General features: G+C 58.9%; 2 protein-coding genes across 2 annotated transcripts in view; one reads left to right on the plus strand and one right to left on the minus strand.

The window, feature by feature from the left end:
* Positions 1–4,887: 4,887 nt before the first annotated feature.
* NTN1 (netrin 1) lies at positions 4,888–88,989 on the minus strand. Its single transcript, XM_058038903.1, has 6 exons — positions 87,966–88,989; positions 39,528–39,716; positions 25,862–26,011; positions 23,676–23,729; positions 11,437–11,511; positions 4,888–5,282 (listed from the first exon to the last, which is right to left on the minus strand). The coding sequence occupies exons 1-6, from the start codon at positions 88,987–88,989 to the stop codon at positions 4,954–4,956; spliced, it is 1,821 nt and encodes a 606-aa protein (XP_057894886.1). The 3' UTR covers positions 4,888–4,953.
* A 15,477-nt stretch (positions 88,990–104,466) lies between these two features.
* The window catches only part of PIK3R5 (phosphoinositide-3-kinase regulatory subunit 5), a 46,641-nt gene continuing 12,505 nt past the window's right edge, over positions 104,467–138,602 (plus strand). Inside the window, exons 1-7 of the mRNA XM_058038791.1 lie at positions 104,467–104,526; positions 127,945–128,054; positions 133,507–133,607; positions 134,161–134,229; positions 134,889–135,027; positions 137,015–137,084; positions 137,922–138,096. Of these exons, the coding sequence (XP_057894774.1) occupies positions 127,958–128,054; positions 133,507–133,607; positions 134,161–134,229; positions 134,889–135,027; positions 137,015–137,084; positions 137,922–138,096 (651 nt within the window). The 5' untranslated portion in view covers positions 104,467–104,526; positions 127,945–127,957. The remainder of the gene's footprint in view (positions 104,527–127,944; positions 128,055–133,506; positions 133,608–134,160; positions 134,230–134,888; positions 135,028–137,014; positions 137,085–137,921; positions 138,097–138,602) is intronic.

Genomic DNA, 138,602 nt, shown 5'->3' on the forward strand with positions numbered 1-138,602 from the left:
TGCTGCTGGGCATTTTTCCCTTCCCTGGATCCTGGGCTGAGCTGGGTGTGTGGATGGCTCCTGTCCCACTCTGCCTGCTGGGACCAGGCTGGGAAAACCACTCCAGGTCCAGCCCTCCGTGGGAAAGGCCTCATCCCCCCCTTTCCAGAGGCACCGTGTCACCTCTGCACCAGTGGCCACCTGCAGTCTGGGAGCCCATTTGCCCCTGGGAGCAGAGCAGAGGGCTGGCACTTGTGACCCGTTTGTCTCTGCAATAAAGATCTGACATTTCCGCCTCTGTCGCGGTTCTGGGTTCATAAATTCCCAGCCCTGCTGAAGGCTCAGGTCAGCTGGGCTGACCCCAGCACTTGGCAGCACCTTTTGCCTGGAGTTTGGTCCCTGGAAGGGTTTTGGTGCCTCAGTTCCCCCCACCTCCAGCTCTCTGTGCTGTCAGTGCCACCAGCCCTTGCCTTGCACCAGTGCTGGCCCCGCTGATCCTGGATGGGGCTGGGGGAGCTGAGGGAGCCCTGGGCCCTGCAGGGTGGGCAGGAGGGGCCAGCAGTGCTCAGCAGCCCCTGGATGGAGCTGGGGGAGCTGCCAGAACCCTGCAGGGTGGGCAGGAAGGGCCAGCACTGCTCTGCAGCCCCTGGATGGGACAGAAATGGGGCCAGAGCGGGGCTGGCAGCTGTCCTGACTCCAGGCTTTGGCTGTCCTGACTCCAGGCTTTGGCTGTCCCCACCTGTCCCCAGCTCCAGGCAGGGTCCCAGAGGTTTTGGCTCTGTCCCTCTGCAGGGCACAGCTGAGCCCACAGGGGCTGCTGGGGACCCCCTGCCACGCAGCCACGGTGACCCCGCTGTCCCCAAGGCCAGTGGCCCCAGCCTGGGGGTGCTGGGCAGGGACAGGGCAGGGACTGCCAGTCCAAAAGAGCTGTGCCACCTCAGGCCTGCCCGGGGACACTGACAGAGCCAGGGGTGGAGGGGACACGGTCATTACCCTGCCCGCGTCCTTGTCCCACAGACTCACTGAACCATGGGGTGGGAAAAAGCAGAAATTCCTGAAGATTTTTACAGTTTACAAGAGTTTATTCAACTGGTTTCTGACTTTAGTTCTACCGAGGGGGTGCTGAACAGTTACAAGCTCCTTCAGGTCAATTACAGCCAATCTAACGAACAAACAAACAAAAGGGGAAAAAAAAAAAAAGGAAAAAAAAGAAACAACTTGGAAAACAATAAGAAAATCCACAACTTCTTCACGTGTCATTAAATATATTCATATATAATAACCATAATATATTAGTATGCATTGTAAAGAAACATCACCCAAAGCAGTCTGCCATGGTCATAACTAAACAACATTTACAGTTCAAGATATTAACAGAAATAATAAAAAAAAAAAAAAAAAACAAACAAAAACAAAACCAAAATAAAACAACCCCAAAAGGAACACAGGTTTGTGAGGGGGTGAGGCGGGGCGGGAGGGGCACAGACACACGGACAAACAGAAACGAGACCAAGCCACGTCTGTGGGGTGCTACGGTCGGTGATGATTGTTTTGGCATTTCAGCTGCTCTCCAAAGCCTCCCTGAAGGCACCACAGCCCCTTCCCCACTGCCCCGAGGGTGCCACTCCTGTCCCCAGGGCGCTGGGTGGCCCTGGCTGGGTCCGTGCTGGTCAGAAGGGGTTTGGTGCCCCAGAGCTGCCCCTGGCCAGGCAGGTGCTGAGGGGGCATCCTGTCCCTCTGGGGGAGCAGCAGAGGGGTCCTCTTGGAGATGTCCTCCTGGAGATGTCCTACTGAGGGTATCCTCATGGAGATGCCCTCCTGGAGGTGTCCTCCTAGAGATGTCCTACTGAGGGTATCCTCATGGAGATGCCCTCCTGGAGGTGTCCTCCTGGGGGTGTCATCCTAGGGGTGTCCTCTTGGGCGTGTCCTCATGGAGATGTCCTGAAGCAGGGGTGCTGCAGGAGGAGCTGCTCCTCTGGACCCCAAAATGGGGCTGCTGTGCCCTCCCAGCCGAGGCTGCTCCAGCTGCACCAGTTCCAGCAGGTCAGGATTACTGGGAGCACATGAAGGGCACTGGGACCGTGGATGGAGTGAGGTGTTGGTTTGCCTGGGCTGATGGAAAGCACAAAACTCCAGCAGGGATGGAGATACGGGTGTGGGGACAAGCCTGGGGGCTTCCCTCCTGTGCCAGCCTCCGGGCTGCTGTGCCAGCTCATTTCCCTCTGAGCCCCCAGGCTGTGGCAGGGCTGTGGGTCAGGCACTGGGGGCCTTCCAGGAGCAGTGGGAGCAGGGAAGGGGCTGGAGGGTGTCCCTGGGGGTTTGGGGTGTCCAGGCTGTGCTGGGAGGGTGCTGTGCTTGACAAGGGTGGAAACTGGGAGTGAGCCCTGGCTGTCCGGGTGTGCTATGGGCAGTTCCTGAGTCCCCAGCTCCCCTGGCCTTTCCTTCCTGCTCTCCACATGGAGAACTGGCTTGGGGTTGGATTCTGTTACCTTTAGGCACCGTTTGAGGTTTGGGGACATCCCGGCTGCCTGAGGATGTGCTGTCCCACCCTGGCAGCAGCTGATGGTGACTGCAGGAGAGCATCCAAGCCCTGTTTTGGGGCTTTAAGCCTCCATTTGGACACTTGAGGTCAGATTTTACCCCTCATAACCTGGTGGCTTCACTTTCCTTGGCTGCAAAACCCTCAGCTCTCCTTGAGGTCTCCTTGAGATAAGGAAAACCAGGTCCAGCGTGGGAAAGAGGAGAAAACACAGACTTGGTGGGGGGAGCTGCTTGATGTCCAGGGTGGGATTTTTCTCCTAATACCCAGATTAATTTTGGGGCCTTGTGGTGTCAGGGGAGGCTCAGCAGAGCTGGGTCCCTCCGGGTGGTGTCTCCAGCAGTCCCAGGAGCCTCCTCTTTGCACCTATTTACATGGCTGCCCTGCTTTATGGTGGTTTATGTCATTATATAAATATTGTCAATTGCTATAAAACAAGGCAAAACCACTGGAAAATGTCATAAAAGAGATGTTTCCAAGTTTCCTAAAAGGAAAAATAGCAGGGAGGTTTTGCTTTTCATAGCGACTAATGTTTGCTTCTCCTCCAGGTACCGTCCTGCCCTCCCTGCCTTCCTGCCCAGCCATTCCTGCTCTGCCCGGAGGAGATGGAATTGAAAATCCCCATTGCCCAGGGGCTGCTGTGCCAGGGGAGCAGCCTGGCATGGGGCAGCAGCCTGGCATGGGGACAGCAGCCTGGCATGGGGCTCACAGCTCCCAATCCAGTCCTGCCCACAGGGTGCCCCCGGGGAGGATGCTCCAGGCTGAGATGAGGCAGTCTCCACTGGGCTCAGTGCATTAATGACTGGAAATTGGGAATTTTAAATTGGCTTGTTGCCCCCCCCAGCAGAGGGAGGAGAGCTCCAGGTGGGTCACACCTAGCTCCTGGCTGAGAGCCCTTCCCTGGGTGGGCTCTGCACTGGCCCCATGCCCATGGGGACAGTCCCTGGCACCCTCTGCTCCCCTCTTTGTCTCCAAGACCTTCACAGGGATGTCAGGGGCTGCAGCTCCAGAGGGAGCGAGGGCAGAGCTGCTCTGGGTTTGGGAGTGAAACCAGTGAGCAGCCAGGACCCTGGTGTCCCCTGCAGGGATTTTCTGCCAGCTGAGGGTTCCTGGTGTGCTGGCAGCAGCAGAGGGGACCGAGCCCATGGAGGAGGTTCAGGGGTGGCCACAGTGGAGATTCAGGGACTGAGACTGGCAGGATCTTCAGGGCATTTTGTGGGAACTGGATGCCAACTCATTTTTTGTCAGGTCTGGGTTTTTCCTTGGGGATCCTGGTTTTTGACTCCTTGTAAGTGGGTGGCTGGAGAAGGACAGGGCACCGTGTGGGCTCTCACTCCTTCAGTGTGTTGGGGCAGCATCCTCAGGGCTGGGGGCTGAGCATGGAATCATTCCCAGTTATGCACAGCAGGAACTCACCCACCAGCAGTGTCCCCTCTTGGCTGTGCCTACAGTGGACCCAGAGCACCATCACAGCCCCAGGCACCCCAGGTGGTGGCCATGCCTGTGGGATTCCACAGCCCCCCAGGACCCCGTGGGCTGATCCTGGGGTCTGTCCTCAGCAAAAGTCTCAGTTTAGTTTCCTCTACAATAGCTCTCTCAGTCAGCCTAAGTTGCAAGTACGTGTTTGGGGGATGGGTAGTTAATTTCCAGCAGTGCTGTTGATTAGTTTCTTACGGGGTGGATGTGCCCATGCCGTGCTTTGGAGGCAGCAGATGTTGGCAGCTGGAAGGCAGTTTGGTGTCTCTGAGTTCTTCAGCAATGGGGCAGGAGGGAGCTGGGGGGCCCCAGGTGCTGCACGCCTGCACCCCACTTGTGGGCTCTGTCTGTGTGTGCAGTCGAGTTTTCTTGGGTTCTGTTGGACCCTGTTGGGTTCTGTTGGGTGTTGATGGGTTTTGTTGAGCTCTGTTGAGTTCTGTTGGGTCCTGTTGGGCCTGTTGGGTCCTGTTGAGTCCTGTTGGGTCCTTTGGGGTTCTGTTGGGTTTTGTTGGGTCTTGTTGGGTCCTGTTGGGTCTTGTTGGGTACTGTTGGGTTCTCTTGGGTGTTGATGGGTTTTGTTGAGCTCTGTTGAGTTCTGTTGGGTCCTGTTGGGCCCTGTTGGGTTCTGTTGAGTCCTGTTGGATTCTGTTTGGTCCTGTTGGGTTCTGTTGGGCCCTGTTGGGTTCTGTTGAGTCCTGTTGGATTCTGTTTGTTCCTGTTGGATTCTGTTTGGTCCTGTTGGGTTCTGTTGGGCCCTGTTGGGTTCTGTTGAGTCCTGTTGGATTCTGTTTGGTCCTGTTGGGTTCTGTTCCCCCTGGAATATGAGGTGCAAGCCCAGCACCCCCAGCCGTGGTCGCTGCCCCCCGTCCCCCCAGCCCGCCCTGGCAGCCGGTCCCTGCCTGTCCCAGCTCTACACAAAGCAGCATGCACAGTCAGTCTCTCCCTCTCCTCCTCCTCCTTTAGGCTTTCTTACACTTCCCCTTCTTCTCCCGCTGCTGGAACTTCCGGAGCCGCCGGGCCCACGTGTCCCGCCACTGGATCACCAGGCTGGTTTTGTCTGCAATGATGCCGCTCTGGTCGGGAGAGTCCTCGTTGTTGCCCAGCAGCAAATACTTCTTCATGGGCTTGATTTTGGGGCACTTGCAGGCGATGTCCTTGGAGTGGATCCACAGGATCTGGTCGCCGCGCCGGATGCGGTTGCTGCCCTGCTTGTAGACGGAGATGATGTTCACCGTGAACTTCCACCAGTCCGCATTCTTCTCTGCCTTCAGCACGTGGATCTGGACAGCTGGAGAAAAACAACACACAGGCAAGAGAGGAAAAGGAGTTAGTGCTTGGGCTGGTGAGCAGACAATGAGCTTCAAGCCTTACCTAATGGGCTGTATGAGGAGGAGGGATTTTGCAGCAGCCAGGGGATGTGGAGACCCCAAAATACTGTCCCCAGGCCACACCCCAAGAACAGGAGCAGCCATTGCTGCATCTGAGGGTCCAGCAGAGCTTCCAAGGGCACCACAGTCTTGGGAGATGCTCTCCAGCTCTGTGCCTGGCAGAGTCACTGAAACATCTCTGCAAGCATGGATGGCAGCTCTGGACTCCACCTCTGGTGTCCTGGCAGAGCACTGAGAGACCTCCAGCTCCCACAGCCAGAGGGAGGTGGGAGAACAGCCCTGATCCCTGCACAAGGTGCTGGTGATGATCATGATGGTGATGATGATGATGATGTTTTCCAAGCCCATGGCCGATGCTGTGTACCCTCCTCTGCAGCCATGGACTGAGGAAACCTCAGCCCTTGCTCTTTCCTGGGGTAGGGCTAAAAATCAGCTCCCAGGAAATGCCTTCCCCAGGCAGGGCCTGCCCAGCCCTCCTGGGCTGGTTTGCCAGCTGTGGGTGAGGATTCCCCAGCAGGAGGGACCCAGGGAAGCCCCAGGTGAGGGTGGTCTGGCTGGAGAGCAGGCAGGGGCCAGGCCCTGCACAGGCTGGTGCAGCACCACCACAAAGAGCTTTTTTAGCCAAATCACTGTGCTTTTCCCTTTTCCCCACTGCTCCCTCCATGCCCTGGGAGCTGTAAACCCCTGCCCACTCACCTGCCTGTCTCAGCTGCCCCAGTGGGACCAATCCTGTTTGTATAAATTAACAGAGGGAGAAGGAACTCCCAGAAACCTCAGGGAAACTGTGCCCCTTGCCTTGTAACAGTCCAGTTTTCCCCCTGGATGGAGGAGCATCCCCCTGTCTCTGAAACCAAGTGATTCCAGGCTCTGGGAGGAAGCAGAGCTCTGCAGCCCAGCACAGCTTTTTAACACGTTGCAAAATATATGGGGTATTTTTTTCAGAGCGTGTCATGGAGGCCAGATGCTTTCATTAAAAAAAAAAAAAAAAAGGGAAAAGGGAAAAAAAGGAAAAAAAACAACCCTAAGCTCTGACCATGTATTTCCCTGTCTGGTGTGAAGGTAACAAAATGTGAAGAGTAGCCAATTTTTATTTTTTGGAAACAAATCTTTCCAAAAAAGCTTAAACCTTTGACCCGCCTGGGTCCACACTGACAAAATGGAGAAAATGAATGAAAAGGAACTGGAGAGAGGTGGTTACAGGAAACTCTGCTCTAAAACACACAGTCTGTATTTTTTTTTTTTTATGTCAAGGCCCCTGTCTCTTATTTTTCCCTTTTTATTAATGAAGTGGAAGGAGTGAAAGCTTTGAGGAAGGCTTGGCTGGGGCAGGCACAGCTGCCTGCCCTGACAGCCGGATTTCTGCCCACAGCCTCACGTCCAGGACGCTCAGTTGCTCCTGAGCTCAGTTCCTCCTGAGCTCCAGGGGTGTTTGCCTGGCTGTTTCAGTGCTGAGCTGGGACCAGCATCTCCCAGGGGACACTGGACATGCAGAGAGGCAGAAATGGGCCAGGATGAATTTTTGAAGCACCTAAGCTGGGTTTAAAGGCTCCCTTCCCATGAAGGAGGTTTCAGTCCCATCTTGATTTGGAGCTCTGGCTCAGCTGTGCCTCCCAGTTCAAAGCTGGCTTTGGGGCTTGGGGCTGCCCTTCAGCTGCCCTCTCCTGGGACAGAGCTGGGCTTTGTGCTGAACTAACTGCTCTCCCCTGGCTGATGTTCCACTGAACCCCTGCTCAGGCCTGTCCCTGTCTCTGCATCCCTGGAAAAGCATCCCTGGAGAAACATCCCTGGCAAAACCCCTGGGGCAGCAGATGGAAGGTGATAGGGGGTGATTGTTCCTCCTGGGGATGGTGCTCCCCTTGCTGTGGTCCCCTGGGAGCAGGAGAACAAAATCAGAGGAGCTGCAGCTTCCGCAGCTCCAGCTGGGGCTGGTGACACTGGTTTCAGTGATGGGCTCTGGCTCAGACTGGTCACAGTGGTTTCAGTGAGGATGGGCTCTGGTTCACACTGGTTTCAGTGAGGATGGGCTCTGCTTCAGACTGGTCACACTGGTTTCAGTGAGGATGGGCTCTAGTTCACACTGGTTTCAGTGAGGATGGGCTCTGCTCCAGACTGGTTTCAGCAAAGAGGGAATCCAATCCAGCTCCTGATCCCACCTGTGCCTTGTGCCTGCTCCTCTCTGACCTTTGCAAACTCTGGGCAGCTGAGCCCGGAGGGGAATCTGAGGCTCCTGCATCCCAGGCACTCCCAGAGATGCAGAGATTTTTCTCCAGGTTCATTTCCCTGCAGCCTGCTCTGCTCTCCAGGGAGCTCCCAGGCAGCAGAGGGGCCTGGGGAGCAGGGGGACAGCAGGGACACAGCAGGGGGACAGCAGGGACACAGCAGGGGGACAGCAGGGGGACAGCAGGGACACATCAGGGGGACAGCAGGGGGACAGCAGGGGCACAGCTGGGTCCTGGTGAGGGCAGGGGCTGCCCCAGGAGCCCCATCTCGCTTGACACTGACACTCCTGAAGCACAAATCCCACCTGGATGGTGCCTTCCAGCCCTCACCACATTTTGTGCTTTGCCAGAAGGGGACAGAGTGGTCCCCAGGCTGGGGAAGGGGAGGGAGGGTCCCTCGTCCCCTCCTCCTGCATCCCCAGAGGTCAGGGATGCTCCCAGCTCCCCAAGGCCTGGCTGGGAGCCTCCAGCCACAAGAAAGCCCCAAAGGCTGGAAGCAGGAGATGAAAGCCCAGGGGTGGATGGTTTGATGTTAATAAAAACAAAACGCAGCCCAAAGCCTCAAAACAGCGTTTAAGGGCAGCTGCTGGAGGCTGAAAGCAAAGCAGTGCCTTGCAGCATTCAGAGATCATCATGAGTCAGGGCCTCAAACTCCTGAGGCTGCCATGAAAACAGCAAGGCTGGGGAAAACCTAATTATTTAATTACTTTTTAAATTTATATTTGGGGTTTGTTTGTGATAAATCTGCTGAGTTCAAGGCTTCCCCTGCTGAGGCTGACTCAGGGCTGGGCTGCAGGGCCAAACCTGTGCATCCTGTGGTGGAATCCTGGAATATCCCACCCATCCCCTGCACAGACCTGTCTGTGGGAGCTTGGGCACCGTGGCTGGGCTGGCCCTGGAAGGTGCCAAGGAGGGGCAGTGGGACACAGTGGGACACAGCACCTGGGGGGTATTATTGAACATGGCCAGGTGGGAGGGCGTGCTGGGGACAGCCCTGGCAGGCCCAGATGTCCCAGTCCAGGGCAGGGTCTCCAAAGGCTTGGCTCCCCTCTCACTGCACAAGTGCAGCGCAGTCCATGTGGATTCTATTCCAACCAGCAGCCAAAGGTGACCCCGACACCATCTGGGTTTGGGAATGTAAAGGGCTGGCTCCTCACTGGAGCAAAGTGTTAAAATGGGATTTTTTTCCCCCCTTTTTCCAGTTTTTAATTTATCTGGCGGCGGCTTTGCCTCGCTCAGGTTGCCAATTTCCTACTGGTTTAATATTGGAGATTTATGATCCCTAATCCCTGGGTGTGCCCTGCTGCTGGGGGACCCTCACTCCCTCAGCACATGGCTCCAGCAGGGACTGCTCAGCCCCAGGAATGGGATTTCTCCACCTTCCCAGCAGTGCAAGGGGCTCTGAGTGCGGGGCTGGTGCTTCCCCCTGCCCTGGGCTTTTTTGGGGATTCGGGTTTTTCTCCCCCTCCCTCCTTCTTTTCAAGCTGCCTTTTGAAAACACATTTTGCTTTTTTCCAGCAGCCCCTGCCAAGCTCCTCTCGACAAAGGGGGTGACTAAGAGAAGGCTCCGCTGAAGGAAGGATTTTTTTACTTTTTTTTTTTTCCAAGAAAGGGCAAAGTGAGCAAATGATCTCACCTTTCGGATGAGGATTCTGTTCCGCAGCCCCATTCCCTGCCCAGCACTGGGATGGATGGGGATGCAGGGCCAGCATGGGACCACAGTGCTGGTACAGAACCAGTCCAGCATCACCCGTGCAGGACCAGCCCTGCTGCAGCACAGGCAGCTCAGCACCGGGGGCTAAATGGAGATTTAAAACTCCAGGTTTCCTTTACCACAGTCACACCCACAGAGAGAGGGAACATCCCCAAAATCGGGCAGAAAATGAGAAAACGTGGCACTGAGGGACTACAGGATGTCCATATCTCATCTGGATCAGCATCACCTGCTCTCATCAGATAACCCCCCCTTCCTTCTGGGAATCTCCATCCTCGGTGGGTTCAGCTAGAATCCCTTCTGCTTCCCCGGGATTTAGGTGCCCCCACCCCAGCAAACCCCTCCTCTCTCCCCGCTTTTCTGGGAGCTGAGCGGCCCTGCGCTTCCCCACGCAGCCCAAAAATCCCAGAAAAAGCTTTTCTGCCTCTGCTCCTGCCTCCCCCTCCCCGAATCTCCCGCCCGCCCTCCCCCCGTCCTGTTGAACTCCAAATATTTGCACCCAAACCCATCGCGCGGGGAAAAAGCCCAAATTAAAATAAAAAGGAGAAAAACCACAAACCCGACAAAAACAAACAGATAGGAAAAATAAATAAGGGAAAATATCCCCTTTGAAAGGCTGAATGAAGCGGGGAGCTAAAAAGCCCCATTGAGGAGCGGGCGGATGATAGCTCCGATTGAGCCCGCGGGAGAAGGAACTCTGTTCAAGCTAATTAGGGCCTTTTAGGACATTCAGCCCGGCGATGCCAGCAGAACGGTGAGGAAAAGAGCCTCCTAATTGGCTTCCTGCTGGGGTGTCAGTCCCAAAGTCTTTATTATCCCTCCCTGCACCTTTTCATCCCTTTCTTCCCTCCCTGGCCCTGCTGAAAGCCTGGGCTGCCCCGGCATCGCTCACCCCGCTGCCTCTCCAGCACGGTTTGTTCTCAAAAAACAAATCGCCGTGGCTATGGGGCTGGTGGGGCTGTGGGGGACCCTTCCATGGCCAGGAGGGTCAGGTGAGAGCACCCCAGTGCCAGCACTGGGACAGTGTCCCCACACCTGAACCAGCCCCAGCACACGGCTCTGACTCACTGTGAAGCTGAAGGAACGATGCTGAGTGAGAAAAGAGAAGTGAGAAGCTCATTCCAGCTCCCCTAATCCCTGCTCCAGGGGCACCTCGTCCCTATTCACTGGGATCTCCTGCCTGAGACACCTCTTGGGCCACCCACACCTTCCCAGGGTCTGCTGCAGCCCACAGGGTCGCCCTACACAGAACCGGGTGTGTCACCCAAAATTCCAATAGAACTGAGTGAGAGTGTCACCCAAAATTTCAACAGATCCAGGTGTGAGTGTCACCCAAACCCCCAACAGATCCGTGTGTGAGTGTCACCCAAAATTCCAACAGGACCAGGTGTGAGTGTCACCCAAAATTCCAACAGAATCGGGTGTGTCACCCAAAATTCAAATAGAATTGAGTGAAAGTGTCACCCAAAATTCCAATAGAACTGAGTGAGTGTCACCCAAATTTTTAACAGATCTGGGTGTGAGTGTCAGCCAAAATTCCAACAGAATCGGGTGTGAGTGTCAGCCAAAATTCCAACCGAACTAAGTGTGAGTGGCTCCCAAACCTCTAATAGATCCGGGTGTGAGTGCCACCCAAAATTCCAACAGAACTGGGCGTGAATGTCACCCAAACTTCCATCACCCAAACCTCCAACAGAACCGAGTGTGAGCCGTCCCAGGGCTGCACCACCCTCTGAAGTCTCCTGGGAATTATGGGGGACTGGATGCAGGTGACAGGGAACTGCTTGCTGCTCATCCCCACAGCAAAAAATATTTTAAATATTTTAAAATATTCAAAAGCTGTGGCAGATAACGGCACAATGAGAGGGGACCTGGTGTCATCATAACCAGAAGACACTGGCAAACACTTGGAAAATGTGAGTCTCCTGCAGATGCTGGGATAGCCCCCAAATGAGGGTCCAGACTTGGGTGTGCTCATCCCAAGTGACACAGGGTATCGCTGTCCCTCCACACCTGGCAGGTCTGGCACTCCCAAAGTTGCACACAGCCAGCAGGGACACCCCCGTGGGGACACTCCTGCCCCGCATCCCCGTGGCTCGTCCCTGCACAGGGGACACTCACCATAGTCCTTCTTACAGTACTTCTTCATGTTGATCTTCAGCTTCCCCTTGGAGGCTTTGCAGTACGAGTCACAATCTGCGCGGGGAGAGGGGGAGGGCAAGAAAACATTAACAAAACAAATCAGCCTGCAAATGCAGAAAGCGCTGGGGGAAGGGGAGCGGCTCCGAGGCGCGGGCTGCCGTGAATAAGCAGCGTGCCTGTGATATCCATCTGCCGGGATGGGGCCATTGAGAAACCCTTCCTTTCTAAAGAAAGCTGCTCACAAAGGAGCCCGGCCTCCTCCGCCTCCCCCGGCCCGGCTTCCCCGGCCGCCTCTGTCTTCCTGGGAGACCCGGGGGCCTCCCTTATTGTGCCACCCAGGGCTTTTGAGAGCCACACAAATTCCCGCTGTTCTGCAGCTCCCACTGGAGCCTGCCCGGAGCCCACAGAGGCCCCATTGTCACCCCTAACCCGGGCCGGTGTCAGCCTTTGGCATTCATTGCCGGCAGATTCGGGCCGGGGTCAGCCCGCCACAATGCGGGTCACGGAGGAAATTAGCAGCCCATGAAGCATTAGCAAAGCCTTTTGGTGTCCACTCTACTGAAGTGTGCAAATAAAATACCCCAGGGGGAACATTTCATTTCTAATGGGCCCCCACTGCTGGGACATGCTGGCCTGGCCCGGCGGCCGGCGGGAGCCTGGCACGGCCCCATGGCACTGCCACCGCTGCTGGCCATGGGCCACGGGCCATGGGCACGGCCCTGGAGCCTGCAGGGACACCGAGCCTGCCCTGGGGCCTGCAGGGACACTGAGCCTGCCCTGGAGCCTGCAGGGACACTGAGCCTGCCCTGGGGCCTGCAGGGACACTGAGCCTGCCCTGGAGCCTGCAGGGACACTGAGCCTGCAGGGACACTGAGCCTGCCCTGGAGCCTGCAGGGACACTGAGCCTGCCCTGGGGCCTGCAGGGACACTGAGCCTGCCCTGGGGCCTGCAGGGACACCGAGCCTGCCCTGGGGCCTGCAGGGACACTGAGCCTGCCCTGGGGCCTGAAGGGACACCGAGCCCTGCCCTGGAGCCTGCAGGGACACTGAGCCTGCCCTGGAGCCTGCAGGGACACTGAGCCTGCCCTAGAGCCTGGGGGACACTGAGCCTGCCCTGGGAGCCTCCAGGGACACTGAGCCTGCCCTGGAGCCTGCAGGGACACTGAGCCTGCAGGGACACTGAGCCTGCCCTAGAGCCTGGGGGACACTGAGCCCTGCCCTGGGAGCCTCCAGGGACACTGAGCCTGCCCTGGGGCCTGCAGGGACACTGAGCCTGCCCTGGAGTCTGGAGGGACACTGAGCCCTGCCCTGGAGTCTGGAGGGACACTGAGCCTGCCCTGGGAGCCTCCAGGGACACTGAGCCCTGCCCTGGGGCCTGCAGGGACACTGAGCCTGCCCTGGAGCCTGCAGGGACATTGAGCCTGCCCTGGAGCCTGCAGGGACACCGAGCCCTGCCCTGGAGCCTGCAGGGACACCGAGCCTGCCCTGGGGCCTGTAGGGACACTGAGCCTGCCCTGGAGCCTGGGGGACACTGAGCCCTGCCCTGGAGTCTGGAGGGACACTGAGCCCTGCCCTGGGAGCTGATGGCCCTGCAGTGGGTGGGCAATGCCCTCCATACACTGCTGGGCACAGCCCCAGGGCACCAGGCCTGTGCCAGTGTGGCTACAGAGGGGCTGGGCCATGCCAGCTGCCAGGCCCGGGGTGGGCTCGTGGACCTGCTACCCGTGCCCATCCACGGCTCCTCAGCACCCATAGAATGGCCTGATCCAGGGAGAAGGGACAGGGCTGCCTGCTGCAGGAGGCCTTGGCACACTCACAGCCCTTGGAGGCCTCAGCACTGTCACAGCCCTGGAGGCCTCCATCTCTCCCAGCATCGTCCTTCCCCAGCCATTGGTGGGGCACAGGTGCCAGCAGCACGGCTGAAGTGCCCCAGGAAGCTGTGGGGAAGGTGGCAATGCTGCTGGCATGCCATGGCCAGCTCACACTGGGTGCTAAGACCATGAGGAACCCCCTCAGCACCAAGGCCTGTGACCCCTGTGTGCCCCAGCCCCTCACATGTGGCCATGCAGAGTCCCCCAGGCTCCCTGCTGCTCCTGCTCCTCAGGAGACACCCTCAGGCAAACCAGGCTTCCTGCTCTTCCAGCATGACCCAGCCAGGCCCAAACCCAAATCCAAACCAAACCCAAACCCAAACCCTGTGATCTTCCTCCTGCCAGAGCCCCAGCTGAGATCTGTGCCCAGCTACAGCCTGGCCAAGGCCCCTCCAAACCCTGATGGCTGAGGTTTTCCAGCCACTCGTGCCTCCCATTTGTTTTTCTCATCTGACAGGAGACACACGATGTGAGACTCCTGCACCATTTGTCCCCAAATGTTTATGTGACAAACCTCAGGAGTCCCAAGGCCTGTGCTGCCTGGCTGTGCCAGAGGCTCCTTGTCCTGCAGGTCCCTCTCCATGAGGCTGCAGAGGCTCAGCCTGGGACATCCTGCCCATGGGAGGTGATGCCAGAGCCCAGCCACAAGGAGGCTGAGAATTCCCAGAGCTGCCTGAGGGACACCCTTCTGCTATGGGGGGTCAGTGTCCAGCTCCTGTCCTGCAGGAGTGATGAGGGGGCAGCAGGATGGGCCCAGCTCCCTGTCCCACTGTGCTGCACAAGTGTCTCCTGCTCAGGGGGCAGAGCAGGGCTTGGTGCTCACCCTGCTGCTGTCCTGCCTGTCCTGCTGACCCAGGACTTCCCTGAGCCCCTCTCAGCCCGTGTCCAGCCCAGCCACCCTTGTGAAGCACCCTGCCTGTGGTGCAGGACAAACCCGTGGTGACATCCCAGCCTTTCCTCCAGGTTTGCTCAGCTGCACAAATATTCCAGTGCAAATCCCAGTTCCAGAGCCACGAGCCCAAACACAGCCAGCCCCTGGTGGTTTTTGGGTCAGCCCTGCATGCCCCGGGCTGGGGGATCAGCAGCTCCCAGCCATGAGCAGAGCAGGAGGGATGGGAGCAGCAGCTCCCCACGATGAGCAGAGCAGGAGGGATGGGAGCAGCAGCTCCCCACGATGAGCAGAGCAGGAGGGATGGGAGCAGCAGCTCCCAGCCATGAACAGAGCAGGAGGGATGGGAGCAGCAGCTCCCAGCCATGAGCAGAGCAGGAGGGATGGGAGCAGCAGCTCCCAGCCATGAGCAGGGCAGGAGGGATGGGAGCAGCAGCTCCCAGCCATGAGCAGAGCAGGAGGGATGGGAGCAGCAGCTCCCCACGATGAGCAGAGCAAGAGGGATGAGGAGCAGCCATGAGCAGGGCAGGAGGGATGGGAGCAGCAGCTCCCCACGATGAGCAGAGCAGGAGGGATGGGAGCAGCAGCTCCCCACAATGAGCAGAGCAGGAGGGATGGGAGCAGCAGCTCCCCACGATGAGCAGAGCAGGAGGGATGGGAGCAGCAGCTCCCCACGATGAGCAGAGCAGGAGGGATGGGAGCAGCAGCTCCCAGCCATGAGCAGAGCAGGAGGGATGAGGAGCAGCAGCTCCCCACGATGAGCAGAGCAGGAGGGATGGGAGCAGCAGCTCCCCACGATGAGCAGAGCAGGAGGGATGAGGAGCAGCAGCTCCCAGCCATGAGCAGAGCAGGAGGGATGAGGAGCAGCAGCTCCCCACGATGAGCAGAGCAGGAGGGATGGGAGCAGCAGCTCCTAGCCATGAGCAGAGCAGAGGGACCGGGATGGGAGAGGCGCTGGAGCCGCTGGCTCGCAGAGGGAGCAGGTGGCGGGCGGCTGCTTCGTGTCGCTCGCAGCTCAGTAAAACGTGTCAGCACAGCCTTCAGCAACTTTGCAGCTCAGCCCATCCCCTTGATAGAGCTAATTCTCTGGCTGGGCAGAGACTTTTCACAGCTAAACACCTTCTTTGTTTTCCTTAATTTCTTTCTTTCTTTTTTTCTTTTGCAGAAAGTTGAATTTTTTTTCTTTTTAAACATCTTTGGTTTGGGGGTTGTCTGGGGTTGCTGTGATGAGGCTGAGAGCTGCAGGGTGCTGAGTGCCCATCCCGTGATTTGTTGGTGGATCTTGCTCTGCCCGGAGCGCTGATGCTGCCGGGGCTGCGCAGGAGGGAGGTGCTGGCAGCGGAGCTGCGGGTGCTGAGTGTTGCTGCAGGGAAGGGAAACCCTGCATGCACCAGGCGCCTCTTGCTGCACTCTCAGCCCCAAGCTCAGCTCTGAGCCGCTGCAAAAGCCACATGTCGGGAACGGAAATTAAAGGCCCCTTGATTCTGACATGATAGAGCGATTAAAGCCACATTTCTTGGCCTGGGTACCTAACTGGAAATGCAGATATAAGGCTTAGATCCCCAAGGGGATTCAGATTCCTAATCCGAATTTATGCAGCTAAATTCCTATTGATTTCCCCCAGGTAGGGCCCTAAATGCCTTTGTGGGCTGTGATCCAAGGTGGAGGTGTTGTGGCTTAGGAGGGAGCCCCGACCCTGACAGCCTGAGCCCAGCACAGGGGTGAGGGGCATTGTCCTGCCCTCCCTGCCAGGGCTGTGCTCTCTGAGGCTCTGCAGGTGGGCTCTGGGTGCCCCCATCTCCTGCTGTCACTGGCGGGGATGTGCAGCCAGACTGAGCCACTGAAGGAAGGTGCAGCCCCAAACAGCAAATCCTAAATCCATTATTCCCTTACCAGAGAGAGCAGGACTGAGAACTCGCAGTGGGGTCTGCCTCGGGTCCCAGACACTCCCAGAGTGGGGCAGGGCAGACCAGCAGGGCTGGCTTGGTTTGCTGCTCTGCAAGGGGAGGCTGTGCTGAACAGCTTTTTGGTTCCTGCCCTTTTCTCTCCCTCCCCAGAATTCCTGGTCAGAAATCCTCTGTGCATGAGCTGCCCCTCACCATGGGTGTGAGCAGCAGTGACCACGGGGACACAGCAGCTTCCAGCTCCCCTCTGGCTCTGGCCAAATCTGAGCTAAACCTCTCCAGAGGAGGCCCTGAACCTGCACAGGGCTGCATCCTCAGCTGTGGCTGGGGCCTGGAGGAAAAGCTCATGGGGCAAAAAAGGGGTGCCTGGGGGGCTGGAGAAAAAGCTCCTGGAGCAAAAGGGGAGTGCCTGAGGGGCTGACCAGGGGCAGCAATGTTGTGTGTCTGCTCTGGGGCTGAGTGTGGGCTCAGAGCTGGATGCTCAGAGTGTTCCCCTGGGCATGAAAACCTTTCTGTGAGCTACCCAGAGCAGCCCAAAGGCAGCTGGGAGCCACATTCCCAAGGGACACGGGATAAAATGCAATCCAGCCCTGGGACAGGAGAGGATGGCCCTGTAGCAGTGGTGGCAGGGATGCCTTTGGCTCTCAGAGCTCTGGAGATTTCTGCAGATGACCACGAGCTCCTGCTTCACTTCCCACAGCACTGAGGCTGCCCATTGCTTCCATCCCAAAGAATTTCTTTACCATGTCCCCCATCAGTCCCAGGGATGACTGCTGGAGTCATTTGGAGAGCTCCAGCCCTGCTTTCTCCAGGCTGCTGGCTCTGGGCCTGTGCTGAGCTCTAGGGAAGGAGGGGGTGCTCTGCAGGAGCCCCCTGCTCTCCCAGGGAGCAGGGATGGGCTCATCCCCATGGGACAAGCTCAGGGACTGCAGCCTCTGCCTCACAGTGACCCTGAGGGATCACTGCTGTCATTTAATTTGTGCAGGACTCCACTGGGAGTCTTTGTGTGGGAGCTGGCTGCTTTAATGTAAAGAAGCTTTAATAAAATAGCAAAGCTAAGGGAGAGAATCCTCCCCAGGTTATTCATTTCAGCAGTGGCATCGTTTGTCCTGTGCTTTGCTGCACCCTTGTCTGGCCACTGAGTGGACAGGGGCCTGTTATCTCTAAACTGGGTCTGTTATCTCTAAACTGGGTCTGTTATCAGTAAACTGGGTCTGTTATCACTGAACTGCGTCTGTTATCACTACTTGGCTCTTCTCCTCTCACCTGGCCATGCCCCAGCTGTCCTGACAATGCCCTTTGCAATTCTCATGCACAAATCAGTGCCCTTCATGCCTGGGCAGCTGCAGGACAGCTGGTATCCCCAGCAGGGTGGCCTTGGCCGTTGCTGCAGCATGGCCAGGGGCTGGAGCAGGGAGCCACATCCCTTCCAGGCCATGCACCTGGGATCACCCGGGACTGGGTGCCCCAGCCGTGCCTGCTGTGCTCTCTGGGGATGGTCCCCACGTGTGAAGCAGTCTCAGCCTGTGGGCAGGGATTCCAGGGCCCCGGATCTGCCCCCAGAGGATCTGTGCCAAGCCTCGGTGCCCAGCAGGCCTCTGGCACTGGTGGTGTTTAACCAAGTGGCCGTGGACTGTCCTTGGTCCCCTCCCAGCTGGGAGCAGCAGTCCCAGGAGCTGGCAGGGGTCTGTCCCACAGGCTGAGGGGGGCTGTGACCAGTGTGCCAAGGCAGAGGCACCTGCTGGGCACCAGAGCATCCTCTGCTCTGCAGAGCGGGCTGAGGAGCCCTTGGCACAGCCCAGGAGTGTGGGGGCACCGAGGGCAGCCCTGCGCTGTGCCGGGCACAGCCCCGCGGCACTGAGCCGTGCCACTCCCCGGCAGGGCAGGGCAGGGCAAGCGGGAGGAGTAATTTCCACTCGAATTCATTCGTTTGTTTCGGTGCTTTGCAGACCCAAACCTTCCCGTGGGACCCCGCTGCCATCCCTGGCGATGGACGCACAAAACCTTTCCTGCGGGATGGCACCTCGGGAGCACCTCGGGAGCATCCCGAGCCCTGCCTGCAGCGGCTCCTCACAGCCAGCGTGTCCCCAGGATGCTGCCCAGTGCCCCGTGCCAGGCTGGAGCTCGCTGCCCGTGCTGCGGGAGGATCCCGGGCAGGCAGAGCCGGGAGCGCCGATCCCAGCGGATAACGGCCATTAACCTCTCCCTTGGAACAAGAAGGTGCAAATGAGCCCGCAGCAGCCTCCTTTCTTCTGGCTGAGCAAGATTGATTGAAAAACAAATTGGCGCAAATAAAGCATGTAATTAGATTAAAGCCTCTCGCCTGGAGCGGCTGGAAAGCGGCAGCGAGGGATTCCCGGAGCCCGCAGCCCCTTCCACCTCCGCAGCCGCTTCTTCCCACCTCCACAGCCCCTTCCCACCTCCACATCCCCTTCCCACCTCCTCGGCCCCTTCCCACCTCCTCAGCCCCTTCCCACCTCCGCATCCCCTTCTTCCCACCTCCACAGCCCCTTCCCACCTCCGCATCCCCTTCTTCCCACCTTCACAGCCCCTTCTTCCCACCTCCACAGCCCCTTCCCACCTCCTCAGCCCCTTCTTACCTCCTCAGCCCCTTCCACCTTCTCGGCCCTGTCCCACCTTCGCATCCCCTTCTTCCCACCTCCGCATCCCCTTCCACCTTTCACCTCCTCTGCCCCTTCCCACTTTCCACCTCCTTAGCCCTTTCCCAGCTCCGCAGCCCCAGGACCAGCAGCTCCAGGATGTGACCGGGCTGTCCCCCCACATCCCGGCAATGCCCTCGCAGGCCCCTCGGCCGCTCCTGTCCCGGCTGGGGTGCCTTTGGTCCCTCCCTGGCAGCTCTGGGCACCCCCCAGCACCAATGCAGCTCGAGGGGAGTTCCCTCCCTGCCCCCCCGGTTCCCTCCCTGCCTGGGCCGGTTTGGGGATGGGGATGAACAGCCCGAGGGGTTTTTGGTGGTCCAGGACAGTCGTGGCCTCAGCAGCACATGCCAATATTCCCGGGTCCAACGGGAGCAGGAGATGGCTGCTGGGGACAGTCCAGCTGTGCCAGGCACCTACTGGAAACGCTGCGCTGGAAAAGCCTGCGGTGGGAACACTGCGCTGGAAAACCAGCACTGAACTGGGAAACACCTCACTGGAAAACTCCCCACCATTACAGCTCTTCCACACCACTCTGCCCCCTCCCAGGGCTGGCTGCACATTTCTTATCCCCTCCCGAAGGATTTATCCAGTGTTGAGCTGCACATTTCCTATCCGTTCCCGCGGGATTTATCCAGTGTTGAGCTGCACATTTCCTATCCGTTCCCGCGGGATTTATCCAGTGTTGAGCTGCACATTTCCTATCCGTTCCCGTGGGATTTATCCAGTGCTGAGCCCCAGGACAAGCTGGGGATGTGGGGTACAGATCCAGGGGTGCCCTGCCAAGAGCCACTGCCAGCACTGAAATACATTCCTAGGAAAACGCCTCTCCTCGGGACCTGAGCACCCCATCAATCCCTGCCTGACAGCAGCTCCCAGCCCTGGGGGAAAATCAGAGTTTTCTGTTCAGGAGAGATGCAGAAACAAGGAGCTGGTGCTGGGACAAGAGCTCTCATTCCAGGGGGAATGAGCCTCTGGAAATGGCCCAGGATGGGGAGAGGGAACTCGTCAGTCCCGACTCGGAAGCTCGAGGCTTGCCTTTGGTGGGATGTGGGGATAAAGGGTTTGCAGGGGTAAAGGGATGTGGGGATGAAAGAATAAGGGGATGCAGGAAGGGAGGGGTTTGGGGTGAAGGGAGTGGGGTGCAGGGATGTGGGGCTGGAGGGATGCAGGGATGTGGGGCTGGAGGGATGCAGGGAGGGATGCAGGGATGTGAGGCTGGAGCGATGCAGGGATGTGGGGCTGGAGGGATGCAGGGATGCAGGAATGTGGGCCTGGAGGGATGCAGGGATTTGGGGCGGGAGGGACGCAGGGATGTGGGGCTGGAGGGATGCAGGGATGTGGGGCGGGAGGGACGCAGGGATGTGGGGCTGGAGGGATGCAGGGATGTGGGGCTGGAGGGATGCAGGGATGTGGGGCTGGAGGGATGCAGGGATTTGGGGCTGGAGGGATGCAGGGATGTGGGGCTGCAGGGATCCAGGGATGTGGGGCTGGAGGGAAGCAGGGATGTGGGGCTGGAGGGATGCAGGGATCCAGGGATGTGAGGTTGGAGGGATGCAGGGATTTGGGGCTGGAGGGATGCAGGGATGCAGGCATTTGGGGCTGGAGGGATGCAGGGATGTGGGGCTGGAGGGATGCAGGGATGTGGGGCTGGAGGGACGCAGGGATTTGGGGGTGGAGGGATGCAGGGATGTGGGGGTGGAGGGATCCAGGGATGTGGGGCTGGAGGGATGCAGGGATTTGGGGGTGGAGGGATGCAGGGATGTGGGGCTGGAGGGATGCAGGGATTTGGGGCTGCAGGGATCCAGGGATGCAGGGATGTGAGGTTGGAGGGATGCAGGGATGTGGGGCTGGAGGGACGCAGGGATGTGGGGCTGGAGGTACGCAGGGATGTGGGGCTGGAGGGATGCAGGGATCCAGGGATGTGGGGCTGGAGGTACGCAGGGATGTGGGGCTGGAGGGATGCAGGGATCCAGGGATGTGGGGCTGGAGGGATGCAGGGATGCAGGGATGTGGGGCTGGAGGGATGCAGGGATGCAGGGATGTGAGGTTGGAGGGATGCAGGGATGTGGGGCTGGAGGGATGCAGGGATCCAGGGATATGGGGCTGGAGGGACGCAGGGATGTGGGGCTGGAGGGATGCAGGGATCCAGGGATGTGAGGTTGGAGGGATGCAGGGATGTGGGGCTGGAGGGATGCAGGGATGTGGGGCTGGAGGGATGCAGAATGTGGGGCTGAAGCGATGCAGGGATGCAGGAAGCTCGGCACTGGGATGATGAGAGCACAGTGCCGTTGTGCATGAAGTTTATCTGTATTTCAGCAGTTTTGGGGGTCGTTTTAGTTTTTTTCCTTCAGACTTTCTGAGCTGTTTTGAAGTGACCAGGAGCTCCCTCACGGGAAGCCCCTCTCCCATTGTGCTCCCAGGCATTCACCGGGATCACCATGAGAAACCTTTCAGAGGGAGCTGGATGCTGCTGATCAATCAATCACTCAATCAATCACGCAGCCAATCCATCACCTCGCTTACAGCTGGGACAAGGCAGAGAAAGCCCGAGCAGGGCTGAATGAATTCCTCCTTTGGATGGGCACAAAGCTGGAGCCTTCCAGGCCGAGCCCGGATTTACGCCGGGGTGAATGCAATGAGGATTTCCTCTACCGCCTGAGCCGCAGGGAGCGGGGCAGGGCTTTGTTCCCAGGCTGGGGATGCTCCCGGCTCTCCGAGGGCTGACACTTCCCCACAGCCAAGGGCTCGGGCTTTTCTCCCTGCCGGTGCTGAAACTGGAGCCCCAGCTCCGCAGGGAGGGCAGTTTCCCCGTTCCTGGTTCTTGGGGAAGGATTCAGGCTAAAATTTGGGTACCACAGCCTGCAGCCAGCTCTGCCCCGGGTCTCCTCTGCCCTCTGGGAAAGCTGCAACTGCAGCCAGAGCTGCTCTGGATCTGGGAGGGCCAGGCATGCCTCAGAGCTGGCTTTTCCCTTTCCTGCACTTACATCCAGCCTCTTCCCCACCAGCCAGGAACAAAAGGACCCAAAATGACATTTGGAAGGGCCAGATCTGGTTTTGTAACTGCAGAGGTTGATTTCCAGGGGAAAACCATGGGGAGCTGCATCAATCCAATCACCTGGTTTTATTTAAGGCCCCTGGCTGAAATCATCCATTTCAGATAATCATTCCCCAGAAAATCTGGATTTGATTCAGATAAGACAAGGACTGACTGGCAGGTTTGTAAACCTTTGTAAACCCCCCCACTGCTATTTTTGTTTGCCCTTTCACTGTGGTCTCTTCTGTCTGGGAGGGACCACAAAAGCACCAGAAAAGCTCCTCTTGCCTGGCAGCAGAAATGAGGAGCAGCCCCTCCTCTTCCTCCAGCCTCCCAGCATGGAGAGCATGGATGCATTTCATCTAAACAATTCATTTTGGCTGCTTTTCCCAAACTGATTGGGACCCCTGAGAGTAAAGCAGAGCCAGGCAGGACCCCCCACACCAGAGCTGAGGCATCCCACCCCTCATTCCAAGACCAGCTTGGCCCGTGGTCCTTGCAATGGCTCAGGTTGGGGTGATGCTCCCTCAGCTCTTGGCCACTTCCTATCCCACATGGCCATGAGCACAGGAAATGGGGCAGCATCTCTCCCACAACTGCCTGCACTCAAAGTCTCCCATAACTGCTTTTCCCATCTTGTTTCCAACCCCTTTTTCTCCCATAGCATGGGAGCTCTGCCTCGCAGGCACTGATTTAGGGATTTGTGAAAAACCCCACAGATTTCAGCAGGGTGGGGATGGGAGCTGAGAGATGCCAAAACACAGCACTGCTGGATGCTCCCCGTTGAGGAAAAGGGATGAAATATGGAGGGTTCAAGCTCCTTGGATGAAGCAGTGCTTAAATCTCCAAAACAAAATCCCAGTGAGAACAATTATGATGGGATTCTGGGCCTGATGGATTGCTCAGCTTGGCTCAGCCTTCACTGGGCTTCCACTGGGAGAAGGCTCCTGGTGGGATGCCCGGGTCCCTGGTCACCCCATGGGGCAGGGAATGGGCACATCTGTCCCTCCAAGGACACAGGGATCCACAAGGCACTGAGCCAGCATTTCCCATCCCTCCCAGAGCACGGATAACCCACCCCAGCCTCCAGCCAGGGCTCTGAGCTAAGGAAGGTCTCTGACCCTGCTGGCATGTGCTCAGTTATCAGCTCCATGCAGCTTTATGTTCTCAGTTATCAGCTGGGCTTTAGACCCCTGAGCAGCCCCTCTGCCATGGCAGGCTGCTGCTGTGTTGGCACACGGTGAAACCTGTCCCTCAGTCAGTCCCACACACCCCCTGGGATATCAACACTGGGGACTGAAGATCCCAGGGCTGTCCCCTGCTCCTGAGCCTGGGTGACAATCCCTGCCACAGCACTCGGCTCAGCGATCAATCCAAGGTGACATCTGCCATTTTTAGTACAAACTCCTTAATTTATGAACCACTGAGACAACAGTAAACAGCTTTTACACATCCTGTCCTTCAGAGCTGGGGCTCAAACACCCCGGGAAGCTGCAGGCAGCAGCAGCACAGGACGAGTCACCCTTTGAGGGACACTCTGGCTCCTGCTGCCATGCCCTGCTCAGCACCATCGGGGTCCCTCGGTGACACGGGGGACAGAGGTGGTTCCTCTCGGATCCAGCCCCTGTGCTCACAGCTTCAGCAGGAAATCCTCCTGCACCCTCCCTGCACACCGGGGAACAGCGGGCTCTCAGGATGCTGCCCGCGTGTTTCCAGCACGTTTGGCATCAAAGGAAACCCCTCGTCCCGATACGAGCAGCAGGATTTATGGTTCTGGTGCAGTTTATCTCGAGGGACGCGATTGCTGAGGAGACATCGAGCACCGAGATGCTCCAGAAGAAGGAACAGAACGCACACGTACCTGCGGGCTCCTCGGCGCTGCTGGCGGCCGTGGTGGGCGGAGCAGCCGGGATCTCTGCGGGACACACAGGCGACAAGGGAGGGAGGCGAGGTTATTGCAAAGCCCAGAGCTGCTCCCTGCCCACGCTGCAGGCTCCCCTCCCAGCCGCGTGTGCCAGCGAGAGCCCCCAAACCAGTACAGCGGGGACTGGGGAACCGGGCATCCCTCAAAGCTGTCACAAAGGGGGTTTTTACAAAAAAATCTGGCTTTTGGCTGCGTGCTGCACTGTGCCCAGCCCCCGTGGCTGCTGTCACTGCTGTCCCTGGGCTGTCCCCTGCAGCTGCTGTCGCCAGATCCGAGGCAGTGCTGGCGCTCCCCTGGTGAGAGGCAGGGTGCAGGTTCAGCGCTGATGGGGTGCAAGGGGTTCCTCCCACGTTTAAAGGAAACACAAACACATCTGGTGCCAATTCCCTGGTCCCTGGCTCTGATTTGGGGCCAGCTTTGCAGAGCTGGAACCACATCATGCCCTGGAGACTCGTTCCTAGGCCTGGTGTGTTTGTTGGGAGGATGGACTGTGGATGGATGGAGGGAGGGAGCTGCACGGTCCCAGCTGTGCAGGATGCTCCCCTTGGATGTCCTTCCTGCATTCAGGGCATGGTGCTGGCATTCCCCTGCATTCCTGGGAATCCTGGGGGGGAACACCCACCAAAGCAGGGTTTGCTGGGGGTGTGGCAGCAGCTCGTAGGGCATCAGGTGATTCTTGGGGGGCCTCACTCTCATGCAACTAAACCCAGCACAAGCCACGGTGCATGGCCAGGCAGCACTGGGAGCCAGCACAGCCATCCCACAGCTGGGCTGGGGGTGCTCAGCCAGGCCTGACACAGTCCCAGGGTGTTCTTTTCATGGCTACAAGTCCCTGGGAACAGGGAATTACCAGCAGTGGTAAACCAGAGAGTGGCTGTGCCCAGCCCCATACCCTGGATGGGCCATGTTGAAATCCTGGGCCTGTCTTTATAAATGCCATGAATCCTGAGGGAGCTGATGCAAGGAACAATCTGCTCTCTGATTTCCCCTGGCCCTGGGGAATGATTCATGATAAACCTTTGTGCACACTTGCTGCAGAGCAGACTGGAGCCATGGCTGGAGGTTCTGGGACAGCAAGCCTCTGCTTTGGGCTCTTGCTGTCCCATTGCAACACGGGCAAAAATGAATCCCGAGTGACCTCAAACCACTCTGGAATGTGTGTTTTCTTCAGCAGGACAAGGTGGAGAAAGGGTCTCTGCCCCAGAATTTGGCAATGGCTGTGCTGGGGGGGCAATGGTGTGGGAACAGACTGTGGGTCTCCAGCAAAGGATGGAATCTTTTAACCTTCACTTTTCTTGCTGGGCCTTTTTCTCCTTTTAGCCGCAGGGAATCCCTCTGTAGGGGAGTAGTTCCTCCTTCCCATCCCATCCCATCCCATCCCATCCCATCCCATCCCAGGCACACTAATTTTGATGCTTTGTTTTGTTTTGTTTTGTTAGGGCAGATGATGTCCCACAAGGAGCATGAGCCACTGGAAGGTCCAACAGCAGCAAGCTCCCCAGGCAGCAGAGAGGGGCACAGGACTGAACCCCACCTTCCCAGGCAGGGAGAGAGAGGGGATCCTGGTGTTTGAAGAGCAGAGGCTACAATGGAGGCATTTTGGGAGCTGTACCTGCCTTTGGAAGGCAAATTGAAAAGCAAACCCAAGGAAGCCAAGGGTAAACCCACCCATGGCAGGGCTGTGTGAGTGCAAGAGCCCCTGCAGCAACCCAGGGGGTCTCAGATGCGGTGGAAACTGCATCAAAGGAGCAGCTCCTGTGCTCTGAGCTCTGTGCTAGCGCAGCACAGCCTGATTTTGGAGAGAAGAACGTGTTTCTAGTGATCTGTAGCGATCCCCCTAAGCACAAAAAATGTGATTTTGGAGCACCTCTGTTTCATGAAGCAAAATGGAATTCCCAGCAAACCTGGCTGCAGATGCACTCACAGAACCCCCCAAGGAGGCAGGAGAGCTGCTGGAAGCTGCTGTGAGTTCAGGACCCCATTTGGGCAGAGCAGAGGGGTCCCCAAACAGCCCCACACCCCGAGCGCTGTGGGGTTCAGCACCCCCAGCCTGGGCAGCAGCTCCGGCAGGGTTTTAAGGGTAAAAAATCCCCACTCCACAGAAAGGAAGAAGATCCACCTACTTATGCAGGGGGCGATGGGGGAGCGGCTCTGCTGGTAGCCCTTGGCGCAGCGGTTGCAGGTGATGCCGGTGACGCCGTCCTTGCAGGGACACTGGCCCGTGGTCTGGTTGCAGGTCTGGCCGGCCGCGCCCACGGGGTGACAGTCGCACTCTGCGGGGACACACGGCAGCGGGGTCAGGGCAGGGCGGTGTGGCATCGGCGGGAGCGGGGCAGCTCCCCTGGCACCGCTCCACCCTCTCTGCACTCCGAGAAAGCCCCGGAATGAGCTGGAACAGAGCTGGCGTTGGGCACAGGGCTGGGGACAGCCCTGGAGAGGGGGTGGCCCTGTCACAGCACCACTGCGGGGACAGGGTTAGGGTTTAGGGTTAAAGGACACAACTGCTCACCCCATCGGTGCTGAGATCAGGAATTTGCAGGATTTAAAGGCAGGGAGTATCGACCACTGCCCCCATCCAGCAGCCCCAAACCCCCGGGACTGGTGCAGGGCTGGTACAGGGGTACAAACCCAGCAGGGTGGTACAGGGGTACAAACCCAGCAGGGCTGGTACAGGGGTAAAAAACCCAGCAGGGTGGTACAGAGATACAAACCCAGCAGGGCTGGTACAGGGGTACATAGGTACAAACCCAGCAGGGTGGTACAGGGGTACATAGGTACAAACCCAGCAGGGTGGTACAGGGGTACAAACCCAACAGGGTGGTACAGTGGTACACAGGTACAAACCCAGCAGGGCTGGTACAGGGGTACAAACCCAGCAGGGTGGTACAGGGGTACAAATCCAGCAGGGTGGTACAGAGGTACAAACCCAGCAGGGTGGTACAGAGGTACAAACCCAGCAGGGCTGGTACAGGGGTACAAACCCAGCAGGGTGGTACACAGGTACAAACCCATCCGGGTGGTACAGAACTACAAACCCAGCAGGGCTGGTACAGGGGTACAAACCCAGCAGGACTGGTACAAACCCAGCAGGGCTGGTACAGGGGTACAAACCCAGCAGGATTCCACCACCCCTCAGTTCAGCAGGAAGCAATCGCTCGGGAATTCATCCCACGTGCACTCCAGGAAAAATCAAAGCGGTCCTTTCAGAGCCCTCCCCGCTGAGCAGCATCCCTGGCAGCTGGCACTGCGGGCACAGGAAGGAAATGCCCTTGTGGGATGGATGGGGGCTGAGGACCTGCTGTTCCCGGCCAGATGGATGCAGCCTTGCCGGCAGAGCCGGGCAGATGTGAAGGGTTTGGCAGGAGATGTAAATACTGCACTTGAAAACATTCAAATATTCACCAGCTCATTTCCCACAGTGGGACTTCACCGGCACAGCTGTTTGGGGGAGAAAAAAAATTTAAAAAGACAAAAAGAAGAAAAGCCAAAACCAAAAAAAAAAAAAAAAAAAAAAAAAAAAGAAAAAGCATCAGGGCTTGTTATCATCACTGCTCCAAAAGGATTAGGACCTCGCACATTTGTTAACAGCCCTGATTTCTAAGAGCTGCAAGCGCCGTGCCAGACTGTGGGCTGCCCCTGCTGAGCCGTGGCAGGGACAGGCAGGCAGGCAGGAAACTTTCCTTTTCTTCTGCAGCATCCCGGGAAGGAGCCAGCCAAATCCTTCCCTGGGGAGCGCTGATCCCGCTCTCCTCCTGCCCCTCAGGGGAGCTGCCTGCCAGGAACAGGGCTGGGGGAGCCTGTCCCACTGCTGGGCCCTGGAGGGGCTGCGCTGGGGTCAGGGCAGGGTGAGTGTCCCCAAGGGCACAGTGTTTAAATCCCCCAAGCCCCTAGACTGGGCACAGCACTCCTGAGAGGGCTTTTCCTGGACCTTGCAGTGCTGCTTGGTTTGTTCTGCACACCCCTGTCTCTCAAACACCCTAAATGCACCTTATTTGGGGACAGCAGAGCACATCCCACGTTGGTTTGGGTTTCCAAGCGTTGGTGCTTGGCTGCAGGCTCTGTCCAGGCCAGCCCAGTGTGGTCCTGCCCAGCAGCACCAGTCTGACCCCACAGCTCCTGGCTGATCCCTGCCCAGCAGGATTGGGATGGTGCCTGGAGCACGCCTGCCCTGGGATGTCCAATTTCTCCCTGAGGACATGCAGGGCTCCAAAGTGCCACCAGCCCTGACCCCACAGGTGCTGGGTGGGAAGAGACAGAGCCTTGCCAAAACCCGATGATTTTTCATTTGGAAGGGAAAGAAACTCCTCCAGAAACCGACAAAGCTTTTGCTCCTTTCTCCTCTTTTCCCGACACTTCTGATTTAGAATTTTTTTATTAAAAGTCTCTCTCTCCCCCCTGCCCTGAGCTCTCCCTGGGAAATGACTCCTTGCAAACCTGCCCACAGCAGAAATCTCCTTTTCTAAAGCTAATTTAGATTGGAAACGTTTTAACGGGAAATCAGTGTGGCTGGTGATGAGCAGAGGGATGCTTAGGTGGGAAAACTGCAGCCCCAAGGGATGGCTCAGGTAATGCTGGGGGAAAGGAAATAAACACACGTTAAGAGAAGGCCTGAAGGAGGAACAGGAGAGAAAAGAGTTAAAGAAGAGCAGAGAGTCAGGAGATAGCAGAAAAATAAGGGAAGGGTTACCCAAGGAGAGGCAAAGGACAGGAGTTGGGGAGAGCAGCCTCGTGTTTCAGGCATTCTCTCGGGGCTGCTCCAGACAGAGCCCATCCTGTGAGGAGCCCCTGGGTGAGGGGATCGCCCACATTTCAGTGGGACCGGTCGGGGAAAAGACGGAAACGAGGGGAAAGAGGGAAAAAACCCTGGTGATGAGTGAGATCCTCAGGCTCTTGAGGCCACAGTGAGAGCACAGAGCACTCTTTGGACAGCACAGAAATCAATCAATAGTCGAATGCTGCTGCTTCCTTCCCTCATGAGGCAGTGCCTCGGCCAGCTCGCCCAGAGCTGCCGGGTTATTTTCAGAGCCGAATCTCTCTGAGGTTGTCTCCTGTCCCTCCAGGCCTGGCTCTGTGAGGGCTCTGATGTCCCCACGTGTGATGTGATGTGATGTGCCCAGGGCTGCAGGGGGCACGAGTGGCAGAGGGTCGGGGGCCCGGATTTCACCGGGATGAGACTCCGGCGATCTCTGCCACACCGAGGGGAAATCCTCCTCTCTGGGTGACGGACGGGCTCTGTGCCACCTGTGTCACCTGTGCCACCTGTGTCACCTGTCCCCAGCGTCCCCCTGGGCCCAGCCCGTCGTGCCAGGTCTGTTCCCGAGCTGCGGGAAGCAGGGCAGCTCTGCGGAGGCAGGAGGGGCTCTCCCCGTGCCTGCAGATGGGGATTTGCTGTCCCCGTCCTCGACAAACTGAACCAGCGCCAGCAATTAGGAGCAATTAAAGGTAATTTACAGTTCCCCGGCCAGTGCAAACACTCGCAGCCAGCAATTACAGGCTCTTCTCCTTCCCCAGCCATGGAGGGCCGGGCTGCTGGTGCTTGGTGCTGATTTTCCCAATCCGGTTCAAATTCCTTTGGGCTGTAGCCCCAAACTGAGGGAAGCGTGCACCAGGATGCCAGCGGGGGGGGGGGGGGGGGGGGGGGGGGTGATCGCTGCAAACTCCCCTTTGGCATCTCCGATGGGCACCCTGGCACTCACAGAACGCGTTTGCATTCCTGAACTTGCCTGGCTTCCATCCCTGACCTTCCCTGGGTGCAGGGATTTGTGGATTTGTTCATCCGCCTCCGAGGTGCGGAAATTCAGCAGAGCCCTCGGGGCTGAGGGCAGCTCTGCGAGCACGACAGGAAGGTGTCCGGGACACCCCGGAGATGATGAGGAGGATAACGCGGGGTTTCCCTCATGCCTTGCTTGAAAGGATCACCCCACAGAAGGTACGGTGAGATGGGAGAGAAGCAAACGAGGATGATGCTGAACAAGAGAAATGCCCACGGAGCATCCGGGAAAGGCAAATAACTCTCAGGATTTCGGTTTTTCAGAAAACCTTCAAGAAAAATTTATGCTGAGTGTCTGTGGCAGAGATGACCGGCAATTCCTAGTGAAAAAGTTAATTTTTGGTTGAAAACATGGCTGTGGAGGAGAAAACAAGGAGCAGGAATCTGTGGGGAGGCTTTAACAGGCAATGGGGGGCAGCAGCGGGGGTGTCTCTGCTCCCAGAAGCTGAATTCCCTGTGAAATCAGGAAAGCAGGGAGCTGAGAGCACTCCCAGGTGAGCACCTCCAGCCTGGCTGCTCCAGATGTGAGGAGACCACGGCGCTCTGTGCGAGACAGACCCGCAGCGGCCGAGTGGATGAGGGGACAACAGCCAAAATCCGGAGTGCAGAAGGAGGCATAATTGCAAGGAGGGAACAGGATGGCTCATCCACGATGAAGGGTCCCAATTAACCGCAGCCACTCCAGGAAAAGATCTGGGACTCAATGAAACATCTGGCTGATTGCAGCGGAGCTCAGAAGAGCCACAAGATGCGAGGCTGCGCTGTGAAAAGGGGGAGAGAAAAACTCTGAATTCATATCGGGGCACTACAGAAATCAATAGCACGTCCTCAGCTGGGAGCTGCGGTGAAAGGCACGGAGAGTACCCACGGAAAAGATTCGGAACGCCTTGCCAAGAGACGGTGGAGCGCTGCCAAGCAATGCGCAGCGCCGGGAAGGTCAGACAGGTGCTCCTCTTCACTGCTCCTCAAAGCCAGCAACAAAGGGACATTGAGGGCCTTGAAAAGGCAACCTTCTCAGCGATAAAAGGGAACGCTGCTTTGCACCGCACGTAATTAACTCGTAGAACTCCTGCTACGAGACACCATGGCAAGGGCCCAACAGGATTAGATAGGGCTCTGAATGAGAACATCTGTAGTTACATTAGCTGGGATTAATATATATACGGATATAAGCACTGCCAGGCAGCTCCTCACCGCCTGCAGCCAGAGATTTCCCCCGGGGCCAGGCTCTGCCCAACCGGCTGCCTTGTGCTTTTGTAGCTGTGTCTGGAGCTCCCAAATCAGCCACGATTTTCTGTACAAAGCTGCTGAAGCAGAGCATCGCCCGCCCCAGACCAGCCAGCGACGCCGTTCTGTGCTTCAGTTCAGGTTTGGGGCTAAAAAACACCTGGAAGGATCCTGGGGCCGTGTTTGGGATAAAAAACCCCAAGGTTTTCAGTTCAGGTGGTTGAACTTGCTGAGGTGGTTCTGCCCCACTGAAGGTTGACAAATAGCAAGACAAAAACGCAAATATTTTCGCACCCCCGGTGTTCGGGCGGAGGTATTCCCAGCCGCTAATCCTGCCCCGCACACGTGTGGGGAAAGGTAAACACAGGGATAAATCTCCAGGCTCAGCTCCCCTCAAGTGTGACCTTTATGGAGAAGGTGCCTGAAAAGATCTGCATTTTTGGAGAATTAGCATCTTCCTGTTTTCGGGGAAGCTGCTTCCTTGGGAGCTTTTCAGAGTGATGAATAACCTTTTGCCAGGACAAGAAAAAAAGGCTGGACTTGCCAGGGTGTCCAGATTTCCTCTTGTCACCCTGGATGTGCCAGGATCACAAACCTCGCAGGGCTCCAGATCCAGCCCCCGGACTGAGCAGGAACCCAACAATGCATTAAACTGGGGGAAAAAAACCCCTTAATTTTCAATAATCAGTGATGAAGGCTCCCGTATTCAGGAATCCCACTCAGTCTGAAGTACAAATTCAATCCCAGGTAGCCAATGTGCCTTAGGTGCACATTTATATTTAACCAGGCTTTAAAATGCTTTTCCAGAATCATGGCCAAAAACTGCTTCCCTTTGGTTGTTTCCCTTCTTTCCTCCAAAGACTTCAACGGGAGAAAAAATTGTGGCTACAGAAAACTTCTGCTGGAAAAAATTGCAACAAACCCAGGTTTGTTGTCAAAATGTCAAAACAAATTCAATTTAAATTCTCCTGTTGCCTCAACAACGCATCCTGATGCAGCAAACACGTCTCACTCAACCTTGTGGTTTAGCATTTAGAGGGGTGGTTCTGGCATTATTGCTTAAGGGAGGTTTTTTGCTGTAGAGTTGTTTTTTTTTCCTGCTCCACTGCCTTTAGGAGCTCAGGTACTTTAAATCCTGCTCCCTCTGAACACATCTTCCCAGGGAACTCAAGGTGTGAGAATTGCTGGAGTGTCCCCCGTAGCTGGAATCCATCCCAGAGGTGACCTTGAAGTGGTCCCAAGGAGGACAGGATGTTTTCACAGCTTTTCTTTGCCTCCCGGCTTTGGGAAATCAATTCAAAACAAGCAGAGCTCCTTCTTTTGGGTACCTATCCCGGTCATTTGTCCATGGATGAGGGAGGTCTGAGCAGAACCTGTGCACCTGAGCGCTGAGGAGAGGTTTGTGCTGGCTCTGGGCACCTCCCGTGGGGATGGGAGAGCCCTGGCACTGCCAGAGCATCTCCAGCACGGGCAGCACGTCCTGCAAATCCCCCGGATTTATGGGGAAGAGGAGCTGCAGTTGGGTGTGCATCCACCCAGTCTGGCCCCAGCTGGTTTGCAGAGCGCAAGCAGGGGTGGAAATGTCTCTGTGCCTACTCTGAATACCAATAATGACTTTAAATATTAACCACTAACTGCTCTGCCGTGAGCTGCTCAGCCTGCCTGCGCACTGGGAGCTGCATTTAGCCCTCCAGAGGATCGTGTTCGTGCTCAGTGTCCCTCAGCACATTCTCCTGGAGATTTAAAGGTTTCTTGCCAGCAGAACATGAATTCCTCCTTTTATTGGGCAGAGCCAAACAATCTCTGGGTGTCTCCTGCTGTCCCTCCTCCCGCGCCCCTTCTCAGGGCTCTCCCGTTTCCCCTCCTGCGTTGGCACTCGGGGGAGCCAAGGGCTTTGGTGCCCTGCATTTTGGGCCAAATTTCACAGATCAGACCTTGGCTTTGTCTTCTCCATAACAAGGAACAGACGGGGCCACAAAGCCTCCACTGAGCTGGAGTCGCCGCTAATCCGGAGGGGCCTTGGAACCCCGGCTGTAAATCCACTTTTTGGGCAGGGGCACTGTGGGCAGGCATTAGTGACACAGACAATGGGACAATTATGGCAGCACTCCCCCAAATGCTGGAAAATTCCCTTGTTCCAAAATTGTTAAAACTTCTCCTGTTCACTGAGAGCTCCCCTTCCCATGTGATTCCAGCAGGGCTGGAGAAGCTGCCAGGGATGCTGAGGTGAAGCTTTGGGGTTTCCTTCACCCCATTTTGCGGGAAAGATTTGGGTTTTATCGTGGAGGATGTGATCCCTTTGATTTTTCCATCAAAAATGTCAGAGCTGCAGGGGCCAAGAGCAGCAGCTCAGTGGGGCACGGTGGCCTCATGGACCTAAAGCCAAGCCCAGCTCCCCCTGCCCTCCTGGGAGATGTTGCACGAGGAACAGTGGGTTGGGAATGCTCTTATTGAAGGAAAAAAAAAATAAAAAAAAAAAGAGAGGCAAAGTTTTTCTCTTCCTGATGCGTTTTTAGCCTGGCTCTGGAGGAAACGAGGTTCCTACAAGCTCATTCTCCCTCTAATAATAAAAATCAAATCTGGCAGCAGAGCAGAAATTTCAGAGCTAATGAGGTTGCCACAAGGCTCAGGAAAGGAGGCAGTGGGGAAGGTGAGGGAGAAGCTGGAGCAGCTCTGCAGAAAAGGATCCTTTTGGTCTGCACAGCCCCCATGGGACACCACAGCACCCACAGTGGGGAGAGCCCCCAGCACCCCAAGAGAAGGGAGAAATCCCAGTGAGAGCTCCCGGGGCACAAATGCCAGCCCCTCGTCTGTGATGCTCTGAGAAGCATCTGTTTAAGTGGAAAAGAAATCCTTTCCTACCAGAAAAAAAAACCTTTTCACTTTAGTACACTGAAAACCAGAGTGTGGGGATGAGCAGGGCTGAGCTTGGGTTGAATTCTCAGGATCTGAGAGCCTGAAGCACTTTCCACTCCTGAGAACTGCTCTGAAGCAGGAAATTATCTCCATTATTGGAAAACATTCATGGGGAAGGCAAATTATTCCTTTTCTTCCCTCTGTCTCGTGGATATGCAAAGGTCTGGCTTTGCAAGTGAATTTAGCAACTTTTGTCCTTAGTCTGAGAGCAGCAATGGAGAGCTGGGGTTTAGTCTGGTTTTATTTTCTTAATAGGGTGCAAATTCCCCTCTATTGTGTCACCACTTCTGACAAACCGCATCCCAACCTGCCCTCCAGGATTGCTCCTGGATGTTTCCCTGCTGGAAACTCAAACCCAAACCCCGGGTTGGAAGGTGGCCGGCCCCCAGTCCATCCAGCAAACCCCTGCTGGGCACCAGCATTGCCAGGATGTGATTTTTCAGGAATGCAGAGCCGGCTCTGGTCCGGGAATCAATGCTGTCTACATTTTCCTCTTGAGCTGGGCCCTCCACATGTCTGCCATGGATTTGGGACTCAGCTGTGAGCTGTGTCTCTCCTCTGGAGGTGCTGAGGTGGTTTCCAGGTGGCAATGGAGATTCCAGCTCCTTCTGAGCAGCCTGCTCCATCTCCTCATGGATTCAGCAGTGTCCTGCCCTGAATTCCACAGCTCAGCAAACTCTGCCCACTCTGCCCCACAGAGACCCAGCTGCCTAAACTGATGTGTCTGCTCATCCATTGTTAAAATGTGGACTTTAATGGATTTATAAAAGCTGGCATGGGCTGGGAGATGCCTTGTGTTGAGCTTGAGTCTTACTTGAACAAAAAATCACTGCTTTTCCATGGTTTCATTCTACAAACTCAGAACAGTGTAAGAGTTTCAGTAATGCTGGTGTCCCTTCTTTTCTCTGGGATCCTTCCAGCCCAGGGGGATGAACGGTGCAGCTCTGCCCTGAGTCATGGCAATGCCATGGAGGAGGTGACACTTGGTGTGGCACTCGAGCCTCCCCTGCTTCCCCAGGACACTCCCGCAGTGACCTGTGAGCATGGACAGCTCAAAGCTGCATTTCCAGAACCTTCTCTGATGGTCTGTGCGTGTCTGGGGCTGTGGTGACAAGTTTTAGATGCAGAAGCCATAAATCAGCTCTCAGGGCTTGCAATAATATCAATATCAGGAATTACGGGACTGTGGGGAAGGGTGACTCAGGCACAGCCACTGACAAATGCAGGATGGAAATACAACTAGAAAATCGTTCTTGTGGCAGTGGAAGAGAATCTCCACAGTCCTGGGGAGAAATTGAAGTCTGTGCTTGGCAGATCAATGCCTGGAAAGTTTGGAATTTCTCCAGGGATGTGATTCCTCAGAGGTGACCAAGCCCTGACACAGGAGCCCAGCCCAAGCCCTGCCAGCACCACGGGCTGGCTCCTCTCTCCTCAACAGCAGCTCCAGCTGGAATCCTGCAGGAGCAAAAGGAGGAAAGGAAGGAAAGCAGGTTTGACCATTAAGGACAACTCCCAGGGCTGAATTCCTGGAAAGTATTGCCTTGGAGTTCGCCTTAAAAGCACAACTGAGCTGGAAGAGAGATGGGCATCAAAATGAGGCAGCTCTGGAGAGGGGAGCATCTCCCTCTGGCTGGGGACAGAGCCCTGCAGGAGCCACCCCTGCTGGCCCTGCTGGCCCTGGAGCCCTGAAGCCATGGTGCAGGGATCCAGCCAGGCCATCCCAGTGTCTCTGGCACACCTCAGCTGTGAGCTTGTCTGCCCCACCCAGGTGTGAATTGGGGACTATGGTGGCAGGGGACATCTCCAAGGCTGGAGAGATGCTGACCACAGCTAGAACCATGGACAGACTGGTGTCCCTGTGCTACACCAGGACACCAGCAGTGGGACACCTTTGGTGGCACTGCCATCATTCTCAGACTGTGCTCTGGTGGCAGTGCCACCCTTCTCAGACCCTGCTGTCTGCCGTGGGTGCTGCCCCTGGCACCTCCTGTGCCCCAGGCTCCCAGCAGGACCCAGCAGCAGGAACAGAGAGGATCCATCTCCCCTGGCCCAGACTCCAGGGAATGAGCTGTCAGCTCTAAGCTGGTCACGCAGCTCCCTCTATAGTCACTGGAGAGAGACGGGGACTTGTGCCACTGTCCCTGTCGCCGGGGGCTCTGCTCAGCTCTCCCAAAGCCAAAGGGCTTCGGGTTCTGCCTCACTCAATGCCTGTGACTGGGTGGGGAAAAAGCCTTTATGTCCACCCATGACATCAAGGACAGGAGGCTGAGCCCGTGGGGACAGCTCTCACCTCCCTCTGCTACAGCCCAAGCTGCCTCCAAATGGACATGTCAACTCTTGACCCTTGGTGGGTGCAGGCCAGGACGGGCAGGGAGGCTGGGAGTGCTTTTTGAGCTTTGCACAAGGCATGAAATCCTGCAGCACAGCTGGAAAGCTCCCCAGGCTACAGCAGCACCAGGCACACAGACAATCCCATTTCCTCCCGAAAGGCTGAGCCCTGATGGATGTGACCTCTCCAGGTGCCAAATCCTGCCCCTGCATGAGGGGTTTGTGCTGGCAGCCTCAGCACAAGTGCATTCAGAGCACGTCTCGTTTGTCATCTTTTCATCAAAAAGTGTGCAAAGCCTCTCCCCAAAGCGCAGAGTTGTTTTACAGCCAGGCTATAAAACCCTGCAGACTCTCCACTCCAATGGAATTACATTAGTGCCAATAATCTGGCAAATATCAGGAGGGAGTTTAATCAAAAGAACCAACAGCAGGGCCCTGATTTACAGCGGCCCATGACAGAGCGGGGTGGACAAGGTTTGCAGGACCCAGATGTGGAATTTCACTTGCAACATCATTTGGAGCAGAGGGAAAGCAGAAGGAGCTGGAAGCAGGGTTTCAGTGTGCTGGGAGCTCTTGGTGATTTCTCAAAAACCAGGGAGAAAAGAGGAACAATTCATCCTTGTCCGAGTCTGAAAAATGAACATGGAAATTTCTTACCCCCCGAGTTTTGTTGCTTCTCGGGCCAGCCCCACACCAGGGGTGTGCCCAGGACAGGGTAGGATGCATGTGCCAGGACAAAGGGCATCCTGCTCCCCTCCTGCCAGGGTGAGCCCACCCCACCCTCTGGAGGAGGAGCAGTGGCACCACCGGGCTCCTCCAGCCCAGGGTCCAGGGTTGGGATCAGCTGCAGTGTGACCCCAGAATGCCAGGGGAGCCCTGGCTTGGTGTCCCAGGGGTGCCTGACCACCCACCCAGAGCAGCCACATCCTCCATGCCCAGCTCCAGCCTGGCAGGCTCTGGCACACACCCAGCACTGCCGCTCCGTGCAATATCCCTGCTCCATCTGTCATCAATTCCTTTGCCTGTGGTTTGCAGCCTCCTTGCCACGGCCTGCCTGGTGTGGCTCTGTCCCAGGGCATCTCTGGCCACTGACAACTCCCAGGCTTTTATCATTTATGGAAGGAAAACCACTGGAAGCAAACAGAGCAAAGCACCTGGCATGGCTGGATCCCTGTTTGCCATCAGAGAAACGCATCTTTACACTCAGCTCCTTGTGCCTTCACCTGCGCTGCTCATCTCAGCTTCAGACCATTAGAATAGTCTTTTATTTATCAATTATAAAAGATTTGGCTGTTGGAAACACAAGCAGCCCTGAGCAGGGGCTGTTGCCCAGCTCTGATTTCTGCTCACCTTTTGTTGTCTGAGCCTCACCCCTGCCCTGCAACACGTGCAAAAGTTTGTGGAATTCTCCTTTTCTCTGAGTTAAAAAGAAGGAGACATTGTGCAAGAATTTATGCAATGTCATATTTTGCATAATTACTCAAGCCAACCATTTCAAACAATGCAACTGCAGCCTCTCTAATTTGCTGATGTTAGATATGTTGTGAGTGGAGGCACCTCGTGCATGGGATGGAGTGGGAGATGAGGAATGCAAGGCACAGGAGAAGCAGCTTAGCTGGATGTGTCACTTAGACTGAATAAATGGGGTTGAATTAATGAAAAAATGTCTCTGGCAGCTCTTTCATGGAGCCTTTGCTGTGAGATCACCGAGACCTTGCTGGGGTGGGTGAGAGCCACGAGCTCCTCAGCAGCTCCCAAGGCACCAGGGCTCTCTGAGATGCTTTTATTTAAATTTATTATGTGTGGGACATGATCAGAGTGATGTGATGGATTAAAGAATCAGGTTTTATAGAGGAAAATGTAGAGAAAATCTGTTTCTGCTGGGTGCAGGCAGTGGTGAAGGAGGTGGCAGGAGCTCAGGATAATTAATTCCTTAAATTTAACCACATCCAGTGGAGATGAGGCTCTGGGAGTGCTGGTTTCAGGAGATGGTAAATGAATGTTGTTATCAGCGGAGAGGTGGCTGGAGCTGTTAAATGGCAGGGTTGGGTTTAAACCTGCTCATTTGCAACAATGATCTCTGCACAAGCCCCAAGTCAGGAGGGAAAAGCAGAGGGAACCTAAACCCCTCTGTGTGAAAAACAGAGCTCGGGAAAAGGAGTTTTCAAAGGGATGCTGAAGCCATAAAACTTTCCATTTCTTGTTGAAATGAGTCTTTAAACAGAAAAGAGCTGAGCATTCCTGTGGGAAACCCCAGCATTTTCTAATCTGGCTTTTGAATGTTTGCTTGGTTCCTTTCACTGCACCTCAGGTTCAGGATTTCCATCTCTTCCAGCAGCAGCTGAGAGTAAAAAGGGTTCATTTGCAGGATTTGCTCTTCTTGCTGCTCCCGCCCCAGCTGAATCCCAGCTCGCCTCCACGGCCACACGAGGAAACCTCAAAATACTCCGAGCTCAAAATAAACTCGTTTCTCCTTTTTCTGTTCTCTCCTCGTCCGGAGGAGTGACAAGTTCTGTGCGTGGGCTCAGCTCTGCCTGAAGGGTGGGAGCTGGAGACGGGGCTTGGGGGAGGCTGATTTAAATTCTACATCTCACCCATACCTGGGGTTCTGTTCCCCTCTGCCCTTGCAGGGTGACGACCAGGTAGGAGCAGATGAAGCACCATTTCTAAGTGATAAACCCTGAAATAATTCAAAGTCCTCCTCAGCAGTAAGGGCCTCTATTTCCATGGGCTCATCCTCAGCAGGAGGATGGAGAGAGCAGGGAGAGGTGATGGCAGGGGATGTGGGTGGCCTTGTCCTCACCAGGAGGCTGCAGAGGTGACAGCAGGGAACGGGGGGGCATGGGAAGCCGTTCCAAATGGCAAAAAAAGCAATTTCAACCGGGTTTGGGAGAGGGGGGAGCAGGAGGAGCTGGGCAGAGCTGTGGGAGCGGTGCTGCAAGAGGGGCTGGAGAAGGAGGAACAGGGTATTCCCCCTACCCCACCTGTGACCCTGTACCTCTGCAGGCCTTACGGTGGGAGATGGGCAGAGCTGTGGGAGCGGGGCTGCAGGAGGGGCTGGGGAAGGAGGATTGTGGCACTCCCCCCATCCCATGGGTGATCCCGTACCTTTGCAGGCCTTGTGGTGGGAGATGGGCAGAGCTGTGGGAGCAGGGCTGCAGGAGGGGCTGGGGAAGGAGGAGAGGGGCATTCCCACCATCCCATGGTTGATGCTGTACCTCTGCAGGCCTTGTGGTGGGAGATGGGCAGAGCTGTGGGAGTGGGGCTGCAGGAGGGGCTGGGGAAGGAAGAGCAGAGCTTTCCCCCAATCCCATGGTTGATCCCGTACCTTTGCAGGCCTTGCAGTGGGAGATGGGCAGAGCTGTAGGAGCAGGGCTGCAGGAGGGGCTGGGGAAGGAGGATTGTGGCACTCCCCCCATCCCATGGTTGATGCTGTACATCTGCAGGCCTTGTGGTGGGAGATGGGCAGAGCTGTGGGAGCAGGGCTGCAGGAGGGGCTGGGGAAGGAGGATTGTGGCTCTCCCCCCATCCCATGGGTGATCCCGTACCTTTGCAGGCCTTGCGGTGGGAGATGGGCTTGCTGAGGTCGCGGTAGAAGCCCTCCTTGCAGTAGTGGCAGTGCCTGCCCGCCGTGTTGTGCCGGCAGTTGAGGCACACGCCGCCGCTCTTGCGCCCCGACAGCTTGAACAGCTCCATGTTGAAGCGGCAGCGCCGCGCGTGCAGGTTGCAGTTGCAGGCTGGGAGAGGCAGAGAGGGAACATTGTCACCATCTGTGCCCCAGCAGGGAGGTGCCAACCCTGGGGAGCTGCTGCCAACCCCTCTGTGTGTGCCCTGTCACGGGTGGGAGGCCCTCGTGGCACCCTGGCTGTGGGAAGCCAGCTGCTCACCCACATCCTGACCTGTGAGCCCATTGCTGTGGGCCATTGCCTTCACGGCTCTTTGGAGGGCAAAATGAGGCTGCCAAGGCCAAGTTTCACTTTCCTGACTTGCATTAACTACGGCTTTGCCTCTCCCTGCTGGCAGTGGGTGTTACAGGGGACTGTGAGGTTGGGGGACCATCCATGGTCAGGACACACAAACCCCTGTGGCACCTTCAGCTTTGTCACAAGCACTTTCCCCATGGAAGCACCGCTCATTTCCCTTCTCATCCACTCTCACTTTGTGTTGTTACTGCTCAGTGCAAAGGTCCCCAAACTGCTGAGGGACCCCCATTTCCCAGCACCTCAGGAGCCCCCTCAGTCCCTATGGGAAGGAATTTCCATCATCACCTGCCCAACCTTCCCAGTTTCCCACTCTCACCAGCTTGACACACACACATCTTTGAACTCTGGATACCATTCCAAGACCTTCCTAGCTGCTTTCTCCCTCAGCTTTCCACAGCACAGGCTCTGTCACTCACCTGCAGCCCTGACCATGCTGAAAATCCTCATTTCTGCCCCTGCATCCCCCATCCCAGCTGGGATGACACCCAGTTAGCTGAGTTCCAAAAGGTGCCCCCCTGCTTTGATTGCTGTGACTGAGCTGTCCAATTCCTCCACCATATGCAGCCTAAAGTCAACACCAGGCCTGTTTTAGCAGGGGGCCTTTGCAAAGGACAACTTCGGGACTTCAAACGCTCGACCCCTCGCCCGCCTCTCCCCGGAGCTGTCACGGGGCCATCAGGACGCAGTTGCCGGGGCTCTGTGCTTTGCTGAGAATTTTATAGCTTGTTTTCTTTTCCCGCAGCTTTTATTTGCTCTTCACCCCTGAACAATGCAGCTGTGCCATGCCAGCCCGCAGCTGGGCCCCTCGCCCCGGCACGGAGGTGTCACAGCTCCGGCCTCGTCACCTTCCCTCGGAGCAGAGACGTCTTAATCCCTCATTCCTTCCTGTTTACCTTATGGTGCTCTCCCAACACAAAGCCACGCTGTATTTGCTTAATTATCAAATTTCAGCCCAGGGAGGGCCACTGAAGCCCCGCAGTGTTTCTCAGGAGCAATCCCCGGCTGAGGCACGCTGTGACAGCTCAGGGGAGAGCAGCACCCCCATGCCCGTGCTCCCAGCAGGATGGAGCCGCTGTCTCCGTGCTCTGCCATCACAATTCTCCCTCTGCCATGGACAGACCCACCCTCACGTCCCCAGCAGGGCTGGCAGAGCAGGAGCAGTGGCCACCGACGTGCTCATGGTGACAGGAGTGGCCCAGAAGCTCTTTGCCAGGCATGAGGGACAGAGATTCCTGCCACGGAGCTGGGCCAGGCTGTGAGCTGCGGTTTGGCCCTCCTGGGATGAGCCCAGCAGCCTGCAGGAGCTTTTGTCATCTCCCCACCAGGACCCAACCGTGAGGGAGCCAGAGACAGCGCTCCTGCCTCCAGAGGGAATGGCTGGGTCAGGTTCTACATGTGCTGAAGCTGTGCTTCTAGCAGCCAAAGCAGCATGGGAGCACACATCAGGCACTTGTGTGTCCCCCTCGAGGCTTCCCCCTCCATGGAAAGCTCAGGAAGAGCAGCCTGCTGTGCCCTGCTGGAGCTCTGCTTTCTCCTCCTCCCACACGTGCTGAGCAGGCCCTGCCTGCACCACGGATCCACCACACAAAGGGTTTGAAAGTGATTCCTGCCCTGCAGAACACACTGGCAAAGCGGATACACTACACAAAGGGGTTTAGAGGTGACTCCTGCCCTGCAGAACCCGCTGGCAAATTTTTGGGAAGCACATGGGGGTTTGAAATTCCCAGCCCTTGTTTTACAGAGGTGATCAAATGAGGCTGAACCCTTTTCCTGGAGGTGCAGGACTCAGGCCTGGTTCTTGCCCTCAGGGCAGAGCTTTCCCAAAAGCACAGGGCTGGGACACAGGTATGATCTCCTGGTTACACCTAACCCCCAAGGCAGTATCTTTACCCATGGCACAGCCTCTGGGCAGGCTCAAACAGAGGAAAAAGATTTCAATCCCTCAGCCTGAGGGCTCTTGTAGCTTCACATCTCCATTGTTCAAAGCCTCGAGGCTCACAAGCAGCTCTGCCTTTGGTGCCACAAACCACAGGATTTGGTCCCTTGCTGATCAACATGAAAGGTCATTTCTCCAGGGAGTGGCATGGCCTCACAGAAGCCTCAGTTCTCCCTCAAATCTGTCAGAAATGCATGTTTTCCCAGGAGAATGAAAGCTCACCTCCTCCTAAAACTTGTATTTTAGGAGAGCTGGACTTGGCACTGGAGTATTTTGCAAGATTGCATTGGCAAATCCCTTTTTAAAATTCAAAGCAGAGCCCACACGAAGAGTGAGTGAAAATCTTCACATTTCTTTGGGTTGCTTGATAAGCAGAAATGTTTTTGCAAAGCCAGGCAAACAGAACTCTGGGGATTTTCTCGAGTTCTTTGCTAACATTTCCACTGGTGCCACCAGAGCAGAGCTGCACAGGAATGTGGAGGAATGAGTGCTCAGAGCTCCTCCCGGCTCTGCTCCCAGGATCACTTCTCCATTGGTGTCTCAGGGACAGGAAAATCCTGAAGACAGGAAGAAGCTGAACCTCACAAGAAGCTGCAAGGATCTTCTAAAAACAGCCAACCCTGTCCTCATCCAGAGCCAACAACGTAAATACTGTGGATGCCTTGGGGGATGAACCCTCCAGGGTGAGTTGGGGATGGTGTGGTCTGCTCCAGCCCTGCTCCATGACTACATAGCCTCCCTCACATCCCATTTCTCCTGACAATGGCACACAGGGATGGAGGGACTGAGGGAAAATCCCCATCCCATTTCTCCTGACAATGGCACACAGGGAAGGAGGGACTGAGGGAAAAATCCCCATCCCATTTCTCCTGACAATGGCACACAGGGATGGAGGGACTGAGGGAAAATCCCCATCCCATTTCTCCTGACAATGGCACACAGGGACTCAGGGACTGGGGCAATGCCAGAAATGTCCCAGGCAGGCGTCACAAAGCCCTGGTGGGGACAGGGCTGGGACATGCTCTGTGGGATCTCCCTGGAGGTGCAGAGCGTGGGCACTGCCTGGGCACACAGCTGGCCCCGGCAGCAGGTCGGGGAGGTTTTGGATGCCCCTCCAGCTCCGTGCATGCCCCGGGGCGTGCGGCTCCCCGCACGTTTTCCCTGGACAGAGGCGCTCAGGAAGCGGCTCCCGCCCTCCCTCTGCCCGGCCCGAGGTTAGTCCCCCACTGTGCTGGAGCCTTTTGCCTTGTTCCTAACATGACTTGGCCTGGCTTTAATTTTCTGCCACTGCTTCTCGGTTTGAATTTCCCTGAATTCAAGTGGCTCTTTAGCAACCCATTTTTTCTTTCTATGAACGCCTTTGAGGGCTGTAATAGAAATCACCTCCCAGGACTGGAATCGTTTCAGTTCCTCAAGCTTTGCTTTGCACCTGGTGGAGACAACACCGCTGCACCCCTGCAGACCCATCTATGAGCAAACCCTGGCCAGGTGCTGAGGGCTCTGTGAGGAAAGGTTTTGGCTCCAGTTGCTCCACTGAGCCCAGTCCTGCTGTCTCTCGCTCTCCCTTCCCTTACTCTGCCAAGGACCTCACAAGCCTTTTGTTCCCTGACTTTATTGTGCACAGATGTGCAGAGCTCCATCAGAGCATCTCTACCTGAGCTGCCAGGCCCGGCTCTGGATAAGCAGATTTCATTTAAACACAGACGTTCCAAAGCCTGGGAAGGTTGAGGAGGGAAAGAGGAAAGCTGCGCTTTGGAGCCAGGCAGAGAAAACACCGCGGGATCTTCTCTGTGTTAAATCCAAATTCATTTTGGTCAAATGAATCCCTCCAGGAGGTCAAGGTGGGCAGGATTTTCCATGTGGGAGCAGGAAAGGAGGGCCATGAATGGAGGCACAGGCTGGGGCTGTGCTCTGGGAGCTGTGGTTGTGGTCTTTGTGCTGCCACCACATCCCCAGCGCCCTGCGTCTCCCAGGACGAATTCCACTCCGTGGCTTTCATTCAGCAATGACAATGCTGCCCTTTCAAAAGACCCCACCCTCCCAAAGCTTATATTTTGGCAATTTTTAAAATGCAAATTGCTTTTTAAACAAACGAAAACCCCAAAACATTTTGTTTTAATTTTTGCAAACAATAATTCGGGGGAGGGGGGGAGGAAAAGGGGAGGATGGAAGAATCCAGAGACTGAAAGTAATCTCTAAATTTGACTTGAATTTATGAACAGTCCCAGTCTCCTTAAAATTATCCTTTTCCCAAACTAGTTTTCTTTTCCCAGAAAATTGCTAGCTCAGCCTGAGCCACTATTTCTCTTTTGCAGGAGAAATCCTGACATGCAGGGTCCCTGAGAGGGACCCCCTGCCCGCACCCATCTTGGGGAAGCTTTGCTCCCAGACAATCCCTAGAGATACCTTCAGGGGTGGTGTTTCTGGGGTACACAATGGTCAAGGGAACAGCCATGGGGACAACAGAGGTGAAGCAGCCAGAGCCAGTGGAGGTAGAGAGAAATCCATGGAGACAGCAGGTGGGTGACCCTGCAGTGTCCCTTCAGGTGTCCTCAGCACGAGGGTGCCCCTACAGTGTCCCTTCAAGCCACTGCCAGCTGGTTTGGGGTTTTGGAGCAGTTGGGCACGAACCTGGAAGTGATGGATGAGCTCTCCCAGCACCACAGGTCACCAGGCCCCACCAGTCCAGCACAGGCTACCAGGGCTGTGCCCAGGCGTGATTCCAGATGTGGCCCTGCAGGGATCTCTCCTGGGGCTTGGGTGGGAGAGGGTTTCTGTCCATGCTTGGTGTCACCCCACAGGGATTTCTCCCGGTGGTTTGGGTGATCCATGGCTGGGAGGGGGTTTTTCTCTCAGGCTGGGAGGGGCTTTCTGTCCATGCCTGGTGTCACCTCACAGGGATCTCTCCTGGGGGTTTGGGTGACCACAGGCCGGGAGGGGGTTTCTGTCCATGCCTGCTGCAGCAGAATGGCCAAGCAATCATGAACACCACTGGTGAAATCCTGCAGAGTAGAGTCACCACATGTGGCCCCAGGAGGTTGGAACCACAGGGATTGAGGGGTCAGATCCAGCTCTGCTCACAGGACAGGCGTCCCCATGCCCTCCCACCAACCACAGCCCCAGCTGGCCAGCACCAAACAAAAAGGTTTGCTCAGGAAAACCCATCTGGGTGAGCAGCTGGGTGTGAGTAAGAGGAGGCTGGGAGTTGGTTGGGTTGGCTCAGGAGAGGGGAAATCTGAGGGGGTGTTGTGGCTGCCAGGGGCAGACACCGGGGCTGTGCCAGACCCAGGTTTTCCTGCCCGTCAGAGCTCAGGGATGGAGGGAAGTGTGTGCGCACACCACAAAGAATGCAGCTGTGGCCAGCAGCACCCCCAGGGCCAGAGCCACAGGGCTGGCCTGCAGAACAGCCATGGCGATGGGGGAGGGCAGGAAAGGCAGAGCCACAGCCCGGCTGGGACCCCCATTAGGGTGAGGGAGCCCCTCACACCCTGATCACCCCTCATCAGCCCAAATGCCCCTGACTCTGCTCCGCTTGAGAGCAGGAGCCAAACTGCCAGTGCAGCGCAGACAGGGAGCAGGAGCCTGGAGAGGGACACTCTGAGGACATCTCCCCCTCGGCACAGAAAGAGCCTGGGGACCAGAACTCTTCTGCGTGCCTGAAAATCCTCAGGAATGGCGTTTCTGTGGAAAAGCTCTGGAGGACATGTCATCAGAGTGACTCAGGGCCTCCCTGGGGAAGCTGCACAGCCCAAGTGCCCTTCACTTCCTACTTTGGCAGTTCCCAAATCCCACATGCCTTAGGGCCAGGGGCCCTGGACATGTCCCGCTGTCAGTGCTGCTTCTGCAAAGTGTAACAGCTGCCTGTGACACTGACACTGGTAACAGAGCATTGACACCCGCCTGGGATTGCCAAGGATAAGACCCTCATTCTCCTTTCCATTAAAAAAGCCAGACTCAGTGTTTGGGTTGAAGTGTTTGAGACTGGGTGTCTGAGTGAGGCTGAGCGTTTCTAGAAAAGTCCCTGCTAAAATGATTCAGCTGGAAATGAGAAACAAGGCGAGTGAAAAATCCTGTGCCATGCCAACCCTAACAAATTTGGGGATTTATTTCCTTAAAGAAAATCTATTACCCTTATGTTGGAAGCCAAGGCTTAAAAAGAAAAACGCTGCTCTCTGCTAGGGATGTGTCTGTTGCTGTCTCTAGGATGAGCTGCTCAAGCTTGGCTGCACTTCTCAATCACTGAAAAATGGGGGGACTGATGGAGTTCTGCAGCTGAATTCCCTGAAAATCTGATTTTCAGTGCCCAAACCAAGCCCCACACCAGGCCTGTGGAGATGGGGCAGGGATTGCGGTGCTGCTGGTGGGTTCTCAAGTGCTGAGTGTGGCAGTGCCACCCTGATCCCTCCTGCCTAAGGTTCCCTCCCTCCATCCCAGGAGCCCTGCCCTGCCCTGGCCATTGCCAGGCCCATCAGCAGGAGGGGAGAGCTGCAGCAGAGGCTGGCAGTGGGGAGGAGAAGCTCTGAACAGCAGAGTGTGGCAGTTTGAACCCGGGAACGTTCTGGGATTGCCCTCACCCCAGTGACAAGAGGGGCAAACCAGGCGTGTCCTGGTGAACCAGCTGCCATCAGCACCCAGAGCCAGATCAAACAGTGCCCATCCAAAGTGGGCAGCAGATGGACAGCTTGGCACAGCCTCATCGCAAAATGTGGTGTCTGCTTTTCAGAGCAGGTCCAGGGAGAAAGTCCAGAGCTGTTCACAGAGCTCCCAAGGAGGAAAGAACAAGTCCTGTCAGTTCAGCTGCTGAGGGTTAATCATCAACACTCACAATTATCAACTTTCTGCAGCATGGTGAGACCAAAACTCTTTCCAACAACACCAGATGCCTTTGGAGAGCACCCAGCAGCCTCTGCCCAGCAGGCACTGAGGCTGCCCCTCCATCCTCCACCCCACAAGCCACGGGAGCTGATCCCAAAGCCGTGGACACCAGTGGGAGCTTGATCTGATCCCAAAGCCACGGACACCAGTGGGAGCTTGATCTGATCCCAAAGCCACAGACACCACTGGGAGCTTGACCTGATCCCAAAGCCATGGACACCACTGGGAGCTTGACCTGATTCCAAAGCCATGGACACCAGTGGGAGCTTGACCTGATTCCAAAGCCATGGACACCGCTGGGAGCTTGACCTGATCCCAAAGCCATGGACACCGCTGGGAGCTTGACCTGATCCCAAAGCCACGGACACCACTGGGAGCTTGACCTGATCCCAACAGCCATGGACACCAGTGGGAGCTTGACCTGATCCCAACAGCCACAGACACCACTGGGAGCTTGACCTGCTGGGCTGGGGTCTGACCTGGGTTTGGATTCATTTCATGGAGGGAGAGATCTCCACAACTGTTCCCACATGTGCTGGTTCCAGCCTGGACTGGAGCACCAGTGCCTCCCGAGCTGTTTCCTGCCTGTACTCGTGGAGTTTCTGGTCCCACAGGAAGCATCAGAGGGGCAAGAGCAAGACTTGTTCCTGGGAGATTTACAGCTCCCAGATATTCGGGTTTTGAGCCAGATTTGAACAATCTCTGGGCAGGGAGGCTCTCCCCAGTGCCAGGCAGCACACGTGGCAAACAGCTGCTGGCAGCCCTCGAGGTCCAGCTGAGCTCTGTGTTCCCTGCTGGAGCCCTGGGGACATGTCCAGTGACCTGCAGCGGCTCCTCCAAAGCCACCATGCAGCTGAGGGTCCAGCAGCAGCCCGCGGGGTGGAGGAGGAACCCACGGGCCCGTTGTGCTGCATTGCAATGCTGGGATTTGCGGCAGCCTCTCACCCAAGGCGTTTTCTCCCAAGACAAAAGCGCTCTTACTCAATACAGGATGGGAGCACAAAGCCGGCCTTGCCCTGGTGCAGCGCACACGGTTGGACTCCAAGTGCCTGGAAACGGGCTGTGAATTGCCCTCGCTCCCTCCGGAGCGCTGCGATGGGACAGCGCTGCCCTGAGAATGGAGCGGAGCCTTCTCCCGGCCGGAGCTGCTCTGGGGCTGTCTCAGGATCAGCCTTCAGCCTCAACAGGAGCCAGCCTGACCAAGAGTCTGCCTCAACAGCAGCCTCACAAGGAGCCAGCCTGACCAGGAGCCTTCAGCCTCACCAGGAGCCAGTCTGCCTCACCAGGAGTGAATGTCGCCAGGAGCCATCCACACCAGGAGCCAGTGACACCAGGAACCAGCATCACCAGGAGCCAGCCTGACCAGGATCCAGCATCACCAGGAGTCTGCCCCACCAACAGCCAGCAGGAGCCAGCCTAAACAGGAGCCAGCTCTGAGTGCTGGGATGGAGTTCCAGGGGACCTCACCTGCAGGCTGCTCTGTGCCGTGGACAGACCCTGTCCTCTGTCTGTCCTGCACGGGCTGCCAGCTCCTCCCACAGACAGGCCCTGCTGGGATGGTGAGAGAAGGTTTTCCAGAACCAACGAGGCTGGAAAAGACCTTGGAGATCATCGAGTCCAAGCTATGACCCAACACCACCACCTTGTCACTACACCACAGCACTGAATGCCACATCCAGGCTTCTTTAACCTCCAGGGTATGACTCCAACACTTCCATGTGCAGCCCAGTCCAATGCCCAACCACTCTTCTCACAACAAATTTTCTCCAAAGTCTCACCTAAACTTCCCCTGGTGCAGCTTAAAACATGCAGCAAAAGCTTTGACCAGGATTTGATTTAGATTTGACCAGGAGACTTTCTCTGCAAACCAGGTGTTGTGCAGAAAGTTTGCAGATAAACCTCGAATTGGAAAGAGTTTAATACTTTTTTTTTTTCCTTCATTTTTTAAAGAAGGGAAAAGTCAAGAAAACTCTTTATTTCACTCTGGGAGATGATACCAGCCTGTCATCAGCTTGCTTTGTTTAATTTCACCATCCAAGCCCAGTCTCCTGAGATTGTCAATCCTTTGAAATGAATTGTTTGCATCCCGTAACTCATCCAGACGCCATTCAAAGGCAGGAGCTGATGGCAGAGCTCACCCTGCAGTCCCTGGGTTACCAGGGACAGCACGGAGCGCCCCCAGCCCCTGCTCTGCCCCAGCCCAGCTCCAAGGTGCTCCTGAAGCCTCAGTGTTTATTTGGAGTGGAGGGGAATCCACTTGGGAACAATTTACCCACTTAGACTCTGCCCTTGTGGTTTCCCTCTTATCTGGTCCCGATCTCAGCAGCAGCAGCAGCTTCCCTCAGCTGCTTGCGGCTTTCCAGAACATTTCTCCTCTCTCTGTCCCACACCTTGGTGTTTGTGTCCAGCCCGAAGACCCCTGGGCAGCTGAGCTGCTGTAGGTTGAGGGAATGCTTTTCACATCATCAAATCCTCATCCCAGTCCCCAGGTGCTTGTTCTCGTCAGTACCTTTGTGTTTCTGTAAAACCAGAGCCCTGCATCTCAAAAGGAGGGCAGTGGTGGGGCTGAGCACCCCAAAGCTGCAGGTGATCCTCCAGGACATTCTCCTGTAAGCTCTCGTACATTTCTGCCTCAGGAGGGATCAGCCATCTCAGTGTTAAAGCCACAGCAGAGGCAGATCCTGAAAGAATTTGCTCATTCGGAGCAAAGGTTGCCCAAAATGCACAAGGCTGATAACGCAACTAGCCTGGGGAAGAGTCAAAGGCTTTTCAAATTCGGATTAAAACTGTTCAGCCCAGAAGGACGAGGGACACAAACAGCCTCAGCTCTGCCTCCATCGGTGCCCCAGGGAGCCAGGACACTTGGCCGTGCTTCCCCACAGGCAGGGGTGAGAGCAAAGCCAGGCAGTTCTAAACCAGCTCAGGCTGTGCTTCCCCCAGAGCAGATCCAGCTCCAAGTGCTGCTGCTCCCCTGCCCGGTTGCTGCCAATTCAGCCTCTGTGTGGTAGGGCTGTGCTGGGCTCCTCCTCACAAGCAGCCTTCAGGAACGTGATGTGTTGTTTTAACCTCAGACCATTTCCCAGTCTCCTCTGGAGCAGGACCAGGGTAATTGTTAAACCAGCCCCAGCCAGCCCCACTTCCGAAGGGACCCTGTGGCTGCTGCCAGAGCCCAGCAAGGAGCTGGCACAGCCCAGGGCTCATCATCTCTCCCCAAACCCAGCAGCATCCCCACCACAGTGCCACTGCTCCAAAACCACCTATCTGAAGGCTAGCTCCTGCAGATTTCCCTCTGGAGCCTGCATCCCTCTCCTTTTGTCCTGTCCCCAGCCCTGGTTTGGTGCTGCCCTTCCCCCTTTCTGCAGGACCCCACGGCCTCATCCTCCCAGGCAGTGCAGCTGTGGATCCACAGCCCCAGACCCCACGTCCTGTGGCAGCAGGAATCCCCAGCCAGAGGGTGACACCTCCTTGGAGAGCATCCCCTGGAGCTGGGCAAGCACCTCATCCTTCAGGCAGATCCCAGAAATCCCATCATGGACAAAAGCCCGGAGAGGAGGCTCCAAGGGGACGGTCCCCTCGGTTTGTGACACGTTTCTGGGAGCTGCTCCATCCCGTGCCTGCAGGATCTGCTCCTGCCCCTGCCTGCAGGATCTCCTCCTCCTGTGCCTGCAGGATCTGCTCCTCCCGTGCCTGCAGGATCTGCTCCTCCTGTGCCTGCAGGATCTGCTCCTCCTGTGCCTGCAGGATCTGCTCCTGCCCCTGCCTGCAGGATCTGCTCCTCCTGTGCCTGCAGGATCTGCTCCTGCCCCTGCCTGCAGGATCTGCTCCTGCCCCTGCCTGCAGGATCTGCTCTTCCTGTGCCTGCAGGATCTGCTCCTCCTGTGCCTGCAGGATCTGCTCCTCCTGTGCCTGCAGGATCTGCTCCTCCCGTGCCTGCAGGATCTGCTCCTGCCCCTGCCTGCAGGATCTGCTCCTGTCCCTGCCTGCAGGATCTGCTCCTCCTGTGCCTGCAGGATCTGCTCCTCCCGTGCCTGCAGGATCTGCTCCTGTCCCTGCCTGCAGGATCTGCTCCTCCTGTGCCTGCAGGATCTGCTCCTCCCGTGCCTGCAGGATCTGCTCCTCCCGTGCCTGCAGGATCTGCTCCTCCTGTGCCTGCAGGATCTGCTCCTCCTGTGCCTGCAGGATCTGCTCCTGCCCCTGCCTGCAGGATCTGCTCCTCCTGTGCCTGCAGGATCTGCTCCTCCCGTGCCTGCAGGATCTGCTCCTGTCCCTGCCTGCAGGATCTGCTCCTCCTGTGCCTGCAGGATCTGCTCCTCCCGTGCCTGCAGGATCTGCTCCTCCTGTGCCTGCAGGATCTGCTCCTCCTGTGCCTGCAGGATCTGCTCCTCCTGTGCCTGCAGGATCTGCTCCTGTCCCTGCCTGCAGGATCTGCTCCTGTCCCTGCCTGCAGGATCTGCTCCTCCTGTGCCTGCAGGAGCTGCTCCTGCCCATGCCTCTCCCCAGGATGAGGAGCTCCCGGTGGCTTTGGGATCGCTGCTGCTCTCCTGAGTGACAAACCTCAGTCTATCCACTCGAGGTGCCAGCACTAAGCCAGGCTTGACAGATGAGGGCTCTCGGGAAGGGTTTTGGTTTCTGTCCGAGCCCAGCTGGCCCAGGGGAGCTGTTGGCAGCTCAGCACGTTCCTGGGGTGGAGATCTCAGCCCTGGGCTGCCCCGGGAGCCCCCCGGCCTGGGCTCAGCCACTGCTGCTCTGTCCTTGGAGAGGAGAAGATCCAAGGATGCAGGACAGGCCCTGTGCCTCAGTTTCCCTTTCTGGAAGTAGGGAGAGGGACCCTGGGAGGGTTTTGTTGTGGCAAAGGCGGAGAGCTCTGGGTTACAGGAGCCAGAATTGTCTGTGCATCTGCAGAGTGATGTTGGATGACATAAAAACTCAGCTCCAGCTGGGACAGCTCAGCAGAGATGGATTTTAGGTCTGCTTCCAGCTGTCCTAAACCTGAGCTAATCCTGCAGCCCAGTCCAAGCTCGGGCCATGGTGGAGGACAGGGTGAGCATCCAGCTCCCATCCCGCAGCCACCTGGACCCAGGCTGGATTCGGGAAAGCCCCACGGGTGTGAAGAGCTGTGTTTGCTCATGGATATTCGCACCTTCGGGGCTGTGCACAAAGCTCTGCTGCGTGCCCCGGGTAAACAGAGCTATCTTATCTCCGGGACACTATCGGGGCATCCGAGAGGGAAGGAAAGCTTGGGCTGATGAGCCTGACATCCAGTTGTTATCGGGTGTTCCAGGGAGGTGTTGGGCTGAGCTGGCTGCCCCACTGCCCCCACGCCAGGCTGGGCGGTCCTGGCACCCCGACAAGGCACTGGTGCGTTTTGTTTTCCTGGAGATTGGGGTTTTATCAAAACCTGACAGGCTTATCCTGCCTTATCAGGGCAGCTGTGCTACTGTTAATGGTTTTCGGTAACAGGCTCTGGGCAGCAATGTGGATTGTGGCTGTGCTGGGCTCGGGAGCTCAGGGAGGCCGGGCTGGGCTCAGCATCCCCTGTGGGGTCTCCCTGGAATGCAGCACCACGAGCCCATGCAGCAATGGACCATCCTGCACTGCCCGTGTTCAACATCCTGACCCCAACACCAGAACATCTGAGGCCAAATCCTCCCCTGGAGGGAGCAGCTGCCATCCCGGAGTCCCACACTCATATGGAACAGGGCACTTCCCCTCCTCACTTTCCCTGGGACTGCCATGGGATTCCTCTGTTCCACCTCATTTCTCTGTTCTGCTGCTTCCCAGTGAGCAGCTATATGGCCTATGCTGGCTGGAGGCTCCCCTGGCATGGCTCTGGGCTGCTGGAGGTGACAGGCTGGTTCAGCAGCTCTGTGCTCCTCACATGCATCACTCCAGGAGCTCATGGTCTGTGTGTGCTCATCCCTCTGTGTGTATGCTTATCCCTCCATGTGTGTGTGCTCATCCCTGTGTGTGTGTGTGTGCTCATCCCTCCATGTGTGTGTGTGTGCTCATCCCTCCGTGTGTGTGTGCTCATCCCTCTGTGTGTGTGTGTGCTCATCCCTCCATGTGTGTGTGTGTGCTCATCCCTCCGTGTGTGTGTGCTCATCCCTCTGTGTGTGTGTGTGCTCATCCCTCCGTGTGTGTGTGTGCTCATCCCTCTGTGTGTGTGTGTGCTCATCCCTCCATGTGTGTGCTCATCCCTCTGTGTGTGTGCTCATCCCTCCATGTGTGTGTGCTCATCCCTCTGTGTGTGTGTGTGCTCATCCCTCCGTGTGTGTGTGCTCATCCCTCTGTGTGTGTGTGTGCTCATCCCTGTGTGTGTGTGTGTGCTCATCTCTGTGTGTGTGTGTGTGCTCATCCCTCCATGTGTGTGTGTGCTCATCCCTCTGTGTGTGTGTGTGTGCTCATCCCTCTGTGTGTGTGTGCTCATCCCTCTGTGTGTGTGTGTGCTCATCCCTCTGTGTGTATGCTTATCCCTCTGTGTGTGTGTGTGCTCATCCCTCTGTGTGTATGCTTATCCCTCCATGTGTGTGTGCTCATCCCTGTGTGTGTGTGTGTGCTCATCCCTCCATGTGTGTGTGTGTGCTCATCCCTCTGTGTGTGTGTGCTCATCCCTCTGTGTGTGTGTGTGCTCATCCCCCTGTGTGTGTGTGTGTGCTCATCCCTCTGTGTGTATGTGCTCATCCCTCCATGTGTGTGTGTGTGCTCATCCCTCCATGTGTGTGCTCATCCCTGTGTGTGTGTGTGCTCATCCCTCTGTGTGTGTGTGTGCTCATCCCTGTGTGTGTGTGTGCTCATCCCTCTGTGTGTGTGTGCTCATCCCTCTGTGTGTGTGTGTGCTCATCCCTCCGTGTGTGTGTGTGTGCTCATCCCTCCATGTGTGTGTGCTCATCCCTCCATGTGTGTGCTCATCCCTCTGTGTGTGTGCTCATCCCTCTGTGTGTGTGTGTGTGCTCATCCCTCTGTGTGTGTGTGCTCATCCCTCCATGTGTGTGCTCATCCCTCTGTGTGTGTGTGTGTGTGCTCATCCCTCCGTGTGTGTGTGTGCTCATCCCTCCATGTGTGTGTGTGCTCATCCCTCTGTGTGTGTGCTCATCCCTCCATGTGTGTGTGTGCTCATCCCTCTGTGTGTGTGTGTGCTCATCCCTCTGTGTGTGTGTGTGCTCATCCCTCCATGTGTGTGTGTGTGCTCATCCCTCTGTGTGTGTGCTCATCCCTCTGTGTGTGTGTGTGCTCATCCCTCCATGTGTGTGTGTGCTCATCCCTCTGTGTGTGTGTGCTCATCCCTCCATGTGTGTGTGTGCTCATCCCTCCATGTGTGTGCTCATCCCTCCATGTGTGTGTGTGTGCTCATCCCTCTGTGTGTGTGTGCTCATCCCTCCATGTGTGTGTGTGCTCATCCCTCCGTGTGTGTGTGCTCATCCCTCTGTGTGTGTGTGTGTGCTCATCCCTCTGTGTGTGTGTGCTCATCCCTCCATGTGTGTGCTCATCCCTCTGTGTGTGTGTGCTCTTCCCTCTGTGTGTGTGTGCTCATCCCTCCGTGTGTGTGTGTGCTCATCCCTCCGTGTGTGTGTGTGCTCATCCCTCCATGTGTGTGTGTGCTCATCCCTCCGTGTGTGTGTGTGCTCATCCCTCCATGTGTGTGCCCATCATTCCCTGTGTGTGCCCATCCCTCCCTGTGTGTGCTCATCCCTCCATGCGTGTGCCCATCCCTCCCTGTGTGTTCTCATCCCTCCATGTGTGTTCTCATCCCTCCCTGCTCCTGCACCCAAGGCTGTGGATAGCTGAGGTGTGAGGCTCCTACAGAAAGAATTCTGGGCTGGAAACACAAATCTCCTTGGGGTCACGGGACTGTTGTAGGGCAGGGACTTGGAGCCAAGGCTGCCTTAAGGGAGTGTTTGGATGGAGAAATGCCTGGTGGGGCAGGCCAAGGGCAGTGGGTGGGTATGGACACACTGCCAGCAGCAAGGACACAGTGAAGGACACAGCTCCTGCCTTCAGCCCCGAGGTGCTGTGGGGCACTGACCCAGGATGAAACAGGCAGACACCTACTCAATCCTGAGTCCAAATCTGACCCAGAGCCTCCCTCGGGCAAGGCTGACACACCTGGAGCTGCAGCAGCTCGTCCCTGCCCAGACAGGACCTGCAGCTGCCTGCTCACTTTTCAGGGTCGCTCAGGGCAAACTTTGATGGCTTCAAGTCAAAACACACAGCCCCAGGAAGGCTGTGGCTGTTTGTCTCTGAGGGATTTAATCCAGATCAAAGCTGGTCAAACACAGGGATTTCCCAGCTTTTCTGCTGGGATCAGCCTCCTGCACATGCCCGGGACACTGCCCTGGCCAGCCTGGCCCTCGCTGCTCTTTCCTCCCAGGCAGGGAGGCCAGGGGAGAGCAGGATGGAAATCCCTGGATGGGGCAGCATTCCTGGAAACTGGGCAGGCCTTTGGAGAGGAGCTTGGCAGGAACATCCAGAGACATAAAGCTGCACATTCAGCAGGGCAGCAAAGGCTGCTTCAGCCATGGCAAGTCCTTACTTTTCATTTTGGCCAAACTTGAGGAGTGGGAAAGCCCTGGAGTGGGTTCCCTGGGGGAGAGGAGGATTCTGTGCCCCCTTTCCGAACACCCCATCACCCATCACATGTTCCGAGCCCCTTGTTCTCCACGGTGCTGTGGCCCTGCAGCCACTGCCACCAACCCAGGTCCCAGCTGTCCCCAGGGTCACTGCCAGCACCCACCTGAGCAGAGAGACAGCCCAGCCCCAGGCAAAGGTGCTGACAGCCCCTGAGGGCAGGATGTGATGGAGCCCTCGGTGTCCCAGCGCCACCTTCTCCCTCGCCCTGGGGACACCGGGGCCACCACAGCTCCTGTGCCTGCCGGGTAGATTTTATCGGGACCCTTTAATGAGCTGATCACGGGCAATTAGCGCTGGCTGCCGGCACAGGCTGCAGACCTGGCTGTTTCAAAGGGGCCTGCAGAGCTGCAGACATTCCCGAGAATCAGGGTGGGAGCACAGCACTGGCCACGGTGAGGAGGATGCTCAGAGATGTGCTCGTGCCACTCACACCCTGGGCTGTGCCACCGTGTCCCAGAACTGCCCTGGGCAGTCCCACCACCATGAGGGGAGGCTTCACCCTGTCCTGGGGCCGTGTTGCTGTCCCTGGCCACCCTGCACGGGGGATCAGGCTGGGGCTTGCAGGGCCGTGGCACAGCCTGGGCATGGCAGGACCTGAGCCATGTGCCCACCAATCCTGGCACCAGCCATGTGTCCTAGGGCCCCTAAACCAGGACACCATGAACAGATTCCCATCCCAAAATACACCCAAAGCTCAAATCTGACCTGCCAGGGACCCTGCAGGAACAGACTCCTGTCCAGTATGTCCTCCTCCTGTCCCTCCCGTGGTCTGTGTGACCCTGCAGGGTGGCTGTGAGCAGGGACAGCTGGGCCAGGCCTGCCCTGTGCCAGTGCCCACGTGGTGCCAAGGATGCTGAAAGGGTGCCATGGCTCTCGTGGGACACTTGCATGAGACGTGGCTGCTGCTCAGGTCACACCTCAGGTGACATCTCCCTGCTGCAGGACAGGGCAGGACAAGCTGCTGGGACATTCCCCCGATGGGGCAGGGTGACAGCCCAATCGCTCCATCCCAGAGGTTTTTCCTGCTGTCTGTAGGTGATCCCCCCTCCCCTGCAGCCCAGCTGCTGCTCCAGGCTCACACGGGGTCTGTCTCAGTAGGACACTGCTCGGGCCTTCAGCTGCAGTTCCTGAATTTTGCCCAAAAGTTACAGAGAGGAGATTGCATTTCTCTGAAGGAAACTGCATTTCCTCCAGTTCCAGCAACAGCCTGGGAGCAGTCCTGGGTTTTCATCTGGCTTTTGAGTTGGGATGTAGCTCTGAGCCAAACCTCTGATCCTGCTGTGGTTCATTTTCAGGCGCGTGTGCCCCAGAAACTTTTTTTTTTCTAAATTAATTTTTCATACAGAATTCTTTCGTTTGATGGATGCAGTGAGAAACTATTTCCCAAACAGGAAAGAGGACCTCCCTCCCCCTCCTCTGCGCCGTGGATGTTTTTAATAACAACATCAATTGTCTGCAAACAACTTATTCCTTTCTGACCTCAAAACAACTCCTGGTTAGTGCATTCCAGCGTGGCCACAGAGCCAGGCTCAGTGACTTCACAGGCCCTTCAGGAGCTTTTCCATCACAATGCCCGCTCAGGGAAGGGCCTGATCTGGCACATGGGACCTTGGCTTTGCTGGATGAGGGTGCTGGGCAGCTCAGACACACACCCCAGCACTAGTGGTTCCCGTGGTTCCCCTGGTGCTCCTCATTCCACGTCTCCAGCCAGGAGGACATCCCTGCTGGTCCTGGAGGGGCACAGGGGTTTCTGCTGTGGGCTGAGAGCCAGCTGTGCATGGCAGGAGCAGCAGGAGGCACCTCCTGATCCCTGTGCAGATCCAGGAGGGGTTTGAGGGGTGTCAAAGGGAAGGGGAGCCCCTCACCCTGCTGCAGACTGTGCCACCCACCTTGGCAGAGGTTCAACGGGACAGTGCAGTCACAGAGCAGCATTTATACCCAGTCTGACCTGGCAAGGGGCATCATCTTCCAATTCCGTCCCCAGCTCCCTCAGGGATCACCCTGCAGTGCTCAGGTGCCACCACAGATGGTTCCCTCACAGCCACCTCCTGTGGTGGCACCTCGGGTCCTTCCCTTGGGATCTGCTGTGCTTGGAGCAGTTCAGAGGCTCCTCTCTGGACACTGCACATTCACAGCTCTAACACCCCATTGTCACATTTGTGATGCTGCACAGCTGGACCACAGGGACCACAGCTGGACCACAGGGATCACCCCAGGACCCAGACCCACCGGCCCCAGGACTGCAGGATCCAAACCTGGCTGGGGACTCTTCCAGCCCAATAAATTATTGATCATTAGAGCAGCTTGGGAGCAGCTGGAGCTGCTGACAGAGCTGGGGTGGTGGAGCTGTGCAGAACCACTCCTTTTCCTGTTAGCTCATTGGAAATACCCGGCTGGCCAATGCTGAAATGCAATATTTCGGTTTTCCGGTGTGAAAGGGCACGGCAAAGCCAAGGTCACCTCCAGGCAGCCAGAGGAGGGATGTCAAACCACAGGGAATCCAACCGCAGGCAGCTGTGCTGGGGGGATCACATCAAACATTTCCATGGCCTGAAAGGCTGCAGGGAAGGGCGAAGGGAAGAGTGCAGGACAGCAGATGCTTTGGGCAGGGAATGGGAAGCAGGCTTGAGCTCCAGCCCACCTCCGGACAGAAAAGCTTTTGCAGTTCCCAGCTTGGCCAGAGCCGCCAGCACTCGCCCACTCCTGGCTCCCCTGGGGCCACCGAGCTGTGTCTGGGGATGGGAGACACCTCCAGACTGGAGATAATCACCCCACGCCCCTCTGCCCACCCAGAGCTGCCTGGAGCAGCCCTGCTGCTCCTTTGCTGGCCCCCAAACCAACCTGCAGCTCTGGGAGAGGTCAGGCTGTGACCTCCTGGCTGCAGCGGGGCTGATGTGCAAAACCTTTCCCACAGAAGCTTTCCTGGCTGGATTTGCAGCCCAGCTGCTCTGCAGGACAGCAGCAGCTCCTGGGGAGCCCCAGCTGTGCCCCCAGATGTGGTGGGTGCTCTGTCCCTCAGGGGCCAAGCTCGGCTGGGCTTTAGCACAGGCTGCTCCGCTGTGCTCTGTTCATCCCTTTGGCACGGGCTGCTGCAGCCACCCAGGCTCTGCCACGCTAGCTGGTCCTTTTCTTGGACATGGTGTGGTGTGATAGCCTTTTGTAATTTAGTTGTTTTCATTACTTAAGGCGAAGGCTTGCTTGTGGTATTGGCCTCACATTTCCTATCCTTTCGTACTGGGAAGAGTTCATCATAGAGAGAAACCGACCTGGATTGCTCCGCTCTGAACTCGGATCACGCAGGACTGTTAATCGTTGAACAAACGAACCCTTAGCAGTGGCTGCACCACTAGGATGTCCTGACCCAACATCGAGATCGTACAGCAGGCAAAGAGCCCCAGCTCCCTGTGCCAGCACCCTCAGGAAGGGGTAGGAAAGGTTCACCAGGCCCTGCCCTGGGTGCTTGGCAGAGCTGATGCTGCTCCTGCCACCCTGTTTTGACTACATGGAGGAAAAAATTCTCCTGGCCCATCTCCTGCCACAGCTTGTGCCTTTCACGGCATTGTTGGCAAAGCTCAATCTGATTTTTTCTGCAGCCTTATGAGGCTCCCCATTTGACCAGAAAAGCTCCTTTTAGGGCATCGTGGCTATAAATGGGAGGCACAGGTTCAGCTGGAATGGGAGGCACAGGTTCAGCTGAAAGACATCAGCCTGTGGGCTCAGCTGACCCCTGAGATATCTCCGCAATCCCGAGGTCAGTGATGAACCTCTTGAAACAGTTCACTCAGCAGGGACTGCAAAACCTTCCCTGTGCCAAGCATCACATTTCTGTCTCGTTCCTTCAGGTCAGCTTCAGGTCTGCCACAAAGACTGAGGACAGGAAACTGGATAATCCTTGGCTGGTGCAGCTTGTGGATGTGCTGCTCTGCTCCCTGACCCCTGCCATGCCCAGAGGGATGGGATTGGTGCCCAGAGGGATGGGATTGGTGCCCAGAGGCTGCCCTGACACTGCTCAGAGAGCTCCCAAGCTGGGAGTGACTGGGACTGGGACTGGGACTGGGACTGGGACTGGGACAGGACAGGGACTGGGACTGGGACAGGGAGAGGGACAGGGAGAGGGACAGGGACAGGGAGAGGGAGAGGGACTGGGACTGGGACGGGGACTGGGACTGGGACTGGGACAGGGACTGGGACAGGGACGGGGACAGGGACGGGGACAGGGACAGGGACAGGGACTGGGACAGGGACGGGGACAGGGACAGGGACAGGGACAGGGAGAGGGACTGGGACTGGGACTGGGATAGGGACAGGGACAGGGACTGGGACGGGGACTGGGACTGGGACTGGGACTGGGACAGGGACTGGGACAGGGACAGGGACTGGGACAGGGACGGGGACAGGGACGGGGACAGGGACAGGGACAGGGACAGGGACTGGGACTGGGACTGGGACTGGGACAGGGACAGGGACTGGGACTGGGACTGGGACTGGGACTGGGACTGGGACTGGGAATGGGACGGGGACAGGGACAGGGACGGGGACTGGGACTGGGACAGGGACTGGGACTGGGACAGGGACTGGGACAGGGACAGGGACAGGGACAGGGACTGGGATGTAGCTTGGGGCAGCTGCTCGACCCACCCTGGCTGGGAGCTGACCCTGTTCTGGAGCTCAGGGCTGGCAGGGGCTGTTCCTGACCCCAATTCCCAATTCAGGCAGGACATGGGCTGCCCTGTGCTGCCCTTTGCACCTCTCCCATCCCAGCTTTGCCTCCCTGACCTGGAGCTGCTCAGGCCAAGAGGAACAAGAGCTCAGGGAGGAAGCAACCCTGAGCTGGGCTCTGCTAGAGTGAAAACAGCTGCCCTGTGCCAGTGCAAACACAGCTCCCCTTGCCTTACTTGTATAACATGGGAACCTTCTTGCCACAGACTCTCTTTATTCCTGGCTCAACAAAGCATTACAAGCATTTATGATTTTTGGTCACCACAGTGAGACCCTCGGAGCAAAGGTGGAGCCAGGGCCGGGCACACCTCACTGGTGCCAGGCCAGGCCGAGGTGAGAGCCTGCCTGAGGAGGGGCTGGATGTTTGCTGAAGGCAGGGGCGGCTGCCAGGGCCAGGGAATTTCTGCATTTGTGCTGTTGGATCTCTGCCTGGTGTCACCGCAGAGCTGGATGTGAGCACAGACACATCAGCGCTGCTCAGGCACCCTGGCACCTCCTCAGCGGGGTCTGCCTTCCATCCTGCACACCTTGGGTGGCCCCAGGCACGTCCCTGAGCAGCCTGGGAACAGCCCTGCTGCTCCTGCCTCCCGCTGCACTGCTGGGGCTGTCCCACAGCATGGGGCAGGACAGGGTTTCTATTCTGGGGCTCTTACAGCTCTTAAACTGCTGCTGCTGCACCCTAGCACCTGCACCACAAGGCAGGGCTGGCTTGTCAGGAGAGGTGGGGAAGGGTCTGGAAAAGGTGGTGTCACACACATCTTTTATGAAAATCCTTTCCTTAGGATTTTTCCTCCTGAGAAGCTGAGAGGCCTCAGGAACAAAATGCAAACAATGATTATCTGCTGCTGTGGAATGCAACAGGTGCATCTGGGATTGGTCTCGTGTGGTTGTTTCTAATTAATGGCCAATCACAGCCCAGCTGGCTTGCACTCTCTGTCCGAGCCACAAACCCTTGTTATCTTTCTTTTTTTTTTCTATTCTTAGCTGGCCTTCTGATGAAATCCTTTATTCTATTCTTTTAGTATATTTTTAATATAATATATATCATAAAATAATAAATCAGCCTTCTGTAACATGGAGTCAGATCCTCGTCTCTTTCCTCATCCTCAGACCCCTGTGAACACCATCACAAGGCAGAGTTTGCAGTGCTGAACCCAGACAGTGTTGGGGACAGGGGGTGGCAGATCCAGGTGATCCACATTGGTGCTGGGCACAGGGAGAGGGAGATCCAGGGATCTCCAGCTCGGTGCTGTGAGCTGCGCCTGCTGAGCCAAGGCACGGCCAGTCCCTTCATCAGCTCTTGTTTGGGAAGGTGTCTCCTCAGCCCAGGGCTGTCCAAGAACATCAGAGCCTTGGCAGGGCCAGGCTGCAGCCTGAGGTTAGCAAAACAGCCTGGTGCAGGCAGGGAGGAGCCCTCGGCCAACACTGCCCCATGGCACCTGGGATGTGCCCCCTCACCTTCCCTGCCCTCCCACAGCCCGGGAGCAGCTGGTGACCCTGGGGACACAGCCCAGGGCATGGCCAGGAGAGCCAGCCCTGCCTGTCCTGCCGGGGACACAGCCCTCGCCTGGCTCCCCAGGCATTCCTCCACCACAAACCAGCCCCGGAGCCAAGAGCAACCTCGGTCCCGTCCAAGCTGTCTGCTCCATCCCGGGGGACAGCCCGGCTGGAAATGCCATCAGTCTGTGTCATCTCTGCCCGCCTGGAGGGTTCATGGGGCAGGAGCTGGTGTTTAACGAGCCCTTTCACGGTGCCTGAGCAGAGCAAAGAAATGCACCAGCAGCACCCCCTCCCCCAAGAGAAACACATCTTCCAATAAAATTTATAGAGCATGGAAAGGGCTTCTGGCACTGGGGTTCAGAGGTGGCCAGCCCCGGGTGTGTGAGGCACCACCCTCCTCCTCCTCCTCCTCCTCCTCCTCCTCCTCCCCAGGGGATGGAAACAAAACAAACAAGCTGAGAAATTCCGGGAGCAGATAAGTGAAGGCACGTCTGTCTGTCCTTGCTGGAGTGACTGAGGGGCTGCTGGTGGTGGTAGGGATGGACAGACAGAGCCTCTGGGCTCTACAGGACAGGCCCACCACCCTGTGCTCAGCTCCTCAGGAGCCCCGGGGACAGCCCTGGACACCAGGAGCGGGCTCAGAGGCTTTCCCTGCCTCAGGAACCTCACCCAGGCCGTGCCAGGGCCGGGGTGTGCAGGGGGTGCTTCCCATGGACATCAGACAGAGCTTGCACAAGGGGCACTCACAGGATGAGCAGACCGTGACCATGGGGGAAGCCACAGGCTGCTTCAGTAGCAGAACGATTTGTTCTGGGCCACCCTGGAGCCAGACACCCCAGTTCCCTTCCAGAGCCACAGGGGAGCAGCTGGCACCTCTTGGTGCTGCCCTGGACAGGTTCTGAGGTGTGCAGGGAGCTGCTGGCAGCATCCCCTGCTCTGGGTGAGACTCTCAGTGTCCCCTTCCAGCCCTGTGAGTGTCCCCAGGTTGTCACTGGCTCTGTGGGGGTACAGAGACCCCTCACGGCAGGGCAGCCTGTTCCTGGGGGTCAGCACCCCCGTGGGTGAGAGCTGGAGCCTGCACAAGGGGAGAGGGATCTCCGTGCCCAGGAGAACGAGTCATTGTGCACAGCCCACCCTGGCCTCCAGTGGCCAGTAATCCCTGCAACCATGACAGCCACTTCTGCTGGCCCCAGAGAATTGTATAAATCAGAGCAGAACAAAAGTCCTTTGCAGGGAGCTGGGCATGTGCGCTGCCTTTCAAAGGGGAGGCACATTTCTCTGGGGATCTGCACTCTCGGGGGACTGCCCCTCTGACAGCACAGAGATTAACAAACAACCCACTCAGCTTCCCTGCCCCAGCATCTCCAGGGGTGGAACGAACCCCTCACATCAAACCACAGGGCAGGGCCATCATTCATTCACACTTGTTGCTCTGCTCCTTGCTTCATTAATGGCCTATTTCCCCTCCTTTCAGTTTTCAAAGTTTTGGGTAATAATTACATCGAATGCAGCCTCCTTGGGCGTTAGGGAGGGAAAACTTGGAAATAATGAGGCCCAGCAAAGCAAATGAGCAAATGGGGCAATGATAGAGTCCTGGGGGGAGCTGCAGGGCTGCAGGGAGCAGGGAGCTGCATTCCTGGCTGCAGCCCTCGCCCTCACAGCCCAGAGAAAAGCCCTAAATGAGCCCTACCACACCAGGAACAGCTCCAGAGTCAGAGCGTCCCTCTGTCACCAGCAGCGCCATGGGCTGCAGGTCCCCTCGGGCTGCTGGGGATGTTTGTCACTGCCAGCCCAGGCCAGGGGATGGAGACAGCCCCTGATGCCTCCTGTGCTCCTCCAGGCCGGGGGTGGCTCTGGGAGCCGCCAAGGCAGCAAACTCATTATTTGTGCACCTGTATTTGCACCAGGGGTCCTGGCCCAACCCCACTGACCAGGGAGCAGAAAGTCAGGGCTGGGGGAGCTCAGGCCCTGCAGCTCCTCAGGGATGCCTCGGGAAGGGGCTGTTTTTCCAATCACGCTCCTGTTTGTGGGGTAAATTTGGGATCTGGCTCGTGCTCCGGTGCCTGCTCCACTGGGAGGGGTGGGATTGTGACTCTGTCCCCTCCTGTGCCTCCCCACTGCTCCAAGGCTGGCAGGAGCAGATTTTGGTGCTCTCTGTGACCTCTAGCCCTGAGCTGTCTCACTCACATCTCCTGTCCTGGCTCTGGGGACTGTCCCCACCCCGCTGGCATTGCTGGGCAGGGAGGAATGCTCCTGAGCTCTCTGCAGAGGGGACACAGCACAGGGGGCAAGGGACACTCTGAATGTCCCCTGAGCCACCCTGGAGCCACCCAGGCCCTGCAGAGCCTCTGGGGACAGCAGAACCAGGGACAGCAGCTGCCCTGATGAGCCCAGCTGCAAACCTGGCATGAAAGGCCTTTGGAGGAAAAGGAGGCACTAAAGAGCAAGGAATGAACAACAACCACATGTGAGCATGGTTAGCCAGAGGAAGCAGTGCCACCCCCAAATGTGGGCTAGGAATCTCTTCCTGCGGAGTTCCTCTGCAGGAGGAGTCACAGGGATTGTGCAACTGCTCAGAGCACTGAGCCTGGGCTGAGGAGCTGAGCTTGGCCTCTGCCAGCCTGCCAACCTGGGTGTCACACCTGGAGCAAAGTGAGAGCCTCAGACAGAAATCACAGGGGCTTGGAGGCAGGGGCAGCGAAATTTGCATTTTGCCAAGGAAAAACATCGAAATGTAATAGAAACATGTTTGGATGTATTTCAGATTTCATTTATTTCATTTGGGGTTTTGAAAGCCAAGCCAAAAGTTTGAGTTTCAAACAAAGAAAAAAGGGAAATATTCCTGTCCTGTTTTGAATTGCCTTCCATCAGATAATGAAAAACTTCACAGAAAGGGAAGAGTTCCCTCCAAGCATTCACATCAAACCTGAGACAGTAAATGAGGAGGAGTTGGATGGTTTTGAGCCGTTCCTTTCCCAGCAGCAATGTCCCTTCCTCCCTAGAGGACACAGCCTCCCTGCCCTGCCTGCTGCCCCTCCTGACCCTGGGGTAGTTTAGGGAGCCTGGTTTGCAGCTGGGCTGTGCCCAGACGGCTCTGGGGGGCTGAGCTCTGCCTGTCCTGACCCTGGCTCCGGAATCCATGGCACTGGGCATCCATCTGAGCTAACATTTGCCTGCCAGTGCGTTGTTCCCCTTCCGTGGCTCAGGGTCTGGATCCCCCCAAAATCTGGGCACTCACACAAAGAGTAAAATCCACCCTGCTCCACAGTGTCCCCAGCTTGCAAAATCAGACTAAGCATTATTTACTCTCTTAACGCTCCACATGAAAAATACTAAAACGAGGATAAATATCTGTTTTCCTTTCCCCCCCTCTGTTTCATGCAGGGAAGGTAATGCTGCCGAGCCCGGGGGATCGCCTTTATTTTCTCTTTTCTGATATTCACTAAAGACTTAAAGATGGGAAGAGGCAGAAGCCTCTGGAGTGCAGGGCTGAGATGAAAAGGTCCCGGATCCCCAGCGGGATAGGAAGGCTTCCAACAGGAGGCACAAGCTGCTCAGCTTTGTTTCCCAATTCAAACACGGCCCGGGCACAAAAGGAGGGGAATAATATCGCTCTCCCAGGGGCTGCTGCCCACAACCATCACCATTCCCAACACAAAACGGATGCCGGCAAGAAAAATTATTTGGGATTAGGGGTTGCCGTGTCCCACCTGCTGGCTGGGTTATTCTTGTGCTGAACCCGGCTCTGCCGGAGCCCGGGCACCCCGCGGCACAGCCCGGCCCTTTCCGGGCATCCCTGACAAGCTGCGGCATCAGAATGCTCGGGAAAGGCTCCCGGGGAGCCCTGGTGTGTGTGCGTGAAAGGGCAGCGTGTCACTGACTGTGAGACAGCACAGCGGCTGCAGCACGGACAGCCCGGGGCAGCGGGCGGCACAATGAATGTCAATGCCGGGCTGGGGCAGCTCAATGCCGCCCCGGGAATTCCTGTAATCTGCCTTTAGATCCTGCTTTGACACGGCTTCCCTCTGCTGAACGGCAAACCCGCTCTGATCTCTGCTGAAAACGCGTTCTGATCTCTGCTGAACGGCAAACGCGTTCTGATCTCTGCTGAACAGCAAACCCCGCTCTGGGCTCTGCTGAACGGCAAACCCCGCTCTGGGCTCTGCTGAAAACGCGGTCTGATCTCTGCTGAACGGCAAACCCCGCTCTGATCTCTGCTGAACGACAACCCCGCTCCGGGCTCTGCTGAACAGCAAACCCCGCTCTGGGCTCTGCTGAACAGCAAACGCGTTTTGATCTCTGCTGAACGGCAAACCCCGCTCTGGGCTCTGCTGAACAGCAAACCCCGCTCTGATCTCTGCTGAACGGCAACCCCGCTCCGGGCTCTGCTGAACGGCAAACGCGTTTTGATCTCTGCTGAACGGCAAACCCCGCTCTGGGCTCTGCTGAACAGCAAACCCCGCTCTGATCTCTGCTGAACGGCAAACCCGCTCTGATCTCTGCTGAACAGCAAACGCGCTCTGATCTCTGCTGAACGGCAAACGCGCTCTGGGCTCTGCTGAACGGCAAACGCGCTCTGATCTCTGCTGAACGGCAAACCCGCTCTGGGCTCTGCTGAACACCAAACCCGCTCCGGGCTCTGCTGAACACCAAACCCGCTCTGATCTCTGCTGAACGGCAAACCCGCTCCGGGCTCTGCTGAACGGCAAACGCGCTCAGATCTCTGCTGAACGGCAAACCCCGCTCTGATCTCTGCTGAACGGCAAACCCGCTCCGGGCTCTGCTGAACGGCAAACCCCGCTCTGATCTCTGCTGAAAACGCAGTCTGATCTCTGCTGAACGGCAAACCCGCTGTTTGACAACAACAAACTGAGCCGTGCCCTTTGTTTGCCCAGGGCATTGTGTGGGTACCCAGCATCCCTTGGCAAAAAACTGCACTGACCCCCCCAGTTCACCTGGGATCTGCCCCAGTGGAGCAAAGGTGTCAAGGAATAAAATTCGCCTCGTCTGCCTCGGGATGGGATGAAGGAGCAGCAGCCTCAACACCACAGGCACTTTCCTGGTGTTTGCCAAGGCTTTCCTGGTCACCCTTGGCAGGGAAAGGGCAGGATGTGTCCTTTGAAGAGGGACATCAAAAGGCATTGCCAAAGAGGACAATGTGGAGACGCTGCAGGCGCAACAGCCATTGCATCATCCATCAATTACCCGTCAAAGCCCAGCTGAAACGCAGCTTTCAGTACCAGACGGTGATGAAGTGACAATCTCACCACATCTGGGACAAAGGTCTGTCCCACGCCGATCTCAGGCAGAGCCGGGAGCCTCCAGGAATTCCGCTTCATCTTTTCTATGAGGTTCTGAGTTTACAAGAGTTTCAGTCTGCGTGTCTCGCCAGGAAGGGAAGCCCTGGCCAGGCCCTGGTGTCCTGTGGTACTGTGACAATCCCACAGCATCTCCCTGGCCTGGCTGCCCCGTGCTCAAAGGGGGATGAATTTGGATTTGGAATTGTCTCCGAGGTTTCAGTTCCCTGCCTGGCCTTGCTCCCTTCTGCAGGGCTGGGGATTGCTGTGAATTTTATTTTGTTTTGAAAGGGGGGAGCCCTTGCCTGCTGCTTCCTGCAGCCTCCAGCTGCTCTGCTCATGGCTCCCAGCCCGTGAGCTCTCTGGGGCTGTGGGACCAGACCCAGCAGCTGCTGGGGCTGCTCAGGGCTGCTCTCTGCACCCCAAGCCCAGGCTGGGAAGGAGAGCCCCGAGCAGAACAGGGAGGAGCAGCATGGCCCCTCACAGAACCCCCTGCTCCTGCTCTCCAGCGTTTCCCCTCTCGCAGGGCGCCTGCACTGCCGGCTCTGCACTTCATCTTGTCCATGAAACTGATGCTAGGCAGGAGGTTTGGCTCAGCCCGGGCCTGACCCACGGCCATAAATCTGCCCTGCTGCGCCTGCTCTCGCCCCCACGGAGCTGCTGTCACTGCCCGCGTGGGGCTGCAAAACCAACCCTGACATCTCCCAGGTGCAGCCCTGTTTGCCTCCTTCCCTCCCTGCCTGCCTTGCTCCTCTCTCATGGAGCAGCCTCTCCTCTCCTCCTGCCTGGGAATGCTGGGGCACAGGGACAGCTCTGGCACCCAGGGACACCGAGGGACACCAAGGGACACCGAGGGACACCAAGGGACACCGTGCCACCCTGCCAGCCTCCAGGCTGAGAGCAGGGCTCGGGTCCTGCCTGGCCCAGGGGCACTTGGCAGGAAAGGAGTTTCCCCCAGCCCAGCCATGGGAGGATGGGGAAGGGCTCCTGGTGCTCCCTGCCTGCAGGAGGAGCAAAGAAACAGCTTCTGACAGGAGGATGGTGGGGAGGAGGTCGGACAAGGAGGAAAGTTTGTCTTGTGCAAGGAACCAAACTGAGCTCTGGTGCTGCTGCCCTTCCTGCAGGCACCAGTAACCCCCGGGCTCCCTCCTGGGGGTGACAACAGGCTGGGGCCACAGCCCTCGCCCTTCTGACCTTTACACATGGGGACACCAATGCAGCACAGCTGGGAATCGAATTCCCAGACTCCAAATGGTCCCACCCTCCTCTAAGCCCTTCTCCCGTAGCAGTTAATCCATATAAACCACTGGAGAAGTCCTGGGGGTGTGACCTGTGGAAGTGAGAGCCACCAAACCACTCTTACCACTGATATATGCCTAAAATGAACTGCAAGGATGCTAACTGTGGTTCAGATCCCCTAAATTACAGAGAAACCCCCAAATTGCAGAGAAACCCCAAATGGCAGAGAAATGCCTAAATGACAGAGAAACCCCAAATGACAGAGAAACCCCCCTCAAGCACCCCCAGGCAATCTGGTGCTGCTCCCGTTGGAAGCAGGACCCTGCACCCACAGGTGCCTTCTCTGCACCAGCATGGCCAGTGCCAGGAACAGTTCCTGAGCCTGAGGTGGGCTCCAGGACATTATCACTGACACTCTGCTCCGTGTCCCTTTCGGGCTGCTCTGCCCTCACTGGCAGCCCCCAGGGCAGGGAGGATTTCCAGGAGGAAATTTGGGGTGCAAATGGAAACTCCTCCCCGCTCTTTCCCAGCCAGCATCTCCGTGGTCCTGCAGCATCATCCCCACTCAGGTGAGTGTCACTGGGGGTGGCAGGCCCTGACCTCACCTCTGAGGATTTCTGGAAGAGCAGAACCAGGATCTCCCAGCTGCAGCCCAGGACAGCAGGGTGAAGGCAGCAGCAGAGTCACTGTCCATGTGCACCCCAACCAACTCCCAGGGACTGAAATATTCCAAACTCTGCTCCTGTGGCAGCCCTGGGTGACTTTCATAGCTCTGGGTCAGCTCCAGAGGCAGATTTCCCCTCTCCTGGAGGTGCTCCCTGGAGGTGGCTGTCCTCTGCAGCTGGTGCTGGCAGGCCTCCCCTGCAGATCCCACAGTGATAGGGGGGGACTGGGGCTCTTTATGAGGGTGCTTAATGAGCTGATGACATTTTTATGAATTAAGACAGTCCCAAGGAGATCAGACTTGGTGATTCTTCAGGGATGCCAAAACCCTCCCTGACTAGCAAATCCCATTCCCATTCCTCTGGGCAGATGAGATCCTCTCCTCTCCTCTCCTCTCCTCTCCTCTCCTCTCCTCTCCTCTCCTCTCCTCTCCTCTCCTCTCCTCTCCTCTCCTCTCCTCTCCTCTCCTCTCCTCTCCTCTCCTCTCCTCTCCTCTCCTCTCCTCTCCTCTCCTCTCCTCTCCTCTCCTCTCCTCTCCTCTCCTCTCCTCTCCTCTCCTCTCCTCTCCTCTCCTCTCCTCTCCTCTCCTCTCCTCTCCTCTCCTCTCCTCTCCTCTCCTCTCCTCTCCTCTCCTCTCCTCTCCTCTCCTCTCCTCTCCTCCCCTCCCTTGCTTTCTGCTGGGAATCTGATTTCTCTCATAAAGAACAGGAGGCTCCCAGCTCCGAGGTGTGCGCGGCACTGGGGGCTGGATTTGGGATTTGGGATTTGGAGTTTGGGACTGGGGAGGGAGAACAGGGCTGGATGTGGCTGATCTTCCCTTAGGGGGATGAGGGACGAGGGGAGCACGCAGAGCCAGCGCTGCCTGCTCCAGGGACAGCTTCGGGAGAGCAGCTCAGTGTGCCAGGGTGCAAGGAAATCTGTGAGGGGCTTTTCTGACCCCCCAGAGGCTGTTTGGGACCCCTGTGACCGGGGCAGAAGGGCCGAGCTCCCATCGCAGCCCCGGGCCGGGGGAGCACGGACAAAGGAGCCCTGCACGGGAGGGGCACCCGCGGCCACTCAGAGCGACCAATAATGACACTGAGCGCTCTCAAAGCGCTCGGTAAACACGATTAACTAATTAGTCAGGTCTTTACTAATTAACCAGTCACAGGACTGCTGTTGCTCAATATGTTTAATGATCCGGAGAGAGGCTGAATGGCCGAGGGCAGCGTCTGGAGGGGCAGGACTGAGGAGGGGGCGGCTGGGGAGGCTCAGGGGGGCTCAGCCAGGGCTGGGACACGGGATGGACCCTGTCCAATGTCACCCTGCCAATGACAGCGCTGTGCCCTGCTCCTCAGCGCTGGCACAGCCCTCTGCAGGTCCTGCCAGGACAGGGTTTGTCCCTGTTCAGGGCAGCCGAACCAGAGGAGATGTTCAGGTACTCCCGAAACCAGCCCAGCCTGAATCAGGCCGAGCCAAGTGAGAACCCCCCAAAGGCCACAGGTAAATGCTCCCCAGCACAGCAAGGATCTGCCTCCTCTCTTTCCTCCAGTAAAACAATTGGAGTAAAACTAAAACCAGTGCAGGGCTGGGCAAAGGGAGGGGATTAGGACAGGGAGCCTCTCTGGTGGCCACTGCCATGCTCATTGCCTCAGTTTCCCCAGGACAGGGACTCATGTCACACCAGATGTGGTGCTCAGACACTCCAACATCAATTTGGTTTCTAACCAGGGCTGCAGCTGGAACCCCCCGCACAAAGTGAGTGAAAAGCATCTCTCCAAAAGGCGCACGGGGCTGCTTCGAGCCCTGCAGCTCGTGGATGTCCTGCACCTCTCTGTCTGTGTGAGCCGGTCCTTTTCCTCTCACTGATGCCCCCAGGCTGCTCCCGAGCTGCGTCTGGTGGCACCGGGCTGTCCCTGCTGCTGTCACAGGTGTCACACGAGGGAAGGCTGCTCCTGTCTGGCGGCTCCAGCACATCCTAGAGCCCACAGGGCCCCTTCCTGCCCCGCCCTGATCGTGCCAGTGAAAGCCACCTTGGGGACTGGCTCCAGGCTTTCCTCACGGAAATTTGGGCATTTCCCCAGAGTCCAGGTTCTCGTGGAACTCAAATTTGGGTTCCACAGCAGTACAGGTGTCTCTAGAACACATCTGGATGCTGTGCCCACGGCTGAGCCAAAATCTCTCCTCACACAGGTCCCTCCCCAGCAGGAGGAGTTCAGGTGACCCTCAGGTCTCTCTCAGGGCCCTCTCCACCAGCCTGTGCTGCTGGGTGGGAGCTGGGGGCTTTGCCCACCCCTCCCTCCCGCCAGGGGCTGAGAACTGCAATAAAAGATGCATTTCTCATTGCTTCAGCAAGCCAGGCCTGCCCCTGGGAAGGGTCCCTGTATCCATGCAGCTCCCTGGCCTCCCCTCCCCTGCTCAGTAATCTCACTCCTGGGCCTGAATTCATTCAGACGCTCTGAGGGATTAGCTGACCTTTCTTTCAGAGCTTGCTAAGCTGGGGATGTTAAAGCTTCCCAAAAATTAAACTCTCAGGAGGCTGGGAGCCTGGGGAGCTGTTTGGAGGCTGTGGCTGCCTCCCCAGCATCCAGCCCGGGGTGGGCCGCTCCTGCATCCAAACACCCAGAGCATGCAGGGCTCCATCCCCGCCCGCGGAGAGCAGCGCTGAGGCAATGAGAAATGGCTTCTCCTCCTCCTCCTCTCGCTCTCACCGTCCCTCGGAGCTGGAGCCGATTGCTCAGAAAAGATCAAACAGCAGCAGCAGCAGCCGAGCACACAGAGCTGGGCTCCAGCACACCCCATCGGAGCACACAGAGCCCGGCTCCAGCAAAGCCCATCTGAGCCTGGTTCCAGCAAACCCCATCCGAGCCTGGCTCCAGCACAGAGCCCGGCTCCAGCGAACCCTGCCCGGCTCTGCCCCTGTCTCTCGGAGCTGGAGCCGTTTGTTCAGAAAGGATCAAACAGCAGCAGCAGCATCCGAGCACACAGAGCTGGGCTCCAACACATCCCATCGGAGCACACAGAGCCCGGCTACAGCAAACCCCACTGAGCGTGGTTCCACCAAACCCCATCTGAGCGTGGTTCCAACACAGAGCCCGGCTCCACCAAACCCGATCTGAGCACACAGAGCCCGGCTCCACCAAACCCTCCACCGCTCTCCTCCCGTCCACGCTCGGCGTTGGAGCAGAAGCCGCGAGGGGGGCCAGGGGCTGCCTTTGTTTTCCCTTGAATGGCTCCTCTGGAAGGGCGGCCGGCTCCTAGCAGGGATAATTTTACGGCCCCATAACCCAGCACGAGGAGGCTCCTTCCCAACGCCGCGCTCCCCCTGCTGCGGCAGCGGCCGGAGCCCGCGGGGCTCTCTGGCACGGAACCCGTCGGTAATCCCGAAAATAAAACTGTCTTATGAGATATAAATTAGATTGCTGCCCGGGGGATGAACGGCGCTGCTCCCCCGCGGGTCGGAGAGCATCTGCTGCAATTACAGGTTCCTGCTCGGCGGGATGACCTCCCAGATATTCCAGCAGCAGCTGGAGCCCGCACAAACGCTCCGAGCTCTCGGAACAGCCCAGAGCAAGGGCTGGCTCTGTGCTGCATTGCTGCTCCGTGCCCCCATCCCGTCCCAGCGCTCCGGGGCTGTCGGGGGTCCCCTTGCCGAGGGTCCCGATTGTCCCCTGCAGGCTGGGCTGGTCTCTCCTCACGGGTTTGTGGGAGGCCAAGTGCACCTTTGGCACGAGGTCGGCGCCATTTATTGTCCGGGAGAGGAAGCAGCCTTCAGTGCTGTCTAATTACACAGAAATTACCAGAAAAAAATGAATTCCAAAAGGTGACCATATGGGCTGCAAGGCTGAAGCCCAGGCTGGATTTTGCCTCCGGTTGCTGCCACTCAGAGCTGAGGGCAGAATCCAGGCCAGAAGAGGCCAGAAGTGCGTTTCTAGTTAGTGATTTATTGCACCAAAGCGGAGCTGGTAATGAAAACCGTGTTCCACTTAATACTCAGGCGACTTCCAACAAAAATGGCAGTGGGAACTCTTTCTTCTGCTCCCTGCCTCGCAGCTGCCCGGCAGCAGAGGATGTGCGAGCTGAGCCCTCCTGCCGTGCCACGGGGAGGGCCCCGCGTGTCCCGCGTGTCCCCGAGCCCGGCCGGTGGCACCAGGCTCAGCACCAGGCTCAGCACCAGGCTCAGCACCAGTCCCGGACCCTGCCCTGCCTCATCTCCCCCATCCTCGCACCTCTTCCCCACCGAGGCAGGAGCTGCAGATTAACTCGGCAATCAAACAAAAACCAAACAAAACCCAGCTCTGTGAGGCTGTTGCAGCACTGGGGTCCAAACTGCCCCCAGGGGCTGCTGTGCTGAACCCCCCAGCCCAGTCCTGTGGGTGCTGAGCCTCGTGTGCAGCACTGACCCCCCAAACGCAGCCCTGGGGGTGCTGTGGTGCAGCACTGACCCCCCAGCCCAGTGTTATGGGTGCTGTGGTGCAGCACTGACCCCCCAGCCCAGTGTTATGGGTGCTGTGGTGCAGCACTGACCCCCCAGCCCAGTGTTATGGGTGCTGTTCTACAGCACTGACCCCCCAGCCCAGCCCTGGGGATGCTGAGCCGCCTCTGCAGCACTGACCCCCCCCCAAACCCAGTCCCGTAGGTTCTGAGCCCCCTCTGCAGCCTCAACGCTGCTGGAGCCGGACCCACCAGCGCTTTAACCCTTCCCGTCCCAGCCTGCTGCTCCCCCGCTTTAATAAAATGCCATTTTCCCCGGCGTGCAGGGAACAGCAGGAGCCCTCGCCGCTCCTCCTGGAGAGCAGCAGGTGGAGGAAGCTCCGAGGCAGCCTCAGGAAGGACCCTCGGGCCCGTCCGAGCCCTCCCTGTGACCTGTGGGAAACTCGGGGATGGCCCGGTGCCACGGCCGAGCCCCCGCGCTGCGAACGGCCCGGCTTCATTGGCATGCCGGAGGGGTAGCCGGGCTCCTTCCACCGCCGTGCAGGCATGGAAATGCGTTCGAACGTTCAGTACGGCCCAGCAGAGAGCTCCCCGGGCAGGAAATCCCCCGCGGGCTGCTGGAAGGAGCTCCCGAGCCAAGGATGCCCAAAGGGAACCTCGGCTCCCGAGGGCAGCGGAACCGCCGGGAATTGCCGGGGCCCGAAAGGCTCCGGACCCTGCCGGGACAGCGACAGTGACAGCAGGGAATTCGGGCTGGTGACAAGGCCCTGGCCGCTCAATGGCTCCGCAATCCAGGTCCCATCGAAGCCAGGAGCAGTCAGAGCCCAGGGATGTGTCTCAGGCCAGCCCTTCCCATTCCCTTTCAGCCCGCGGACGCCGATAAATTCTCCAGGACGCGGGGACAGGACGTGCCTCGCTGCAGCCGCTGCCAAAGGCTCCTTAAAAGCAGCCGGGACACGAAGAAATCAATTCCATGGAGCGGTTACAGGGATGGGTGGGAGTTCATGGAGCTGCTCCCTGCCAAGGACCCGAGCACAAAGTCCATCACCCCCAGCCAAGGCAAGCGAGTCCAATTATCGGCGATAAATACATTTATTCCAAATGTCCACCCACTTTACATTCCTTTATTTAACGCAGCCGCTCTAAACAGGGGCTGGGATAAATGGAAAATAAAGTCTGGGAGGTTTCATGTCTCCCTGGCTCTCCGGGCAGAGCTGCCCGGGCTCTGGTTGCTATTATTAGTGTAACGATTGCTGTTGTTATTATTATTGTTATGATTATATGCATTTCATTCTCTTCGGGGTAATGAATAATTTATGACTCCGTCTCGATCCCCTTTCAATGGATTCACTATCCAGGGAGACTCGCTGAATAATTTGGATCATTCGTTTTCAAGTGCAGGGACTGCCGACAAATTGTTCGCTTTTCATTGCTGGGGACATGCATTGGTCACCCAAACCAGGGGATTTCTTTGGTGCCCCCAGCACGTGAGGCGCTGTCTGGGGTTTTGTTGGAATTTTTTTGTTGTTGTTGATTGGGTGAAACTTTGTGGAGACTAAGAAACAGCTCATCTGGGAGGCTGGATTTGTGCAGAAGTCAGTTTGCCAAATTTCTGTGAGCGTTTGGTGGTTTTGCAGAGGCTTGTGAAAAGTAAATGCTACAGAGGATATTAAATGTTATTCAAATGTTTTAAAGGCGACGCTGCTCTTGCTCTTTGATTTGAGCTAAACTATCATGCAGCTGAATATTAAATTTTGCTTGCTCAGCTCACACTAGAGAAATGTTGCGGCGTTAAACCTGCTTTGCCTAAAATCCGGAGGGAAAGGGAATTTTCAAGAGGCTTTCACCGGGGATCTCCTAATCCTTGCAATCAAACGAGCGCCTGTATCAACCTCTCTGTGTCCACCCTGTGATCCCTAATCCCGAATTCACGTCGGGATCCATCCCACGGGATCAGCCCTGGGCAGGTCTGAGCTCTGCAGGGATCCATCCCCGGCACGGCGGGAATGAGGGACGGGATGGGATGGGGTGGGATGGGATGGGATGGGATGGGATGGGATGGGATGGGATGGGATGGGATGGGATGGGATGGGAGGATGGGATGGGATGGGACGGGATGGGATGGAGAGGGCTAACACATCAGCGCTGGTAACCACCGTTTGCTGGGGTGTCCCCACCGTTTGCTGGGGTGTCCCCACTTTTGGACAAATCCCGGCAGATTTGCTGCCTGCTCCGTGAAAGGTCACCAGGACATGCCCAGCTCAGCTGAGGAATGAACTGAGAGCAGAGCTCTGCTGGTGCACAGACCCCCCTGGCAGAGTTCTGTTCCTGTCGCGCTCGTCCCGCCCCTGTCCGTGCATCCTGTGCCTGTCCCTGTCCCCCTGGTCCCGTTTCTGTCCCGCTGGTCCCGTCCCTGTCCCGCTGATCCCATCCCTGTCCCTCTGGTCCCTCCCGCTGGTCCCGTCCCTGTCCCGCTGGTCCCATCCCTGTCCAGCTGGTCCCGTTCCTGTCCAGCTGGTCCCGTTCCTGTCCCGCTGATTCCATCCCTGTCCCGCTGGTCCTGTCCCTGTCCCGCTGGTCCCGTCCCTGTCCCGCTGGTCCTGTCCCTGTCCCGCTGGTCCCATCCCTGTCCCGCTGGTCCCGTCCCTGTTCCGCTGGTCCCATCCCTGTCCCGCTGGTCCCGTTTCTGTCCCGCTGGTCCCATCCCTGTCCCGCTGGTCCCGTTCCTGTCCCGCTGGTCCCTCCCGCACCGCCCGCTGCCTGCGCCGCCCGCCCAGCCCCGATTTACGAGCAGCGTGTGAAGGACAGACACTGGGCCGCTGGGCTGAACAATGCGGGAATATTAGCCGAGTTACAAAAACAAACAAACCAAACCCTGCCGGGAGCCCGTTTCATTTATCTTCCTTTGTCCCGTTTTGCTTCAGCGTGAAAGTCGCCCTTTCAAGCGCAGCGGTTGCGTTCCAGCCCCGGCGGGCAGCTGATCCAAGGCGCTGCACCGCGAGCTTCCCAAAGGCTCTTTGCACACTTCAATTCATCCCTGAATATTCAGCCGCCCCTCCAACCCTCCAACCCTGCCGGGAGTTTCTGCCCGAAAGCCGAGGGTGCAGAGCCCGGGCCGGGGATGGCGGGGCACGGAGCCTTTGTGTGCGAACACAAGCTGCTGTTTGTATGTGCCGTGCCTCTGTCAGAGCCCGACCGTGCCCACCGGGCTGCTCTCAATATCCGCCCGGCCACCGCCGCTGCCGGAGGGACGCTGCCCTCCCTCCCCCCCTCCCTGCCCGGCCGCTTTGAAGAGAAGGGATTTAATTTCACGAGGCTCTCGGTAATCACGTTCCGATCTCCAACATTAACCAGAACTGACTCCCTCTCGCACAGGGGGGAGGATAAGCCCGTGAACAGCCACGGCTCGGGACGGGCCGCGCTGATGGAGGAAGGCAGAACGCGGGGCTGATTCTGTGCTGCTTGTCAGATGGGACGGGAAACAACAGGCAGCGCCGGGAGGGAGCGGCTTTACCCACCCCGAGGACGCTTTTCGGGGCTCTCGTGCACCACAAACCCAGATTTTCACACCCAGACGTTTTCCTCCTGTCCGTGGCCTCTCCCGTCCTTTACCTTCCCTCTCCCCGCTCCATTTCCAGTGTCCTGGTGCCTCTGCCGCACTCCCCGGGCTCGCTTCTGCTGGAACTGCTCCTTCTGCTCGGCCGTCGCTCCCTGCTGGGGCAGCCAGCGGGCAGGAGGAGCAGGGCCAGCCCTCCGGGGAAGGTGTTCGTGAAGAGGAGGCTGCGGACAGGGGGATTTCGGTCTCACCTGCCTGCACTGCCCCTCCCTCCCTCTGCTCCCCTCCCTGCACGCAGGGCTCAGCTCTCCCCAGAGCATCTCCTGACCAGGCAGGAATTACACTCTAGACCCTGAAGGAGGTCTGGAAGTCCTTTTGGGCTGTGAGAGCAAAGCCAGAGCTGGGACAGTCCCCCGTGAGTGTTAAACTCCGTTTTCCTATCAGACGTGCTGTCCGTTCTCTCCTCACCCACTGCTCTCTGGCTGCCTGAGCCTGCACCCTAAATCCCCGCAGAGCTGCCATTAAGGGGCGTTAATTGTTCCCGTAGGATAATTAATGGTAATTCCAATGAAGATCGCTGCCTCGGTCAAAGCTAAGCACGGATCGCAGTGGCCCACCCCGCGCAGCCTGGCAGGGATCGGGGTGATGGATGGCCCCCAAATACCGCAGGGAGAGCGACGTGGACACCTCATCCATCTTTCCGTGCCGGGCCCGAGCTCGGAGCGCAGCGGCTGCGAGGATGGGCTGGGCTCGGGGGGAGCAGCTGGGCTGGGAGCGCACGGACCCGCACGGACCCGCACGGACCCGCACGGACCCCGCAAGGACCCCACACGGACCCGCACAGACCCCACGGACCCGCACGGACCCCCACGGACCCCCACGGACCCCACATGGACCCACACGGACCCACACGGACCCACACGGACCCGCACGGACCCGCACGGACCCACACGGACCCACACGGACTCGCACGGTCCCGCACAGACCCCTATGGACCCGCACGGACCTGCACGGACCCGCACGGACCCGCACGGACCCGCACGGACCCACACGGACCCACACGGACCCCACGGACCTGCACGGACACGCACGGACCCCACACGGACCCACACGGACCCACACGGACCCGCACGGACCCGCACGGACCCACACGGACACGCACGGAACCCCACGGACCCACACGGACCCACATGGACCCACATGGACCCGCACGGAACCCCACGGACCCGCACAAACCCGCACGGACCCCACGGACCCGCACGGACCCGCACGGACCCCACGGACCCGCACGGACCCGCACGGACCCGCACAGACCCCGCACGGACCCGCACAGACCCCGCACGGACCCGCACGGACCCGCACAGACCCGCACAGACCCCGCACGGACCCGCACGGACCCGCACAGACCCCGCACAAACACGCACAAACACGCACGGACCCGCACGGACCCGCACAGACCCCAAGGACGTGGCAGCGAGCCCGGAGCGGGGCCGGCAGAACCAGCAGCGTTCCCGCCGTGCTCCGCCTCCTGTTCCCACCTGGGACACGGGGAGGACCCTCCCTTCCCTTCCCTTCCCTTCCCTTCCCTTCCCTTCCCTTCCCTTCCCTTCCCTTCCCTTCCCTTCCCTTCCCTTCCCTTCCCTTCCCTTCCCTTCCCTTCCCTTCCCTTCCCTTCCCTTCCCTTCCCTTCCCTTCCCTTCCCTTCCCTTCCCTTCCCTTCCCTTCCCTTCCCTTCCCTTCCCTTCCCTTCCCTTCCCTTCCCTTCCCTTCCCTTCCCTTCCCTTCCCTTCCCTTCCCTTCCCTTCCCTTCCCTTCCCTTCCCTTCCCTTCCCTTCCCTTCCCTTCCCTTCCCTTCCCTTCCCTTCCCTTCCCTTCCCTTCCCTTCCCTTCCCTTCCCTTCCCTTCCCTTCCCTTCCCTTCCCTTCCCTTCCCTTCCCTTCCCTTCCCTTCCCTTCCCTTCCCTTCCCTTCCCTTCCCTTCCCTTCCCTTCCCTTCCCTTCCCTTCCCTTCCCTTCCCTTCCCTTCCCTTCCCTTCCCTTCCCTTCCCTTCCCTTCCCTTCCCTTCCCTTCCCTTCCCTCCTTCCCCCGTGCCAGGACAGCCTGGCAGCGCCGGCCCCGCTCCATGAGGTGCCATCAACAAATCCGGGCCTATTTCTCGCTGGCTCAGAGAGTTTCCCACCCCAACACGTCCGAAAGGACAAATCTCTGTGAAACAGTCCCACAGAGCCGGGCTGCTCCCAGCCTGTGTCATGCACCGCCTGCTCCTGCCCCTCATGGCATTTTTGCCCTTTCCAGGGGAAATTTGGGGTACTGGGTCTAGGTCTGGGCTCTCCATCCTCTCCCCAAACGGGAGATGCAGCAGCTTTGGTCCTCTAGCAGAGGTTCCCAAGGCTGCTCCCCCCTGCCTGAGCTGGAATTTCCACTCACCTGCCCGCACAATCCTTTTTGCTGGTTATTTTTGGGCTGCTGGGCTCATCCCTTAGCAGCCCCCCCGTCCCCAGGGGAGCAGGGCTCGGCCTGGGGGCTGGGATTGCCAGTGCAGCCCCCCCAAAGTCCTTCTCAGCCTGAGGGGACCCTTCTCCACCAGCAACCACGGCCTGGGTGACAACAGGCTTGGACAAAGCCAGAGGCCCCTTCCAGCCCTTCTGTGGAACATTTCAGAAAACTCCTGTACTTCCAGGAGAGAGTGAAATCAAGGTTTGCTCCTTCTCCGCTCTCCAGCCCTGTGTCCAGGTGAGGGATGCAGACACGATTTTCAGCCCTCCCGTCACTCACGAGACGCTTTGAAAGGAAAATTTCTGCCTGTGGAAATTTCTGCCCACGAAGGTTTCCTGCACAGTCTCAGAGCTGTGTGTGGGACATGAACTCAGGCTCTTTCCTTGCCTGTTCCTTCCTCTGCCCTCTGCCATCCCAGCGGTGCAGGAGGTGCCCGTTGTGGGCAGCAGCTCTGTGCCCGTTGTGGGCAGCAGTTCCGTGCCCGTTGTTGGCAGCAGTTCCGTGCCCGTTGTGGGCAGCAGTTCCGTGCCCGTTGTGGGCAGCAGCTCTGTGCCCGTTGTGGGCAGCAGTTCCGTGCCCAGTTTGTGCTGTCAGTGCCCCCTGTGCCAGCTGAGCCCCAGAACAAAACAATCTCTGTGCCCACATCCTCCCATCACTTTTCAAACTCCAGTCTGCCCTGAAACCAGCGGTGCCCACAACACTCCCATAAACCCATCTCCAGCAGAGCTGTGTCTCCTCCATTGCCGTGCTCTCCCGGCTCAGAATGTTTATTATTTATACTCCCAAAAGAGTACAGGATTTTGCCGTCCCCACCATCGATTCCCTGCTTTCTGCTGAGCCCAAATCCAACTCTCACCCTGTGGGGTTGAGCCCCTCCGTGCCCCCGGTGCCTCTGCTGCTGCCTGCGGTGCATCGGGAGCGCAGTCCCCGTTCCGTTCCCTCCCAGAGCTCCGCGCTGCCCTGGCTGAGAGCAGGAAAAGCCTCCCCGTCTCCTTATCAGTCCCCAGGGCATCCTAATCCCCTCATAAACGCAATCCATTACACTGATATCTGTTTAAAATCCCGCCTGTCGCTCCAGCCAGCCCCGTCCCGGCTCTCCGAGCGCTTTGGAGCGCGGTCAGTGGGGATGAGTCTGCGCGGGCAGAGCTGGGACTGCCCCGGCTGTGGCTCCGGCCTGTCCCTGTCCGTGTTTCTGTCCCTGTCCCTGTCCCTGTCCCTGTCCGTGTTCCTGTCCCTGTCCCTGTCCCTGTCCCTGTCCCATCCCTGTCCCTGTCCCTGTCCCTGTCCCTGTCCCAGTCCCTGTCCCTGTCCCTGTCCGTGTTCCTGTCCCTGTCCGTGTCCCTGTCCCTGTCCGTGTTCCTCTCTGTGTCCGTGTTTCTGTCCCTGTCCCCGTTCCTGTGCCCTCCCTGTCCCATCCCTGTCCCCTGCCGTGTCCGTGTCCCCTGTCCTGTCCCTGTCCCCGATCCCTGCTCAGACATGGCACCTGTCCCCGTCTCCCCGTCCCGCCGGGCAGCAGAGCCAGCCCGAACCGTGCCACCCAAGCCGTGCCAGCCCGAGCCGAGCCAGCCCGGGCCGTGCCTGCTCCGTGCCAGCCCGAGCCGTGCCCGCTCTGTGCCAGCCCGAGCCGTGCCCGCTCTGTGCCAGCCCGAACCGTGCCAGCCCGAGCCATGCCCGCTCCGTGCCAGCCCGAGCCGTGCCCGCTCCGTGCCAACCCGAGCCGAGCCAGCCCGAGCCATGCCCTCTCCGTGCCAGCCCGAGCCGTGCCCGCTCCGTGCCAGCCCGAGCAGTGCCCGCTCTGTGCCAGCCCGAGCCATGCCCGCTCCGTGCCAGCCCGAGCCGTGCTCGCTCTGTGCCAGCCCGAGCCGTGCCCGATCTGTGCCAGCCCGAGTCGTGCCCGCTCCGTGCCAGCCCGAGCCGTGCTCGCTCCGTGCCAGCCCGGGCCGTGCCCGCTCCGTGCAGAGCAGCGGGGATCTGGCAGGGACGCTGGGCACGGGAGCTCGGCCCATGCCAAGCAAGCGCTCCCTGCTGCTCGCAGCGGCAGAGGCCAAGCGGCAGCCGCGGCCCCCGAGGCGCCCTGGGCACGGAGCAGATGTGGCCCAGCCCCGGCCCTGAGCCCTCTGCACCGGCTGATCCTGCAGCGAATCCTCTCCCTGCTCTCCTCCAAAACGGGGGGATCTGCTCGGTGCCACCACGAACGTGCTGCAGATGAAGCATCCCGTGAACCCCCGTGTGCTGGGGGTGCAGCCCTGCCTGGCTCCTGTGCCACAGCTCTCCAGGAAAAGGAGGATGTTGGATTAGATGGGTTCTGGGGCTGTTCTGGGGTTTTTTTGCTGTTTGACAGCAACAAGAGGCCCAATGCCCCACAGCCCCTGCGATGCCAGGCAGGCACCAGGCTGCTCCAGCCATCCTCACCCACGATCTCCTCTGCCCTGGATAAACCGGTGGGGAAAAACTCAACACAGAGCCCTGAAATCCTCCAGGAATTCCTCAATAGAACTCTGCTTGCACAGCCCTACCACAGAAGGGTCACAAACAGGATGGGAGCTGTGAAGGTGCTTGGGGTGGGTAATCAATCAGGGTAGAGAAATGGAATCACCTAAATTTAATAAGAGACACCAGGAACTCCCTGGAATGAAATCCTGCAGTCCCATAAAAAGCACAAGAGACTCCAAAACCACTGCCAAAAAGCTGGGTGTCACAAAAGGGAGGCGGGAGAGACCAAGGGCCAAAGAGGCATCACCCCTCCGTGGCCACCATAATCCATCTCTCATCCCTGAGCCTGAAGGGGAGATAAATTAAGAATATAGAGACAAATTCGTGTTCCCACCTGCTCCCAGACAGAAATCCCAGAATCCTGGGAGTGCTTTTACAGGCAGGGGAGATTCCAGAGCCCTCGGGTGCTTTTTGCTCCATCCCCGGAGAGCAGCACGTCCCCCCGGGCGGGCACAGGGGGTTTGCGAGGCGAGGACAGCGGAGGCTGAATAAGGATGACAAGATTTGGCCCAGAAAGAGGAGGGCAGAGATTAGCCGTGGACAAGCTCAAGGGAAGGCAACTGTCCAACCCAGAGTGCCAAGCCTGGTTTTGTTTTAGCCTTAACTGCGCTTTTTTGTTTGTTTGTTTGTTGGTGTAAAAACCTTTCTGTTGGAAATCAGTTTAACTTTAAGCTTCCTGAGAATAAAAGCCTGTGAGAAAGCTCTGCCCATGCGAGGCTCCCTTGGGAGGCTACAATGGGAGCCTCAGCAGCTCCTGGGCCCGAATTTCTATGGCTACAGCACCCATCTGCTCAGCAACACAGCCAGCCCTGCTCTGCGCTTCCCCATGCAGCACAGTCCTGGGAGCTGCACCACGAGGGGCTGGAAAGGGCCTGGGGCTCCTTGGATGGAGTGCAGCCCCCACAGGGTCTGCCCCAGCTGCAGTTTCCTGAGTAAAAGGGTGCTGCAGTAACGCTTCGTGTCCTCCTGCACCCAGACCCAAAGGGTTTTACAGAGCCTCCCTTTGCTCCCTCGACGTGGGGAAATTGAGGCCCAAGGCAAACCTGACATCAGACATGATGGGCATTGCTGTTATCATCAACAGGTAATGGGCAGCATCAGCACGGAGCAACTCCAAAATGCACCTGAGAACCAGCTGAGAAGCCTGGCTTGACCCAGCCACAGGCAGAGCTGAGTTTGCTGCCAGATCCAGGCACCAGAATCTGCCTCGGGTGGACAGAGGAGGTGACACTGTGGGGGATCCTCTGGGGGACCCTGGGGACCCTGCAGGAGCAGCCTGGGTCTTGCCCAGAGCCTCTCTGCCCAGGCTGGGAGTGTGGCTGTCTCCAAGCACGAAGGGATGGATGTTTGCAACCTTCCCCATCCCTCTGGAGCAGCTGTGGCATGAGCAGGGTGGGCATGAGGACACCCGGACTCCTTTTCTCCTCACAGAAGGATTGCAAAGCCACTTTGTTCCTCTGCCTGACTCCCATCCCACCAGGGAACTGAGGGATCAGTGGATGTGACCCTGTGTCACCAGGTCCCTGCCAGCCCCACCCACACTCCCCTTCCCAGTGCTGCAGCCAGTCTCTGTCCGTCTGTCCCTCTGTCCCTCTGTGCCCCTCAGGATAAACCACTGGCAAAGCCCTGAACCACCGGGGAGAGGAGCAGGCAGAAAGGACATCTCCCACCAGCCCAGCCCTTCCTGGCTGGATGTGAGCCCTTCCTGGCCACTGGGAGCCCCTGGGAGCCCCTGGTGGCCCAGGCCTGGCCCTGGCTCCCTGCTCTGCCCACTCGGGGATGCCTGGAGCCTGCAGACAGGCACTGGCTCACCAGTGATTCCTGCAGGGACAGAGACAAAGCCACCACCAGCTTGACTCCTTCTTCCACCTGGAGGCCAAGGAGAATGGGAAGGAATCCTCTCATTGGGAAGGAATCCTCTCATGAGGCTCCCCAGTACCCCACTGTGCCAGCCTGGGGAAAATGGTCACAGACAGGGTAGGAACCGAGAGAGCTTTGGAGGTGGAGGTGATTAACGCACGGTAAAGGAAAGGGATAATCTGAATTTAAAAAGGGACCCCAGGAGCTCCCTGCATGAAACCCCTCCCGTCCCTCTGAGGGAGCAGGGCTGTGTGGGAGGATCTGATTTCCTGGCTGTGGTGAGGGTGGAGGGGCCCGTTTGCTATTTCAGCAAGCACTGCCCTGCAAACGCCTCCCCGGAGCAGCGCGGAGCTGCCGAGGGCCCAGGTTTGGCCGAAGGAAGTTTTGCACGGGGAGCGTTTGGTGGGCGCTCCCGTCAGAGCTCCTGGTCAGCTCCTTGTCGGAGGTGAAGTTTCCTTTCCGCTGAACAAGAACTCGCTGGGAAATCGCTGTGACACGGGACACATCCCAGCCTGGGAACCCTCGGGCAGCGCGGCAGAGCCTGCCCAGCGCCAGGCTGCGGCGCTGCCCGTGCCAAATCCCCTAGCAGGGAGCACAATGCGTTTCCTTTCTCCCCCTGCGCTCGCTCCCGGCTTTGTTAAACGCTCCCGAGGGCCAAAGCCGAGCGGGGCCCGGCACCTGCGGCCAGAATGACGCCAGGAACACCTGCAGGCGCCGGGAGCGTCCCTGGCTCCGGGGGGAGCGGCGCTGGGGCTGCAGAGCCTGCCCTGGAACGGAGTCTGCAGCTCCCCAAGCGCCTGTCAGCCGCATGCAGCCCGGGCTGGGCCAGCAGGGCCTCGTCCAGGCAGGGGCAAAGGTGCAAAGCAAAGCGAGGGTGCTGGTCCCGCTCGTTCCCAGCACTCTGACCCGCACCGGGGCTCTGGAGGAATTGTGCACGTTGTGTTCTAGTGGTGTTTATTTCTGGAACGGTGCGCGTTGTATTTTAGTGGTAAATCTGATCAAAGACCCTGCCTGCGTCTTCCTGCGTCCACACGAGCTCACCAGCAGCTGAGCTCTGACAGCGTTTCACTTCAGACCTTTCCCAGCTGCAATTCCTCTCCTGGGGAAGCTGGAAGCTGCATCAGGACGGGCTGGGCTGGAGAAGGGGGCTTGGGCTGGACCAGCGCTGAGCAAAGAGGCGGCCCAGCGGCGCTGGGGAGAGGCAGGATGGAGAACAGACCTCCGAGCTCTTCTCCAAGCCCAGCCCTCCCTGGAGCCCTCGCAGGCGCCCGGCCAGAGCCGGACTGCAAGGCCAAGCTCTACGTGGAGCAGTAACTTGCCAGGTAAAGCTGATGGGAACCTGAGGCTGCGGAAGCTCTGCAGGAGCAGATCCCTGGAGAACATCCCCTTGGGACAAGCCTTGTCCTCTCCACGTGCAGTGCTGGGGTCTCGCAAGGAGCTCTAAGGAAAAAATCGATCTGGCTGGCAAAAAGTGTTCCCATGGGAAATTTTGACTTTCTGTCAGAAACTCCAGAGCATTTCTTTCTCAGCCCCAAATAAGAATGAATAGGAACAAAGATTCCGTTTTGGCAGGGGGAACCGGCTTACTAAAGAAAACTCCCAAATTTTTAAGCAAAGCGGACACATTCTATCATTTTTCTCTTTGGACTAAAAGAAAAAGAAAACTCCCAACGATTTTCCAGAAAGGAAGAAAGCAAATTCAGTGAAAAAAACAAAACTAAACAAACCAAAAAACGCAACCAATTCTCCCAGCGCTCCTCGATGCAAACTCAGCTGATTTGGCTGATGCCCCTCTCGCTCTGGTGCCCGGAGCAGCCTGGAAGGAGCCTCAGCGAGCGGCTCCGGCTGCAGCTCCCGCTCGTCCCCGGCCCTGCCCCGCAGGCGGCTCCTGACCCGGGCCCTGACTTTCTCTCGGGATTTGGGACAGAAACCAGGGTGGGCCGACGGTCATGAGCGAGTGGGTGGGAGTTGAATGGGGTTATTGTGATCTTTATCTGGGGGGATTATTCCAGGCGGTGTGGGCTTGGCAGGGCAGCGCGGGGTTTTGGCCGTGCCTGGTTTTACGGACTGATAGGTGCGGCCCCAGGGAAGGAGCGGCGGGACTGGGCTGCGGAAAATTGTTTTACGGTAGCTTCGTCCTTGCAAAACATTCACTTCCCAGCAAAGCCGACGGAAAAGGAAAAAACAGAGCGGTTTTCGTTTGCAGAAGTCTGACGCGGCCAGGAGCGCACATGGTCTGAAATGCAAAGCCTGGCATAAAAGCGACACATTTTACTGGAAACTGGGAACTCGCTTCCCTTTTATTGGAAATACATTGGAAGGGAGAAGGATGGTAGGAGCACGGCGCCAGCACAATTACTGAACAGAAGCGTTTTCAGGAGAGTTTGGGAATCCTGCAGAGGAGACCGGGGGTCCGATAGCACCTCGAGAGCGCACTGAAATGTACGGCATCGCTGATAGCGGTGACTCTGCGGGGAGGGAGCGGGGCTGAGGCGGGGAGAGCCGGACCCCTCCTGCCCCCGGCCTCGCTGCTGGGCAGGACACAGCGCCGGGATGGCAGCGAGACGCGGAGCTCTGACCCCGAGCGCTGCGGGACCCGCGGGACGGCGGAAAAGCGAACCCGGAGCTGACCTCGGCAGCCTCGGGCATCGGGACGCGGCATCTCCCGGCCGCTTCCCCCGTCCCGAGGGGATCCGAGCATCGCCCCGAGGCTGCCGGGATCTCGGAGCCGCCACCGCGTGTGCCCGGTGCCACCGGGCCCCTCTCCCTGCCAAATAACCCGGCTTGGCCGTGCCTTCCTGCTGAAGACGCCGGGGAAGAAATTGCGCTCTCTGTAAGGCATACATCTGATTGTGATTTGGGGAAAAAAAATAAAAAATGAAAAGAAGGGAAAGAAAACAAAATAATAAGAAAAAAAAAATAAAAAAGAAAAAAAGGCGGCCAACCCCGGCCGCTCGGCGAGGGATTTTTCCTACATTCGAAGCTGCAAATATTTTGGAAGCCGGGGCCGTGTTTTCCGTGTAAACAAGGCGGCGGCGGCGGCGGCGGGGCCGGGGAGTCCCGGTGCGGGCAGCGGAGCCCAGTCCGGCCGTCCCAACCCGGGGCCGGGTCCCCACGGGCACACGGCTGAGCACCGGCCCCGAAACCGCGGGGAGAGGAGCGGCAGAGCGCCGGGATCCCGCCGGGAAGCGGCGGCGGAAGATCGGAGGGAACGTTCGGCGGCATGTGCGGGACTCACGGGGGAGAACTGCCCAAGCCCTTAACCCTTGTGCGCCTCGGCAGAGGAGAAGGACACTCCGTTCCGCCCGGGACAGCCAGCACGGCGCGCGTTTCTCGTTCCAGATGGAACGAACCGGCTGCTGCCCGCTTCTCATTTGGCCCTGGGGCTCCTTCAAGTCCCCGCCGCGGCCTCCCGAGGATGCCGGGACCGGAGCTGCGGGCTTTGCCCGGCTTCCCTGCCATGCTCCCGGCCGCTCTCCGGAAGGGGCAGCGCCCGTCCCGGTGCCGGTGCCGGTCCCGCCCGGGCGCGGAGCCTCTCGGGCTTGGGGCGGCTCCGAGCCCTGTCCCGGGGAGGAGAGCGGGGCTGCTGCGAGCCCCGGGATCCCCGGACCGGAGCCGAGCCGTGCTCTGCGGGCCGGCCGGCCGGGACCTGTGCGGGACGGGAGCCCCTGCCCGGCCAGCCAGGGCCCCTTCCCGCTCCTGCGGACACGAACGGCGTTTGCCCGGAATCCTGAACGCTCCTTATCCCCTCTCCTGAGCTCCTTGCTTTTTCCTGCCTCGCGTTTCCGAGCTTCCCCTTGCTCTGCTCATCGGAGTGCCCCGCTAACCCCGTCCTGCGCCGCCGGCTGCCTCCGGTGTCCCCGTCCCACGGCCCCGCGGCTCTCGGTATCCCCTGCCCCAAATTGCTGTGCCCTGCCCGGTGGTCCCAGGCTCCCCGTGCCCGCCATTTCGCACCTGGAGGTCCCTCGCTGTTGTCACCAGCGGGCTCCCGAGTACCTCAGTGTCCCCTGCCTTGAGCTGCCGGGCGCCTCAGTGCCCCATCCCCTGCGCTCCCGAATGCCTTCACATCCCCGCTCCACGCTCCGAGGTCCTTCGGTGTCTCGTCCTCACCCCTACGCCCTCCTGTACCTCAGCGTCCTCCTCCTTTCCGTTCTCAGTGTCCCCGCTTGTCCCCGCGCTGCTCGGCGCGTCCCTGGATGTCCCCGTGCCTTTCTCTGCCGTCCCTGGCGGCTCCTTCGCTCTGCCCTCCCTCCGCCTCCCCTCCGGGGACCTCCGCGCCCCGGCCCCGTCCTCCTCCCGCCGTGTCCGCGCCCGCGGCCGGGACTCACCCACGCACTCGTTGGCCTCCCGGGCCGTCGCTCGCTGCCAGGGCCGGTCGTAGTGGAAGGGCTTGCAGCGGTCGCACTCGGGGCCGGCCGTGTTGTGCTTGCAGTCGCACACCAAGCTGTCGTCGCGGTCCCGGACGCAGCGCGACGCGTGCCCGTTGCACTTGCAGCGCCCGCCGACCTGCAGGTCGGACACGGCGTAGAAGTAGGAGTCGCGGGCCAGCTCGGAGTCGTCCTCGCTCTCGTCGCCGAAGGTGTGCAGGCGGCTGAAGGTCACCCTGATGTCGGTGGCCGTCACCCAGTCCTGCAGCACGGGCGAGTTGTCGAAGTCGTGGGCGGTGGGGCGGCCGTCCAGGGTGCTGAAGGCGATGAGGCCGCCGGAGAGGGGCCGCACGTCGGTGTGCGAGTCGGTGCACACCGCCTCCTGCTCGTTCTGCTTCGTGATGGCGGCGCGGCTCGGCTTGTTGTACATCTTGCGGCACTGCGTGGAGTAGAACTGGAAAGGCACCCAGGTCTTGCCGTAGTCCATGGACTTGTGGATGGCCATGGACTCGGGGCGCGGCGAGCAGAACTGCAGGCTGACGTAGGTCACCTCGAATTTCTTGCCGAGGGACAGGGTGAGGGTGACGTTGTGGGGATACTGGACGTAGCTGTCGGACTGCCAGCAGGTCAGGTTGTGCGGGTTGTTGAGGTCGGTGAGGAAGGAGGGCGGGTGGGCGCGCTTGGGGTCGGAGGCGTTGCAGAGGTGGCAGGTGCGGACCTGCTCCTCGCCCTTCTCCGTCACCACGCAGTACCGCGACGGCGGCTTCCCGCAGGTGCTGGACACCTTCACCTCCTTGCCGAAGGCCGAGTTGACGAAGTCGGGGATGCAGCGGCGGGGCAGCCCGTGCTCGTCGTAGCAGGGGTCGGGCTGGGCGCTCTGCACGGCGAACACGCTCACGCCGTGGTAGCCGCCGCGCAGGGGCTGCGCCAGCCACGCCGCCGCCAGCAACAGGGCCAGCGGCGCCTCCGCTCCCCTCCGCGGCATCCTGCGCGACCTCCGCGCGGCGCGGGCACGGCGGGGCCGGGGGACACGGGGAGCGCCGGGAGCCGCCGCCTGACCGCGCCGCTCCGCGGGGCACCTCGGCCGGGGACGCGGTGCGGCGGCTCAGGGAGCCCGGAGCATCGCCCGCCCCGCGGCCAGCCCCGCGGAGAAAGGGGAGACCGCGACGGCGGCGGCACCACAAAAGTGGGGCTGGCGGCGGGGCTGGGTCCCGCCTGCCTCCCGCCCCGGCCCTCGCACGGAGAATGACTGGCGGTCCCAGCCCCCGCCGCGTTTGAGGTCATGCTAAAGGAGTGACATCGCGCTCAAGGAACAGAACAACGACATCCACTGGCGGCTCAGCCAGAGACGCGCACAGGCCTCGGGGAGGGCGGGGGGGATGGGAGTGGGACGGAGCCCGCCTCGACACCGCGGCCATGGGCGCGGGGCTCCCGAGCCGCCCCGAGGAGCCGGGCGAGGGTCCCTGCGCTGCCCCCGCCCCGCTGTGCCCCCGACGGGGCTGGGGGAGCCGGGGCCGCCCGCGCCCCGCAGCTGGGGATGCTCCGGGGGCGTGGAGCGGGAAGGGGGGAAGCAGCCCGGAGGAGACCCACGCCCACCTGTGGGGACGCCGGGGGGATCGGGACGGGGACGTGTCCCACCCGGTCCCTGCTGGCCTCCCCTGCCCACCGGGCCAGACGGGGACTGGCCCCTGAGCCGGATCGGAAGGGAACCGGCCCGAGTGGGCTCCCGCAGCCCTGGGACGGGAAAGCCGGTGCCGGGGAAGTTTAACGGGGGGAAGCAGAGCACGGGAACTGCTGGGCCTGGCGACCCCCGGCAGGTGTTTCAGGGGGTTGGTCTCGGGGAAGAGGAGCAGTCTCTCTGTCACAGCCCCGGGACAGACCGGGCAAGAGGGGCTGCGCGGCGCCTCTTGCCGCCCCCCACCTCGCTCTGCAGTTTGTCGGCTCTCCCGTCAAGGCAAGGAAGGGGTTAAAGGGCGGCACTTGTCCCGCACCGGGCCGTACCCAGCCCCGCTCTCCCCTTCCCACCCACCCGGACCCCCGGTGCTGAGGGGCCGCCCCCGACGGCCGCTGCCCCCGGCCCCGCTGCGGCTCCACTGCGATCCCGACCGGGGGCACAGCCCGGGGGACGGTACCGACACCCCGGAGAGAGCCCCGGGAGGGAGCGGAGCTTCCCCGCCTCGGCTCCCGGCTCCCGGCCGCCCTGCTCGCCCCCCTTCCCTCCCTCTTTGATTAAAAGGGCACTTTTATTTTTCCAACGGAGGTGCCCTCTCTCGGAGCGCTGCCCACGCCGTGTCACTCAAGCGGCCGGGCCTGGCACGGCGGCGCGGTTCCCTTCCCGGAGAGCGGCGGCGGGGCGGCCCGAGGGGCCGGGGGCTGCCCGGGCAGCGGCGAGCCACGGCCGGCCTCCGCCCCCTCCCCTCCGCCCGCCCCTCTCTCGCTTTGAATTCCTTGCCACCGAGCTGAATAAAAGTGGTTGTTGTAAATTGAATTAGTGCCTGATTAATCTGCTCCCGGGCCTGCTAGCCCAGCGGGGCGTCTTTGGCAATGCAACCGCCTTCCCTGCAGGGCAGCGGGGCTCCGCAGCCTCCCTGCCCCCACCGCTCCCCCCGGACCCCCCCAGCCCCGCCGCTCCGGGATTTGTTAACTCTTCCCCGGGAAACGGCCCCTCCGTCCCGCTCCCGACGCCTCCATCGCCGGGGGAAGAGGAGAGGAGTGCGGGGATGGGGATGGGGACGGGGATGGGGATGGGGATGGGAATGGGGACGGGATGGGGATGGGGATGGGGATGGGGATGGGAACGGGATGGGGACGGGATGGGGATGGGGATGGGGATGGGAACGGGATGGGGACGGGAACGGGGATGCGGAATGGCGGGGCTGGGGGAGCTCCGGTCCCTCTGGTCCCCCCCGAGTCACCCAGGGACTCGGCCGCAGTCCGGCACACCCGGGACGGTCACGGACAGCCCCGGGATCCCCCAGCCCCGGAGAAAGCTTGAATCCCACTCCTGAATGGGGGCCTGTTCACGGAATAGGGATGGGAGGTGTGTGCTCCCGTCCAGCTCCGGGAGGGCACCTCAAGGAGGGAGGGGATCATTTGGGCTGAGCTGTCCCGGGCCTTGGGGGCCAGGCCGGGACAGGGGCCCGGGGAAGCCCCGGGACATCTCCGGCCGTGCGGGAGCTGAGAGACACCGGGGATGGGAATCCCCTGCCCGGAGCTCCAAGTTCGGGCCACAGGCCCTGCAGGTGCCCGCCATCAGCATCTCTCTCGGCGTTTGCGATCCCTCGCTTCACTCGCCCGGCTTTTTTCCTTAGGCCCCGCGTGTCCGGGAGCAGCGGCCGCCTCGTGTTCCCTGTCCGGCCGTGTCCGGGCCGTGCCGGGGAGGGACAGGGACAGGGACAGGGACAGGGACAGGGACAGGGACACGGACAGGGACAGGGACACGGACAGGGACAGGGACACGGCTCCTGTGCCCGGAGGGACTCGCGGGGCCGGCTGGGCACGCAGCAGGTGCCGCTGCCGGGGCCCTCGGGAAAAGGTGCGCGTTTGGCCCCGGTTGCTCCGGACTCTCCCGGACCCTCTCGCCGGCCCGGCCGCGGCCCGGGAATGCCCCCAGAGCGCAGGGCAGGGCTGAAATCTCAGCGTTTTTTTTAAATCCAGGAGGGTTTCTAAAGGCCGCCCAGCCGCCCCTCAAAGCCCGCACGGTCCTTCCCCGCCTCACAGCAAAACTTGGGGTGAATGTAAGGAAAGCTGCCCCCGCGGAACTGCCCCGCAAAGCCGAGGTGCTGCCTAATCCCATTAGCAGGGTGTTAATTTAAAACCTTCCTGCGCTGCCGAGCGCGGGGCTCCGCGCTGCCCGCCGGCGCTCCCGGGGCTGCGGCTCTCGCCTCCCTCCTGCCCTTCTCGCTGGGTTTATTCGGCGTTTCACAACCCCCGGGGTTTGTAATGGCTCTTGCGGTCATTAACGTGATTTACTGAGGCTTTCTCCTCTAATTACCTCGCCCTCGAGCTATTAAATGCATGTAAGCAGCTCGGCGGGGACCGAGGCTCAGCTTGGCGGGCCCGGGCCCGACTCTGCTGGGCCCTCCGGGGCCGGGGCCCGGGGCTGTCCCGGGAGGATGGAACGGGGGATGCTCGGGGAACCAGGCTGTGCCCTCCGGGAATCGCTCCCCAGCTCGAATCTGATTTTCCTGTCACAAAGCGCCAGCCAGCCCCGGCCCTGTCCTGCCTCGGGAGGGAACGGATCCTCGCCCGAGCCAGCCCCGGTGAGATGCCGAAACATCTCCGGTACCAGCACCGGGGCCGGAACACTACTGGGACCAGCACCGGAACATATGCGGCGCCGACACCGGCAACGAAACAGCGCTGGGACCGCACCGGGGCATCATCCCCGGTCCCCCGGCCCCGCCCGGCAGCGCGGCCGGCCCCAGGTGCGGGCCCGGGGGCTGAGCGTCAGGGCCGGGGCAGAGCGGAGCGTCCCCGTTTGGCCCGGGAGAAGCGCCGGGGCCGCAGAACCGGGAAGGATTTTATTCCAGCCGCACCGGGAACAGCGGGAAAGGCGGCCCCGGCGCTCGGAGCCCGTTTTAAAAGTCAAATGGCTTCGGGCGCCGGAGCTCGTCCTCCTCGTCGGGAACAATGCGCTGCTGCTCGCCCACCTCCCCCTGCACCGCCCGGGCTCGGGGAAGGGAGGGGGAGAGCAGAGCGGCTCCTCTGCTCCCCGGCTCTCGGGGGGCCGTTCCCCGGCGGGACCGGGAGCGGCTGGAAAGGCAGAGAAGACCCGGGTTGAAATAATCAGGAGCGATTTATTCCCCTGGAGTGACAGTTCTTTTGAGCAGTTGCCGAATGGCAGTTTCTGTCTTTCTGAAAGCTTTTCTTCCAGATTCTGTTCAGATTAGGCTGGGGAGATGAATGAGGCCATTATCCAGCCCAGTAGCTATTCTGAAATGCCAAATTAATTACCAAGGGCTAAATCAAGGCGATGGGGGCTGGAGGGGAGAGGGGGGCGGCGGTTTGAGGTGTGAAAATATCTCCGCGATCTTTTAAACACGGGCGCGGCGGGCGGCCCGGGCTGCTCGCTTCGAACCCCCCAAACTTCGCTCGGGGGCAGCGGCGGCCGGAGCCAGGCGGAGACACCGAGGAGAGGCCGCGGGTCCCGCTCCGGTTCCCCTGGCCCGGCTTCGGCACGGCCCCGCCGCTGCCGCATCCCTCACCTACGGCGGGGATGAACAGGGGCTGAACCGGGGCTGAACCGGGGCTGAACTGGGGCTGAACCGGGGCCGAACTGGGGCTGAACTGGGGCTGAACCGGGGCCGAACTGGGGCTGAACCGGGGCTGAACTGGGGCTGAACCGGGGCCGAACTGGGGTTGAACAGGGGCTGAACCGGGGCCGAACTGGGGCTGAACTGGGGCTGAACCGGGGCCGAACTGGGGCTGAACCGGGGCTGAACTGGGGCTGAACCGGGGCCGAACTGGGGTTGAACAGGGGCTGAATTGGGGCTGAACCGGGGCTGAACCGGGGCCGAACTGGGGCTGAACCGGGGCCGAACTGGTGCTGAACCGGGGCCGAACTGGGGCTGAACCGGGGCCAAACCGGGGCTGAACTGGGGCTGAACAGGGGCTGAATTGGGGCTGAACCGGGGCCGAACTGGGGCTGAACAGGGGCTGAACCGGGGCTGAACTGGGGCCGAACTGGGACTGAACCGGGGCGGAACTGGGGCTGAACCGGGGCTGATCCGGGCCCGAACTGGGGCCGAACTGAGACTGAACTGGGGCTGAACTGGGGCTGAACCGGGGCTGAACCGGGGCTGAACCGGAGCCGAAGCGGGGCCGAGGCCTCTTGTCCCGCTCACGGCTCCGGCGGCCGCTCCGGTGCTGCCCGGCTCTCCCCGCCCGCCATCCCGGGGACTCTCCGCCAGCCCCGCGCCGGTCCCGCAGCGCAGGGAGCAGCAGCCCCGCTGTCCCAGAGCCCTTCGCAGAGCTTTATCCGCAGCCGAGCCGCCGCGGAGTCGGCCCGGGGCATTCCCGAATTCCCGCAGCTCCGAAGGGCCGGCTCGGGGATGGGAAAATGATCAGCCGGTCGCGTCTTTGCCATGAGAGAGGGAAGGGAAGGGGAGGGAGAGGGATTGTGCAGGGATGCTGATCCATAACTCGGTTCGCGTTGCTTGGCTTTGGAGGGTCACAGAAACGCCGCGGAGAAAGGGGAGAAGGACCGGTTGCAAGGGAATTAGGGAAAAAGGCACCGCTGGCTTTTCCCGGGCTGATGTCTCTCTGCCAGCGCAGATGACAACATTTGCACATGACATTTAATCCTCTACCACAAAGCTCTGTGGCTCCCGGCAGGCAGTTATTGTTATTATTGTCGCTCTAATATTTACGCTTTGCTCCCAAACAAGTGTAATTTCCCCGATCGCTTTGTAGCTCCTTGGCCCCTAATCCAGTTTTCCCTTCAGTTCCCGGGAGACCACACCTCTGGCTCCTCTCATTCATGGGGAGGAAAAAACAAAAAAAGAATGGAAGGAATTTTTCATTAAAAAGTAACCGTTTAGGAAACGGCGGGTCAAGCCTGACTCCGTTTGGACATGGGGCTGATGCTGGTTTAGTTTTGGGACATGGGGCTGATGCTGGTTTAGTTTTGGACATGGGGCTGATGCTGAATCCCTGCAATCGCCCACGGTCAGCGAGGAACATCCCGGCTCAGCCTGGGCAGCACAGCCAGGCAAGACTTGTCCTCGCACTAGACAGTCCCTGCAAACGAGGAATAAGCACGGAGGAGATTTCCCAGGGGCTGGGAAGTGCGCTGGAGAAGGAATCAAGCCTTTAATGTAAATTGGCCGTGGCTGGCGGAGACCACTGAACACTGGGCTATTCAGCATCTCTGTGAACCTCTAATGATCAACTCGGTTTTCAATTATACCCCCACAATTGCCACCAAGTGAGATAAGCCTCCGGAATACTATATTTCCTCTTGCAAAATGTTTTCTTTAGGGCGGGCAGGCTGGGAAGCTCAGTGAGTAATATTTGATTTATTTTCAGTGGAGCTGAGGGACACCCAGATCCCGGCTGGCCCCAAGAGGAGCCAGGATTGTCCGGAGCTCGCAGGTGGATCCAGCCGCTGCAGCTCTCACATATTCCAGGAAAACAGGGATGCTCCTGGGTGGCAACGACGTCAAACCCTTTGATTTATTTGTGTGCTTCCCTACAGAAACAACGGCTTCGTTTGAGTGGGTGCAGATGGAGCACAGCACAAACCAGGCAGCTTGGGCTGGGAAATGCTGCCGGGAAGCACCAAATCCAGGCAAAAACGGGTCCAGGACCAGAGCAGACCCTCCTGCCCAGCTCCTCCTGCACCCCAAATAAAAGCACCCGAAGCCATTTGGCTTTTAAAACAGGCTCCTACATTATTTGGAAGCTGTTTCCAAGTCCAAATCACTGTTCTGAGCAATACATGACAGGGATGGGACAAGAGGGACTCTGTGACCTCACAGCAATGTCCTGAGCTCCAGGGGAAAGAAATACCCGAACGAACAGGGAACTCAGGCACGGGGAATGCCTCGGGACAGCTGGAGAAACCTCCCTGCTCTGAACTGATGGAGGCCGGGGGGACCCCTGCACTGCTGGAGGGAACATCCCCGCGTGTTTCTGCAGCCCCAATTTCAGAGATCTGCAGGACTCTGCTGCCAGGCTGAGGTGTGCGAGATGTGGGGTGAAGGAAACGGGTTTGGGGTTGGGGGAGGCAGATTTCTGTATAAATATTGCTGAGGATCTGTGTGGACAGGAGGGATGGGGACATCCAGTTTATTCAGTAAAATATTTAATTCAGAGAGACCTCACTGAGGTTTTGGTGCCACTCTGCAGATTTTATTTTTAGATTATCAAAGCACCTGCCTGGCTCTGCTGCTCAGTTGTGCCCACTGTGTCCACTGGTGTCACTCCATGTAGGAGATTTTTTGCTCTGGCATAAGAAACTGGCCCATGCAGAGATTTTCTGTCTCGCTCACAGATTTATACGGGACCTGTGGAAGGTCGTGGAGCTCAGACCTTGATCTCAGCGGGAACGTTCCTCCCCTGTGAAAAGGAATTCGATCTCCTTAAGCTGGTGTGGGGTAAAGGTGGAACCTGGGCTGGCCTTCCAGGGGAGAGGGAGGGAGCGTGGCAGGGGCTCGGGCCGGGGCGGGCAGGGCTGGGTGGATTTCAGCTACCAAAGGAGCAGGATTACTGAAACACGGATCCCCAGAGCCTCTGCATGGCCAGCTCTCGGGAACTCCCTGTGCCAGACAATTAACTCTTCTCCAGCATCCCCTCCGCAGTGACAAGCGGGCTCCGACTGCAGCTGGGGCAGTCCCGGGCAGGCTCTGCCTCAGCACTGCAGATGAAGGAGCCGTTTTGTTGCTTTCTTTGCTTAGAAGTAATAAAAAGAAATATATTCCAGAAAGCATCCTGTTCCCTGAGGGAAGGAGTGGGGATTTGCAGGGCTTGAGCCAGCAGAGCTGGGGCAGGGCAAAGGGGGTCATGCACAGCCCCCTCCAGGTTTGCATCTTCCTTAAGGGAAGTGTCCTCTGGAATCAGACGGGGCACGGCGAGTGCTGGGGCCTTCCTGGCACCCCAAAATCAGGGTGCTGGGAGTGAGCCCCGGCCCAGCCCTAGGCAGAGCCCTACCAGCTTTCCGCAGGGCTCCTTTTGGCAGCCATCCTAACTTAATTATAATGAAGGATGCATTAGGCGGGGATGAAGTGGCCCTCGAGTGGCTCTAACCCTCTAAAGGAGCTCGGGGAGAGGCGGCGGGAGCGGCTCCGGCCGGGCTTTGGGGATGGGGTCGCAGCTCCATGGAGGAACCTTCCCGTGCCCCCTCCCGGGACACGGAGCCCTCATTCCGCCCGTGCCCGAGCTGGGCTCACTCAGAACCATTCCTGCCAATGCTGGGCTCCCTCAGAGTCACCCCTTGGCTCACTCAGAGCCATCCCTGCCGACGCTGGGCTGAGCTCCGAGGTTCTGTCCCGGCGCTGTCCGTCCTTCCAGCCGTCACCAAGGCCATTCATTAACCGGCGCGGTGCCCGTGCCAGGCCAGGGGGCACGGCTGGACCTGAGCGAGCAGAGCCCAGAACCCCGGCCCGGCCCTCCCTGTGTGCCGGGGGTCCGCACCGCCCCCAGCCCAGCCGGGACCCCCGGCCCGCTCCCGGCTGGCCGGAGCCCCGGGCAGGGCAGCGCTCGCTCCCCGGCAGGATCCCTCGCTGTCCCCTCTGCTCAGCGGCACCGTTCCCTGCCTGGAAGCCGATCCCGGCGGGCCCGAGCCCCGCAAGGCCGGAGCAGAGCGCACGGGAAGCACGAAGGGACGGGGATGGAGGGGCAGTGGGAGAAGGCGAATGGAGCGCTCCGGGTCAGCCTCAGTTTCCCCGCACATGGAGCAGAGAGCGCTGCTCGCAGCCCTGGGAAGGCTCAGGAGGCAGGAAAGGCAGCTCCGAACTTCAGCTGGGGTGGCTGCGGGTCTCACCTGTGCCCACCTGGGCACCTCCCCGTGTCCTGCCCGCCCTGCTGCCCCCAAAGGAGGATTGAGGACGGGTGCTCCAGCCCCGCTCTGTCCCGATTCCAGCCTCTTTTCTGGGCTTGGGTGAGACTTTGTCCCATTCTTCCCATTTACCCGAGGGTGAGATAAACCCTGTCACAAACCCCGCGTTCTCCTGACGGCAGATGTGGGCACAGCATTCGGGTGCCCGCAGAGGACACCGAGTTTGTCACCAGGGTGAGGTAAAATGTCCCTCTGCCATCCAGCTTGTCCCAAGGAGCATCTGCAGTGGATTTGCACGGAGTGATCACTCTCACTTGAAGCGAGCCGGGAAAAAGGAAATTCGCGGGAAGAGGCGATGCACAGAGCCTGAGGCCCTGCTGCCATCTGCTGGGGTCCCAGCGCCGGGTCCTGTTCGGGGCAGGGACCCTCCGGGGGCTGCAAGGGGAAGGGCACGGGATCCCCGGCCTTGTTCTTGCGGGCCCGGCCCTCTCCCGCTGCGGGCTCGTGTGGGAGCAAAACCCCAAACAGCCCCAAGTGTTCAGCCGAGGATCCGGGCTGTCCATTGCTCCTCTGGTGCGGCGGTGTTTGAGGGTCCCCAGGACCAGGGAAGAGGTGAGGATCTTGACGCCATGTTTCAGAAGGCTGATATATTATATTATATTACATTACATTACATTACATTACATTACATTACATTACATGACATTACATTACATTACATTACATTACATTATATTATATTATGTCATGTCATGTCACGTCACGTTATGTTCAAGTGTGAGGATCCTGGCTGTCCCTTGCTCCTCTGGTGTGGCAGTGTTTGAGGGTCCCCAGGACCAGGGAAGAGGTGAGGATCTTGACTCCATGTTTCATAAGGCTGATATATTATATTATATTATATTATATTATATTATATTATATTATATTATATTATATTATATTATATTATATTATATTATATTATATTATATTATATTATATTATATTATATTATATTATATTATATTATATTATATTATGCAACGTCACGTCACGTTACATTACATGATATGATATGATATGATATGATATCATATCATATCATATCATATCATATCATATCATATGAAAATTATATACCAAAACTATACTAAAGAAAGGAGACATCAGGAGGCTAGAAAAGAATGAATAATAAAAACTCGGGACTGCTCAGAGGCTCGACACAGCTGGACCATGATTGGTCATCAAGTACATTGAATTCACATGAGATCAATCAAACATGCACCTGCTGGTAAACCATCTCCAGACCACATTGCACACAGCCATATCAGACAGCTGTTGTTTATATTCCTTTTCTGAGGCTTCTCAGCTTCTCAGGAGAAAATCCTAGTGCAAGGATTCTCATAAAATATCACAGGGACACTTTGGGATGTTCCTTGCTGAAGTATTTCAGCCCCTGCGTTTGGGAAGGCAGAGCCCAGCTCCTGAGGGTGCAGGGTTCTGGTTTACACTCAGATTCACACCTGATTTACACCCTGGCCGTGATAAAATGTGCACCCGGAGGCGGAGGGGGGTGGCAGTGAGGGGTGGGACACGGCTGGGCGGTGCTGCCTCGGTGCCCTGCGGCCGTGCTGGGTGACAGGGCTGTGACAAGGGAAGGACAACAAACTGCCCTGGCCTCAGCCCTGAACGCTGCCAGCTCCACCTCTGGCTGTGTGGGGCTGTCTGGGGACATTTCCAGCTGTCCCCCGGCCTGGGGGAGCCCAGCACAGGCCCAGCGTGCAGCCAGCTCCACGCACTGCCCAGATTTATTCAGTTTTTGCCCAGATTTATTCATTTTTTGCCCAGATTTATTCAGTGCCATCAGGAGCTGCAGCGAGTCCTGGTGTGGGCACAGCTGAGCTGGCAGTGCCCAGGCTGAGGTCCTGTGGGCACAGCTGAGCCAGCAGTGTTCAGACTGAGGTCCTGTGGGCACAGCTGAGCTGGTAGTGCCCAGACTGAGCTCCCGTGGGTACAGCCGAGCTGGCAGTGCCCAGAGTCAGCTCCTGTGGGCACAGCTGAGCCAGCAGTGTTCAGACTGAGGTCCTGTGGGCACAGCTGAGCTGGCAGTGCCCAGAGCGAGCTCCCAGAGCCCGGCTGGATTGCTGAGGAGCTCACAGGAGCTGTGCTGCTTTGGGAAGTGAAGGTGCTGCTGGTTATGGAGGTTTTGAGGTGTCCGAATCAGAGGGCTGAGGGTCACCACAGCCACGGACAGCACGGCACCCACGGAATTTCAGCGCTCGCATCGTCCCTTCTCCCCTGGGCTGCCCCGGGGGCTGCCAGAGGCAGAGCACTCCTGGCGAGGGTTTTCCAGGGGTTCAGGGTCCGGCTGAGCCGCCGCCGGGGGATGCTGAGGCCGCTCCATCGGTGCAGTTCTCCGGCAGGACACGGGGTGGAAACCTCAGCCCGCGGGAAAGCCGCTCCCGGCCCGGCTGTTCCAGCGCTCTGTCCCTGCCGGGGCTGCCGGGGCTCCGCCTGCCGCGGATCCGGGCAGGAATGCCGAGCTGAGCCGCGAGCAGAGAGCTCCAGCCTCGCCTGAGTGTCCCCGGAGCGCAGAGCTGGGAGTGCCGGCAGCCCCAGGGCAGATCAGATCAGATCAGATCAGATCAGATCAGATCAGATCAGATCAGATCAGACTCATCTACCCGAACTGGGACAGCTCCGGAGCCCTCCCAGCCCAGAACCGGCCACAAACCCCTCCGCACCTCAGCAGACTGGGTCACGCAAAGTTCTGCCGCCTCCTCCTCCACGGCAGGTGGAAGGGGAAGGCCTGGGGTCAGCTCTGCCCACAGCGAGGGCTCTGCCCCAGTTTCATTTCTCAAGGGCTGCGGAAGAACCCGTCAGGATCCTCTGAGTGTGCTCTGAGAAATGAAAAACACAAGTTGTGGGGAAAACCAGAGCAAGAAGGTTCCCTTTTCAGTGACGCTGCTTCCCCTTCCCTCCGAGGACAGGAGGAGGAGGAGGAGGCTGAGAGCAGCCCTGCAAGGCTGGGATCCCATTCCTGCTGGTTTCTCGGCTGTTTTATGGCCTGGAAAGGCTCGGGGTGGCCTTGGACAGCCCGCGCTTCAAAGGACGAGAAGAGACTTCAGATCTTTTCTCGGTCTTCAGTGTTTATTAATTGTTTATCTAAAAGATTTTCTCTCAGCCCGACAGAGGTCTGCACAGCAGCCAGCCATGAGCACACTGAGAGCCCCCAGGGTGGTCACCTATCTTTATACTCGAAATTACGTATACAATATTTACCTATTTCCCCCAATACCTTTTACCCTTATTAACCAGTACACCTTTAGTAATAACCAATCCCAAAGTGCCAACATCACCACAGAAGATGGAGGCCAAGAAGAAGAAGAAGAAGGACAGGACACGCCCCAATTCCTCCATCTTACTTCTCTAGACCCCCCTGTACAGAAATCCCAAACCCTGTGTCTCACTCTCTAATTAACCCATCCCTTCACCATTTACCCCAGTGAAATCCTCCCATCCTCATACAGGTGTCGTCTCCTGTGCAGGATCAAAGTCCAGCCACCAGACACTTCTGGCAACATTCCAGGACTCCCGAGCCCCCCAAGGGTGGTCTCGGTCACTCTGCACATCAGTCCTGAGGTGCTGAGATCCCACATTCCTGTGGAGCTCAGGGCTCAGCCGGAGCCTGCGCAGCCCCAGCAGCGCCCCGGGGCTGTGGAAGGACAGCTCAGCATCCCCAAACTGCTGGAAATCCCTGCTCTGGGCACCAGCAGCGGCACCCCGGGGAGATGTGCTGGCATTTTTGGGGGGCTGAAATGCTCCATTCCCAGTGTGGGGCTGGGGTGGAGGTGCTATTTCAGGGAGTGTGTCTGGGTGTGGGGCAGAGAGGAATCGGAACAAGGCTGTGATGAACTGAATTCAGCGCAAGGTGAACTTCAGTGTCCAAGGCCAGGCTGGATGGGACTTGGAGCACCGGGCTGAGTTCAAGGTGTCCCTTCACCTGCCAGTGGTTTGGGACAAGAGAACCTTTAAGGTCCTTTCCAACCCAACCCATTCTTTGTCTCTGGGGTGTTTAGAGAGAACCCAGAGGTCTAAATGAGCTCATCAGAGCCCAGTCTCAGCTTCCTCCTCCTGCAGGAGGAGGGGGCTGGGTGGCAGCTCCAGGGGCAGGGGCTGAGCTGGGATGTGCCAGAGCTGCTGGTGCTCCATGGCCTGCTCTGGCTGGAGCTCCAACAGCTTCATCATTGCTGGTGTCACCACTGCCACACTCAGTGCTACCCCTCCTCCTGGGAGTGACCACTGGGGATACCATTCCTGCTCTCTGTGTGACCCCAAAAGCCACCTGGGATCACTTCCTGCTGCCTGCTGTGGCACCAGCACCCCCAGGTTCCCCTGAGCTCAGAGCAGCCAGCAATAATGAGGAACACAGCTCCCTGCTCCAGGAGCTCCCGGGAACACGCTGATGCTGACATCTCCTGGAGGTGGCCCTGCTCCAGAGCCCTTTCCCCGACCTGGCTGTGGCAGCCTGGTGGCCCCACGCGCTGTTTGTCACTGCTGCAGCCCTGGCACGGCCCCTCCCTGCCCTCCTCCGCTTCCTTCCGCCGCCACGAGCCCCCCCAGGCCATGTTTGGTAACTTCCTCAGCTGCCCCGGGCCCCCAGGAGCAAAACAAGGAGCTGCCCGGGCCTCAGGTGGGGAGGGCAGGGACAGGAGGGGACACGCTGCGGCCCCAGCTGCCAGAGCAGTTTGGCCTCTGCAGCTTTGGCCCTTCAGACACCTCCCAGCTCCTCAGTTCAGGGAGGAGTTCAGTTCTCAGCCTGAGCAGCTGGCTCTGAAACGAGGAGGTGGGAACGGGCAGGAGGGGTGGGAAAGGTCAGAGTGGCATCCCAGGCTGGCACGCAGTGAAGAGCTGTGGCCAGGAGGAGCTGGGACACAGAGCTCTGCCGGAGCCCTTGGCTGTTTCCCAGCTCAGCGCCCTGGGGCAGGTGGCACCGTGACATCGTGACATCACCACCTGATCTTCCCTGTCCCGCTATTTTTGCTGCCCCAGGATTTCTTCTGAACTGCTGGTGGCCGCTCAGTTGGTGGAGGCCGGGCCCACGTCCCTCCCTGGGGTTTCACCTGGCGCAGGTGACGCAGGCACTGCGCGTGTGTGCTTTGCACAGCGGCGTTTGTCTCCGTGGGCCACCGACGAAAGGGGATTTCGGCTCTGACTGCGCTTGCTTTTTTTAAAATTCACTGGAATTTCACTGCTGAACCCACAGCTATTTTGGCCCCCGAGCGGGTTTCGACTCTCGGAGCAGCAGACGCAGCGGTCACTCTCTTCGACAAACCGAAATCCGCAGAGGAACCTGCCCGGGTTCCTGCCCCGAGCACCGGGGACAGGGGATAGGGGATGGGGACAGGTATGGGGCAGAAACCAGGCTGGCACCAGCCTTTGCTCAGGAGCAGCCTCCAGGGCAACAGGAAAAGGCCATTCCCAGGTGCCACCAGAGGAGCACGTCCCAGCCTGGTGTCACCAGCCCGGGCTCGGTGCTGGCACAGAGGGGCTGGGGGCTTGTCTTGCAAAGGTGACACAGGGTAGTGTGGGGAGGGAAGGAAAACAGCACACACAGGATGGAGGAATGGAGAGAGGGAGGGAGAAATGGAGAGATGGATGGATGGATGATGGATGGATGGATGGATGATGGATGATGGATGGATGGATGGATGGATGGATGGATGGATGGATGGATGATGGATGGATGGATGGATGGATGGATGGATGGATGGGGGATGGATGGATGGATGGATGGATGGATGGATGATGGATGGATGGATGGATGGATGATGGGTGGATGGACAGATGGATGGATGGATGATGGATGGATGGATGGATGGATGGATGGATGGATGGATGGATGATGGATGGATGGATGGATGGATGGATGGATGGATGGATGGATGATGGATGGATGGATGGATGGATGATGGATGGATGATGGATGGATGATGGATGGATGGATGATGGATGGATGGATGATGGATGGATGATGGATGGATGGATGGATGGATGGATGGATGGATGGATGGATGGATGATGGATGGATGGATGGATGGATGGATGATGGATGGATGGATGGATGGATGGATGGATGGATGATGGATGGATGATGGATGGATGGATGGATGGATGGATGGATGGATGGATGATGGATGGATGGATGGATGGATGGATGGATGGATGATGGGTGGATGGACGGATGGATGATGGATGGATGGATGGATGGATGGATGGATGATGGGTGGATGGACAGATGGATGGATGGATGATGGATGGATGGATGGATGGATGGATGGATGGATGGACGGATGGATGGATGGATGGATGGATGGATGGATGATGGATGGATGGATGGATGGATGGATGGATGGATGGATGGATGGATGGAAAGAGGGAGAGATTGATGGAAGGAAGGAAGGACGGATAGATGGATAGTGGATGGATGCACGGAGGGATGAGGGGCAGAATGGCAGGAGCAAGGGACAGAAGGAGGGGTGGATGAAGGGAAGAGTGAAGGGTGGAAGGGAAAGTGGCGATGGTACCACAATAGATGGGTCCATGGATGGATGGACGAGGGGATCCATGGATCGACGGAAGAGGGGATCCATGGATGACTGGCTGGGTGAAGGGCAGGGTGCAGGCAGGGAGGCAGGAGCAGAGGGGTGGCTGGCTGGCTGGCTTGCTGGCTGATGGATGGATGGATGGATGGATGGATGGATGGATGGATGGATGGATGGATGGATGGATGGATGGATGGATGGATGGATGGATGGATGGAGGGAAGCACGGAGGGCTGGGCGGGCAGAGGAAGCGGCGGGCGGGGGCAGGTGCCGGGGCACGGCCGGGGCGGGGCGGGCGCGCACATGTACGGGGCGGAGCCGCCGCCAGCCCCGCCCGCCCCGGTGCCGCCGGTGCCGCCCGGCGCGGAGCGGAGCCCGGCGACAGCGCGGCGGGGCCGGCGAGGATGGGCACGGAGCCCCGGCGGCAGCCGCCCCGCAGGTGGGAGAGCCGGGGGGAAAACCGGGACGGGGGGACCGTGCACGCACCGAGCCCGGGGTGTCCCTGTGACCGGGGCGGGGGCTCCGTGCACCCCGTGTACGTGGAGGAAGGGCTCTCTTGCGTTCCCGGGTGTCCGTGGAAGCCGCGGGTTGGGGCTTGGTGCGCTGGGCACGAGCGTGCCCGGAGAGGGCAGTGCCGCTGGCTCGCTGTAAATGCGGGGACAGGAGCGGGACAGAAAGCGGCGGTGTGCGGGGCTCGTGTGTAACTGGGGGCGCTTCTCAAACCCGCCAGCGGGGTGTCACTGCCAGGGCTGGCGTTTCTCTGGCACCTTGGAGGGTGCCCCTGCAGCCCGTGCGTGGCCAGGAGGAGCCGGTGTCGGCCCGGGTGGGGACGGCCCGGCTGCTGTGACTCATTTCGGGACTCTGTGTTTGTTTTCCTCCGCGTGGCCCCACGGAGCTGCCGCTCGGGGCCAGGTGTGGGGCCCTGCCCGCCCCAGGGGACCCCCGTGCCGCGGCGGGGTCCCCGGGAAATGCCGGGGGCTCTCCGCTCCCCTCCGGGGCTTTGGCAGGGCTGCAGGCGGTGACTCACCCGGGCACTGCAGGGACCCAAAGGTCACCGGCCGCTCCCTCAGCCGGGTCTGGGCTGCCCGGGGGGCTGAGGAGCAGCCCCGGGAAGGCGCTGCTTTGGCAGCAGGATGTGGTTTGGGATGTGAGCGGCTCAGCAGCGTCACCCTCCAGCACCGGGGGCTGGAGACGCGCCAGCCCCGGGCCGTGCCCGCGCTGCCTCTCCAGCAGCCCGTGCTGCTCGCTGTGCCTGCCCAGAGCATCTCCCTCCCATCAGGTGCTGCTCCTGTGGCCTCCCAGTGCCACCCGGGCAGTGCCCGGCCCAGCTCCCTCAGAGCTGCTTGGGAGGTGTGAGCCCTGAGGGAGAAAAAGGCTCCGCTGATTCAAATCACTAACGAAAGCGGGAGAAAAGAGCTTTCAGCGCTTTGTTTTGATGTTTGTGACAAGCTGGCTGCTGTCCCCAGCACCGTGTGCTGTGCTCAGGGCTGGTTTCGGGCCGTGCTGCTCCCGGGGCAGCGAAACTGCTCAGGCAGCTGCGGGCTGGGGCTGCTCCTGCTGCTGCACAGCTGCGATTTGCTCTGTGCTCCCATTCAGGTCAGTTTTCTAAATCTCGGTCCGCTGCAAACTCCAGGGATTATGCAGGATGTCAAGGCTTTGATTTCCTGCTCTCAGAAAGGTTTCTTGGTTCGGTGTTTGGGTTTTTCTCTTGTTCAAAGCACACGCACGGATGGAGTTGTGAAGTGTTTCTTAAACCTGGTTGCAAAGCGGTTTGGAGCTCTGGGCGCTGCTCAGATTGGAGCTCAAACATAGAAAGGTGAGAAGATAAGGAGGCAGAGCCTGGCTGTGGTGGTGGCAGTGGTTCTGTCCCTCAGTCACGGTGACTGTGTGAGGCTGGACGGCTCAGGTGATGCTGAGGGTGCTCTGCAGCTTTCCAGGTGTGCTGTGGCAGGGGCTGGGATGTGAGCTCAGTGCTCTGCCTTTCCCGGCCCTGTGTGGGCACCCCTGTCCTGCTCCCGCAGCTCCGCAGCCGCTCAGGGCAGAGGAAAGGGCAGGAGATATGCTGGAGGTGCCCCTTCAGAGGGAGAAAGTGCAGTTTGCTGTGCCTCGGCTGCGTGAGGGGCAGCCCCACACCTGGGGTTGTGGGATGGTGCCGCCGGCTTCTCCCTCCTCCAGGGAGATCAGGGCATCCAGCTGGGACAGAAACCAACCAGGAGTGGCCCCGAGTGCCCTCTTGCTGAATGTGGAAATGAAGATGTGGGTTGAGCACTGAGAAAGAAGAACTGAGAGCAGTGGGAAGTGCTGGCACAGAGGAGCAGCGGCGGCTCCAGCGGGATGAGCTGCTCTGGCAGGGCGAGCTGCCCGTGCTGCAGCTCATCCCCGGGGCTGAGGGCTGCCAGCGTCACTGCTCTGCCTCTGCTGGGCACCAGGGACAGCCAGCTCGGCGTGGGGACCCTGCCATGCTGCTGCTCACCCTGGAGCAGTTTCCACTTCTCTTTCTTGGGTGCCCGCTGAGCAGCGGGGCTGCCCAGCTTTGCATTTTTATTCTGCAAGGGGAGAACTGTGCCTGAGGGTGTCACTCAGGTGAGTGCCCCGTGTTCTTGGGAGCAGCGAGAGGCTCCTTTTGTGTCCGAGCTCTGCTCCCAGCAGCGGGTTGAGCTTCCAGGTGAGGGGATGGGGAGGGAGGATGAGGTTTATACGGAAACTGCCCCCCAGCTCCCTGGGCATCGCCCTGCTGCCCACACTGCAGCTCCGCGCTTTGCTGCTTTCGGGCTGGAAATGTCGCTGCCTGGAGGACATGGGAGCTGTGGGTGCAATCCAGGCCCTGCAGCTCTTTCCCTCCTCTCTCCTTTGCACCCCTTCCCTCCGAGGCTCAGGACTCCCCGTCCCTGTCCCGTCCCTCATGTCCGGTGTGAGGACAGGTGCCACCCCCCCAAAGCCATCACCGGCGGCTCCAGGTGACACCCGCACCCCAGGCAGGGCCGCACCACCCGGGGCCGGGTCAGGGCCCTTTGGTGACGGGCTGTGACCCAAGGACGTTCCCGGGGGTCCGCACAGCCTCTCCCGGTGCCGCAGCCCGGAGGGGGACAGGAGCCGTCCCCAGCGCTCCCGGCTGGCACCGAGCCTCGCCCGCGGCTCCCGAGCGCCTTTCCCAGCACGGAGACCGAACCCCGCCGTTCCCGTCCTTCTGATCCCTCTCTGGCCGCCAATTAGCACGACGTGAGAACTTGTCTCGCTGCTGACGCGCCCGTGTGACTCCTCAGATGCTTTAATTGCGGTGTTTTCGGCGGCCGGGTGCAATGAAATGGTAATTGTTGTGATTGTGCGCCGGGCGGGAACTGAGAGATGCAGCTCTTTGGCGAAGCCTAATTAGGAAATAGGGACACTGTCGGGAATGGCTCTGCGATGTGATTTTCCTAATGAAAGCCGCTGAATAGGCAGCCTTGTGATGAAGAACAGCCTCGCGAGGGCACTGCCAATTGCTCTTCTCTAGTGTTAATTTTGTATTTCCTCCCTATTGTTTCTAATACCCTCTTGGAAAAGCTTGAAGATAAAATGCTTTATTTCCTTGCGCCTCGTATCCTGTTTGGCAAGCGGCGATTGGAGCATGTGCATCTGGAATACATGAGAGGCCAGGCGGGAGCTCCTTCAGACTTGTTCATCTCTGATTTCAAGCTCTGCCACTGGGAAAAAAAAAAAAAAAAAAAAAAAAAAAAAAAAAAAAAAAAAAAAAAAAAAAAAAGGAAAGAAAAAAGAAAAATAAAGTAGCTTCAGCTTATGGCTGCTGGGCTCCCGGCGGCTGGCACAGCGGGAAGGGCCAGCAGGGATGTGCGGCTGCATGGGAGCTGGGGCCGGGATGTGCAGCTGGATGGGAGCTGGGGCCGGGATGCCGCAGCACAGCGATGTTCTGGGAGCCTGGGGCAGGTTGGAGCTCGGAGCTGGATGCCGCAGCACAGCGATGCTCCGGGAGCCTGGCGGGGTTTGGAGCCCGGAGCTGGGGCCGGGATGCCGCAGCACAGCGATGTTCTGGGAGCCTGGGGCAGGTTGGAGCCCGGAGCTGGGGCCGGGATGCCGCAGCACAGCGATGTTCTGGGAGCCTGGCAGGGTTTGGAGCCCGGAGCTGGATGCCGCAGCACAGCGATGCTCCGGGAGCCTGGCGGGGTTTGGAGCCCGGAGCTGGATGCCGCAGCACAGCGATGTTCCGGGAGCCTGGGGCAGGTTGGAGCCCGCGGCTGGGCTGGTTTCACTTCAGCTGCGTTGAACCTGCAGCGCCTGAGAGCTCACCCAGGCTCAGTCTCTGCATTGGTAAAGCCGAGCCTGGAGGCCGGACCTGCCCGGGCAGCTGTGGCTGAGCGCTCCCACCTGGGCTACCCCTTCCCGGAACGGGGCTGGAGCCCTCGGGGTGCCCGGGGCTGCCTCTCCGCCTGTGCCAGCTGGGGAAGGGCCGCAGGTGGCTCTGCCCGGCAGATGGGAGCCGCTGGCAGGGCGAGGAGGGGATAGGAGAGCGCTCCCTGGCTGCGTGAGACGCTGCCGTGGCGCTGGGACAGCGATCGGTGACAATTCTCGGTGACAACTGTCAAGGACTCTCTGTATTTGTACCAGAGGTAGGGCTGGGCCTTGGCTGCCCCTCGAATGCCCTGTTTCATTGCTCAAAATCCCCGCAGTGCTTGGGCTGGGAGCAGCTTGGGTGCCCCCAAAACGCTGCAGGAGCTGTTTTTGGGGTGGCTGAAGCAGAAGTGAGCAGAGCTGGCAGGAGCAGCCCGTGTGAGGGGTGCCAGCACAGAGGACACGGGCACGGTCCCTCTGCAGGTGCTCATTTTAGGGCAGGTTGAAGCAGAAGTGAGCAGAGCTGGCAGGAGCGGCCCATGTGAGGGTGCCAGGGGACAGAGGACACGGTCCCAGCCCGGTCACGCCGCTGGCAGCTGCTGTGTCTGAGCAGGAAGGGCTCGGCTCAGCCCGATCCTGTGACTGCCCCAGCGCTGCCGGGGCAGGGATTTGCCGGGCTGGGAGCTCTCTGCAGGGTTTGTGTGGCCGCTCCGGGTGCTTTCCCTGCCGTGTTTGCCCGTTCCAGGCGGGGCTGTGCAGATGGGGCACGGCTGCTGCACACTTTGGGAAAGGCGCCTTGCTCCGGGCCTGCAGAAGTGTTTTCATCCCTTCCACAAAGGCCTATTCTTTGTTGTCTCAAATTAGGATGAAATGCTTCCCCTTTCAGCTGCTTCCCCCGTGCTCTGTGTCTATTTAAACCCTCAGCCCAGAGGCTTCTCGGCAAACAAGCTCCCATCCTTTCAGGTGGCATTTCCCTTTTCTCATTGTTTCTGGCAGTCTGTGCATGTGAAACCCCGCCAATGTTTCTTCATTCTCGGTGTCTTTGTGTTGATAGAGCTCCTAAATGGGTACACACGGCATGCAGCTGCCCGGGGGACTCACAGCATCTCTCAGGTGTGGGGGCTTTGTGGTGGAAAAGAGGGAATTCCAGGCCGGGAGAGATCCCTGCTGCTCCTCCTCCAGCTGTGGGAGATCCCTGCTGCTCCTCCTCCAGCTGTGGGAGATCCCTGCTGTTCATCCTCCAGATGTGGGAGATCCCTGCTGCTCCTCCTCATGCAGCTGTGGGAGATCCCTGCTCATCCTCATCCAGCTGTGGGAGATCCCTGCTGCTCATCCTCATGCAGCTGTGTGAGATCCCTGCTGCTCCTCATGCAGCTGTGGGAGAGATCCTTGCTCATCCTCATCCAGCTGTGTGAGATCTCTGCTGCTCCTCATCCAGCTGTGGGAGATCCCTGCTGCTCCTCCTCCAGCTGTGGGGATCCTTCCTGCCTGAGGCCTCCCTGGATCAATTAGCTGGGTTGCAATCAAAGCCATCAAGGTCAGTGTTCCCCGAGAGCTGCTCATTAACTGGGAATTGTCCCCAGGCTGGTCTGGTCTCCATGCCAGGGGCTGTTCCCTTAGGGAATTCCAGGGTGTGGAGGAATGGCTGCAAACCCAAACTCCACTTTTATGGCCCAAAGCCTGGGAACTCCCTGCTCCTGAGCTGCCAGATCCTGGTGCTCGTTTAGAAGTGATGGAGGATATTGAGGGTTAAACAAGATTCCACCTGCTCCAGGTGAGAGTCAACCCCATCTCACCTGCTCCAGGTGAGAGCTAACCCCATCCCACCTGCCCCAGGTGAGGGTTAAACCCCATCCCACCTGCCCCGGGTGAACATTAAACACGGTTGGACCTGCTCCAGGTGAGCATTAAACATGGTCCCACCTGCTCCTGGTGAGAGTTAACCCCATCCCACCTGCTCCAAGTGGGCTCCAAGCAGGGATCACTGTGAGGGTGGTGCTTTAGGATTAAGGAGCAGCCTTTGGAGATGGGGTGTCCACAGTCAGTGTCAGCTCAGCTCCAGGAGCAGGGCTGGGATGAAGGGGCTGCTCCCAGGAGGGATGGAGCAGGGCTGGGATGGAGCAGGGCTGGGATGAGGGCCTGCTCATCCCCCAGCAGCAGGGCTGGGATGAAGGTGCCCTTTTTCTGCCCCTTTTGGAGAAAAGCCCCTGGGCCAGGAAGCTCCAGCCTGTCCTGGGAGGATCTGGGGCTGGAAGTTCCTGTGCTGAGCTCCCTGCTCCTGTGGTGGGTGCCTGGGGGATTTGGGAGCTTGCTCTGAGGTCAGGGCTGTGCCAGCCTGGCTGGAGGCTCTTCAAGGCTGAGCTGCGCTTGGTGTCACCTGTGGCAGTGGTGTCACCTCCAGATCAGTCCCTGAGCTGGGGAGAGGGGACAGAGAGTTATGGACGGGTTCTTTGTGTGGAGAAGGGGGCACCTCTTGCCTTGTGCTCTCCATGGGTTTTTGGCTTGGAGCTGGGTCACTGTGGTGGGGCTGCCCCAATGTCCCCAGTGCCAGCACCTTCCCTTTGTGTGCTGTCCCCTGCAGCTCTGGGACACAGGAATGGCCTCCAGGGCTGAGCCTGCAGCCTCCCAGGGTGAACGTGGCTTTGGAAATGTCTCAGGCTCTGGGTTTGTTGCTCTCCCTCCCCTCCCAAGGAGGGGTGGATGCCGCCCTGGCTGTGTGAGGGTGCTCAGGGGGTGAAGCCTGCTGGCTTTGGCCGCTGCTGGATGGGTGCCCGTGTCCTTGGGCTGTCCCCCCTTTGGAGATCTCCTTCCTGCCTTCCTTGCCCTTGCTGGCACAGGGGAGCTGTGGCTGTGCCCTCTCAGGTGGGGCTCACACCCGCCTGGCAGGTCTGTGACTTCAGCCCTGCCTGCCTCTGTCCTGAGAGTGATGGGCACAAAAACTCCCTGCCCAGATCTGTGCCATCCAGCCCTCCTGGCCCAAGGGTGATGGGGACAAGGTCCCTGCCATCATCTGTAACTTCCAGCCCTGCCTGCCCCTGCCTGAGGGCAATGGGGACAGAAATGTCCCTGCCACCATGTGGCATCCAGCCTCTCTTAGCCCTGGCACGAGGGCAATGGGCACAGAAACATCCCTGCCACCGTCTGTCCTCGCGGTGCTGGGAGCAATCCGCAGGGTTTGGGCAACCAAGCCAGCGACTGAAAAGGCTCCTGGGTTCCCAGCAGGGCCTCCACAATGGCAGGAAGCAGCTTCTAAAGCTTCCTTTGGATACACAGGGCCTTGGGGGAAAGATTTACTTGCTTGTTTATGCTGGAAGTTAATCTGTTTAGTGGGTTTGGCATTAGAGCTCACAAAAAGCCCTCAGGAATGGTCACGCTGCGTGTTTGTAGGTTTGTCTCTCACTTACTTTGTGTCACAGCTGGAGGAGTTCAGCAGAGCCAGCGCCAATTGAAAGCTCACGTGTAAACTTGTTTTTCCAAAGAGCCAGGAGGATTTGGGATCAGCTCCTGCACAGGAGGGAGCTGCCAGGGGCAGGCAGTGGGGCAGGGATTGGGGTCCCCTCTGGGAGGGACCCCTGTGCCACCTGGGGGGGTCCCTGGCCCCATCCAGGCTGGGAGATGTTTATTCTATAGAAAAAACCCACCAGACCCAACCCTGTCCCTGGGACTGTCCCTACCCCATCCAGGCTGGGAGATGTTTATTCTATAGAAAAAACCCACCAGACCCAACCCTGCCCCATCCTGTGACCCAGGGGGGCAGAGTGAGGAGCCACAGGACATTTGTGGGGAGAGGAACCCTGGGAAGGGTTTGGAGAAGCAGGGCAGGCTCAGGGAGCACAGGATGGCACAGGAACCCTGGGAAGGGTTTGGAGGGGCAGGGCAGGCTCAGGAGAATGCAGGATGGGACAGGAACCCTGGGAAGGGTTTGGAGAAGCAGGGCAGGCTCAGGGGAATGCAGGATGGCACAGGAACCCTGGGAAGGGTTTGGAGGGCAGGGCAGGCTCAGGGAGCACAGGATGGCACAGGAACCCTGGGAAGGGTTTGGAGAAGCAGGGCAGGCTCAGGGGAATGCAGGATGGGACAGGAACCCTGGGAAGGGTTTGGAGAAGCAGGGCAGGCTCAGGGAGCACAGGATGGCACAGGAACCCTGGGAAGGGTTTGGAGAAGCAGGGCAGGCTCAGGGGAATGCAGGATGGTACAGGAACCCTGGGAAGGGTTTGGAGGGGCAGGGAGGCTCAGGGGAATGCAGGATGGCACAGGAACCCTGGGAAGGGTTTGGAGAAGCAGGGAGGCTCAGGGGAATGCAGGATGGTGAGGAGCAGCTCTCCTGGTGTGGCAGCTCTGGTGTTTCCCTGCGCTCTGGAGGTGACAGTGCCACCCACGCGTGAGCTGGCACAGTGAGAAGGGATTTTCCCAGGGCTGGCCAGAGAAGGGCCCTGTGTGGGGCAGCTGCTGTGGGGATGTGGGACATGGGGCTGTGCTGGGACCCTCCTGATCCAGACCCTTCCTCGGGGCACTTGCAGGGGCTCATGGGAGGAGCTCAGTGCCTGCTCTGTGTGGCCATGGACCCCAGGTGTCCCACAGGCTTCTGGGGGGTCCCCTGATGAGCCTGGACACACACAGGGTTTCACCAGCTCTGCCCCATGAGTGGGCACAGACCCCCCCCCAGCAGGGATTGCCCTTGTGCCTGTCCCTGGAGTGCTGGGAGGGGTCACTGGCCTCTGCTGAGTCCTTCAGCTCCTCCTCAGCACAAACAGCTCAGGCTGGTGCTGCTGTTGCACTTTGGGCAACACCTTTTTCCCTCTCTGAATGATGCACTTGCTGGATTTTCTATCTTTCCCCCTGTGACACACAAGAACTCCTGTGCTGAGCTCCCACCTGCCCTGGAGAGGAGCCCTGGGGCTCCCATCCCACCCTGCTGGGGACCCCCAGCTCCTGTCAGGCTGTGCCCACTGCAGGCTGTCCCCAGGCTCGCTCCTGGGATCCCACCTGGAGCAGAGCTGCCAGTGATGTGGGGTGGAACTTCAGCCTCCCCTGAGCTGCCAGTGACTGGTAGAGGCTAAAATTAACTCTTGCATCATGTGGCCAGGGGTTTTCAGAATTGCTGCCAGGAACAAGAGCATTTCCTCTCTGAAAACCGAGCTATAAAACTGGGCAGCTCTTACTCACATCAGATCTGTGTCATTTCTGTTGGCCTTGGGGTTTTTGAGAAGGAGAACAGAGCTGGCTGAGTTCTGCCAAACTCCCAGAGCCCAGTTTGGGGGCAGGGCTGGGGATGGGCTGGTGATGTCCTGGGTGGCCTCTCCATCCCCATCCAGGCTGGGGCTGGTGATGTCCTGGGTGGCCTCTCCATCCCCATCCAGGCTGGGGCTGGTGATGTCCTGGGTGGCCTCTCCATCCCCATCCAGGCTGGGGCTGGTGATGTCCTGGGTGGCCTCTCCATCCCCATCCAGGCTGGGGCTGGTGATGTCCTGGGTGGCCTCTCCATCCCCATCCAGGCTGGGGCTGGTGATGTCCTGGGTGGCCTCTCCATCCCCATCCAGGCTGGGGCTGGTGATGTCCTGGGTGGCCTCTCCATCCCCATCCAGGCTGGGGCTGGTGATGTCCTGGGTGGCCTCTCCATCCCCATCCAGGCTGGCTGTTGGAGGCAATGGCTCCTGTTCCTGGACAGACCCAGATCCCCACGGGGCTCCACAGCAGAGCACAGAGATGATGGGGTGCTCCAAAGTCACTGCATGGTTTATTGGTTTCCCTCTTTGTTGGACTCCATCGTTTTTGGGGCTCAGGGTGATAACCCTGGAGTTTCTGGTGCTGTAAGGAACAGGACACCAGCAGTGTCGGCTGGGCAGAAGTTCACAAGGATTTCAGCTGGAGAGGGTCCCTGCCAACCCAAACCATGAATAAACTCTCAGGGAGCACCTGGGCAGCCCCAGCCAGCTCTGGCCAGCCTCATTCAGCTGCATCCCTGTGGAGATCCAAATTCTGTGGGGCAGCAGTGGCAGTTCCCTTCCTTAGCTGGTGCTGAGTGAGGACTTTAATCCCCCAGCGGTTTCTCCCTCTGAGCAGCTGTGCTCTGGGGAGTTTTTGAGGGGAACTGGGTTTTCCTGCTGAATGCCCTCCTCTGCAAGCCCCGAGGACCTGGTCAGTCTGGGAAAATTGATTTTCCCCCTTGTTCAGGGGGATGGGAGCCCTTGCAGTGGCAGATCTTGTGTGCTGCTCCCCCAGTAACTCCTAACGAGGTGTGAATTCTGGGTGTTGTGTTCTGACCGTGTGGCTGCTGGGATGCTCTCCCTGCTAATTAATGTTCTGTAATTTCAGTCCCTCTGAAATCACCTCGGGTGCCTTTCTGGGGATGAGCTACGGAAGGAACTTGTGAATAGTTCCAGAAGGAACTTGTAAAGAGTGAATGGGGCCTGAGCCACTTCTGGGTGTGCTGGAGAAACCTGCTAACGGGACCTGAGCCCCTGGGGAAGGGATGCAAGAGACCTTTCCCTCCACACGGGGATGGAATTTCCATCGTGGCGGCAGAAATCCAGGTTTGGTGGCGGCAGGGACAGGAGTGATGGCTCAGTCTGCTCAGAGTGGAGAGCAGGACAGGAGTGATGGCTGAAACTGCTCAGAGTGGAGAGCAGGACAGGAGTGATGGCTGAGTCTGCTCAGAGTGGAGAGCAGGGCAGGAGTGATGGCTGAGTCCCCTCCAGAGTGGAGAGCAGGACAGGAGTGATGGCTGAGTCTGCTCAGAGTGGGGAGCAGGACAGGAGTGATGGCTGAGTCTGCTCAGAGTGGAGAGCAGGACAGGAGTGATGGCTGAAACTGCTCAGAGTGGGGAGCAGGGCAGGAGTGATGGCTGAAACTGCTCCAGAGTGCAGAGCAGGACAGGAGTGATGGCTGAGTCTGCTCAGAGTGGAGAGCAGGGCAGGAGTGATGGCTGAGTCTGCTCAGAGTGGAGAGCAGGACAGGAGTGATGGCTGAAACTGCTCAGAGTGGAGAGCAGGGCAGGAGTGATGGCTGAAACTGCTCAGAGTGGAGAGCAGGGCAGGAGTGATGGCTGAGTCTGCTCTGAGTGGAGAGCAGGACAGGAGTGATGGCTGAAACTGCTCAGAGTGGAGAGCAGGGCAGGAGTGATGGCTGAAACTGCTCCAGAGTGGAGAGCAGGGCAGGAGTGATGGCTGAAACTGCTCAGAGTGGAGAGCAGGACAGGAGTGATGGCTGAAACTGCTCAGAGTGGAGAGCAGGACAGGAGTGATGGCTGAAACTGCTCAGAGTGGAGAGCAGGGCAGGAGTGATGGCTGAAACTGCTCAGAGTGGGGAGCAGGGCAGGAGTGATGGCTGAAACTGCTCAGAGTGGGGAGCAGGGCAGGAGTGATGGCTGAGTCCCCTCCAGAGTGGAGAGCAGGACAGGAGTGATGGCTGAGTCTGCTCAGAGTGGGGAGCAGGACAGGAGTGATGGCTGAGTCTGCTCAGAGTGGAGAGCAGGACAGGAGTGATGGCTGAGTCTGCTCAGAGTGGAGAGCAGGGCAGGAGTGATGGCTGAAACTGCTCAGAGTGGGGAGCAGGGCAGGAGTGATGGCTGAGTCTGCTCAGAGTGGAGAGCAGGGCAGGAGTGATGGCTGAGTGCCCTCCAGAGTGGAGAGCAGGACAGGAGTGATGTCTGAGTCTGCTCAGAGTGGAGAGCAGGACAGGAGTGATGGCTGAAACTGCTCAGAGTGGAGAGCAGGGCAGGAGTGATGGCTGAGTCTGCCCAGAGTGGAGAGCAGGGCAGGAGTGATGGCTGAAACTGCTCAGAGTGGAGAGCAGGGCAGGAGTGATGGCTGAAACTGCTCCAGAGTGGAGAGCAGGACAGGAGTGATGGCTGAAACTGCTCAGAGTGAAGAGCAGGGCAGGAGTGATGGCTGAGTCTGCTCAGAGTGGAGAGCAGGGCAGGAGTGATGGCTGAGTCTGCTCAGAGTGGAGAGCAGGGCAGGAGTGATGGCTGAGTCTGCTCAGAGTGCAGAGCAGGGCAGGAGTGATGGCTGAGTCTGCTCAGAGTGGAGAGCAGGGCAGGAGTGATGGCTGAGTCTGCTCCAGAGTGGAGAGCAGGACAGGAGTGATGGCCGAGTCTGCTCAGAGTGCAGAGCAGAGCCCTGTGCTGAACAAAGGGAGCAGGCCCTGGGGATGATGGTGGGAAGAGCCTTTCCTTGGATCTGGCAGCAGCTGCTGAGGATGGAGCTGCTCTTTCAGCCCAGGTGGGCACACACAGGGAGGGAGAGGGGGCTCTCTTGGCTCTGCTGCTGCTGCCTGGGGGGAACTGACCCCTCAAACCAGAGGGGAAGGCCCAGAACTGCCCAGTTTGCCCACCTGTGCCATCTCTTAGGGGAGCCCAAATCCTGGCTTGGCCCTGGAGCTGCTTTCCTGCCCCTCTGTGCCCAGCCCTCCATGCCAACGTGCCCTTGCTGGGGTATCTGGTGAGTGCCAGGGGCAGCCTGGTCATTTCTGCCCCATCATTTGTGTCTGGGCTTTATTTCAGTGGCAGCCTGGTCATTTCTGCACCATAATTTCTTGGGTTTTGTTGCTCTGGGCTGTTGATGTTCCTGGAACTGCTCGCCCCAGAGCGGGGCCCTGTGCAGTGTCAGCCCTGCAGCGTGGCCAGAGCTGCCCCTCGGATGTGGCAGGAGCCTGAAATCCTCTCCAGGATAGGAAAGGGCGCCACAACTTCCCCCTGGCCCCGAGCACTTCTCCTTTTGGGGCAGCACACGGAAGGTGGGGTAAGAAGATCTCTGAAATTGCAGAAGTGTGGGTTGCCCTTGGAAACTGTCCAGCCATGGCTGGGGAGGGGGATCTGGGTGGGGATGGATTTGGGATTTGGTTGGGGATGGATTTGGGATTTGGTTGGGGATGGATTTGGGATCTATCTGGGATGGATTTGGGATCTGGGTGGGATGGATTTGGGATTCAGCTCCTGGCTTGGGGCTTCCTGCTCAGCTAGGAAGTGTTGTAATGGCAGGAGACCCCAGCATGGGGGGCTGCAGGCTTTGAGGGCTCTGAGGAGTTCCCTTCTCCTGTTTTTCCACCCCTGGGAGGCACCATCCCATGTCCCCGCTCCCCCGTGGGTTGTTTTGGATCTCGTGCAGTGCTACTGGTTTCCACAGGGATATTCCCACCTTGGGATGATTCTCTGGTGCTGCTGGGGAGGCAGAGCCCTCAGCCTGTGCTCCTGGGGATGCTCTTGGCCGCTCCCCGAGCCTGCCGGGCTTTTGGCTGGAATTTTCTTTGACCTCATTTGGTTACCCGGCCCTACATGCTCAGCACTAGGGCAAAACATCCCAGGGAAAGGAGCTTATGCAAAACCACCCAGAGCCAGAGCATTTCCAGAGCCACAAAGGACTTTCCAAGGTCACACCGCAGATTCTGAGCCTGGGAACAACTCCGAAGGGGGTGAGGAGGAGGAGCTGGACCTGTGGGGGAGAGCAGCAGCACTGTGGGACATGCTGTGGGTGACTGTGGGGTTACCTTGTCCCTGTGGGCTCTGGGGTCCCACAGCAGCACTTCCCTGAGCCTGGGCTGGGCTGGGGCTCCTGCTGCAGCTGCTGGGGCTCTGGGGGCCTGGGGGAAGGAGCAGCCCCAGTGAGGGGAGCAGCCCCAGCCCCCAGCTCTGCCCCAGCCCCAGCCCCAGCCAGGTGTTCCTGCCCCAGCCCTTCCCCGGCTCTGCCAGGTGTTCTCCAGCTGCTCAGAGGTGCTGGGAGGGGCTGCAGGGAAGCTGGGAGTGTGTGAGCAGAGGAGGTGCCAGCACAGGGAAGTGCCAGCAAGGGCTGGCAGCGGGCACGGGCACAGTGGAGCCGTCCTGAGTGGCACAAGAGCTGCTGCTGCAGCCCCTCTGTGCTCTGCTCACATCCCCAGGGGTGGCCCTGGCACCTCGGGTGAGTTTCCTTTCCTCTCAGCTCTTCTCAGCCCTTTCTCCTGCCAGGGACACAGGGGAGCAGCAGATCCAGGGTTGTGTCCAGAGCCACGAGGAGCTCTGGGATGGGATGGGGTGAAGTAGCAGCAGTAAGGGACAAATGCTGGACCCCTTTGATGCAGATTCAACCCCAAATCTCTTGGTCCTGCCTGGGCCCCTCAGGGCTGAGTGCTTCTCTGCCAGGTGATGCCTTGTGCTGGGAGTGAGCAGCTCTTCCAGCTTGGGGGGGATCCTAAAGCCCCCCAAGGGTTTCTAAGAGTTTGTTGGGATTTTCCCTCCCCCAGCTGCATCTGTAACAGCCACACTTATGACCAGCCCTTTGAAGACTTCATTGCAGTTATGAATCTTCCTTTGTTCCCAGGTCTCCCCTAATTGGCTTCCTGTGCAAACTTGAGAGCTGGTGAGAGGAGGGCTGAGTTCTGAGAGGGGGCTGCTGGTTGTGAGAGGGGGCTGCTGCTTTCTGGGGGAGCTGCTGTTTGTGATGGAGCTGCTCTCTGGGGCCCTGAGCCCCACTCAGGGCAGGCCCTGCCCGCTGCTGTGCCCAGATGCTCACAAGGGTGGCATTATGGCCAGCCTAAGCTGATTTACATGCCTGCATTTGCAAAGTGCTAATCTAGAGGGATGTTTTTCCTTTTCCCCTCCTCTCCTTTTCTTTTCAGCCCCCTCAAATCTCCTGCTCTCCCTGCCAGGTTCCCAGCTCCTCTGGCTGGAATGGGCCCCAGCTAAATCCTTTATCTGTCTGTTTGGCAGCCCCGGGTGCAGTAGTTAGCAAACGAGTGACACTTTTCCTGGCTCATTAATTAGATTTACTGAGCTGAGCGCTTGCTGCAGCAGCAGGGCTCTGGACAAGGCAGTTCTGTATTTTGTTTCTGAGAAATTTGGGATTAAAAAAAAAAAAACAAAACAACAAAACAAAGCAGTTCCAGGGCAGTTCTGGTCCCATTGGTCGAATCCACAGCTCTCCTGCTTGCAGTGCTGCTGAGGACATGTGGTGTTCTCGTGTGCAGCTTTATTTCTGCAATTTGCTGCTGCATGGGCACTTCTGGCTCTGTGTCATTGTTTTGCTGCTCAGAGACTTTGAGGATGGGAGGCTGGGTGCCCGTGGCAGGATGTCTTGGTTAAGGCAAGTGGTTCTTGTGGGTTAGAAATAACCTCGGTGGAGAATTAGGATGTTTTATTATATAAATGCTTTTCTGGCATGTTCTGCTCTGCCAGGTTTATAAATGGGATTGAGAAGGTTGCAGTAGGGGATAAAAGTGAGAGGATGTAAGAAAGTTCTGGTTCACCTTTGCAATTGAGGGGCTGTGCTGAGCAGGAGCCTTGGCTGCTCCTGCTGGAGGGGAAACTGAGGCACAGAGAGGTCTCACATTACTCTGGGCTTTGATCATGGACCTGTGGGTCCCTCTGAGAGCACTGCACAGCAGCAGCCTGTGTTGTGTTCCTGTAGGGGTGAGCAGCCTGGGAGGTGCCGGTGCTGGCTCCTTGTCCCCCCTCGCTGGGCACTGGGACACCCGGGGAGCCTGGGGGACGCTCCCGGTGCTGCTCAGTCACGGGTGGAGCTGGGGCAGGGACAAACCCAACAACTCTTTAAACACCGAGCTTAGCATGGCCCCCAAGCTCCTCAGCCCCGAAACACCGCGGGCCGGTCACTGATTTCAGTGTCGGATGTTTGTGCCAAGGAGCGAAGTGCCCGGCACAGGAGGAGCTCCAGCGCTGGCATCAGTGTGCTGACAGAGCTGCCGCGGCTCCAGGAACGAGATTTGGGGACACGGAGAGAAATTTTATCAGCTCTCCTCTGGGGAGGAGAGCACAAACAGCGGAGAGGTGTCCCAGAGCTGGGGAGGAGAGCACAAACACCGGGAGGTGTCCCAGAGCTGGGGAGGAGAGCACAAATACCGGGAGGTGTCCCAGAGCTAGGGAGGAGAGCACAAATATCGGAGGTGTCCCAGAGCTGGGGAGGAGAGCACAAATACCGGGAGGTGTCCCAGAGCTGGGGAGGAGAGCACAAATACCGGGAGGTGTCCCAGAGCTGGGGAGGAGAGCACAAATACCGGGAGGTGTCCCAGAGCAGGGACCGAGGGCACTTTGCCCTTCTCCCCGTGGGAGCTGCCCTCCAGAGCAGCAGCAGAGTTCATCCAGCGCCGGGACAGCGAATTGCCGCTAATTGGCTGCCCCTAATCGCTCAGGGGCCAGGCCGGCTAATTAGCGGCGTCTTTCCAGCCCCCGTGTTAATTTGGAGAGTGCGGGCATTCCCGAGGGAGCTGGGACTGGACCCCCTCAGTCCGGTGCCCTTTGATCCCTGCCGGGAGCTGCGGCTGCAGCCAGCAGCCTGAGCTCCGGTAAAATAACCCTGTAGCTACTTTGAGTCGGTGCTTGGAGGTTAAAAAGCGCAGCAAGAACGCGAAGTCTCCCCGGAGGTGAGTGAGAAGGGCAATGAGCTGCTGCCAGCCCGGCGGCGCTGAGCTGGGAGGTCGGGATGCGCCCTGAGCCCCCTCTGGGCTGGCAGGGACCTCTCTCGGCTCGGCCTGGGCTGTTTCTATTTTAAAATAATGTTAAAAAAAGCTCATCCAGGCACCTCACAGAGCCAGTCCCCAGTGCCCAGGAGAGACCTGAGCTGTGAGTGCTGCGCTTAAAATACAGAAGGTGGGAAAGCTGAGACAAGCGCGGGATCGTTCTGGTGATGGATTTTATAGCAGCTCAGAGGGGGTTTAAGGTGCCCTGGATCCCAGAATGGGCCACGCTGGAAGGGATCCAGGGGCTCATCTCCAGCAGGGCCAGAGCTCAGGGCTAGGGCTGTGTCCAGGCACCTCTGGAACACCCCAGGAGGAGACCCCAGCCCCTCTGTGGTCCCTGCCCAGGGCAGGAGCTCTGCCTGCTGTGCAGGGCTTGCTGGGGTTCCCCACTCTGAGCCACGTGTTTCCCTTGCCCTCACACGGGGTTAAAGCTGTCCCTGGTCCCAGGGAGCCACCAGTGTTTCCACAGGGAGTGGAACTGAATGACTGGGAGCTCTGGGGACACAGGAGCAGCCAGAGCTCCAGGTTTGGGATGTCTCAGGGATGCTGCAGGAGGACAGGAACCCTCCTTGGGGGCAGGTGAAACACCTGGGTGGGTCCCACTGCTCCCAGGGAGGGCTGGCCTGCTGGGGGCTTTCTCTTTGCTGTGTGAATCTAAACTGGTTGTGGAGCAAAACGTCTCTGTTGGTCAGGAGTGAGAAGTTTTCATTTTGTTCTGGCTCAGTTTTTGCTTTTTGAATCACAGGCAGATGAGGGCAAACACTGTTTTGAAATGATGAGTTGCAAGGTTTTGTTCTGACTCTTTGAGTCTCTGCTTGTGCACCCTCTGGGCAGGTTGATTCATTTGGCGTCCTCTCCATTCACTGAGGAATTCTCTCACCTCAAAACAGTTTCTTGGATTATTTTGTTCTTTTTGCTGAGCCTCTTGCAGCCCTGGTTTTGCTCCTCCTGCGGTTCAGTTTGCAGCTTTGGTTGCACACCCTTGGGACAGCTCAATCCTGAATTTGAGGTCACAAATCTCCGTTATCGCCAGGGCTGTTCCTGTGGAGGGATGGGGCAGAGGTGCCCCTTGGCAGCTGTTGGTGATGCTGGGAGCCCCCACGGGCTTGTTTTACCCTGGGAGTGCCGAGTCCTGCTCCTGATGCTGCAGCAGCCTCTCTGTGCCTTCATCAGCTGGGGCACAGCACATCCCAGAGCCAAGGGCAGTGCTGGGACCCTGCTGCTGATATTTTGGATTTTTTCCTTTCTTTCAGTGGAGCCTTTATCTCCAAAACTCCCCAACAAAGGCGGTTGCACTTTGGAGCCGTTGTTGTTTGTTTTCACTCTCGGGTTTATTTTTTGGCGTTCACAGATCCTTCACCTCCCGAGCCCAGCCTTAAGCTGTGCTGTAACGCAGGTAATCCTGGGGTTGGGATTTGGGAAATCCCATTGAATAACGCCTTGGCAGCGACACCCAGGGCTGGCATGGAGGGCTCCGAATGGGGCTGACTCGTCTTAGGCTGTTCTGAGCCCCCTGCGGGTTTCCTGCTCCCATCCCGGGGCCGGGAGGGGCCGGCGATGAAACCGCGGGTGCTGAGCGGGCACAGCGCTGCCTCTGTGGGCTGGGGCTGGGCCTGAGCTTCTCCTCTGCTCCCTGCGGGTCCCACAGCAGGGTCAGCCCTGCCCTGCCGGGGATCTGGGGCTTGCTGGGTGCTGTTGCTTGGGGTTACGGGATGCTGGGTGATGCTGCTGGCACAGGGGAGCAGGCAGCCAGCCCTGGGTGTGACACCGGTGCTGCTGGCATGGGGGAGCACACAGCCAGCCCTGGGTGTAAACCCCTGCTGCTGGAACGGGGGAGCACACAGCCAGCCCTGGGCGTGACACCCGTGCTGCTGTGCCCCTGTTGTGTCACGTTCTGTGAGTGCTGTTTGACACTCGGAGCACTCCGAAACCGCTTTGCACGTTAGGTGCTTTCCCTGGCCCGCGGTGGGAGCCTCTCCTGCAGCCCAGCTCTCAGAGACAGAGAGCGCTGATCTCTGGCTCGGGGGCAGCTCTGCAGTTGGGGCTCTCTGAGAGCTCCCCCAGTTCTCACATTTCTGCTGTACATGAGGCGTTGCAGTTCAGAAAGGCGGCGTGGGCAAGGCTTGCTCCTGTTCTTTCTCCCAAGGCTGGTACCTCTCCTCTTCCCAAAACACCATTTCTGTCCCACTCATAACTCAGGATTTGTTTCCTCCTGTGAGCAGTGGGATGTCCCATGTCATTCCTGCCCTTCAGTACCATTATCCTGCAGGCACAGGCACTTTCGTTATTGCAGAAGTGGATTTTCTTCTTATGCCAGGAGTTTTATCTTCTGCTTTGAGATGAAATCACTGCCTCAGGAGCTCTTGGGGAGCGATTCTCCATGTTCCTCCTCTGCTGCCTCTGCCTCTGTTGGCTCAGGGAGTGGGGACTCACTGGAGTGAGGGTTCACAGCGCAGCAGTGAACGTCCCTCAGGTCCCTGCTGTGTGTGCTCACCCTCAGTGTCACAGCAGCCTGTGTCCCAGCCCTGTTTGAGCCGGGCTTTGGCTGGCACAGCCTCCTCTGCAGGCACCCTGGGAGGATGTTTGTCACCCTAGCTGCCTCCCGGATCCCCTGGTACCCTGCCTTGCTGTGGTTTGAGCGAGCATCTTATCAGCCTCATCTCCTGCTGCGTGCAGCGCTCTCGCTCGCTGACAAACACTGAGGTGAAGCTTTTCTTGAAAATCGCAGCTTTCTCCCCGCACTGCCCCGTGCCCCACTGCTGCTCCCTCCCTCCCTCGCTTTGGCTTTCTATCTGTGGCTGCTCTGCGAGGTGGAGGGGAGGCAGCAAAACCCTGCAAGCAAACAGCTGAAACCCAAGGTTTTCTTCTGTAATCTAAGAAAAACAGTTTCACTGGCGGAGCAGGCACCAGGCATGTGCTGCTGCACTGCTGGGCCCGGCTGGGTGTCCAGGGCCCGGCTCAGTGTCCAGGGCCCAGCTCGGTGTCCAGGGGCCAGCTCGGTGTCCAGGGCCCGGCTCGGTGTCCAGGGCCCGGCTCAGTGTCCAGGGGCCGGGAATTGTGTCCAGGGGCCGGGCTCAGTGTCCAGGTCCCAGCTCGGTGTCCAGGGCCCGGCTGGGTGTCCAGGGGCCGGGAATTGTGTCCAGGGGCCGGGCTCAGTGTCCAGGTCCCAGCTCGGTGTCCAGGGCCCGGCTGGGTGTCCAGGGGCTGGCTCGGTGTCCAGGGCCCGGCTGGGTTTCCAGGGGCCCGGCTCGGTGTCCAGGGGCCCGGCTCGGTGTCCAGGGCCCGGCTCGGTGTCCAGGGCCCGGCTCGGTGTCCAGGGGCCGGGAACTGTGTCCAGGGGCTGGCTCGGTGTCCACGGCCCAGCTCTGTGTCCGGGGCCCGGCTCGGTGTCCGGGGCCCGGCTCTGTGTCCAGGGCCCAGCTCTGTGTCCAGGGCCCGGCTCGGTGTCCAGGGGCCGGGAACTGTGTCCAGGGACTGGCTCGGTGTCCAGGGCCCAGCTCTGTGTCCAGGGGCCTGGCTCTGTGTCCAGGGGCTGGCTCAGTGTCCACGGCCCGGGTTCGGTGTCCAGGGGCCCGGCTTGATGTCCAGGGCCCGGCTCGGTGTCCAGGGCACATCTCCATGTCCGGGGCCTGGCTCGGTGTCTGGGTCCCGGCTCGGTGTCCGGGCCCCAGCTTGGTGTCCAGGGCACATCTCCATGTCCAGCCCTTCCTCTGCAGTGAGGATCTCCCAGAGCTCCTGTCCTTTCCCCCCAGGGTGAACTGGAGGAGGCAGAGAGCTGAGGTGGAGCTCAGAGGAGTCAATGATCCTCTTTTCTGAGGATCTCACCTTGAAAACAGCTCTGGGTAGGATCCCTTTGCTTTAGACCAAATTATTTTCCTTCTGCAGCATCAGCCCAAGCTCCTGCTTCCTTCAGCGTCATCAAGCTCCTTTTTCTGGTTCCCCTGGTGCCCAAACCCCTCTGGCTGCTGAGCCACATCCTGGCACCCACCCAGGTGAGGGATCTGTGTCCCTGCACCCACTGCCACTGTCCCCAGACTTGTGCAGTGCGCTCAGAGCCGCTCCCCCGGCCCAAGGGCTTTGTTTTTCCTCTCCCGTTTCCTGCCCAGGATGTTCAGCCCCAGAACAATCGGGGCAGGAAAGGGCGTTGTCCCGGCCCGAGGGTACCCGCGGGTTTCCAGGTGCCGCTGGAGCTGCGGGATCCCCTCTGGAAGGTCCTGGGCAGCTCCTTGGCAGATCCTTTCTGTCCGAGGAGATGTTTCTGGGATCTCAAGATCTCAGCTCACTCCGTGTGTACCTGGCCCCGTTCTCCTGCCCTTGGAGCCTTTCCTGGGGTGGTGGAGCCCCCAGGCTCTGGGGATTGCTCTGCTGGGGGGTGAGAGGGGTCCTGCAAGGGGGTCTGATCCTCTCCACTGCTTCATTTGGCTCTTTGAGCTCTTCCCTCTGGTCCTGGGCTCCACCACTGCAGATGGAGCTCAGAAGAGTCCCCTGGGTGTTGGAGATGGGGCTCAGGTGGACCCCAACCCAAGAGAAGGGATTGTCCTGGCTGGAAAGGCAGCTCTGTGCCCTGTCCCAGCCCTGCAGAGCTGCTGGTGTCACCTTGGCTCCCGAGGGACCTTCTGCTCCTGGGCATGGAGCACATCCTGAGCATATCCTGAGCACCAGGAAAGCCCTGGAAAGGTCCCAGGGTGTGGAGGCAAGTGGGGAACCCCAGCGGGTCCCAGCTGAGTGGAAAGTCCTTGTCAGGGAGCTGTGATGCCCCAAGGCTTTCCCGTGACCTCTGGTGGCTTCACAGCTCAGCAGCAAAAGATGGGTTTTGTTGATAATTCTTTCTCATACTGTTTCAAAACTTTTTTTTTTTTTTTCATTTTTACAAATTGTTTGTCTCAAGCAGGACAAGGGATAATCTAAACCCGGTGGTTAGCAGGTTCCCACTTCCCACCACAGGGTAAATGTTTACTCGGTTGGTGTTAATTAACAGAAATATTTAATTTGTCTGCTCACCTTTGTGTCCCACAGAGACGAATGAAGCCTCTTAACTGAGCAATCCTGGCTGAAAATTCCCCAAGGGTCTGGCACCCATGCAAGGACAGCTTCACAGATAATCTTGTGATACTTCCCAAGCTGAGCTTTGGTGTGCTGGGCCTTCTCTCACTCACTTTAAAAAGTGGTTTTTAAGAAAGTAATTTGTTAGAGATTCATTATAATAACTAATAATTTAAAAAAATAAATATTTTATCCTAATTAATTATTATAAATTGCCCTTTAGGATGCTCACACCTTCAGAGGGAATGGGTTCAACCTAGCCCTGAGCCCTGATATTGGGAATTGTTGGGCGTCTGCTGGCAATGGGGCAAAACCTTGGGGCAGGTGGGTTTCTCTGAGGACTTGGGGCTCTTAAACCCAGGTGCTGTCCCTGCTGTGTGGAGAGGGCTGGGCCATCACTGGAGTGGTGCCACGTGGAGCTGCTCAACACCCTCACAAAAAGCAAAGCATTTTCCAAAGCCTTGACCTCAGCACTTGTTTTTCTTGGTGTTAAGATGCTTAACAGGGCTCCTGAAAGTCAGATTGTGTTCTGCAGAGCTGTCCCCTGTCACTGTGCTCAGCGTGGGTGGCAAGGAGGGGACAGCAGGGAAGTTTCTGCTCCGTTGTGGTGGCCGAAGCCAGGCCTTTCCCACGGGAAGTGCTTCCATAAGCACTGCCCTGGGAGGAGGCTCAGGCTCCCGTGTGGTCCATGGCACAGCAGGAAGAGTGCGTTCTGTGGTTTGGCAGTGACAGCAATATCAGGGTGGGTTTTATCTCTCATTCCCTCCCGTTGTGTGCCAAGGCAGGCAGGAAGGGATGCTGGGGTTGGTGCGGGGTGAGAAGCCCGTTCCCCCCGAGGACTGAGCTGGGTTTTGAGCTGGCTGGTGCAGGGGTGTCTGTGAGTCACCCTGGGCTCTTACTCACTGCCTTTCTCCTGCCTCCAGCCTGGCCGAGGGCTGGGCTCCATCTCCGCACTGCCTTGTGGCACCGCGGCGCTCCTCGGTGCTCCTGGCCCTGGGCACAGGTAAAGGATCTGCTGCAGGGCCCAACTCAGCTCTGGCAGCGAGGAGGAGCCCAGCAGCCCCTCTGGGGTGAGGGGAGTGTGGGTACTGGGCAGGTCAGGGGTGCTTGGGGTGTTTGCTGTCACCTCCGGGGAGCTGCTGGTGGCTCCTCTCTGGGGCAGGGCTGGAGGTGTCTCCCTGCGCCCCCAGGGAGCTCCAGCAGCCAGGCTCAGCCTTCCTGAGCCCTTCCAGGGAGCTGCTGGCAAGGGAGGCTGGGTGGAGATGGCCGTGCTGGGGACATGGGGCAGGGAGGGCTCCGGAGCCTCTGCCAGGTCACAGTGGCTCTGGGACAGGCTGGGTGGGGCTGTGGTGGGCACAGCCGCTGCTGGGTGCTGGCCCCAAATCCTGGCCAAATGGGCAGAGAATTGAGTGTTTTGGCTTCTCTGGGAATGATGTGGCTGTGTGGCATGGGTGCTGTCCAGCTCAAAGCAAGGGCTGCCTTGCAGGTGGTTTTGTAGCATTGGCAGCTTTTATTTCTCCTTGCTCGATTATTTTTGTGCATTTGTGTTGCTTCTAAACAAGAGGCAGAGAATGTGTGGGTGGACCCATCTCTGTGCCTTGGGAGAGGGGTACAGCTGCCTCAGGGTCCCTCTGGGCTGCAGGGCAAGAGGGAATGGCCACCTGGGCACCTCTGATTGCTCAGATCAGTAACATCCCCCAGACTGCTCCTGGTGTCCCAGACACAATGTGGGTTGGCTGGGATAAACATTCCTGGGCAGCACAGGCTCTGCAAGCCAAGGGCCCCAGAGCAGGGGTGGGATGTGGCAGGGCTGCAGGCACAATTTCACAATGTCCTCTGTGCTGGGCTCACATCCCCTCGGTGTTTTCCACCGTTGCCTCAAGGGCACGTGGAATTTCCTTCACGGTGGCCGTGTGACAGCAAGGGGACAGGTCTGGGGCCTTCCCTGCCACTTGGGGTGGGTTTGTGACCGTGGCCAGTGACCACTGGAGCCACCGAGGGCAACCCTTTATTAACTTTCCTCCTTCTTTCTCCCTCAATGCAGGAGATGAGTTAAAATGCAGCACACCACGTGCACGGAGGACAGGATCCACCACGCGCTGGAGCGGTGCCTGCACGGGCTGGGCAGGGACGCTGTGGCCAGCAGATGGGCTGGTAGGTGAACCTTAACCATGGCCTTCCCTCTCTGGGGTCCCCTGGGCTCCTGCTGGGGTGTCTGAGCCAGGGCTCTGGGTCACAGGAGCTGCTGGTGCTGTCCCTGCTGGGGTCTCACCCAGGGCTCTCTCTGGGTCACAGGGAGCTGCTGGAGGCCTTTCCCCTGCCAGTGGTCAGTCAGAGGTGGCATCCAGCCTGGCCAGTGCTCCTGGGCATTTTGCTGGAACAGGAGGGTGTTCCAGGGCCCTGAACAGGTCTGGCCATGTAAGGATGAGCAGGGCAGTGGTGTGGGGTGTCAGCTGTCCCTGAGTGAGCTGGGCAGAGGACAGGGCTTTGTCCAGCCCAGAAACAGCTCCTCTGTGCAATCAGCCAGCTCTGCCGGTGCTGCTGCCCCCAGGGCAGGGCTGTGATTGTGCTGCATTGTCACACACAGCACGGGGATGTTGTTATCAACATAGGGATGTTGTTATCAGCCCAGCCCTGGCTCAGATACTGTGCTGGTGGTGCCCATAAAGAGCTGAGCCTTGCTCAGGGGGCTGTGAAGTGATTTGGGCTGGTGTGGTGAGGGCAGAGCAGCAACAAGCAGAAATAATTCCTGAAAGTCATTCTGACCTTTCTGCCTCGTAGCTGTCCGTGAGCTGTGATTAAATCACTGCCAAACCCTCTCGTGGATGAAATCTGGGGAATCAGATTCTGATTCCTTCTTGTCTGTGAAGTTCTTTCAACCCTTTCTACTTTTCTTTTCCCCTACAAGACCAACAAAGAGGTGCAGACAGGATCCTACCTGCTGCCTGCTGCCAGAGGAATCCCTGTGCCACCTCTCACAGCCACTGGATCCTTGCCACTTCCATGCTGCAGCATCACCTGGGGCTGGATTGGGGTAGTTCTGCACAAGATTCCTGTGTCCTCGTCTTTCCCCTGCTCTGGGAGGCAGGCCCTGCAGTGTGACCCACATTGTGGTTCCTGGAAGCGCAGCCTCTTGCTTGGCACGGTGACAGAGCATGGCCAGAGCAGCCCTGTGTGCCCCCAGAGCAGGGCAGTGTGTGCCCATGGAGCAGGGCAGTGTGTGCCCATGGAACAGGGCAGTGTGTGCCCATGGAGCAGGGCAGTGTGCCCATGGAGCAGGGCAGTGTGTGCCCATGGAGCAGGGCAGTGTGTGCCCATGGATCAGGGCAGTGTGTGCCCCCAGAGCAGGGCAGTGTGTGCCCATGGAGCAGGGCAGTGTTTGCCCCCAGAGCAGGGCAGTGTGTGCCCCCAGAGCAGGGCAGTGTGTGCCCATGGAACAGGGCAGTGTGTGCCCATGGAGCAGGGCAGTGTGTGCCCATGGATCAGGGCAGTGTGTGCCCCCAGAGCAGGGCAGTGTGTGCCCATGGAGCCGGGCAGTGTGTGCCCATGGAGCCGGGCAGTGTGCCCATGGATCAGGGCAGTGTGTGCCCTGGAGCAGGGCAGTGTGTGCCCATGGAGCAGGGCAGTGTGTGCCCCCAAAGCAGGGCAGTGTGTGCCCCCAAAGCAGGGCAGAGTGTGCCCATGGAGCAGGGCAGAGTGTGCCCATGGAGCAGGGCAGTGTGTGCCCATGGAGCAGGGCAGTGTGTGCCCATGGATCAGGGCAGTGTGCCCATGGATCAGGGCAGTGTGCCCATGGATCAGGGCAGTGTGTGCCCATGGAGCAGGGCAGTGTGCCCATGGAGCAGGGCAGTGTGTGCCCATGAATCAGGGCAGTGTGTGCCCATGGATCAGGGCAGTGTGTGCCCCCAGAGCAGGGCAGTGTGTGCACCCAGAGCAGGGTGGTGTGTGCCCATGGAGCAGGGCAGTGTGTGCCCATAGAGCAGGGCAGTGTTTGCCCATGTAGCAGGGCAGTGTGTGCACCCAAAGCAGGGCAGAGTGTGCCCATGGAGCGGGGCAGTGTGTGCCCATGAATCAGGGTAGTGTTTGCCCATGGAGCAGGGCAGTGTGTGCCCCCGGAGCAGAGCAGTGTGTGCCCATGGAGCATGGCCGTGTGTGCCCATGGAGCAGGGCAGTGTGTGCCCATGGAGCAGGGCAGTGTGTGCCCCCAAAGCAGGGCAGTGTGTGCCCATGGAGCAGGGCAGTGTGTGCCCCCGGAGCGGGGCAGTGTGTGCCCATGGAGCAGGGCAGTGTGTGCCCATGGAGCAGGGCAGTGTGTGCCCCCAGAGCAGGGCAGTGTGTGCACCCAAAGCAGGGCAGTGTGTGCCCATGGAGCGGGGCAGTGTGTGCCCCCAGAGCAGGGCAGTGCCCAGAGCCCACCTCTGCTGTGATTACATCAATCAGCTCCCGTGTCACTCACAGCTCCCACCCCAGTCCCTCCCCTCCGTTGTTTCTGCAGCTCATCAGCAAAGCCGGGCAGAGCTTGGGGCTGGGGGCTGTGCTGGGGGCCGCCGTGCTGACCCCCCTTGAATCCCACCCCAGTGATGTCCCCTGGCTCCCAGGCCCTTCCTGTGCCTCTCCTGGCCTTTGCAGAAGGAGCTGACTTTCCTGGGAGAATTTTGGACATTTTACACCTCAGAAACTTCCCTCTCATCCTTCCTGCTCTGCCAGGAACCTGCAGCATGCCCTGGATGGCTGTTGGTGGTTCTGCTGTGCCCCAGCCCTGGTGCTGCTGCTTGGGGACCCCCAGGACCCCCCAGATCCCTCCCAAGGGGCTGCCTGTCCCTGTCCCTGCTGGGGACCCCCCAGATCCCTCCTGGGGCTGCCCCTCCCTGTCCCTGCTGCCCCCGAGGAGCTGCTGTCCCGTCCCAGCATGCAGGGCTGAAGGGTTTGGTCCCTGCTGGCAGGAAGGGTTCAGGGGAAGCAGAGAGCAGAGCCCTCAGCCCAGAGCTGTCCCCTGTTGCCTTCCAGAGCCAGGCCAGAGATGCTGTCACATCCTTCCCCAAGCTACAAATGACAGTTTCATTATTGCTGTCCTGTCCAGGCCATAGTTTGTGGCAGGGTTGTTCCTCACAAGTCAGTGAATCCTTTCATCTTGCTCTTGGCTGGGCTGGAACCTTCACCTTCCTCATTTCTCACTTCTATTTCCCACTTCCTTTGCTTTCCCCTCTTTTTTTTACCCTTTCCATGCACCAAAATAACACACATCATGTCATAGCTTTCTGGCTGAGATCTTGCTGAATTTTGTAAATCACTTAAAGCTTTATTTTTCTGTGCTAACTTTCGCACAAGCTTGCTCCAGAGAGGGTGACTAATTGTTTCCAACACGTTGTTCCCCCTGAGTAAGGGATGAGGAGCTGAGGGCTGTGAAGTCAGCAAGGAGAGTTGTGAAGCTTTGGCCATCCCAGATTTACAGCCTGGATGAGCCTGTGGATGGTGTGAACAGAAGATCTTTCTGCAGAACTTACTGCAGAAACCAAGTCAAAATGAATCGTGTGTGACTCATGAAAATCCCTGTTAGAAAAGTCCTTGGGAGCAAAACCTTTTCCTTGTGGAGGAACCTCTTCCCGGCTGGCCTTGCTTTGTGCTGCAGGAGACACCATGGTCAAATTAGAGTGTGAAGAGCAAGAAAAATGTTTGATTGCTTGCTGGTGAGCAGAAAAAAAAAAAAAACAAACAAAAAAAAAAAAGGAGTTTTTGGTGAAGCAGAGCCCTGGCCTTGGCTCTGGTGGTGCCGGGGACCTGGCAGATTTTACCCTTTGATGATTTCTCCTGGTTTGTACTGGGTTTTCCTGTGGAAATCTCCGCCCAGGCTGGGTGGCAGTGCCAAGGGGTGCCCTGTGCTGGACATTCATGTCCACCTCCTGTGTCTCAGCAGCTGCAGGCTGCCTTGCTGCCCTCCCCAAGGGGTGCTGGGGCTGTGCCAGTGCTTGGGCACCTCCCTGACCCAGCTGCCCCGAGCTGGCCCTTCCTTGGGGCAGTCCCCAGAAGAAACCACCTCCCTCTGATGAGGAGATGGTGCCAGTGGCTCTGGGGGAGGAGGAAGCTGAGCCTTCTGCTTTCCCCCCACGCCGTGGGTGTCACTTGTGATGGCACCAGGGCCTGTGCCCAGCACCGTGGGTGAGGGCAGCTCGGGGAGTGCCATTTCTGCTTTGGTGCTTCTGGATTTCCAACCTGCCCAGTGCCCGCTCTGAGGGGAAATGCCACCCCCTGGGCCAGGAAGGAGCTGCTCCGGGAGGCGGGGAAGGAAGAGGGCACTCGGGGCACTTCTCAGAACAGAAATGGCAAAGACTCATCCTCCCGAGGCCGCCCACGGCGCTGCTGTGTGCTGTGCCCTTTCTTGGCACTGCCGTGTGCCCACTCTTGGCACTGTCGTGTGCCGTGCCTGCCGTGTGCCTTTTGGCATTGCCATGTGCCTCGGACATTGCCATGTGCCGTGCCCACTCTTGGCACTGCTGTGTGCCACTTGGCACTGCCATGTGCAGTGCCCGCTCTCGGTGCTGCCATGTGCCGTGCCTGCTCTGGGCATTGCTGTGTGCCCTGGACTAAGCCTGGCTTAGTTCTGCCTTTGCCCCAGCCCCAGGTGGGGATGGGGTGTGCCCTGGGCTGCCTGTGCTGCTGGCTGGGGCCGGGAGTGACCACAGGACTGGGAGTGACCGTGGGGCCGGGAGTGACCGTGGCTCTGGGCTCTGGGAGTGACCACAGGACTGGGAGTGACCGTGACTCCAGGAGTGACCGTGGGGTCATGAGTGACCGTGGGGTCATGAGTGACCGTGGGGTTGGGAGTGACTGTGGCTCTATCCCCACATCTGGGCTGGGAGTGATCATGCCTCTGTGAGTGACCATGGGGCCACGAGTGACCATGGTTCTGTGAATGACCACGGGGCCATGAGTGACCGTGGGACCATGGGTGTGACCACGGGGCCATGAGTGACCGTGGCTCTGGGAGTGACCACAGGGCCGTGAGTGACCACGGGGCCACGAGTGACCATGGTTCTGTGAACGACCACGGGGCCATGAGTGACCATGGTTCTGTGAATGACCACGGGGCCATGAGTGACCATGGTTCTGTGAATGACCACGGGGCCATGAGTGACCGTGGGACCATGGGTGTGACCACGGGGCCATGAGTGACCATGGCTCTGGGAGTGACCACAGGGCCATGAGTGACCGTGGCTGTGGGAGTGACCACGGGGCCATGAGTGACCGTGGCTCTGGGAGTGACCACGGGGCCATGAGTGACCGTGGGACCATGGGTGTGACCACGGGGCCATGAGTGACCGTGGCTCTGGGAGTGATCGTGGCTCTGGGAGTGACCACGGGGCCATGAGTGACCGTGGCTCTGGGAGTGATCGTGGCTCTGGGAGTGACCACGGGGCCATGAGTGACCGTGGCTCTGGGAGTGACCACGGGGCCATGAGTGACCACGGGGCCATGAGTGACCGTGGCTCTGGGAGTGACCACGGGGCCATGAGTGACCACGGGGCCATGAGTGACCATGGCTCTGGGAGTGACCACGGGGCCATGAGTGACCGTGGGACCATGGGTGTCCGTGCCTCTGTCCCCACAGCCGGGCTGTGCCTGAACTGCTGGAGCCTGCAGGAGCTGGTGAGCCGGGACGCTGGTAACTACCTCATCCTGGTGGAGAAGATCCTGGCCAAGACCAAGGAGGTGAGCGGGGGCTGGTGGGGGAGCCGTGGGCTCTGAGGCACCGGCAGCTCCGTGGCTGGCTCAGGATGGGCTTGGGCAAAGCTGTCCGGGGATTGGGGTCGTTACATATTGTTGGGCATCACCGCTGGATGGATTGCACCCCCTGCATTGATTGCACCCCTGCATTGATTCCACCCCTGAATTGATTCCACCCCTGAATTGATTCCAGCCCTGCATTCCACCCCCGGATTCCACCCCTGCATTCCTCCATCCTGCCCAGCTCCCCAGTCTGCCTGCAGTGCCTGGACTGCCTGCTCAGAGCCACTTCCATGGGATTTCAGGCATCAGGAGCCCCAGAGGGTTGGGTGCCTGGCCAGAAGAAGACAGAGCAGGAGGCTCTGCCTGTCCCACTCTGGTTTCTGGGTCTTTGAGGACGGTTTTCCCACAGGGATGAGGGAATCTCCTGGGTGTGGTGATGGGATGGCAGGGCTGGAGTCTCCTGGCACCTCCAGTGACATTTTGGGTGGTGCTGGTGGCCATAGCTCATCCCTGTGCCCTCGGGCTGTTCCCACAGGTGCAGGACAGGTGTGACTACGACCTGGTGACGCCCCTGGCCCTGCTCTTCTACTCGGCCGTGCTCTATGTAAGTGCTGAGGCTGCTGCACCCATCCCAGCCTGGGGCAGGCTCCAAAATCAGGGGGGCTTTGGCTGGACCCTCCCAGCCTGCTCTCATCAGTTCCTCCCAAAAGAAAGGTTCTGTATGAATCCCGAGGGATCAGGATCGAGCAACCGTTGCACAAGCTGAGAGACAATGAGCTTCAGGGGTTTGGAAGCTGTTTTTTTAAGGCTGGGCTAATCAGAAAGGGAGATGGACAATAAAGGGGAATTCTTTTCTTTACCCTTTATAGCTGGGCGAAACACACGGGCAACGTGAATGAAAAGGAGCAGAGCCTTCCCAGGAAATACTGTTTTTTATGATTATTATTCCCAGCACAATGCATCATTATCCCAAGGAAGTCATTGCTGCCAGGTCCTGCACAAGCACAGCCTGTGTGGAATTCATCTGTGCGGCTTGTGGGGCTTAAAAAGGAATTTATATTTAGGCTTGGGCACGTGAGCCCGGCTTGGGGCGGTGGGGAAGGAGCTCCTTGGAGCTGTGCCCGGGGGATCCTGTGCCCTTCCTTGGCAGGAGGTGCGGGGGCACCCTCTGCTCTGCTTCTCCTGCTGCCTCTGCCAGCCCAAACCCTGGAGCAGCACGCGAGGTCTCTCTGCCCTCACCGCTGTCCCGTCCCTGTCCCGCAGGCTCCGCACCTGCCCCCCGGCTCTGAGCTGCTGCTGAAAGCCGCCAGTGTCTACCACGGCTTCCTGACCTGGCCCGTGCCCTACTGCGACACCTCCCGGGAGCTGCTCACCTTCATCAGCAACGAGCTCAAGGCGCCAGGTGAGCACCCCGCCCTGCCCTGGGCTCTGCCAGCTCCAAACACGGCATCAAACCCGGCACCGACCCCAGCCCTGGCAGCTCCAAAACTGGCACCGAACCTACCCCTGCCCCAGCACCAACCCCAGCCCTGCCCCAGTGCCAAATCCAGCACCAACCCCAGCCCTGCCCCAGCACCAACCCCAGCCCTGCCCCAGTGCCAAATCCAGCACCAACCCCAGCCCTGCCCCAGCACCAACCCCAGCTCTGTCCCGCAGGATGGGGCAGGAGAGCTGCTCCAGCCCCAGCCCCTGCTGCCCCACTGCTCGTGTGGGATGGGGACTCCAGAATGGCATTTGCCATCTGCTCCCACCTGTACCAGCCCCCAGGCTGGCACACAGGGCCAGCAGGTCACTGCCACCTCCCCTCCTGCAGGGACAGAGCCCGCTCTGATGCAGGACAGGCTGCTGTGGGCAGCCACAGCCTGGGGCCCCCCAGGACACCGGGTGACATTGGCAGAGCCCTGTCACCCCCTCAGCAGGACAGGAAAGCCTTATGGCATCAGCAGGATCCAGCCCTTATCTCTGCAGGGAGCCACATCCCCCAGCCCAGCAGCCATGGGAGGAACCACCCCGACCCCCACACATCACACAGCCCTGACCCTCCTGCAGGGCCACCAGCCCGGGGTGCAGATCAAAGCCTCTGTGCTCCTGGCAAATATTGACAGCGGCTCATCCTCTGTTCATCTTTGCCCTCATCACAATAAAGAGCTTTGCCCTTGTCCCCACGTCCCTGTGGCCCTGCAGCTCTGAGACAAGGCTGGACACAGCCAGACCCTGCCTGGTGACCATGGCCAGCTGTGCTGGGGGTCAAGCAGCCAGTCCAGAGCTCAGGTTGGGATTTTTTTATCTTTTTGTTCCTTTGGAAGCACCTTTAATCCCCTCCCCAAGCTCCCATCTCACAGGAGCTGCTGCCCTGACAGAGACCCCAGGGTTTGCTGCATTTCCCACCCCCAGGGCCCCCAGAGCACCTTCCCAGTTTGAGGGGTGGGAATACCCCCAGCCGCAGGCACACATCCCCCGCCAGGCCTCCCAAAGCCTGCCCAGGATTAAAGAGGGCTGCAATGTGCTCTGTGTGATAACAGCCCTTCAAAAGGCAGGAAGATCAGGCAAGAAGGCTTTGAGAAATAATTGGAAGAGCTGCTCCACTGGGAACCACGGGACATCCACAAGGAGCCCTTAATTAAGAGGAGCACTGGTGCTGCCCGTGCCCTGCCCAGAGCTGGGTCACAAGGGGTGTCTGGGCAGGACAGAACAATGCAGGGAGTGCCTCAGCCCTGTGCAAATCCCCGTGGAAGAGCGGCCTCGGAGGCCCCAGCCACCCTGAACGGCCCTGCTGCTGTCCCCCCTGTCCCTCACACAAAGGGCAGCCTGGGGGAGCAGCACAGGCTCTGGGGGGGAAGGACCCTCCAGAAACCCAGCCAGGAAATCGTCAGTCATGTGGCTAATTACACTGCTGACAGCCGGGCATGCTCCTTGCACACACCAAACCAGCAGCCTGCCCTGCTCCTGCAGGGGAACGGGCCCACCTTGTGGTACAGCAGCCGGGAGCACCATCCTGAGGGGGGAGCAGGGTCCTGACCCTGGTTAAGCTGGGCTTTGGGATGGACAGTGCGCTGCCAGGCTCGGCAGGCAAGGGGGCAGTGGGACGGGAGCAGCAGGGGACAAACCCGGGGCAGGGCTGGGGCTGGGGCAGGGCTGGGGTTGTTTTCTTTTTCAGGGTGTGTCCCCTGCTGCTCAGCTGCTCTCTGAGTTTTGCCCTTCACACCCTGGCTTCCCTTGCCCCTGCGCTGGTCCCTCACACAGAGGCTGTGCCTTGTCCCCATGGGCACTCTCGGTGCTGCTGTTCTGTTCCTGCTCCAGGCAGGGGCTCTGCCGGCTCAGCAGTGCCCTGGGGCAGAGCAGAGCATCCTGCAGGGCTTCTGTGCCTCACTGCTCTGCTCCTTCCCCAGGGATCACCTTCCAGAGGCTGGTGAGGACGGAGCAGGGGCTGCCTGTGAAGAACTACCAGAGCTCCACGGTGTAAGTGTGGCCATGGACACTGCTGGGGCTCCTTGGGGCATCCCCTGGGGCTGGCACTGCTGCAGCATCTCCAGGGGCTGGGCTGAGCCGTGGGAGGGGTGAGGGGAGCTCCTAGGGCATCTCCAGAGGCTGGGACAGGGTCTGTGAGCTCCCTACCAGTGACCCTGCAGATATGGGGAAGGCAAAGTCCCCTCCCCTGGGAGCTGCACGTGTTGGAGAGCAGTGGGACAGGCTGTGATCCGTGATTTTGGGAGCCACCACCCCAACAGGAGCCAGAGGGAGCCCCTCCCAGCCCTGCAGCTCTGAGAAGGCAGACTCTGATCCTTATTCGGGGCTGAGCCTTTCCCTGCCGCCCTCATCTGCAAGGAGGGAAATGAGCCTGGGAACGGGCCTGGGCTGCCCTTAGAGCTTCTCCTCAGAGCTGCAGCTTCAGGAGGGAGATGTTCAGGGCTCCCTTGTGTCCCGTGGGGGCTGGGCTGGGATGGGGGTGGGATGGGCTCCGGGGATGGGCTCCAGGGCTGGGCTGGGCTGGGCTGGGCTGACTGGGATGGGGATGGGATGGGATGGGATGGGATGGGATGGGGTGGGGTGGGGTGGGGTGGGGTGGGGTGGGGTGGGGTGGGATGGGGTGGGGTGGGGTGGGGTGGGGTGGGATGGGATGGGGATGGGCTCCAGGGCTGGGCTGGGCTGGGCTCCAGGGCTGGGCTGGGCTGGGCTGGGCTGACTGGGATGGGATGGGGATGGGATGGGATGGGATGGGATGGGCTCCAGGGCTGGGCTGGGCTCCAGGGCTGTCTGTGTGCCATACCCCGGCCTGAGCCGTGTCCCTGTCCCCAGGACGGTGCTGCTGCTGAACCACTCGGAGGTGCAGAGTGAGTTCGTGTCCATCGCCCGCAGGCTGAGCTCCAGCGAGCCTGCCCAGCACTCCACGCTGCTGCTGCTGCTCCAGCACCTCTACCAGGCCACCTTCGGCACCCGCTGCGACCTGGACGGGCTGGGCCGGCTGCTCAAGGTGGGCTGGGGGAGCTGCTCTGGGTGGGCAGGGGCAGCACCAGCTGTTCCAGGTGGGCAGGGGCAGTGCCCACCCTGGGCTGCCACAGGAGCAGCTCCACGCAGGGGCTGCTGCATTTGTTTCCTACACAAAGCACCACTGGCTTGGCAAAGGAAAAGAATTTGGGTAACGCTTCTTGCAGGAAAAATGCACGTTTTCCCCTTCTCCGGTTAGACCTGAGGTCTGAAGTGTTTGTGAGGTGTGTGCAGAGGGCTCTCTGCCCTTTCACTCTGCCACTCCTTTCCCATCCCATACTGGAGAGAGGAAAGGCCCCAGATTTGAAAATCAGCAAAACTGTTTGTTTGACCAGAAAAACACTTGAGGGAGAGGCAAAAAACCATGAAGGAACCCCCTGGGGTGTTTTCAAAGTAATTTTTATTTTCATTGGAAGAGTTTGGGGGCACTTGAGGGAGGTGGGGACGGAGGCCCCTGTTATGATGCTGCTCGCTGGAGGGACCCTCTGACCT

The sequence above is a fragment of the Melospiza georgiana genome, chromosome 21 (assembly GCF_028018845.1).
Source record: "Melospiza georgiana isolate bMelGeo1 chromosome 21, bMelGeo1.pri, whole genome shotgun sequence".
Lineage (NCBI taxonomy): Eukaryota > Metazoa > Chordata > Aves > Passeriformes > Passerellidae > Melospiza > Melospiza georgiana.

Coding starts and splice junctions, on each gene's coding strand:
- NTN1 (XM_058038903.1), bottom strand. CDS start 88,989: ATGCCGCGGAGGGGAGCGGAGGCGCCGCTGGCCCTGTTGCTGGCGGCG. Junction 39,717..87,965: donor GGAGGCCAACGAGTGCGTGG/GTGAGTCCCGGC, acceptor TGCCTCTCCCAG/CCTGCAACTGCAACCTGCAC. Junction 5,283..11,436: donor GTACTGTAAGAAGGACTATG/GTGAGTGTCCCC, acceptor GTTTTTCTCCAG/CTGTCCAGATCCACGTGCTG.